The sequence below is a fragment of the Jaculus jaculus genome, chromosome 3, assembly GCF_020740685.1.
Source record: "Jaculus jaculus isolate mJacJac1 chromosome 3, mJacJac1.mat.Y.cur, whole genome shotgun sequence".
Taxonomy (NCBI): Eukaryota; Metazoa; Chordata; class Mammalia; order Rodentia; family Dipodidae; genus Jaculus; species Jaculus jaculus.
The window spans coordinates 9,568,613-9,685,275 of NC_059104.1; the positions used below are offsets into that span (position 1 = coordinate 9,568,613).

The window sequence follows — 116,663 nt, forward strand, 5'->3', positions numbered from 1 at the left end:
TTTAGGCCATTTTCTTAACTTTTCCTTATCTATGAAACAGGAGTTCAAGAGGCACATGATTTGTATTTGCAGGATAAATATGACAGGTGTCCTTGGAATTCTAAATAATTCTTCAAGGAATAAAAAGCATCAACCTTTTGTTCTGGGAGTTACCGGAAAGATCATACAATCCTCAGGGCTGGGTTACTTAGGGTGCTGAACCCCTGCAGCTGTGACCATAACTAACCCAGCAACAAGGGCCTCAGCAAACCTGCAGTGTGTGACGGTCATAGACTTCTGCCTCCAGCTGTACCGTATGGCATCACAGGGCTGGCAAGGCAGCCAGGAACTCCAGGCATTGTGGGTCACTGGTTGTTAGGGCTTGGGTGTGAACTGTACCCCCACAGACTCAGAGGGTCCCCAGCTGGTGTCGCCTTGGGGGAAATTGTAAAACAGTTAGGAGGTAGATCCTGGCTGGAGGAGACAGGGTTGCCAGTGGGAGAGCTTTGAGAGTTACAACCCAGCCCCACCCAGCTATGAGCCAAGACCTGCCACCAGGCCTCAGGCATCATGACCGATTGTTCCTCCTCAGACTATGAGCCAAAATGAATGCTTCCTCTGTAAGTTGTTTCTTTCTGCTATTTTCCCACAGCAAGAGGAAATGTTACCTAATACCCTGATGTAGTCAAAGAGAACACACAAGCCCCCTACAGAGCTTTGGGCAACCTCGCACAACTGGGAATGGAAAGGAATAATGCTTAGTGGTTAAGGCATTTGCCTGTGAATCCTAAGGATCCTGGTTCAGTTCTCCAGGACCCACGTTAGCCAGATGCACAAAGGGGAGCACGCGTCTGGAGTTCGTTTGCAGAGGCTGGAAGCCCTGGTGCGCCCATTCTCTCTCTCTCCCTCTATCTGTCTTTCTCTCTGTGTCTGTCGCTCTCAAATAAATAAATGAAAAATTAAAAAAAAAAAAGCTGGGCGTGGTGGTGCACACCTTTAATCCCAGCACTTGGAAGGCAGAGGTAGGAGGATCACCTTGAGTTCAAGGGCACCCTTGAGACTACATAGTGAATACCAGGTCAGCCTGGTCTACAGCGAGACCCTACCTTGAAAAAAAAAATAATAATAGCCAGGCATGGTGGCGCATGCCTTTAATCCTAGCCCTCGGGAGGTACAGGTAGGAGGATCGCCATGAGTTCGAGGCCATCCTGAGACTACATAGTGAATTCCAGTTCAGCCTGAGCTAGAGTGAGGCCCTACCTGAAAAACGAAAAAGAAGAAGAAGAAAGGAATAGTGCTTGGAGGTGGTGAGCATCCTGCAATGGTCAGAATTTACCAATTAAGCTGTTTAGAGAAAAAGAGTCATTTTGCAAGCCGAAAGTGGGGGATAAAAATAGATAAAGTTTAACAGGCACACTACAGGCTTCCAGTTGACACAATTAAAAGTTTTCTAGGGTGCTGGAGAGATGGTTTAGCGGTTAAGCGCTTGCCTGTGAAGCCTAAGGACCCCGGTTCGAGGCTTGATTCCCCAGGTTCCACGTTAGCTAGATGCACAAGGGGGCATACGCGTCTGGAGTTCGTTTGCAGAGGCTGGAAGCCCTGGCGTGCCCATTCTCTCTCTCTTCCTCTATCTGTCTTTCTCTCTGTGTCTGTTGCTCTCAAATAAATAAATAAATAAATGAAAATAAAAGTTTTCTAGGAATTCCAGACATGGTGGTGCATGTCTTTAGTCCCAGCACTCGGGAGGCAGAGGTAGAAGGATCACTGTGAGTTTAACGCCAGCCTGAAACTCGAATTCCAGACAAGCCTGAGCTAGAGCGAGACTCTACCTTGAAAAACAAAACGTTTTCTAGGAATGAAGGGAGAGCAGAAGTGAAGTCTTACCATGACTGCACATCAGACTTGAATCACAGAATGAAGTGACCTATCCCCTGTTGCCTGTCCCACCTTCTAGAACCTTCTGAGAGAACTACTCCAGTTTTTCACACAGAATGGCCAGCATTCAAAATTCACCATGCACCCAAAGACATAAGCAATTAAATCACACATGACTCAGATATTGGAAATGTTTGACAGACTTCAAAGTAACCGTGTTTAAAATGATCCAAAAAAAAAAAAAGGAAAATTAGCCATCAAGGTGGTAAAGAATTGAATATATAGGTGTAACAGCAAATGGAGAGGAAAAAAAAAATAAAGATTAATGAGCTGAAAGGTACCTTTATGGATGAAGGCCATCATCCCAACTAAACTCTTGGTAGGCCACCTGGCTTTGAAAAGTGACAAGTTGGCTTGTCATTGTTTTAAGTCTCTTTCCCTGAATTTTGAACCAGAAATTGCATGTGTGCATTTGGTAAAATCTGTTAGTGTCTCTAAACCTGTGTTTTCCTTTGTAATTATCCTTTGCTCACATGGTTATGAGAAGAAAAAAAAAAAAAAAAAAGCAAAAGAGGTAGAACTATCAAAGTGCTGTTTCCTACCATGTTTCTTCTTCTGAGTACCCACCTTTCTTTCTAGGCACACAAACCAGGTAAATATTACAAGTTAGAGCGCATCTAAATGTGGCCTGGCATCCAGTTCAGGTCAACAAAATGGAAAAGTGGTTTATTTAGTCACCCTTAATATAAGGCATTCTGCCTTTACAGACGTTAGTGGTAACCAGGATAGAACAGTATACCAAGGCAGGAAGGACTCTAGGTGATATGAACCTGGGGCTCTGAATACCTTCACAAGCTCAGCCTGGCCCAAGTGTCGAGTACAAGAAAAATGACGTTGCAACTTAAGACCACGGCACATGAGCAATCTATTAGTGAATCAGCCTTTAGAGAAACTATGTATGGTGGTCACCATCCAAAATTACACATATACCTGTTTGTGCAAACACAGTGAAAAACAAATATGAATTTTCTACGCAGGGCAATAAAACTTCAATTTCTGACAAAATTATCACTATCTATCCATAAGTATATATGCATAGAGACTGCCCCCCGCCAATTGTCAGTCACTTTAAAAATGTGATTAACATTGAGCCGGGCGTGGTGGCGCCCGCCTTTAATCCCAGCACTTGGGAGGCAGAGGTAGGTGGATCACCATGAGTTCGAGGCCACCCTGAGACTACATAGTGAATTCCAGGTCAGCCTGGGCTAGAGTGAGACCCTACCTCGAAAAACCAAAAAAAAAAAAAAAAAAAATGTGATTAACATTAAAAAGACAATGTTGCCCTCCCTGGGTACCCAAAATGTTTGCTGTCAAGTGCCTCCAGAGAAAATAAGCGTTAAGAAAAGATTTGAGGTGCTGGGAAGATGGTTCAATGGTTAAAAGTGCTTGATCCACAAGCCTGTCTACCAGACTTCAGACCCCAGCCCCTACAGAAAGGAGGGTGCAGAAGCAGTGTGTGCACCTGGAATACCAATGTGCCTTCAGCAGCAGGAGGTGCAGTCAAGGGAATGCTGAAGGCCACAGGGCCACATGCTCTTCCCTTCCCAGTGGCAAAACAAGAGCTCCTACCTTACACCAGGCGAAAGGAGAGAACCAACACTCCAGGTTTGCCCTTTGACCTCCACACATGCAATGTGGCACACACATGCCCGTGGCGTGGTGGTTTGAGTCAGGTGTCCCCCATAAACACATGTGTTCTGAAGGCTAGGTCCCCAGTTGATGGTGATTTTGGAATCAGAACCTCCTGGGGGAGGTTTGTTGTTGGGGACAGGCTTACGGGTGTTACAGCCAGCTTCCCCTTGCCAGTGTCTGGCACACTCTACTCTCCCGGTGCTGTTGTCCCCCCAGTGTTGGCCAGGAAATGATACCTACCCTCTGCCCATGCCATTGTTGTCCCCTGCCATCAAGGAGCTTCCCCTTAAGTCTGTAAATCAAAATAAACCCTTTCCTCCCACAAGATGCTCTTCATGGGATGCCTTCCTTCTGCCAACAACTAAAAGCTAACTACAACATACACACACACACACATACACACACACCATCATCATCATCATCATCATCATCACCTACATACATACATACAAATTTTTAAAAACAAAATAAAGGATGTGAGATTTTCCTGTGGATGTTATTGTTGACTTGAGGAGGATACTAGAAGCCCAAGGAGAGATCCTTGAACCTGGGAATAAATAATGAGCGAGGTGGCCACTGCTGTTCAAGTGTTTGAGAAGTTTGCTAAAAGGTAAGGATGAGAACCAGGCATGGTGGCGCACGCCTTTAATCCCAGTGCTCAGGAGGCAGAGGCAGGAGAATTGCTGTGAGTTTGAGGCCACTCTGAGACTACACAGTGAATTCCAGGTCAGCCTGGGGTAGAGTGAGACCCTACCTCAGAAAAAGAAGCTAAAATATTGATATGAGCAATACTAGAGGTACTCACTGTTCTTCTCTGCGTACACACACACAGGTTGTACACGTGTGTGCACACACACACAAGAAAGTGTAAATGTGAGTCTAAATAGTCATGCAAAGGCACTTGAAAGGCATCAACCTTCCCTTGTAGTATCCTTTGATGAGGATTTTTTAAACTATATTTTAAAATATAGTTTATTTATTTATTTGAAAGAGAAAGGGGTAGAGAATGAGAGAGAGAGAAGAATGGGCGCGCCAGGGCCTCCAGCCACTGCAAGTGAACTCCAGACAGCGTGCGCCCCCTTGTGCATCTGGCTAACGTGGGTCCTGGAGAATCAAACCGGGATCCTTTGGCTTTGCAGGAAGACACCTTAACTGCTAAGCCACCCCTCCAAGCCCATATTCTCTGGTGAGGGATCTTGATTTTACAGCCAAAGGAGAACCAGGGGAGACAGGAGCTGAGATGGCAGGTGACAGCTGCGTGGGGCACACTGATGCCGAAGGCCTCCGCCCTGCACGATCTAACCGCCTCCTGCTGCTTCTGGATCCTAAGCAGCCAGTAGCTCAGGACTCCCACAGGCCTTGGTGGGAGCAGCTGGAACAGACATCATTGACCCCCCAAGTCGACTGGGCTCAGCTACAGGCCTGGGCCCCAAATCTACTGAGCAGGAGCCAGAGGTTCCCACAGTGCATGCTCACAGGTAGCATGAGGCTCCCACTTAGGTTTCTTGCTTATTTGCTAAAACCTCAGCAAACATTTTCTTCCGTGTTCTCCAGGTGTGAGGGACCTCCTGCTGCCTTTGCAGTGGAGCCTGGGGAAATGGCAACTGTGGGGAGCAAACCTTGACTGGTTGGTGGAACTGCCACTTCTGTAGAATGAAAAGCCGGGGTACCTTTCCTCTTGGTCCAGTCTGAGTCACAGGGAGTATGATCAATATAAGCCCTTTTTCCTCTTTGTAATGTGGTCAGAGAGCGTCAGATATTGTAACATAACACAGGCAGTGTTATACATACAAGCAAGCGCTGGATGAGGTAGAAAACAAAAGAAAAGAAAAATGTGGTAACTGAAACACTGTCAAGTTTAGCATGGGTCTTTAAAGCAGCTGGGTGTGGGGCACGCCTTTAATCTCCATGCCGGAGAGGCAGAGGTGGAAGGATCGCAGCGGGTGTCCCACCAGCCTGGGACGGGAGAGTGAGTCCCAGGTCAGCCCAGGCTGGGGTGGGACCCTACCCTGAAATGAAGCACACACATACACATTCAAAGCATGGGCTGTCCATAGAGATTTAATGTTAGGTCCTCAGTACAAATTCATCACAGAGAGTTGTCCTTCCAAGTACAAGATCCACGTTTTCAATCAGGCCTTCCTTTTCCTTCCCCTCCAGCTTCTCAGCTTCCCTGATTTCCTCCCAAACACAGGCCTAGCGGTCACCTTTGCCTCCTCCTCGTCCTCATCCTCGTCACTGGAGCTACTCACGGCGACGCCACCTCCCTTCCCGGGGACATCCCTCAGCAAGTGGAGGCCGGGCAACTCTGAGGAGGTGGCTTGGGACCCCTGGGCTCCCTGTGCGTGCTCCACACATACAGAAGACACCCCAGGCGACTCGGGGAGGCAGGAGTCCCCGAGAAACCCACCACTCTTGTCCTCTCGGGCAGCACCCGCGAGCTTTTTCTGTTTAGGCGATGATGCCTCTCCGCAGCTCTTCCTTGGGCGTCTCCTGCGGGTCGTCCCCTTAGCCTCGCCCAGGGTCTCGGAGTCTTCCTCCATGAGCGCAGAGGCTGCCTCCACCTCCCTGGCCGCCTCTGCCCTTTCTTTCCTCAGCATGCACGTCACCGCTCGGTTCAGCCTCCGGCTCTTGATGTGTTTGGCATCGGCTTTCTCCCATTGGGCCAATCTAAAGAACGAATCAATCCGCAGCTGCGTCTACAAAGGACACGGTAATACATCGGATGAGTGAGGAGCGTCTACACAGTCGGCAAGCTCAACCTTGGTCCCTCGCCATACGTCACTACACGAGCCCACTTCCTCCCAAAAGCTGGCTCTTGCTCAGTGAGCTGCAGACAAGTTCAGTAATGTCACTGTCACGCTCAACACAGCACTTGTCCCAACCCTTCTGACACACTCAGAGAGCAGTTAATATGTTTAAATCGGCTTCTGTCAATCCTTTTTTGAGAAAATACCTTTCTTTATTATCCTTGAGTGTGTGTGTGTGTGCGTGCACAGCGTGCATGTGGTGCATTGTATTGGGTGGAGGTCACAGCTGAAAACCCCACATGTGGGTCCTTGCCTTCACCCTTGCTGGAGGCGAATCTCTCGTTCTTTCTCTCGAGCCGGCACACCAGCATCTAGGATCCTCTCGTCTCCACCTCCCATCTCCCCACAGGAGGGCTGGGCTTACGTCCCCTCATACTGCACCTGGCTTTTACAGGGGTTGGGGGGTCGGAACCCTGACACTCGCACTTGCAGAGCAAGTGTTTCACTCACTGAGCCCCATCCCCCGCCCAAAAGGACACTCGCAGAACACAGCTGCATACGGGCAGTGTTTCAGGCACACCGATCACATCACTATTTCTATAAAAGCCTGAAAACTAGAAGCCCAACAAGTAAACAAAACCAAATTACATCTCCTTAATGAAATGTACCCTGGCCCTCTGAAGCTATAAAAACCATCCAACACCCAGAAAAAGAAAAAAAAAAAAAAAAAAAAAAAAAAGCTTTACTACTATGTAAGGAGGAAAGGGTATATTCTTTCTGTAAAGACACACTGATATAGGGCAACAGATTATACGGGCAAATAGAAAACAGTGTAAGTATTAGCAACTGTGCTTGACCAGTGAGACAACAGTTCTTCACTTTTCTAACTTTCTGATTTTGTAGAAGGAACTTAGTTTAAGACCTGCGATGAAAATATATTATGACACATTTTATCTGAAATTAAGGAATAACAGCTCATTAGGAAATATTTTCATTCTCAGTTAGTTTATAGTGTTTCCAGTAGGAAAAAAAAAAGTGATCAGACAGAAAAAAGAAACTCTTGGAAATATTTATTTTTTCAATCACCAGTTTTCCAAAATTAGCCAAATTTAATGGGAATTGATTTATTTATCTTAAAAGATATGGCTTCATTTCTGCGGACTGGTTTTTCTGTATGTCATGGCTCATGGATTATTTCTGAGAGGGGAGAACGCCTGTCTGATATGAGCAAAATACAAGCAAGACATAGTTACTGTCAATGCCTAACTGATACAAAAGACAGTTTTCCTCCTCACAAGACTCTGCTGGTGATATCTTACAATGACTGAGCCTCCGCCCTTAGAGATCAGGTCACAAATCGTAGATCAAAGTGTTCGTATTTGAAGAAACTTTAAAGACAACTCCAAAGGAATAACATATTCACTACTCAGTCAGAAACACCTTGCTATAAGAGCAGTTATGAGACTGAAGTTTTTTCAAAATCTGAATAAGTCAGAAAGGACACCAGTGAAGAGCTTTAATAATGACACTAGAAAATGAATAGAGTCCAATTTTCCCTTTTGTTTTTTGTTTGTTTACCCTGCTCCTTAGTATATCATTTCAAAATATACGTCGTGTGCCTCACTGGCTTTAGGAGCGGCCAGGCGTCACCCTACTGACTTCTCCTCACTGCAGATGCGGCAGAGCTACCATGATACCTGCTGGACGTTCAGCTGCTTCAATACAGGAAACAGGGACTCGTCCGTCCTCGAGCTGTTCCAGCCGAAGTATCTCTGACAGAACCTGCAGGCAGTTAAGACTTATAGACGCTTCCAAGCAGATTTACGGGAAAGATAAATAAAAAGGTTCAGGAACCAACCCTTAATTCCCCTCCCTGAATCATCAAAGATTACGCTACTTATAGAGATTAAAGTGGTCAAATAAAAGGCTGACAAAGCAATTCACTCCAACACCATCATCTTGCAGAATGTTCTGGTCAATTTCTTCGGACAGAAAAACACTTAACTCTTCCTTCTAAGACATCAAAGACTACTAACTTCAAAAACAGCTAACTTAGAGTAAAAGCAAGTTGCAAATATCTATACATTTCTTTTCTTTCTCTCTTTCCTTCTCTCTCTCTTTCTTTCTAATTTTCTTTTTCAGGGTAGGGTCTTACTCCAGCCCAGGCTGACCTAGAACTCTCAGCAATCCTCCTACCTCTGCCTCCTGAGTGCTGGGATTAGAGGCATGCGCCACCACGCCCGGCCTATACATTTTTTGAGAGAAAAAGTGAACTCTCCTTGGTTAATCTTATTGTAACCATTTAAACATGTTTTCCAAATGCTTACTTAAACATGCATAATGAAAAATCAATAATAAAGGGAGATGAAGCATCTTTCTCATCTTTCTTTCTCAGTCGTTCAGAGCAAGGGGAGCTTGGGCAGTGGTGGTGCATATGAACACACCACTGCTTGTTTCAAAGTAAGCTCCCCATTAGAGGTAAGGAGGAAGGGCTATGTATGGAGTATGAGGGCAAAACGACCCAGCTTCCCATTCCACTGAGTCTTAAGAAATCAAGGATACTCTCTGATCTTCTCGAGATCGGGCTTCCCCCACAGAAACGATCCCTTGGAGTCGTCCACCACGGGCCTGAGGTAAGCGTCCGCAACTGCCGGGTTGGGAAAGCCGGGTGCGAGCTGCAGCTCTCGTAACTTCCTCTTCACTTTGGTGTCGTGAGGGTTGGGGGCCGTCCTCCTGTGCTGCTGAGCTTCGTGCCACCACTCTCTGCAGAGCGGAAGAGGCGCTTACTTGCGAAGCAGTGAAACGCTGCAGTTCGGGCCCTGGGGAGAAGGAGCTCTGACGCCAGCACACCATCCAGTGGCTAGATACTGATTTCGCCAGCACTACTAGTCACAAGGTACAGAGATGATAAACACCTGCTGAATGTAAACTATGAGCTGGGAACCGTGTTCCACAGTTTATTTGTCCAATAACTATATAAGCAGAGTCTTATCATTGGCCTCGCCTCGCAGAAGAGGAAAGTGAACTCACAAGATGGACCTGCCTGAGACTTCACAGAACTAGTTCAGTGTCCACAGACCTCCTACAGAGCCCCGCTCACAATTACAGTAGCAGGAAGTCACAACTCCAGGTCTGTCAGCAGGGAAATGTAAGTCACCGTTCTGCACTACTCATCTCTAATCAGATGCAATGAAGACAATGTAAAAATGCCAAGAATATGGTAATTTCTTAAAACACACACAAAGTACAATGCCAATAGATAGGACATGTACAGAACAAGAAAGGAAGTAAACAAATATTTTTAATAGTAAATAAGAGCAAAGCCAGGCATGGTGGAGCACACACACCTTTAATCCCAGCACTCTGGGGGCAGAGGTAGGAGGATTGCCATGAGTTCGAGGCCACCCTGAGACTCTGTAGTGAATTCCAGGTCAGCCTGGGCTAGAGCAAAACCCTACCTCAAAAAACCAAAATCATAATAATAAATAAATAATAGCAAAAACTACTACTTGCTTGCATGCTATTTGTTTGCTTCTCTATACCTCACCCAATTTTCAACTTTTTCCACCATAACGAAAACTTATTGTAGCAGGTTAAAGAAAGCCACACAGTTGTTGACATTCCTCCCATCAAGAACGGGGGTCAACTGGGCTCTGTGACTTGGGTACAAGACAGGAAGTGGTGGTGTGCTCCCCCTCAGATTCGAGCCTTCCTACTCTCGGTCCCTGGAAGCATTTGCTCTTGGAAGCAGCCACCATGTTGGGAGGGAGCCTGAGCCCATGCAGTGGTCCAGAGAAGACAAAAGCCAGCTCACCATTCTTCTGTCCGGTCTCCCAACACAAGGCACCTCCTGGCTAAGGTGAGGAAGGGGGAGGACATTGTGCGGACCTTTGAGCCCAGGTCAGCTATTTACTTCCAAATCCTGACCAAATTTTAGATTAAGAACCAAAATCAGAGACTGCTGCTAATCAAAGCCACTGAGGCTTGAGGTCATTTGCAGTACCCCCAACAGAAAATCAGGTGGAAATGCATGCCATTAGGACAAATGCACATAAAAACTGAAACCCTAAATACGCTCCTCACCAACCGAGGCCCTCAATGGATCCTGAAACAACGCCTAGGTCCCGGTTCAGCTCTTCACACACTAGCAGTACTAGAACTAATTCAGAGGTTGTGGCCTGAGCGCCCTCTACGTCGCCGGTGCAGCAGTGCCACCTAGTGTTGGAAAGACTACCTGCAGGCCTCCTCAGTATCAGAATGCAAAGAGAAAAAGTACCTTTCTTCATCTTTTTTTTTTTTTGGTTTTTCGAGGTAGGGTCTCACCAGTTCAGGTTGACCTAGAATTCACTATGGAGTCTCAGGCTGGCCTCGAACTCATGGTGATCCTCCTACCTCTGCCTCCCGAGGGCTGGGGTCAAAGGCGTGCGCCACCACGCCCAGCTCTTCACCATTTTTACAGCCCTGTTTCCAACAGGGCACTAGGATTACCCATGACCCGCCTCCAGTACTTGAGACTTTTCACATGTGAAACAGACATCATTACTTCCAGCTTGGACAGCTGGCAAAACACGACGTAAGATCAAGCCCCGAGCCCCACTGCTCATGACAGCAGAGGCCGGCGGGCACCCATGGCGATGAAGGAAGGCTGGTGGTCATCACACAGCTGAGCCACAGGGCAGTGCGACAAGGCGACACTGAGCGCGGATGACCCCAGGAGAGGGCCCAGGGGAGGAGCTGCAGCCGCTCCAGCCCAGGTGGGGGAGGACTAGGGCGGTCTTCTTTTCCTCTCAAGTGAGCCTAGTACTGCTGGAGGAAGCTCCCTGGTCTTAAATGCTGGCGGCCGGCGCAGAGTCAAGGCTCTTAGAAAGTCAGACCAAGGCAGGCGGCTGAGCTCGGGCTGCGGCCAGAGGGAGCCCGGCCAGCAGGAGAGTGAAAATAAAACCACATGTTGGGTTGCTCTGGCTTCTTGCACCCTGCTGTGTTTTCTTATTTTTATTTATTTATTTTAGATAGAGCAATCAGACCAGCACACATGTTTGTGTGTGTGCATCATAATGTGAATATAACTGTAGGCTTTTCTGAGTACTTGTAATTTTATAAACCAAACTGTCAGGTGTACTCTTTATCAATCCATATCTTACAGTTTTTCGACTATGTATTATTTCATTTGTGTGTAAGAAAGCCATCTGTGGTTTTCTATGTATATAAATATTTCTGGTTTTTCATTTACTTATTTATTTTTAAAAAGGCAATCAAGGGAAAACCTTAAGAAGGAATTATTTGGGGCAGGGGGGATGGCTCAGTGGTTAAAGGCACTTGCTTGCAAACCCTGCTGTCCCAGGTTCAATTCCTCAGACACCCACGTAAGACAGCAATAAGAGATCCTAGTGCACCCAAACACACACACAGACACACACATACACACAGAGAGAGTGAGTACAAATAAATAAAAACTTAAAAAGGAAAGAACTACTTTCAGAGACACACTGCTAACATCTCCGGGCCTGCAACGTCGAAGAGCTGAGCTTCCAGGTCGGCGTAGCTCATTCACGGACAACAGGCAGAACGCGGAATCCCCGGCCTTCTATTTCCATACTCTTTCCTGACTGACTTCCTTCAGAACCCCAAAAACACAGAAGCCCAACTCCATCTGCTTTTCCTTCAAGACGACAGGGAGACTGGGGACATGGACGGCACTCCACCCACCCCAAGGCCAGCAGGACACCTGACACACGCCAGCTGCTCTGTGAGCACGCGGGCGGAAGGAATGGAAACTCACTCCCTCATGAGAGCTGCACCCTCGGGTGATGATAGCCCCAGCACCCCTAAAGGAAATGAACGCTTAATCTCATCAGAACTACAGAAACCGCAGCCTCAATGCACAGCACCCTGTGACGGCTCATGATATGTGACCTGAGAAGTACTTCCAGCAGGACCCAGTGACCCTCACCTGCAGCCCAACTACTTGGGAGGCTGAGGCGGGGGATCACAAGTTCACTGATGGACAATATGGGCTAACCTCAGCAGAGAAGAACACAATTCTGTTTGCTAATTTGAATATTTTTATATATACCTAAATGACAGAAATGAAGAAAGAACTCACGAGAATTTCAGGAGCGGCTCCAGGCCGCGTCCTGGGAACTCATTGAGAATCTCCATGGCTGTAACGCAACCTACGGTTGGGATGCCTTCTGTGTAATCACTGCCCAGCAAATAGGCCAGATTTATTAATTTGCTCCGGTCCAATCCTGTAAGAATAACAATTGCTAGTTTTAATACTTTTTCATAAAAAAATACGTAACATTTAGAAGCTTTATGTATCTGAACATATGTAAATCCTCTCTACATTCTGACCACCTAATCACCTATCCAGCCCTGCTCTGTGTGAGCCACAGGCCACACATTCAACTATCACCGGAGGATGTCCACCTGAGTGTCTTAGTGGCCATCTCAAACTGAGCGCGTCCCAAAGGACCCCTCCTTGCCGTGCACTCAGAGCTCTGCACAAGGGCTCAGGACACCGCCCACACGCAGTCCACCCACCGCCGCGCTTGCGCTCTTCCTCCGCCTCGCTCCCCACAGCCTGCATTGGAGCAGCTCCTGCCACCAGGCCTTCAAAACACTCGTTGCCCAACACCTATTTACGGCATTGGTTTACTACTTCTGGGAGAAAACATTTCAAAATAATAACTGGCCCAGAGGAGTCACTCAGCGAGCACTTGCCACGTGGACGGATGAGTGCCCGGTCAACACCCGCAGCACCCACACAGGGCGGAGCAGCCGCGGCTCCGCTCGCTTCCTGGAGCGAGTGGAGCGAGGAGCTGAACATACCAGGGTTTTGGTGTCTTAAGTCTAATTTTTTAAATCCCGTTCTTTGAGACTGGGGAGATAGATCGGCACCTCAAGGCACTTGCCTACAACTTGCTCACAAAGCCTGCTGACCCAGGTTTAATTCCCTAGCCATCCATGCAAAGCTGGATGCAAAACAGCGCTTGCCTCTGGTGTTTGTTTGCACTGGTAAGACACACATACACACATACTTGCAAGTAAATAAATAAAATTTAAAATCCTATTCCTCTATATGTGATGAGTTATATGAAACCTGGTAAAACCAAATATTTACACTTATACCTCAAATTACCTCCTTAGGAATGTAACATTGTGCGGGCAAATTTCAGAAAGTCATTACACTGTGAAGTCTTACCTAGTTGGTTGTGAAAGTCCACATATTGGTAATACTCTACAAACTTGTTTTTACTGAAAAAGTTCTTATAGACATGCCGGGCTCCAAACAGCCAGATATCGCTGTCGTCGGTGATGGTTCCAGAAGTCTGGTCAGTGAGGTCCAGGACAGCGCACTGCGCCTCCGCCTCCATGGGGGCCTCGATGTAGGGAATGCCAAAGAGACGCAGCAGCTCCTGAGGTGCGACATGTGACCTCAGGGACACGCACTCTGGGCCCTGACCACAGGGGACACAGCACTCCCCCCCACTCACCCGGGGGAGTGTGGAGAAGGCAGCAAGGGCGACCCCAGCTGAAGTCACCTACCTGGCTCTCCAGGAACATCTGTCCCGTTACAGTGGCGGCGACCCGCTCCTGCTGCTGTTTTTGAGTTTTCAGTGAGTTCTGTTCTGCTAGAAGGTTGCTCTCCAGGGCCTCAAGCTCCTCCTATCAATAAGTTCTCATTTTGAGGGCAATTCACTAATGATTCAATGATTCGTTATTAAAAGCCTACATTTCATCTGGCTGAAATTACTAACAAGCTTTTGTCCTCTTTACAAAGTATTTCACTGAATTTCTGAGCAAGACTCTTTAATACCTCCCATCCCCTCACTAAATCATACGGAAATTGGGAGCCATCAGTAACAAGAGGATGCCCCACAACAGTGAGTAAACAACCATCCAGCAAGTATTTAAAACTCAAGGGGGCGTGTGGCTATAGCTACCTACACAAGACCTGCATTACAGGAGGGGAAAAGGATGACAGCAAAATAGAGGAGAGACTATTGGAAAGAAGGCAGGGTGGACGGAGGAAGTTATGATCATGGTATACTGTCTGTGTGTACGGAAGTTGCCAATTAAAAGCTGGGTGTGGTGGCTCATGCTTAAAGGCCCCCTACTTCGGAGACAGAGGTAGGAAGATCACTGTAAATTCGAGTTTGGGGTCAGCTTGGAACTATATAGTGAATTCCAGGTCAGCCTGGGCTAGAGAGAGAGACCCTTCTTTGAACCACCCCCCACCAAAAGAAAATTTAAAAGCGAAAAAAGAAAAACAAGAGATTGGGGAGATGGCTCAGTCAGAGGAGCACTTGCCACAGCGTTAAGACCTCAGTGTGGACCTCCAGCACCCACGTGACTTCCAGGTGGGTACAAAGGCCAGCCTGCAGATCCAGCACGTGGGAAGCAGATCTGGCATCACTGAAGCAAGCTGGCCAGCAGGGTTAGCTGAATCAGCGAGCTCTGGGTTCCAGAGAGAGACCCTGCCTCAGGATATAACACACGCACACATGCACACACACAAAGCTACTGAGCTTGGCTTCCTCCGCAATGTGTTCACACAAGATGTTGCATTTTTACCAAATTAATATCTTGCCATTCACTGAGCGAGCCCTCTGCATCATCGTGTTCGCTTCCTTTGTGCACGTCCGTGTCCACAGGCTCACTTCCGGAGCTGCCCAGTAGGAGGCGCTCCGAGTCCACAGAGCCTTCCTCCTCCTCTTCGCCTTCAGAGGGAGGCCTGGAGCCTTCCTCACCATCGCTGGCCAGGCTCTGCACTTCAATGAAACTTCCTGCACCAAAACAATGATGTCATTTCCTCCACACAGCTGCGTGTGCACGTGTAAGCACATCTGTGCCTACAGAGAGCTGGCGGGCAGCCTATGCAGTCTACGATCACAGCAAAGTCTGCCTCAGAAAAGCCTGTGACATCCTGGCCAGAAAGCACAAAATGCTCAGAATGCAATGAGGAACGTACAAGAGCCCCAGGAGCCGCCCGAGGAGCCCTGGCAGGCCAGCGCTGGGCAGTCTGAGCAACACTGTGTCTCATGACGGTGCTGGGCTGTACCTGAGGGAAACACAAACCCCGGAGCCCATGCTGACAGCAGTAATGATAATGTGATAATAATGAGGCCGAGGAGAGAAGGGAAGGGCCTTCCTTTTAAAGGATGCCAAATAATAAATTCTTAAGAAGGATGGAGCAGGAAAACCATTTGGCCACCATCACAGCAGCCGCCTGTTCGGATGCGCGCCATCCAGGAACGCACAACTCGGGAGTGGGAGCTGGCTCAGGGGCACCTCTTCCTGAAACACTGGCTGGCAGAGATCAGGAGTTCAAGGTTAGCCGCAGCTGCATTCCAAGTTTGAGGCCAGCGTGGACTACGTGAGACCCTGTCGCCAACACATACAAAATACTTGGCAGTCTGACAGGCACCAGGACCAGGACACAAATACTGTGGGAGTGTGTATGCTGATTCTCATCACTTTAAGAGTCACTAAGTCACTCAACACTGAGTCGCTGCGCTCAGAAGGAAATACGCATGCATGCATGCACAGATACACATGTATGTGTGAACATGACTTCATGATCTGAAAGTCCTCTTTTAAATATCTTCTATTTCCAAGCAGAGAGAGAGAGAGAATGGATGTTCCAGGGTCTCCAGTCATTGCAAATGCACTCCAGATGTATGCAGCACTTTGTACACCCGGCTTTACATGGGTACTGGGGAATCGAGCCCAGGTTATTAGGCTCTGCAGGCAACTGCCTTAACCACTGAGCTATCTCTCCAGCCCCATATTGTATGCAGTTCTAAAAACAACCCGTCTTAGCAGGTAGATCGTCTTATTTTTACAAACAAGACGTGAGGCTGGTGTTGACTTGCCTGAGTTCACCCTAACAATGGTGCCACTGTGGTGGGAAGGTTCCTAGCTGGAGGCTTCTGCTCTAAAAGGATCCCCACCCCAAGGGCCCCAGAAAGTCTCTGCAGACCCACAGAAACCAAGCAGAGCATCTCCCAGACTCCATCTCTGTGCGGGACAGGGGGACAAGAGAACTTTCCCCCATTCTGCAAATGTGTGAGCAATGGCTCTGAAGTCAAATAAACTTGAGTGAGCAGGCAGCTCACAAATACGGAATCTGCAGACATGAGGACCTGGTGTGTGTGCACAAGACAGTACAGAAACAGAGATGCTATGCACGGGGGAAAGTATGTGGTAAGAAACAGGGAGAGAATTAAACAAATGTGGCAAAACAAGAAATCAGTGCTCTGTGGTTTTCTTTCAAGCTTTTAAAGCATGCATCATTTCAAAGTAGAAAGTTAAAAAAAAAAAAAAGCTAATGGGGGCTGGAAGGATTGCTCAGTGGTTAAGGCATTTGCCTGCAAAGGCAAAGGACCCAGGTTCAAGTCCCCAGGACCCACATAAGCCAGATGCACAAGGTGGGGCATTAATCTGGAGTTCATATGTAGCAGCTAGAGGCCCAGGTACGCACCCATTCTCTCCCTCCCTCACACTCACTCTGTTTTTCTCTCAAATAAATAAATAAATAGGCTGGAGAGATGGCTTAGAGGTTCAGGCGTTTGCTTGCAAAGCCAAAGGTCTCGGTTCAATTCTCCAGGACCCAAGTAAGCCAGATGCACAAAGTAGCACATGCATCTGGAGTTCATTTGCAGTGGCTGGAGGCCCTAGGATGCCCATTCTCTCTCTGTCCCTCTTTCTCTGTCTGTCTGTCTGTCTCTCTCTCTCACACTTCCTCTTTCTGTGCCTCAAATAAATTAATAAATAAAATTTTTTAAAATCCTTTAACTTAAAAATAAAAGCTATGGGAAAATCAGATTTTCCTTCTCCAAGCAGGGCAGTCCCTCCATTTAAAGACGACAGACAGCCCTGGCAAGCAGGAAGAGTGGCATCCCAATCCTGGCTGTGTCCCCAAGGTCATTTTCCTTTCTCCCCAGCTCCTTTTCACTGTAGAGTGGAAGGGTGCAGGGCGTGGTCAGGGTCCCTACAGCTGTGGCCTCCTCCTCCTCCCGTTCCTTCCCTGCGGAGCGCCTGGCACCTACCATCAGACTCGCTGTCTGCAGACTGCGTCTCCATTGGCTCCAAGGACCGTGGGGCTGGAATCAACTGCTCGGGCGTCTCCAGCTCCTGGGTGGATTTTAAGGGATGGCCATGTTCTTCAGCCTTGGACGATGCATTTTCTAGGTCACCCATTGCCTCTGGAGGGACTTGAGCTGCACACCTCTCCTGCCCAGCAGGGTTTTGCCCACCATCTGACTCGTCAGCACTGGCAGGAGGCGAGGAGTCCCTTTGGGTCGCGGGTGCGCGGCGGTCACTCGGGAGCTCGAGCTCTCTGGCGCGTGGCTCCCTCCCCGGCGCAGAGCTTGCGCTTGTTGGAGGTTCTGGTGTAGGTCCCCTTCCTCTGGGGGGGCCGGGGGCATCGCTGCAAGGAAGCTCGGTGCACTCGCAAGCAAGGCCTTCCCTGTCCTCACCCGCAGCCGCCCGGCTTGTCGGCGAGGCTTCGCGGGCCACAAGCACGGGGGACCCTTGTTCCTTTGGACCATCGGATGCGCCACGGCGAGGAGCAGCAGCTCGGGGAGAAGAGGCCGGGTCCAGCTGTGCTTGTCCTCCCGTGCTGGCCACACGCTCGGCCGAAGGGGGACGGGCGAGGAGCAGCGCTCCCCCACCGGCCACGGCGGCCCCTCCGCCCAGAGCCTGCTCGGGGCCGTTTCCGGAGGGCATTCCCACGGCCGGCCCCGCGCACTCGCTCGCGGCCTCGTCGCCTCCCATCAGCGCTCGCTGGATAGCCGCCAGGGTCCGCGGAGAGACGGAGCCTGCGTCTGGGGGGGGCCCTGGGGTCCCCTCCCCGGACTGGCCCCCAGCCCCGCCCTGCGGCTCGTCGTCGGAGCTGCTGCCCAGCATGGCCTCCTGCATGGCCAGTAAGGTCCTTGGAGAAGGCGGCGCGGCCCCGGGCTCCTGCTGGGGTTTCCCTGGGTCACTGGGAGCCTTCGAAGACGAGGGGTGCGCTTTGCTGGAAGAAGGAAGAGACTCCGAGGCCACTTCGGAAGCTGTCCTAGCTTGAATACCTTAGAGAAATTACAGCATTTCTCACTACACAGCGCGACAGAGTATTTCTAGGAAGATGAACAAGGGAATACTGTTCCCACGAATAAAGTTATACTTTTTATTCAATCAGCAACTAAGAGCTAATTCAGATTCATTAGGGGCACTGCAGTATCAATCCGCTAACCACTGATACAACTGTTAACACACTTGTAGGACTCCAATGACATTACCCAGGAGTGGTCAAGACTCAAGAGCCACAGCACACCCAGGCTTTCAGGTGTCCAAGAAACAATGGTGCCACATGCCTTTTATCAAGATGTAGTGTGATGTGTCTTCTGAGACCACTCTCCGTGACTCCACCTCCTTCAAAAAGCCCCCTTCTTCCTCGAGCTGCCTCCGGAGCTGCCCTGAGCTCAGCTGGTTCATCTCCTTCTGCACGTTCTCTATGTGCTGGTTCAGATAGTTTTTCTTCAGCAAGCCTTGCAGCTGGTACTGCGAGAAGTCGTTAGACTCCTAAAGGTGACAGAAACGCAATTACTGCTTGATATCAACAGAGGTTATATCCCAAAAGGAATTGATTCACACTATGAAAACAGGGGTAGTTTCAGATTATAAAAAAAAAAAAGTTAAAAACTAGGAAAAAAACTATAACTCTCTTTTGTTGGGGGGGGGGGCGGGTAAAACAGGGTCTTGCTATACAGCCTAGGCTAACCTGGAATTCACTATGTAGATCACACTAACCTCAAACTCCCCTTGCCTCTACTTCTTGAGTACACACACACACACACACACACACACAGACAGACAGACAGACAGACAGACAGATAGATAGATAGATAGATAGATATAGATATATATATACATTACACTCAGAGTTATAACTGCCTTTTAAAAAAACTAAAACAGCAAGGGCGTGGTGGTATGTGTATTTAATTCCAGTACTTGGGAGGTAGAGGTCAGAGGAGTGCTATGATTTCGAGGCTAGCTTGAGACTACATAGTGAATTCCAGATAAGCCTGAGGTAGAGTGAGACCCTACCTTGGGGGAAAAAAAAAAAAAGAATTAAACAAAAAAAGAAAATCATAAGGGCTGTTTTTATTTAATCCCTTATTAAAAAAAAAAATGTCCTGCCGAGCATGGTGGTGCACTCCTTTAATCCCAGCACTCGGGAGGCAGAGGTAGGAGGATCCCTGTGAGTCTGAGGCCACCCTGAGACTACAGAATGAATTACAGGTCAGCCTGAGCTAGAGTGAGACCCTACCTCAAAAAAAAGAAAAAAATAAATGTCCTGGCCTAGAAAGGTGGCTTAGCAGTTAAGGTACTTGCCTGCAAAGCCAAAGGACCCAGGTTCCATTCCCCAGGACCCACATAAGCCAGATGCACAAGGTGGCGCATGTGTCTGGAGTTTGTTTGCACTGGCTGGAGGCCCTGGCGCACCCATTCTCTCTCCTCCTCCCCCCCCCAAATAAATAAAACTTTAAAAATTGAAAACGTTTAACAACAATGTCCTGAGCACGCTCCATGACAGCAATGACAGGCGACAGCAGCCCATCACAGAAGAGTGTCTAAAGTGACGGTGGGCAAGGTGTCTGTCAGTGTCCGTGGCCCACTGCGCACAGAGACAGCCAACCACAGTGACCACAGTGACTGGCTTGTTTGGGTTTTTTCCGAGGTGGGGTCTCCCTCTAGCCCAGGCTGACCTGGAAATCATTCTGTACTCTCAGGGTGGCCTCAAACTTATGGCGATCCTCCTACCTCTGCCTCCCAAGTGCTGGGATTAAAGGCGTGTGCCACCTCACCTGGCAATCACAGTTATTGGTAATAGTGCTTGTAAAGCCTTTTCCATCAAGGGCCTTTTCCTAGGCATTCTTATAGATAAGCTACCTTGATTTCTTCTCATAGTCTATGAGTCTCCTCATCATCTCCATTCCCATGGATGAGGACATTGAAACCCTGTCACCAGAATCCCATGGGAGCTCTGGGGAGGCTGACTTACAATGATCCAGTCTGTTACTATCTTCGCCATTCCAGTTTCCACTATGAGCATATTATCTCATCAATATCACATGTGCATAATGGAGGGGCCACACAAAGGCTCATCCTGCATCCTGGCTGACCAAACTTCTCTGTCAACCTACAGATAAGGTAAGCTGCTATTCCCGCACTACCCAACAGACTACCAGTCATAAAGGCTATGGTTCCAAGAAGGGAATAAAGAAAACAATCTTGTCTTTCTTATCTTACTTTCTAATGTCTTATCTTCTGAATGAGAATAAAGAGAACTAAAGAAAAGTATTAAGGACTGTCTTTCTCCCCTCCTTCCCACTCCACTAAAATCCTATTTTCTTCAGGAATACCCAGAGATTCTTCACACTCATGAAATAAGATACCTGAAAGATAGATCAAGGCTGAGTTTTTCCCCTGAAATAAAAATAAATTTACTACTTATACTCAAAGACCCAAGAATTCAAAACTATCATTTCTGAAAGCCAGGCATGGTGGTGCCTGCCTTTAATCCCAGCACTTGAGAGGCAGAAGTAGGAGGATTGCCATGAGTTTGAGGCCACCCTGAGACTACAAAGTGAATTCCATCCAGGTGAGCCTAGACTAGAGTGAAAAAAAAAAAAACTATCATTTCTGTTATCATAAGGCTATCATTAAGATAACCTTCACGTTATCACAGGAAAAAAGGGAGAGATGGAGAAAGAAAGATAATCACCCTTTTCCAGATTTCTGGAGTTAATCTAGGAAAAAAACTACATCAATTTATTAAGAATGATGCTGCAGGGCTGGAGAGATGACCCAATGGTTAGAGGCTGTTTTCAAAGCATGGCAGCCTGAGTTCAATTCCCCAGCACCCTGCCCCAACATGCCCATGAACCTATTCTCTCTCTCTAAAATAAGTGAATAAAATATTTTTTTTAAAAAAAGGTGATGCCACACAACATATCTTCTGCCTTGGAGAGGTAAGAGGACTATGTTAGAAGTAACATGTGGAGCAGAAGACAGTGAGCAGCTGGTGGTGGCCATATGGACCAAGGAGCTCATGGTGGTAGGAATCAAGTAATTAATGGTGGAATTACCCGAAAACAGCAACAACACACCACACACATGCCACCCCTGCTCAGCCCGTGACTCCGGAGCCCTCAGGGAGGCATCACACCGAAGAGACATTATTCCCACCGGGCACAGTGAACGAGAGGGGCAGACAGCAGCAGCCTCTTCAGAGCTGCAGCAGAGGAAAACACTCCTGGAACTTCAAGCCAGAGTATGCTCGCTACTGTCATTAGATTCCGCATCACTAGATCAAGATCAGTGGTGAGAGAGGAAGTCTATCATGGTTTCAAATAACTTTGAAGGACGAGCCTAAGAACCAGGTCATGAGGTGCACGCTGGGCGCTGGCTGCATGACAGACACTGAGCCACCTGCTGAGGATGCCAGGGTGCTTGGGCAGGCACGTTGTGGTGCCGAGAATGAGAAAACAACATCACAGGGTGCTGAGAACATAGAGGAGGGGAGGAGCCTGGTCTTGGGTGGATAAGTCCAGAAGACTTCTTTGAGTAACTGTTTACAAGTCCAAGTGTGCAAAGAAATGATGCTTCACAGGTCCCAAGAAGCACCAACGCTATTTACTGGAAACTGAGACGCTGCCTAGGTCCTGCCTCTCAGCTGCCCCGTCTTTCTAATGAGATTCTGCTGGGCAGTTTGATTCCATCTGGCCACCGTACGTCACCAGATGCTGTACCTCTGGCATGGCTTCGAACATCGTCCTCCGCCGCTTGGTAAACTCTTTCATGTCGGTTAAGATCTCGTGCTTTATCTCGGGGGGCAGGCTGCTGAAGTCCTCCGACTCGATGTCAATGGCGTGAGGATTATGGAAGAATTCCTCCTGTCAGGAGTCAAATGGGACACCGTGGCCTTCACATTCTGTGCACTCAGATCTACTCATCATTACCAACGTTTACCGTTCCTAGCATGAACACACCTGTACACATCCTACACGAGCCTGAACCAGCAGCAGGCCACCTGCAGCAGGCCACAGGAAACAAGCAGATCTTCCTTCCACTCCCAAGAAAAGTCTTTACCAGGCACCCCTCAGGCATCAGGCCCTGCGCACCAGGACATGGATGCCCCAGTGGCCATGTAAGCTAAGCATGAAAAATAGTGAAGAGATGGCACAAGCTTGGCACACTTGCCTGCAGAAGCCTGAGGCCCAGGTTTGATTCCTCAGCACACACGTAAAGTCAGACGCACAAGGTAGTGCATGCATCTGGGATTAATTTGCAGTGGCAAGAACCCCTGGTGAGCTTGCTCATGTATGTTCTCTCTGTCTGTCTCCCCTCCCCTTGCAAATAAACCAATTTTTAAACAGAATAGAGATTTGGGAATCAAAGAACTTTTTATCTGCTATAACAAGAAATGTGAGACAACAAAATGTTCATTTTTTTTAAATGTGTGCAAGAACCAGGTGTGGTGGTCCATGATTGCAAGGCCAGCACTCAGGAGGCTGAGATAGAAGGATCACTGTGAGTTCAAGACCAATAGTAAATTCTAGGTCAGCCTGGGCTAGAGAAAGACCCTACTTTTTGAAAAACAAAACAAAACAAAAAAAGATAACTAAGGGCTAGGGAGCTCAGCTGCAAACTGCATGTCTTCTAAGCATGGGGGCCAGAGTTTGGATCCCCAGAACCACAGGAAAGAAAAGGTCAGGCATGGGGGTACATGCCCGCAATCCCGGTGTCAGGGAGTCAGAGACAAATGGGTTCCTGGGGCCTGCTCGCAAGCCAGTCTGACCTCCTTGGAGAGCTCCAAGCCAGTGAGGAAACCCTGTCTCAAAACGGACAACACCTTGGAGTGTCCTCCAGGCTCCACAAGCACATGTACACGTGCACACACAACCAGAACACACACACAGTAGTACATAACCACAAACACGTGTAACACATGTATATTTGGTACATGTACACACATCAAATCCATACATATTGGCATTTAACCAAATGGGGCGACAGTCTAAAGTAAATCAAAACATCACTTCAGATTATTTACAAATATGGAGGCGTGAACTTTTCCTCTTGTACTTTCTCTCACAGAACTGAGGACTGAACCTAGGACACTGCACAGGTAAGGCAAGCACACACCACCAAGCTACACCCCAGCCTTGGGACAGCCGTTTTCCTGCAGTCTGCATAAGTATGCATTACGATTTACATCTTGAATGGTGAATGCTTGTTTCTAGAGGAAACTGGCTTGTTGTGAATATACACATGTGCATAATGACAAATGCACAAAAAGATGGATGAGCAAGGGGCTGGAGAGATGGCTTAGCGGTTAATGCGCTTGCCTGTGAAGCCTAAGGACCCAGGTTCGATTCTCCAGGTCCCACGTGGCACATGCATCTAGAGTTCATGTGTGGTGGCTGGAGACCCTGGCGCACCCATTCTCACTCTCTCTCTCTCCCCTCTCTCTGGCTGTAATAAATAAATAAATAAAAATAAATCGTAAAAAATTTTTAAAAGATGCATGAGTACGGATGTTTATTTTATAGGTACATATATACACATACACACACACAAACAAAAGGCAGCTGCCTTTACTTTTTACCAGGAACTTTCATAATCTACCCTACCTTATAATAGTGTTCATTTCCTATCATTCATCTGGAATGATGAAACACACTCCAAGTCCCTAAACCGTGGAAGTACCTGCAATGCTTGTTTCTGATCCATCCTTTCTTGCCATTGTCTTTCTTCCTCCTCTTCTGAACTGAAAGTCAAGCACATATTTAGAATGTCCTTGACTTTTAAGGCTACTCACAAAGATGCTTCTTGAACTCAAGGCACTATTAGTCACCAGGACTCCAAAGGTAAATAGAACAGGACAATGTGTGATTCCAGGGTGTAGTGGTTTGATTCAGGTGTTCCCCCATAAACTTAGGTGTTCTGAATGCTAGGTTCCCAGATGATGGAGATTTGGGAATTAACACTTCCTGGTGGCAGTGTATTCTTGGGGGCGGGCTTATGGGTGTTATAGCCAGTTTCCCTATGCCAGTGTTTAGCACACTCTCCTGTTGCTATTGTCCACCTTATGTTGACCAGGGGATTATGTCTACCCACTGCTCATGCCATCATTTTCCCCTGCCATCATGGGGCTTCCCCTTGAGTCTGTAAGCCAAACCTCTTTTTCCCACAAGCTGCTCTTGGTTGGGTGATTTCTACCAGCAACGCTGAACCTGGCTGCAACACAGGATGTCTCTGTCTGGTGGGGAGCACATTCAAGTAACTGGTTACAATATCACCTCCTTTAACCTCTACTCCAAGAGGACAGAGTTGCTGACAATGAACAGAGGAGAGTCACAGCAAGCCAGTTTGAATGGAAAGGAGGGCTTTCTAGAATCTTCTACCATTATACTGTTTGGAGTTATCCATAAATATAGAGACAGAGTTGAGCCAGGCGTGGGGACACACACCTTTGAGGCAGAGGTAGGAGGATTGCTGTGAGTTCAAGACCACCCTGAGACCACATAGTGAATTCCAGGTCAGCCTGGGCTACAGTGAGACCTACTTTGAAAAACCAAAAAAAAAGACAAAGTAAGTGTAGTTGTAGGAAATGAGGGAAGAGCACGTTCTAGACACAACGGAGTTCCACATCCCCTGGAAGAAAGGACAGGACAACCTGTCCATGGACAGTGCGAGGAGCCCAAGAGGGAGGGTGGAGAAAATGATTGAGGGGTTGAAGGCTTATCTTGAAGAAATAAAACTAGCTGGGCATGTATGCCTAATAATATAATATTAAAATAACATAACAATGATGCATGCCTAATAATGCATGCCTGAATCCTAGCACTGCAGAGAGTGTAGCAAGAAGCCTGTGAGTTCAAGACCGGTCTTGGCCACAGGGTAAATCTCAGGTCAGCCTCAGATTCAAAAAAAGACCCTGTCTCAAAAGAAATGAAACGCTATGAAGTTTTGCAAGTACCAGAACTGGGCTTTAAAGAGTCTACGTACCCAGCAGGGACTGGGTAAGGAGGTGGGGCCGAGGTGCTGCCAAGGGATTAGAGCGCGATCGCGAGAAGACAGGAGGAAGCTTGGGTGCCACTCGGGTCCCGGGAGGTGATGGCGAGGGCGGTAACGGAGAGAAAGAAAGCAGGCTGCGGCAAAAGCTACAATGGGGCTGCAGGAATGGCTTAACAGTTAAGGCACTTGCCTGCAAAGCCAAAGGACCCAGGTTCAATTCCCCAGGGCCCATGTAAACCAGATACACAGGTGGTGGCACAAGTGTCCCTGGCACACCAATACATTCTCTTTCCCTCCTGCTCCCTCTCTCTCTCTCTCTTTCCCTGTCTCTCAAATAAATAAATAAAAATTATTAAAAAAAAAAAAAAAGCTACAATGTCCCCTGGGAGGGAAGTGGGGACTGGAGAGAAAGCTTCCCTGTCCAGACTTCTGGCCCTCCACACACACACATCCTCAGTGCTAAGAGCCAGTGGAAGAGAACTCGGTGGAGGAGTGGCCAGAAAGGCCCCAGAAGGGCAAGTCTGCAGGACGTGGCCCACCATGGGCACAGAAGCCCAGAGCGCTGAGAAGCAGCGAGCATCTGCCTTCGGCGGTGCACGGTGCTGCAGCCTGGTGAAGAGACAGCTGAGCTAGGAGCAGGTCAGGCAGCAGCTGCAAGCTAAGTGCAAGAAAACCTACACCCGTGTTCTGACATGTTTTTAAGTCCTCAGGGCCAACAGTGACTGCCTCACAACGAGAAAGAGCACAAAACAGTAAATCACAACACAGACAAGTCAGACAATGGAAAATATAACCTTTGAGAACCCGTCCAAACGACGCAAAGGGGCCTCTCAGATCCATTAACAAAACAAGTGTTTCAGTCCTGCTGAACATACCAGTGATTAAAAAATGAATGTTGAAGGAGTTAAACACTCACCTGTGTTTTTCTTCCTCTTGTAAAGGTGGCAAAGCATAGATGTCATCTTCTCTTTGAACCTGTGTAAGGCTGGGGAGTGCTTCATTTCTGAAAGGCACACAGAGCTTTCAACAGAGATCATATGAGGTGGCATCTTCAGTCAACCCTCCCCCGACTGGTCACACAGGCCCTGCTCAAGGGCAGTAGCTGTCCCCTCCAGACCAGCTGTCCCCAGGAAGTCTCTGCAACAGCTCAGTACTACACAGGGAGAAGGGGAATTTGCTGGGACTCCTCACAGCTTTTGCCTCAGCACAAACTGCAGTCATAAAGACAAGCTTTATCCAAGTAGAAAGTAGGCTGAACTCCATGGATGTATGAAGCCCTAAGTTCCATTCCTAGGACAACTGAAAAGGTAAAAGTAAATGAACTAATTAATTTTAAATCTAAGCAGTCTGCCCCAACATCTTTTGCTCTCTTGTTGGCAAAGTTGATTCTCAGAGTTTTCCCAATTTCAAATTAACAAGTCTAATGACATCTACTTATTCCTCTCAATTTAATCTTCATTTATTGAAAGTCGAAATTAGGTAAGGGGCTAGGGAGATGGCTCAGCAATTAAAGGCATTTGTTTGCAAAGTCTACTAGCACAGGTTCAATTCCCTAGCGCTGATGCAAAGCCAGATGCACAAAGTGGTACATGCATCTTGACTTTGTTTGCAGGGGCAAGGGACCCTGTATACCCAACTGGCACTCATGCATGCAAATTCCTTCTCTCTCTCTCATTGCAAAGAAAGAAATACAGATACTTTTTAAAACTACATTAAATAGGGAGAGAGCACATGAGGGATTCACACAGAAATGAAAGACTTGGGCTAGAGAGATGGCTTGCTTAGTGGTTAAGGCACTTGCCTGCCAAGCCAAAGGACCCAGATCGTATTCTCCAGGACCGACGTAAGCCAGATGCACAAGGTGGCACATGTGTCTGGAATTTGTTTGCAGAGGTTGGAGCATGCCTTTTCTTTCGTTCTTTCTTTCTTTCTCTCTTTCTTTCTCTGTCTCTCTCTGCCTGTTTCTCTCTCTCAATTACAAAATAAATAAACTTTTTAAAAAGAAAGAACTGAACGACTCTGTGAAGCACTCTCTAAAGTAGGTGTGTTCGTCCTCTTGCCTTTTGCTTCTGAAGGCTGTTTTGAGAGCCTGTCTCTTCAGAAATGTCTTCAACAGCTTCTCCGCGGTTTTCCTGGCCTCACCGGAGGCGGAGTCCTTCCTCTGTCTTCTCTTGGCCTGGGACAGGGAGGGGGACAAGAGTTCACTTTGGGGTGGTACTCTGCCTAAAACATTGATTTGGCCAGTGTTGAACTCCAGCTGTTTTAGTGCTTTGCTGAATTTCTCTTCAATAACATCTTTCAGTCCTGCTATGTATGGACACTCAAGTCCCTCCTAAACACTGGAAAATGTGTGTGGAAAACTGTTAGTTTACTTTCAGTTTCTTTTAACTGCCCTTCTATGGCATTAAGAAACCCAAAACTTGGGCTGGAGAGATGGCTTAGCGGTTAAGCGCTTGCCTGTGAAGCCTAAGGACCCCGGTTCGAGGCTCGGTTCCCCAGGTCCCACATTAGCCAGATGCACAAGGGGGCGCACGCGTCTGGAGTTCGTTTGCAGTGGCTGGAAGCCCTGGCGCGCCCATTCTCTCTCTCCCTCTATCTGTCTTTCTCTCTGTGTCTGTCGCTCTCAAATAAATAAATAAAAAATTTAAAAAAAAAAAGAAACCCAAAACTTAATGATATATAATCAAGTAAATGCTTCCTAAAGTAAACTATCATTAATTTATTCTTTAAAACATAACATTCCAAAAATAATTTCCAATATTGTGCTTTTAAAAAAAATTATTGGCTTCAGGGTCGTCCACCGCCATGTTCGGTTCACGCGCCACGGTCACCAAGAGGTATTTTGGTCGTGTGTTTGGAGGTTCTGACTGAAGTGATTAGTCTGCTATGGATTCTGTTCCAGTGATTAGGTTTGCTCTTCGTGAACTGTTGCGACATCTTGACCTTTCCCTATACATTTATTCATAATTACAGAGTAATGATTGGTTGCGGACATGGCTGAGATTAGCCGCACTTGCTTACAAGGCGAGCTGACATGGTTCAATTCCCCTGTACCCACGAAAAGCAGACACTCGTAGTGGGCATGTGTCTGGAGGTCGTTTGCTGCGGCAAGAGGCTATGGTGCGCCCTTTTTCTGTCGCCCTCCTTCCCCATAAACAAAAAATTTTAAAGTTCTTTTTTTGGGGGTAGAACCTGATGGCTTGTATGTATTTAATCCTAGCACTCAAGAGGGAAGCAGAGGTAGGACTGCTGTGAGTTCCAGACTAGCCTGAGACTACACAGTGAATTCCTTTTCACCGTAGGCTAGAGCAAACCCTACCTCCAAAAGCCCCCCACCCCCAAAAAAAGGAAAAACATTTCATTAAGAGTTTCAAAAACAGTTATGTTAACTTTGGTAATGTATGCATGATATACATACATGTAAAATATGATAGTTCCTTGGATGCAAATCACTCAATTGTAGGGAAGCTATTGTAGGATTAAGTCTAGAAGCGTGGTGCTAACAGGCCAGAAAGTCAAGGTGATCTTGTTGGGAAGTTCACTCCAGTTTTGGTCAAGGAAAACAATCAGCAATTCAAAAGAAGCCTCGAATGGCGTGATGGCATATGCCTTTAATACTCATGCTTGGAGGCAGAGGTAGGAGTATCAATGTGAGTTCAAGCCACCTTCAAACTGCATAGTGCATTCCAGGTCAGCCTGAGCAATAGGGAGACCACACCTATAAGAACCTGAAAATTAATAAATAAAATTAAAATAAAAAAAAATTATTATTTGGGGCCTGGGAAGATAGCTCAGTGGTTAAAGGTGCATGCTTTTTTTTTTATAAAAAAAAAAAAACAAAAACAAGAAACACAAAAAATATCTCTTGCATATATATACTGTAGCACCCAACCCTCAACATGTGAGATCCAGTCCCTAAACTGAACAGAACTACCCTGTAAGCAATGCCCGGCTAGGCGGAATGGTGTCACTCTGCACTGACACCCCGAAGGGGGACAGCACTCCAGAGGGAAAGGGCGGGTTTTCCATTTCCCGAAAGACCCCTTGTACGCAGCTACTCTTGTTTGAAAAGGGCGTGTGTGCCTTTCGCGACTTTTGAGGGCTGGATCTGTGGCGGGTCTGGGCGCTGCCCAACAGCCCCAGAGGACGTCCCTTCCCAAGAGCACCGCACTGAGGGCGAGCAGCTGGTGGGCGCCTGCGGTGTCTCCGTCAGCCTGCTTTGAGCGAAGCAGTGAGCAGATAAATTCCCAAACTCGGCAGCGCAAGCTCTGCTTTTCTTACAGCACAACTACGTGCTCTGCTCCTTCTTTCACAAGTTCACACTCACACTGCATTTGACCATATGCAACACTATACGCTCTGTTCCTTCTTTCACAAGTTCACACTCACACTGCATTTGACCGTATGCAACCCCTATACGCTCTGTTCCTTCTTTCACAAGTTCACACACACACTGCATTTGACCGTATGCAACCCCTATACGCTCTGTTCCTTCTTTCACAAGTTCACACTCACACTGCATTTGACCATATGCAACCCTATACGCTCTGTTCCTTCTTTCACAAGTTCACACACACACTGCATTTGACCGTATGCAACCCTATACGCTCTGTTCCTTCTTTCACAAGTTCACACTCACACTGCATTTGACTGTATGCAACCCTATACGCTCTGTTCCTTCTTTCACAAGTTCACACTCACACTGCATTTGACCGTATGCAACCCTATACGCTCTGTTCCTTCTTTCACAAGTTCACACACACACTGCATTTGACCATATGCAACCCCTATACGCTCTGTTCCTTCTTTCACAAGTTCACACACACACTGCATTTGACCGTATGCAACCCTATACGCTCCATTCCTTCTTTCACAAGTTCACACTCACACTGCATTTGACCATATGCAACCCCTATACGCTATGTTCCTTCTTTCACAAGTTCACACTCACACTGCATTTGACCGTATGCAACCCCTATACGCTCTGTTCTTTCACAAGTTCACACTCACACTGCATTTGACCATATGCAACCCTATACGCTCTGTTCCTTCTTTCACAAGTTCACACACACACTACATTTGACCGTATGCAACCCCTATACGCTCTGTTCCTTCTTTCACAAGTTCACACTCACACTGCATTTGACCGTATGCAACCCTATACGCTCTGTTCCTTCTTTCACAAGTTCACACTCACACTGCATTTGACTGTATGCAACCCCTATACGCTCTGTTCCTTCTTTCACAAGTTCACACTCACACTGCATTTGACCGTATGCAACCCTATACGCTCTGTTCCTTCTTTCACAAGTTCACACACACACTGCATTTGACCGTATGCAACCCCTATATGCTCTGTTCTTTCACAAGTTCACACTCACACTGCATTTGACCGTATGCAACCCTATACGCTCTGCTCCTTCTTTCACAAGTTCACACTCACACTGCATTTGACCATATGCAACCCTATACGCTCTGTTCCTTCTTTCACAAGTTCACACACACACTGCATTTGACCGTATGCAACCCTATACGCTCTGTTCCTTCTTTCACAAGTTCACACACACACTGCATTTGACCGTATGCAACCCCTATATGCTCTGTTCTTTCACAAGTTCACACTCACACTGCATTTGACCGTATGCAACCCTATACGCTCTGCTCCTTCTTTCACAAGTTCACACTCACACTGCATTTGACCGTATGCAACCCCTATATGCTCTGTTCTTTCACAAGTTCACACTCACACTGCATTTGACCGTATGCAACCCTATACGCTCTGTTCCTTCTTTCACAAGTTCACACTCACACTGCATTTGACCATATGCAACCCTATACGCTCTGTTCCTTCTTTCACAAGTTCACACTCACACTGCATTTGACCATATGCAACCCTATACGCTCTGTTCCTTCTTTCACAAGTTCACACTCACACTGCATTTGACCGTATGCAACCCTATACGCTCTGCTCCTTCTTTCACAAGTTCACACTCACACTGCATTTGACCATATGCAACCCTATACGCTCTGTTCCTTCTTTCACAAGTTCACACTCACACTGCATTTGACCATATGCAACCCTATACGCTCTGTTCCTTCTTTCACAAGTTCACACTCACACTGCATTTGACCATATGCAACCCCTATATGCTCTGTTCCTTCTTTCACAAGTTCACACTCACACTGCATTTGACCATATGCAACCCCTATACGCTCTGTTCCTTCTTTCACAAGTTCACACTCACACTGCATTTGACCATATGCAACCCCTATACGCTGTTCCTTCTTTCACAAGTTCACACTCACACTGCATTTGACCATATGCAACCCTATACGCTCTGTTCCTTCTTTCACAAGTTCACACTCACACTGCATTTGACCGTATGCAACTCTATACGCTCTGTTCCTTCTTTCACAAGTCACACACACACTGCATTTGACCATATGCAACCCCTATACGCTCTGTTCCTTCTTTCACAAGTTCACACTCACACTGCATTTGACCATATGCAACCCTATACGCTCTGTTCCTTCTTTCACAAGTTCACACTCACACTGCATTTGACTGTATGCAACCCCTATACGCTCTGTTCCTTCTTTCACGAGTTCACACTCACACTGCATTTGACCATATGCAACCCCTATACGCTCTGTTCCTTCTTTCACAAGTTGACACTCACTGCATTTGACCATATGCAACCCCTATACGCTCTGTTCCTTCTTTCACAAGTTCACACTCACACTGCATTTGACCATATACAACCCTATACGCTCTGTTCCTTCTTTCACAAGTTCACACTCACACTGCATTTGACCATATGCAACCCCTGTACGCTCTGTTCCTTCTTTCACAAGTTCACACTCACACTGCATTTGACCGTATGCAACCCTATACGCTCTGTTCCTTCTTTCACAAGTTCACACTCACACTGCATTTGACCATATGCAACCCTATACGCTCTGTTCCTTCTTTCACAAGTTCACACTCACACTGCATTTGACCATATGCAACCCCTATACGCTCCGTTGCCCTCTCCCGCCCCCACGAAACCGCTTTTCTTCCTTCCACCCACTAGGTCAGCCCCCCCATCCCCAAAGTGGTGCCCTCTGCTAAGTGGGTTCTCCATAAAGTCCTGAGCAATGGCACACAGTCGTTATACACATGGACCCACTAAACATACATGCTACCTAATGGGAAAACTCAGTAAGAATTCTATCATTAGCTCCATGGTGTACTTTATAAATAAATAAGCCATTTAGAAATAAACCAAAAGGAAAAAAAAGACTGTTTACTTGTTAAAAGATAAAATTTTAAAACTTTACTCAAAGCCAGGTGTGGTGACGCACACCTTTAATCCCAGCACTTGGGAGGCAGAAGTAGGACTGCCATGAGTTCGAGGCTACTCTGAGACTACATAGTGAATTCCAGGTCAGTCTGGGCTAGAGTGAGACGCTACCTTGAAAACTAAAAAAAAAAAAATTTAATTAATTAATTTTTTTATTGAAAACATTTGATAATAGTTTTGTGAAAAAAAAGAGGAAAGAGAATTAGATGACACTTACCAAAGTCTGTTTCTTTAACAGTGGGGCGTCCCCATCAAATACAAAAATAGGACGGATGCGAAAAAACAAGAGCTTGCAGAGCCGGTGGAACAAAGTGAGAAGGTGCGCGTTTTCTATGGGGTTCCCATGCCGATCCCGGACTCCTTTGAGTGCCTGGTTTAGCCAAATGCTGATATCTGTGAGAACGGTTAAAGGAAAACACTCTGGAACGCCTAACCCCAGCCTCAAAATGTCAAAGTGAAAGAAAAACACCTGAACCTCTTAATCAGCCTGTCAGCTAGCTGTACGTCAGCTCTTTGTTTTTGTTGTTGTTTCAGTTTTTGACATTTTCATACATATTACTTTTTGATGATCTGTACCCCACATTACCCTTATCCCTCTCAGTCACTTATATTTCTTCTCATCTCCTTGTAGTGGCTACGATATGGGGAAAAAATGACTCTCCCTCTCTGGTAACCATTAACTGTCATGAGCTCATTACAAAGTGACCTCCCCAACACGCCCCGCCACCCCCCTCTACAGAGCGTTCCTGGACGCATCACATGTGGGATTAATGCAGGCAGCTGTGTTTGCTGTGGGTCCACAGGCGCAATGGCCTTGTCACGCCCAGGTGCCAGAGCTCCACAGCCCCTGCCCCCCGCTCTTCCGTTCCTGCCCATCTTCCACTCACACGAGGGATTTTTAAACCAGAGACAGGTTCGTCCTCTAACGTCTACTAGCTGTAAGCTAATCCAGTGAATCTGCTTTGTGATAAAAAGAAATGTCTAGTGGCAAACACGTGCCATGAAAGCAGAGGGGGATTACCTGAGAATGCCAACGAGAGGTGTAACCGGGGAGAAAATACCTCAAGGACAGGAGTGAATATCAACAGAGATATACATGTGCGACACGTCGTAATGAAGCCCATTATTTAGAATGGGCTAAAAAAAAAAAAATGTTTTCATTTCATTGGGGAAAAAAAAAAATACTACTAAGGGGCTGTAGAGATGGCTTAGTGGTGAAGACACTTGCCTGCAAAGCCAAAGGACCCAGGTTCGATTCCCCAGGAACCACGTAAGCCAGATGCGCAAGATGATGCACGTGTCTGGAGTTCGTTTGCAAGGGCTGGAGGCCCTGGGGCGCCCATTCTCTCTCTCTTTCTCTCCTTCCCTCTCCCTCTGACTCTGTCTCTCTCAAATAAATAAATACACAAATATTTTTAAAAATACTACAAAGGCTGGAGGTGTACCTCAGTGAGTCAGCACTCGGGTAGCACATACAATACCGGGGTCAATTGATAACTAGCACGGGGGAATAAAGGGGGCAGATGTGGCAGTAATGAAGCCGAGATGCAAGGAAGGCGCGCTGCGAGCCGGGGATGCACAGCAAGTGTCTCCAAAAGAAACCACTCGTGTACCAGCTAGACACGTGTACAGTACACAAAGTTATCTCTGCTGAAATTAATCTATGCTCTCTGCTTGGAATTTTGTAAACTTCTCTTTACAGTGCTCTTTTTGAGTGCGCCCGGGTTGTCCATGGAGTGCCCAGCCCCCTGCTGGGCCTGCTGCCTCTCTCTGCTGCAAGCTCCTACAACTTACAATTCAGGAGCTGCTCGGCAGTGATCTTTGCTAGGCCCATTCCCCGCTCCTGTCTGCACCACCTGCAAATACTTCAACCACCACCACACCCTGCCCACGTTCACCTCTGTCTAGAGCAGACTCTCCCAGATCCAATAGCCCAGCTGACATCCCTACCTGATGCCTCGTAGACATTTCAAATTGAACATGACCCAACTCAAAATTTATGTTTTCACCACTAAGCTGCTCACAGCCCATCAGTGAATCACTCACTCCCTTCACCTGAGCCAGAATTCTGGGGTCAGCCAAATAATCCCTCATCCAACCAGTTCGAGAACCTACCAAGTCTACCTTCTAATATACCTGAAAAGTACAATGAGGTCTCACTAATGTATTAGTAAGAGCATGTTCAAGTTTCCCACTCACTTTAGAATATCCACAACTCAGCCAGGCCAAATGAGCCAACGGGTGCAATAGTGGCACGTCTGTCATGGTGGAAACTAACTGCCCTCTAATTGGATTGGACGCATGCTCCATGGGAGGGAATACATCCCTGATACTGAAAACTTAAAACAATGGTAGTCATGAGCCCGAGGGATGTAACGTCTACTGCTGTCTGGCTAAATGTATATACTATGCTTACCAAACTGCCCAGTAAGCACTTCTCTTAATGTTCATACCCTTATATTAATGCTACTCTCACTTTTAGTAGAGAATCTTCTCTTTTCAGATGGCAGTGACCTTGGGATAACTCAGAAGGCATCATGGTGTTGGAAAGAAGTCACCAGAGTGCTCAGTACTGTAATAATATCTCTATCACATCTTCCAAGGCTCAGGGTCTAATGTGGAACAGGTGACAGAAAGAACGTAAGAGCCAAAGGAAGAGTAGGGCTCCTTACAACATGCTCCCCCCAGGAACAAAATGGCCTGGATATCCATGACCTCACAGTGCTTGACACTACCTATATAAGACCATCATAACAGGAGGAAAAGATCATGACATTAAGATAAAAGAGAGGGTGATTGAGAGCGGGAGGGGATATGATGGCAAGCGGAGTTTCAAAGGGGAAAGTAGGGGGAGGAAGGGTATTACCATGGGATATTTTTTGTGATCATGGAAGTTGTTTATAAAAATTTTTTAAAAATTTAAAAATTATAAAAAAGGATATCCACAACTCTTCCCTTGACCTACATAACCCCTGAATCATCTGATCTCTGCTCATTTCTCTTGTCACATGTTAAGATACTAGCTTTTCAAAAATGCTGGAAATTTCTCAACTCCTTCCTGCCTTCAGGACTTCACCCCATGACCCTTCCTCCCCCTCTTAGCACACCACCGAGTCTAAACCATGGGACACTTTCCTGGTAGTAGTACAGACGTAAGAAGTGGTCAGGCCAGGATCCATCTGACGGGCAGAGGCAAGGACTCTGCAACTCAGCTCTGCCTTCTGTGGCTCGGGCTTGCCGTGTTGAGGTGGAGTTGCAGCAGTGGCTACACGGCCATGGCTTCAAGTTTAAAATCAACAAACCTAATTTCCAATAAACAGCTCTCAGCCCTATTAAAGCAGGATGTATTTCCTACAGCTTTTAAAACACTATTAAACCCCATAGGCCAAAACACTAAATTATGCTCAGGTGATTCTTTTTTTTTTTTTTTAACTTTTAAATTAATCATGGTCAGGCCAATTCTCATCTAGGGCCTTGAAGTCTAGAGATTTTCAAACAAGCTGAAAGTGTGCAACTTGTCAAGCTTCAGCATATTTATAGGGCTAGAAATGTCCCTTTTGAATTAAGATCCAAAATCCAGTAACATTTTGGAACAAAAGGTAAATTTCGTTAGTTACGTGACTAGAGATTTAATTAATCCCCGTGTATGTTAGCCAAGTGTAAAATCCTAACACATTTAAATGCATCTACATTAACGTCTGTAAGAAACAACAACAAAAAAAACTTAACTATGAATTCTTTGACACAGACATTTAAACTGTATAAATAAGACACTCAGCTATCCAGATGGTTCAAATACCAAACACTTTATTTGGTAATATAATTTGTGTAAGAGTAAATTATGAACCTGGTATAATAGTGGATAAGTTCTTTATTAATAAAAGAATAACACCTGCATTTCAGGTGTCTGGATTCCCATGAAGAGACAACAAGGAAAAATCAATTATACAAGTAATTGCGTTATTACATCATATGTATCAGGTTACTGTAAGCAGAGTACCTTTGACAGTACTGTTTAAATGATCCAATCTTCCAGAAACGTTTACTAACTTCATACATATGACTCCACATCCCAAAAAAGGACCCAGCCAGCCACAAGCTGATGATCTAAACGCCATGGTCTACCTGTCCTCTGTCGTCTCAGAACCTGGGATGTAGAACTTCACAGGGCTTCAACACAAAACCACCTAAATCTCTACTGACGTCATCAGATTTTTCAGTGGTGAGGATGGGTCCCCCACACTTACTAGGAAAGCATGCCACGGAGCTGAACCTCTTAGTGGTGAAGTTTTAAGGGTTCCTGTCACTGAAAATTGTGCTTCCCTCCACTAAGGTTCCAGGGGTTGAGGGCAGTGACACTGAGAAACCACGTGGGGGCAACACAGCGCACGTGATCCACAAACCAACACCTCTTGCACAAAAACTGTCAAGGCAAACTTTTGTTTAACGGGAGTATTGCAACTTGGCACACAATGGCACTTTCTAAAATGAGCAGTGTTCCATTATTTATAAGTTGCACACACAGTGAGGAATTGACCACCTGGTCAACGGCTTCTGGGCTTAACAAACTCGCACTCATCCCCAGCTCACACGCACACCAATACTGACATGAGTCTTTCCCGTCCTCGCTGAGGAAGCGGCCTAAGTGCCTCTGGCTTCTGAGACAGGGGAAGAGGTGCAGACAAACAGATGAAAACGCCAGACATTCAAACCAGTACGAAAGAAAGAAGGGAGGAAGGAAAAGCAGCAAGGGAAAGGGGCTGGAGGGATGGCTTAGTGGTTAAGGCATTTGCCTGCAAAGCCAAAGGACCTCAGTTGGATTCCCCAGAACCCACGTTAGCCAGATGCACAAGAGGGAACACGTGTCTATAGTTCGTTTGCAGTGGCTGAGGCCCTGGCGCGCCCATTCTCTCTACCCCCACCCCTTTGTCAAATAAATAATTGTTTTTAAGTTAAAGGCAGTTGCAAAGCCTGAGGGACTGGGGTTCAATTCCCCAGTACCCACTTAAAGCCAGATGCACAACATGACCATGCATCATCGAGTTCGTTTGCAGTGGATAGAGGCCCTAGAATGCCCATACTTCCTTTCGCTCTCCTTCTCTCAAATCTCTAAAATATTTTTAAAGGGAAAAATGGGATCAGAACTCTACTTTGTTGTATCCATGACCTTCCACTCAGGTTAACGACTTTCAAGGTTTGCCGCCACTTTAGTATTCAAGTCACGTCCACTTCGCAGAGGGGGGATACCCAGAGTCACCTCCACTTCGCAGAGGGGGGATACCCATCGTCACGTCCACTTCGCAGAGGGGGGATACCCAGAGTCACCTCCACTTCGCAGAGGGGAGATACCCAGAGTCACCTCCACTTCGCAGAGGGGGGATACCCATCGTCACCTCCACTTCGCGGAGGGGAGATGCCCAGAGTCACCTCCACTTCGCGGAGGGGAGATGCCCAGAGTCACCTCCACTTCGCGGAGGGGAAGATGCCCAGAGTCACCTCCACTTCGCGGAGGGGAGATGCCCAGAGTCACCTCCACTTCGCGGAGGGGAGATGCCCAGAGTCACCTCCACTTCGCGGACGGGAGATGCCCAGAGTCACCTCCACTTCGCGGAGGGGAGATGCCCAGAGTCACCTCCACTTCGCGGAGGGGAAGATGCCCAGAGTCACCTCCGCTTCGCGGACGGGAGATGCCCAGAGTCACCTCCACTTCGCGGAGGGGACATGCCCAGAGTCACCTCCACTTCGCGGAGGGGACATGCCCAGAGTCACCTCCACTTCGCGGAGGGGAAGATGCCCAGAGTCACCTCCGCTTCGCGGAGGGGACATGCCCAGAGTCACCTCCACTTCGCGGAGGGGAAGATGCCCAGAGTCACCTCCGCTTCGCGGAGGGGACATGCCCAGAGTCACCTCCACTTCGCGGAGGGGACATGCCCAGAGTCACCTCCACTTCGCGGAGGGAAGATGCCCAGAGTCACCTCCGCTTCGCGGAGGGGACATGCCCAGAGTCACCTCCACTTCGCGGAGGGGAGATGCCCAGAGTCACCTCCACTTCGCGGAGGGGAGATGCCCAGAGTCACCTCCACTTCGCGGAGGGGAAGATGCCCAGAGTCACCTCCGCTTCGCGGACGGGAGATGCCCAGAGTCACCTCCACTTCGCGGAGGGGACATGCCCAGAGTCACCTCCACTTCGCGGAGGGGACATGCCCAGAGTCACCTCCACTTCGCGGAGGGGAAGATGCCCAGAGTCACCTCCGCTTCGCGGAGGGGACATGCCCAGAGTCACCTCCACTTCGCGGAGGGGAAGATGCCCAGAGTCACCTCCGCTTCGCGGAGGGGACATGCCCAGAGTCACCTCCACTTCGCGGAGGGGACATGCCCAGAGTCACCTCCACTTCGCGGAGGGAAGATGCCCAGAGTCACCTCCGCTTCGCGGAGGGGACATGCCCAGAGTCACCTCCACTTCGCGGAGGGGACATGCCCAGAGTCACCTCCACTTCGCGGAGGGGACATGCCCAGCGGGCACACAGCACCGCCCTCGGTGACGTCCCAACCCCCGGGAACGCGCCCGGTTCCCCCGGGAGGACCGTCCTCCTCCTCCTCCTCCTCCTCCTCCTCCTCCTCCAGGAAGAGCCTGGCAGTCACGGCCTCCGCGGCGCCGGCAAGGCCTGAAGGATACCCACAGCCAGGATCTTCCCCTCCAGCGTCTCGGGGCTGACCTGGCGGCCCGAGCACTCCAGCAGCTTCCAGAGCCCCTGCACTCCCATGGCGCGGACGCCCGCGAGCCCTCGGATCGGCGTCCACGGCAGAGGCGCCACGGCCCGGAGAAGGCGGTCCTGTTCGGCCCCACGCGGAACCGCCGTGTCCAAGTCCGCGGCGCCGCCGGCGACGTGAAGGCGAACACCCACACGGGAGCACTTCCGGCGCCTGCCCCGCCTGCCGGAAGGCCGGGACCGGAGGACGGCCGTGTGCGCGAGGGGGCGCGCATGGCGCCCACAGCCTCCCATACGTGCGCATTCCTCGTGGGCGACCTGGCTGAGGAGGAGCGGGACGGCGTGGACAACCACAGGCTCCCGTCGCCCCCCGGACCGCTGTTTCTGCTGCGCATCCGTAAAACCGCAAGAACTGAGCCCTCTCAGCTTCCGTCTACCGAGACGCGCAGGGCGGAAGTCCCGCCCCCGCGCGTGCAGTGACGTATATTCCCTGCGCCTAGAGGGGTCCGGAAGTGATCACGCGGAACCGCGTCAGTGTCTACGTAGCTGTCTTTTGCCTTGCGTCTTAAAAGACACTATATATGCGTATATACAAATATTTTATTTATTTGTGAACAGAGTATGAGCACACCACGGCCTTTCGCCAGCTGCATGGCTTTACCGGGTACTGGGAAACTAGAAACCCAGGCAGGTAGGCTGGAGGGATGGTTTAGCGGTTATGGCGTTTGCCGGCAATGCCCAAGGACCAAGGTTCGATTCCCCAGGACTCACGTTAGCCCGATGCACAAGGGGACGAATGCGTCTGGAGTTTTTTTTTTTTGCAGTGACTGGAGGCCCTGGCATGCCCATTCTCAAAGAAAGAAGCCCGGGCAGATAGGCTTTGCAAGCAAGCACCTTTAACCGCTCAGCCATCTCCTAGCCTCTACTTTTTATTTTTGCTGGCATTTGTCGGCATTAAATGTTAAGAGCACGTGCACGATAGCCGACACCTGGGGTAAGGACTGCTATGCTCTTTTCCAACTTTAGTTTCTCCCCATTGCGCTGCCCTGTGTGCAGACCTGCCTCTAACTTGTGCTACACGGGAAGAGGCAGAGAAAGGCGAGTGGTTCCTGGGTGTTTTAAATTTTAACATTGACAGTTGGCACAGCCAGGCTGGAGAGATGGCTCAGCGGTTAAGGCGCTTTCCTAAAATGCCTACCAGCCCGGGTTCGAATCTCCAGGACCCACGTAAAGCCAGATGCACAAAGTGGTGCATGCATCTGGAATTCGTTTACAGTGGCTAGAGGCCTTGCCACACCCATGTTGTCATACTCATTTTTTCTTGTTCTCTCGCTGTCAAATAAAATATTAAAAAAAAAAAAAAAAAAAAGAATTGGAAGCCCGGTTTGGTGGCGCACACCTTTAATCCCAGCACTAGGGAGGCAGAGGTAGGAGGATCGCCGTGAGTTCGACAGCCTTAGACTACATAGTGAATTACAAGTCAGCCTGGGCTAATGAGACACTACATCTGGAAAAAAAAAATTGACAGTCACGTGCAGTTACTAGATGGAAGTACAGTTTAGTATCTGCCCGTAAATACAAGTGGTTTTTTTCAGCATCTAGACTACATTTCCACAGCCAGAAATGCTCACAAATCCCAACCATGAGTCTCATTATAATGTTTAGCGACATCACATTTCTGTAGATCATTGGTAAGCAGGACATAATAAACAATCTCTCAGGCTGTTAAAGTAGAGATGTGCAAAGCACTTAGCGCTTGCAATATACTATTAGCATACACATTGATTCAAGTTTCGTGGTGAAACTAAATTCAAACACAGTGAAAAGATTAATTTGAAAGAACAGGTGCAGCCAGGCATGGTGTACAGTGATCTGCCTGGCAGAAAGATCACAAGATCAAGGCCTGGACTACATGGACCTTGTCTAAAAATGAAGTGAAAAGAGGGAAAGGAAGTCTTAGAGGAATCCTGCATTACAGAAATACATCAGGAATCAGTTTTTGACAAAAAGCAGTGCTACGTTCAAACAGATAGATTCTAGCAGTCGTGTTTAGTTCACTTAGTCACAACTAATTTTCTAGAAGAAGCCTTACAAACTGCTTTTTGCATTTCCTCTCTATATAAAAATAGTTGCCAAAATTTGTTTATACTTAAGATTTTACTAAGGGTAATATAATTGCCTACTTAATTTTGTCTCCCTTCACAGAGGACCATAAACCCATTAAACCAATCCCTATCTTACCTGTTACATCCACCACTCTGGCAGTATAGCCGGAGTTTATAAATGCTGCCTAAGTTACCTCTCAAGCCTCCAGTTTGAGACTTCCCAGAGCAGTTTTCACCTTGTGGAGATCAGGCAGACATGCAGATCTCATCTGGGCCATACGATACCCCTGTGGTAAGGGTGGAATTCTGTCTTGTAGGATTCACATGATGAAGCCCTAAAGCCCAGTACATCAGAATATGGCTGTGTTCAAAGATAAGAACCTTTACAAGGTTAACTTAAAATGAGGCCACCAGAATCTGAGGTGTAGGAATGGTTGTTAGCAGCCATTTCTTTCTCCAAATAGTTTGTGGTGGCCATGTTAGCAGTAGAGTTGATGGCAGCATGTTTAGTAGCAGGAAACATGCCTGATAAGTGTGAGCCCATGGATTGGATTCTTACCACCTCACTGACACACACAAAAAGTGAAATTAGCGGGGCATGGTAGCACACGCCTTTAACGTTAGCCCTTTGGAGGCAGAGGTAAGAGGATCACTGTGAGTTCAAGGCCAGGCTGAGACTACATACTGAATTCCAGATTAACCTGGGCTAAAGTGAAACTCTACCTCAATAAACAAAACAAAAAAAAAAGGAGGAAAATTGGCTGGAGATATGGATTAGCAGTTAAGGTGCTTGCCTGAGAAACCTAAGGACCCAGTTTTGACTCCCCAGAATCCATGTAAGGCAGACACACAGGTCACACATGGGTGGCACACACATCTGGAGTTCAATTGCAGTGGCTAGAGGCCTTGGGGCACCAATTCTCTCTCTCTTTCCCTCCCTCTCTATCTTTCTGTATCTCATAAAAAAGAAAGAAAGAAAGATAGTAGGTCTGGGGATATGGCTTAGCAGTTAAGGCGTTTGCCTGTGAAGCCCAAGGACCCTGGTTTGATTCCCCAGGATCCACATAAGCCAGATGCACAAGGGGGTGCATGAGTCTGGAATTCATTGGCAGTGGCTGGAGGCCCTGGTGCACCCATTCTCTCTCTGCATCTTCCTTTGTCTCTTTCTCTCATAAATAAATAAAATATTTTTGGAAAAAAGAGGAAATTTGGATACAGACCCTGCGTGCATGCACACAGAGGAAAGGACTTATGAGGACAAAAAGATGTTTATCCAAAAGTCCCAAGAGAGATACCAGAAAAAAAAAAATCAAACCTGCCAACACCTAGCCTACAGCACTATGAGAAGTTGCCCTTTGTAGGCCGCCCAGGTTGTGGCATTCTAACATGGTAGCTGTGGTGAACCAAGATACTCTGTAATCTAGGCAAGTTTCTCCACCAATGAGAGTCTCAGTTCCTGCCAGCAACTTATGAGTGCCACCAATTTCTTAGAGTTGTTCTGAATTTTAAAAGCCTAGTAGGGAGTAGTACTAAAATTAACACATATACTGCAGAGTGGAAATGCTATGAGAAAACGGTTCAAAAATGTGGTAGATCCTAGAGCAGCAACCTGAGGCCATCCCGTGCCTGGGACAAAGTGAGTTGGGAAGAATTAGTTACAGTACCAGCTTGGCCGATAATGGGTCATATTTCTGTTAATTGTAGTAGTGAGAAAAGGAATAGCTAGGGAATTTGATCCAAACACACTCATTCTACAGGTGGGTAAACTAGTTAATGCGGCCATCCAAGCACTACACAGTCTTTGAAAACCAGAAGAACGTTCTTGAATATGAAATGCTTTCGAATGAACAGCCACTAAAAGGCATATGTTTGCTGATCATGACATTAGCTTTGTTCAGTGCTGCTCAAGGGCTCTAAATCTCTTGAGCAGTAAACCATGTCTTTGCAATAATAGCAAGCGCTTAAGTAGCACGTGCTGTCTACAAAGCAGTGTACCCAACACATCATGCATGAGGTTATTTGTTCTCCAGTCCCTCAGTGAGGAAGTACAGGAAAATTAGTCTCAGCATTCCTGGTAATTACAGGACCAGAATCTCACCGTCAGTGTTTCTGTGGAGACTGCTAAGAGAGGGCAGGAGCCAGCTTGACAGCAGTCAAGATAAGACAAGGGAGTTAGTACTGTTTAAAGAGGTATGCAGAAACTCATGCCTACATTTTCTGGGGAAAAAAAAAAGTCCCATTACACTTAAACCTCAATGTGTTCTGAATAACTTCCAAACATGGAAGCTACAACATTTGTCAGCATGTTTCCAAAATGAAATTAGAGGACTGAGGAGAATGGTCAGGCGGTAATATTCTGAGTTTGATCCCCAAACCTATGCCTGTAATCTCAGCACTTGGGAAAGAAGAAACAGGAGAACCCCTGGAGTTCCCTGTCCGACCAGCCTAGCCTAATGGGTGAGGTAAGGCCAATGAAAGACCAATTTCAAAACAGGTAGGTGACCTACCTGAGGACGCTAGCCAAAGTCGTCCTCTGGCCACCATAGGCACACGTCTGCCCAACACATACAAACATGCATACACATACTCTGAGTAAACTCATTCTCTTGTCCCAGGTATCACTCTGTTCTTAGTTTCTTATTTTGCATTTCTCTTTCATTGTGACCCTTTTCACATAGTTCTTTGAGATATTCAGCTGAATTATTATAAGATAGTTTATATTTGAGTCACAGAGGCAAGTGTCATTTGTTTCAAGCCAACATAATTTTCTAGTATTAGAGAAATTTATCTCCCATCATAATGCATATTGTTTAATTGGTTATAAAAAGGTGTTAAGATGGTTCTGATGACACTATGCAAAATTGGCAAATTACCATGTACTTCACAGCTAGAAGGGTACTCTCTAGCTAAATCAGCTTCAGTAACATTCACATGATTAAAAGTAGAAAACAAAACTTTATTTGATGAAAACTTTTTAAAAGTTCCAGTATGAAGTAACAAAATCAACAACCTACAAATCTCTCAGAATTTCGCATTTCAAGCAAAATATTCTCTTCAGAAAAATGACCATTTCTTAATATATATCCCTTTCTGTAGGCCAGAAATGTATGAGTGGCTAAATGGATATAAAATTCAAGAGGAAAAAGAAAAAAAATATTTTAAAAATAAAAATCTGAACCCTCTTCTGGAGGTGTATTGCAGTATGCTTACCAACACACTCAGCACCTTGTAATCCCCAAGTTACAGGCTTGAATCCTGGTATGAGCCCCTAACAGGAAAGCAGAAGAGATTCCACAAGGCTGTGAGTCACACGTTGGCAGCAGGAGAACTGACAGCAGCCAGAGAGGAGCTCAAGTACTGAAGTCCACACTTGCAAAACACTTAACACTTCAAACAGCTACAGGTCTATGCGGTTCACAAAATGAAAGCACTCAGAGTTTATAATGCAGACAACTGTGCTCTTGAGGGAGCTACACATCACCAATGCGTCCTCAATGCTGTTTTTAACACACAACTACATTTAAGGGACCAATCAAGCTTTAGAAGATCTCTGCACAGATGACCCTGGAACGAGGCTTATTCTAGACCAACGGGTGCCGTTCAAGAGCTCAGCTCCTGTAACTAGTTCACAGTAACACACAAATCTGAGTCAGCTCCCTAAGTCACCAGTTTGCACCAATGGAAAAGATCAATTTCTTGAGCCTTCTCTTCTGCCTCTTGATTAAGAATCCTGAGACTGTTACTCAGAAAGTGAGGCAAGGGGGATACTGGTGGAAGTGAATGAACTATTAGACTCACAAAATAATTTGAAACAAGCTTTAACCATGAGCAAAAACTAGAAATGGATAGCCCCATATTTCAAAGGGTAGACAGTACCTTGCATCTTGATCTGCAATAGTTATCTGTAATAAATGACTAGGGATCAAGTGTTAAGGAATCACCTCATGCTTACTTAAGTGTTCAAATCTTGATGCTCTTAAGTAGATTTGTGTTTCTGTTTAGAAGCGGGGGTGATTCTATCGGATGCCGTGAAGACTCTCTGTCCACACTGTTTATATACTCTTAACTTTATATAGGCAATATTCTGTGCTTATCTGCCTATATGTCTGAAATCACCCATCGTCATCATGTAAGCTTATTTACTAGAGAACTACATGGTTATGCTTTGTACCACAAAATCTGTTCCTACAAATAGACTTAATAAAAACCTCCTACTGTCTTAATGCAGCCCTGTACACAACAGCTGTGTGGACACCTGAGGTGTTCAGATCCCAGTGTAGTCACACGTTCCCATCGTAATCGCTGTAGCCGTGGTAGCCACTGTTCCTTCTCTCGTGGATGCTGGGCGTCTTCTTCCCAGCCGAGTCCTGGTGGAAGCTGGCACTGAAGGAGCGGCCCAGGCGCCCATGCTGCTTCTTGGAGATGCTCTCTTCACTCTCAGACTTGGCAATTCCCTGCGTATGTGTGGCAGTTTGGGACTCTTGTCTGATGGTTCCAAAAGGAAAGTTCCAAAGGCCAAATCTTTGCCAACTAAGTCTCTGGAACGCTATGATGCAATGCAAATTCCCTCCAACCTGAGAAGAAGAAGAAGAAAAGGTGAGTTGAGGAAAATAAGGAATTGATCACGTGAGTTTGTGGGGTCCCTATGACGTACTTGGCTTCTTGCTCTTTCGCATGCCTGAAAACTGCTTTTCTGCTTAGCCCTCATCCTATCCAGCTGTTCTGACAACTGCCCCTATACAAGAATGGGGGGTTATAGAAATGGCTTAGTACTTAAGGTGCTTGCTTGCAAAGCTTAAGAAACCAGGTTTGGTTCCCAGTACCTACATAAGCCAGATGCCCAAAGTGGCACATGTGTCTGATGTTCATTTGCAGTGACTAGAGGCCCTGACATGCCTATTCTCTCTCTCTCCTCCCTCCCTCTCTTTCTTTTTAACAAATAAATAAATGGGCTGCAGAGATAGCTTAGTGGTTAAGGTGATTGCCTGTGAAGCCTAAGGATCCATGTTCGACTCTACAGATCCCATATAAGCCAGACCACACAAGGTGAGGCAAGCACAATGTTGCACATGCCCACTAGGTGGCACAAGCATCTGGAGGTCAATTATGGAGGCTGAGGCCCTAGCACACCAATTCTCTCTCTCTCTCTTTCTTTCCCCCCCTCTCTCTCTCTAAAAATAAATAAATGTTTTTAAAAAGATCAAATATAAGAATGTCCTCAACAAGACAGACACTGGTCCCCAGTCATCTCTCCACAACTTACTGTCAACACAGTTATGGCCACGTATGCCTACTTCAAACACTGAAGTCATGCCTCTTCCTCTCCTTTCCCTTCTTCCTGCCCATCATGATTTTGGAAACAACGTCTCACTATAATTCAGCCTGCACTCAAACTGGCTATATATCCCAAACTGTATGTGGTGGTTTCATTCAGGTGTCCCCATAAACTTAGGTGTTCTGGATGCTAGGTTCCCAGCTGATGGAGATTTGGGAATTAATGCCTCCTGGAGGGAGTATATGTTGGGGGCAGGCTTATGGGTGTTATAGCCAGTTTCCCCATGTCAGTGTTTGGCACAGTCTCCTGTTGCTATTGTCTACCTTATGTTGACCAGGGGGTGATGTCCACCCTCCGCTTATGCCATCATTTTCCCCTGCCATCATGCCATCATGGAGCTTCCCCTTGAGCCTGTAAGCCAAAATAAATCTTTTCCCCAGAAGCTGCTCTTGGTTGAGTGATTTTTACCAGCAATGCGAACCAGACTGCAACAGTAAAGTGGTACCAAGGAGTGGGATTGCTGCTAGACACCTGACTGTGTGGCTTTGGCCTTTTGGAGCTGATTTTCAAGAGGAATGTGGAAGGATTCGAAACCTTGGCCTAAGAGATGCCTTGCAGTGCTGTAAGTACAGCTTAATGGGCTATTCTGGTCTGAGCTGCAAGACCTGAATGCAGTAAGAACTATGGACTGTGAGGTTTGGTTTATGAGGGTGAGAAAGAGCTTTGCTTGGACTGGGCTAGCAGTTTGTGTGAGAAGCTTGCTCTTATGCCCATGTCCTAAGAAGTTGTGCAGGGTTGCTTTGTGTAGAAATGAACTGGTGTGAGCAGAGGGATATGGCACGAAAAATCTTTGGGTGAACTGTTGCCCATTCAGCTGCAACTGAGAGATTACAACCTTTGAGACTGGGCTAGCTGACCTGCTCTGGGGCAACAGGAAGAATGTCGATTCTTTTGTAGGGGCCTGAGTGCTCAAGGAGTGTACTGTTCTTCAAAGTCTGATTTATTTCCCCTGGATTAACAAATTGGCACCCTACCTGGTATTGTGGAGTATAAGAAATGCAGAAAAGAGAGGGTGATTGAGTTTGCAACACAGTCATGTGTTTTGGAAATGGCCATGGGCAGTGTGAAGCGGGTTTGCTGGATGCCTGAACGGAGACCCCATGGGGCCATGAGGATGAACCGTGGATTGCAGTGGAGACTCAGTGGAGATGCCAGGACCATGAGATGGCTGCCAAGGAGAGCTGCCAGCCCCAGTGAAGGTTTCCAGGACTGTGAGTAGCCTAGCTGGGGGTGGGGGGTGGAATTGGAATGCCAGACACTTGTTGCTGGTTAGAATTATCGGTCTTAGAGATCTCTCACTGGCGAGAGTTGTTGGACTTGAAGCTACAGAGTTTAGTGTTTGCCCTAGTTGTTTTAAATCTTGTATTGGCTGAATGTTTCTTTGCTATGCCCAATGCCATCTTTTGCAGTGTGAATATTTATTCTGTGCCATTATGGGTTTTTTGAGGTTATTTTTTGGTATTATGGCTCAGTTAAAAGATTTTGGACTATGGGGATGTATGAACATCATTGGAATTGATAAAAAGTATGGGACTTTTAAAGTTAGATGAATGCATTGTATTTGACATCATGTATGGTTATCAGTTCATGGAGGCCAGAAGCAGAATGTGGTGGTTTGACTCAGGTGTCCCCCATAAACTTAGGTGTTCTGGATGCTAGGTTCCCAGCTGATGGAGATTGGAGAATTAACGCCTCCTGGAGGCAGTGTATTGTTGGGGATGGGCTTATGGGCTTTATAGCCAGTTTCCCCATGCCACTGTTTGGCACACTCTCCTGTTGATATTGTCCACTTTATGCTGGCCAGGGGGTGATGTCCACCCTCTGCTCATGCCATCATTGTCCCCTGCCATTGTGGATCTTCCCCTCGAGCCTGTAAGCCAGAGTAAACCTCTTTTTCCCAGAAGCTGCTCTTGGGTGGGTGATTTTTACCAGCAGTGCGAACCGGACTGCAACACTGTGCCAGAGTTCATTATCCTACTGCCTCAGCTTCTGAAGAGCTGGAATTAAAAACGTGTGCCACCATGCCCAGCTTCATATGTCCTTTATCAAAAGGATGTGGACTCAGTTGACAGCGTATGTCTGCTTTTCTCTGACAGCCCTCGCTGAAGCCATGTTTGTGCGCATGGCACTGCCCCAGGACCACAGTTAATCCGGGGCAGGACTGTGGAGCTGAGCTGTGGCAGGTCAGTCAGTCTCAAGCTCACTAGACTATTCACCCACAAAAGGAGCCATCAGTGAACAATAATGATCCTCAAGAAATGGAGCATCAGATAAAGAAGCACTAAGGACAACACGTAGCCTACCTACATGTGAGTGATGTGAGGTGCCCGGGTTCTGCCAGTACCGGTGTCATTCCTGTGACTCTAGACTGTTCTTGCTCTGGAGTGTAGACCCTGTGTTTACTTTTCTGTGTAAGGTCACTTGAATCAGATTTCTGTTATTTACCACCTTAAGAGTGCGGGGTGAAATTCCACACTTCGGTCACTTGGGAAATGCCTTCAAACACAGCTTGGTGGAGTTCTTACCTTCTTTGTTTTCCGAAACTGTAGCCCTCGCTCTAAATGCCGGATATCGAGGTATTCTGGATTTTGAGTATTGAGATCAGTGACAATATCTGCCCATCTATGGTAAGAGGAGAGAAGAAAAGAAAAGAAAAGAAAAGGAAAAGGAAAAGAACCATTTTAACAACATTTGTCTCAAGGGCAAGTTACTAGAGTATCACACAGCAGTGACTAAAGATAATCTCAGCATGGTTCCATCCACTAAACATCTGTTAGACAACTGAAGCATTGTTTCATGATAATTATGTCTATCCAAAATTGTCCATTTTTGGACTGAAGAGATGGCTTGGTGGTTAAGTGCTTGTCTGTGAAGCCTAAGTACCCCAGTTCGAGGCTCAGTTCCCCAGGACTCATGTTAGCCAGTTGCACAAGGGGGCACACACGTCTGGAGTACATTTGCAGTTGCTGGAGGCCCTGGTGCACCCATTCTCTCTCTCTGTCTCTCCCCCTCTTTCTCTCTCTGTCCCTCTAAAATAAATAAACAAACAAAATTATCAATTTTCTATTTGCATAACATACATCAACATATATGACACCTTTCAGGCTAAAGCAGCAGTTTGTCATACTTTCTTTTTAATGGTAACCAAATCAATTAGTTTTTTGAGATGGGATTTTGATATGTTACCAAGCTAGCCTTGAACTCCTGGGCTCAAGTGATCTTCCTGGGACTACCTACATGTCACCACTGTGCCTGGATAATTTTTTTTTAATTAAAAGATACTCTATCTCTACTGATATTCAACATGATTTTCAGGAAATCCAAAGAAATTACAGAATGGTTACTAAATTAATAAGTATATTCTGTTGACATATGGATTCAAGGTTTATATAAGAAAATTGGAGATTTTTTTTCCAAATACAGCCAACAAATAACTTGAAAATGAAATTTTTTAAAGATCCACTTAAAATATCATCAATAAATATAACACACACTTTAACATAACTTTGTATTGAAAAATACAAACCACTGCTGAGAAAATGTGCAGTTCTAATTAAGCAACAGGTAGTCCATGGCCAGCTTAGAAGATTACATGCTATCATGGTGTCCATTCCCCTAAACTAAATTATAAATTCTATACATTCTATCTTAATCAAATATTCTATGGAATTTTTAACCGAAATTGACAAATTCTAAAACTTTCATAGAAAAGTGAAGTTTCTTGATATTATTCAAATGCATAAGCACACACACTGGATGTTGCCTGCTGCACTTGCGTGAGACTGGAGAACAGGCAGAGCACGTCGGTGAAGCGGGAGCCCAGCACAGGCTGTGTGGGGCTGCAGAGGAGTGGGGAGTGGGTTCCCCCTGTGGTGATGAAGAGGCGCCATGCTGTGACGGGGGTGATGGGCACATGAGTGCAGACGTTCACCAGTGCCCACCTAACACACACTCACCATATGTCCTTTGACTACAAGCAAATGTTACCCCAGTTGGAAAAGAAACAGATACTGAAGGATACCTTTTACAGTGAATGGCAGGATGCTTTCTACTGGACTCTCCAATTAAAATCCAGTATTCTACTTCCTGTGGTGAGAGAGGACCCCTGCTGAATATAAAACACATGCACAGTGAGCTTCACAGGGGTCATCCACTCCCTGCATACACTGTTCCTACCATGCAGTGATAAGTGATTGTGAACATCTACTCAAATGTGCATTCATTAAGCTAGAATAGATAGTACAGATTAGACTTAAGCACACTTCTGGAGGGCCGTTAAAGAAAACCCTTAAAGCTTTAGTTCTGTATTGAAAATCTAGGGTAAAAAGATCCTAGGAAACTAAGAGGAAAGGACATCCCACCATCAGTTCTCCAGTCACTCAGTCTCTTTCCACTACTCATCCAGGTTTCCACTGGCGTCCTAAAAATACAACCCTAAAGCAATAAAGCATCTGGGGGAAGGGGCAGGACCCTCACACTCTGATGCTCAACACCAGTCCCATTCCCGGGAATTCTAATCCAAATTGGTCTGGAACAGAGCTTAGGGATTAGCCGTTGAATAAACAAAAATCCCAAGGTGATTCCTAAGCACAGGCATTGATAAGGAACTCAGTCTTTTAAAGGGTACAGGTCAAAGTGAACTCTGGTTTCACATTTGATTAAATCACAGGATGAAATCAGAAAAGCAAAACAATGCACCTCACTTGTAAGAAATTCCACTCCAGAGAAATGGACAAATCACTCTGGTGCGGGAGAGACCAAGCAGTTTCCTCCTTGCTCCTCGTGTACAAAATTACAATGTCCACCCTCCCTCTAGCATGCTCCCGCCTCCTCAGGTTCCCACCTCACCACCGCCCAAGAGCCTCTGGCCTCCAACTGCAAGGAATCCTCCTATGCAGGGCTCGTGGGATGACTTAGAAGTAAGGCACTTGCCTACAAAGCCCAAGGACCCAGGTTCTATTCCCCAGTACCCACGTAAGCCCCATACGCTAGGTGGCACATGCGTCCGAAGTTCATTTGCAGTGGCTAGAGGCCCTGGTGCACCCATTCTCTCTCCCCCTCCCCCCCTCTCTCTCAAAAATAAATAAATATATATATATAAATAAAATATTTTTTTTAAAAAAAGAATCCTCCTATGCAAATGGCCAATCCATGTTCTCTAGTCAGACTCTGGATCCCCACTGAAAAGACAGCTTCTTCCTCCTCCTTGGTCACCAATCCCACCAAGCCAAGTGTGAATAGGCCAGAACCTTAGGCATGAGATGGTCACACCAAAAAGTACTTGCACTCAAGGCATTCATGGCTTCTGTTCTCACCATTTCTGAATCAGGATACTTCTCTGCTTTCCACTCTCCTGGCATTCACTCAGCCAGCACGAACACATTCCCAGCATCCACTCAACCCAGTGCAAACAAAAACTTGCTCAGGAGGAAGAAAAGTGTTCAAACTCAGCTACTTTTCTTAATTGGGGAGGGAGGGGTGCCCTGTGAAGATATGTTGTTCTTAATTAGAATAGGAACTCTGAATGAGGCAAAGAACAAAGCAAATATAACCATGAAGGTTAGACAGAAAAACAGAACACTTGGTGCTGAGATTCCATGCCACCAAGGCAAAGGGCAGTACCCCTGATATTCACTCTCAGCAGAGAAGGAACTTTTTCATTAACTCCTTTGTGGGAATCTTTACACACAGCGTGTGGAAAGCTGGATGAGAACACAGTGTATCAAGACCACCTGGCTGTTAACAGTAGTCACAAAAAGGGTTATTCAAGTGGCTTTCTAGAATGCCTGAGCAACAGCTTCTACCACTATGCAGTTCTGCCAAAAACCCTCTCCGATGCTTAAAACAGAGTCTAACTGGATGTAATCAGAGTCCATTACCAAGTCAGAATCGAAGTAACCCAAACTGATTACCAAACCTCCCAATTTCTAAGGGACAAGTTTTTTTTAATAAAAGAAAAATCCTTAGAACTCTTTCTGCAACCTGTTTTCCAGGTGACGAGCCCAGTGAAGTCTGTGCATCCTTACCTGAAAGCTTTACTAGCTTTCACAGGCGTTGCTTCGAAGCCAATAGGACAAAAGTAGTGGTTTTGGCAATGATAGATAAAAGCCAGCGACTCATCTCTCAGTCCACGGGTTAACTTTGACAAGGCCCCTGAGGCTACAAAACACAAAACCAGGCAAGCAACATGAGGGCCCATGAGCAATGTGCACATTACACACAAAGGACTACTTGAGAACAGAAAAACAAAAGGGCATAACGCAGAACACGGACATTCTGGGTTTGAAGGCCTAAGAGAAGCTCTGGATGGGGAATGAAAAAAGTTCACTTTTAGTTTTACATTTAGACTAAAATTCAGATGAATTCCATAGCAGAACAACTGAAATGTGTCCTTGCTTTCCAAAACTGTCTAGTACACAAAATTGGCTGTGAAAGGTAACGACCGTGTAAAGCTTAGTAACATGTATACAGTGATGGTCTCAGCGTTTCTGTGTGTACCTGTCATGGAAAATGTCTCAATAAGCATGCTCAAAATTAAGCACATTTGTTTGTAAAATTCATGCATTTGCTATGCAAGGATTTATAGAAAGAACTAAATTAGATTTAAAATGTACTCGTATATATATAGTGTGTACCTCCCATTTTAAAGATCACTGAAACACACAGATAAATGTGAACTCCACATAACGGACTCCAAAAATGCCAACATCTCCTCCTCTAGATAACAACACACCTTTTTATTTTTCTAAGAAAATTACATAGACCAAAGGCAAACTGATTGTGGTGGTTTGAGACACACATGCCCCATAAACTCATGTGTTCTGAATGCCTGGTCCCCAGCTGATGGCAATTTGGGAGGTGGCACCTTGTTGAAGGAGATGTGTTGTTGGGGGTGGGCTCATGGTGTTATAGCCAGCTCCCCCCTTGCCAGAACTCAGCTCACTTTCCTACTGCCCATCCTCTGCTCATGCCATCCCTTCCCCTGACATCTCGGAGTTTCCTTCAAGACTGTAAGCCAAAAGAAACTCTCCTTCCATCAGCTGCTTTGGGTTGGGTGCTTTATCCCAGCAATGAGCAAGGAACTTCAACAGCAATAGAAAGTCTGTAAGCGAGCCAAGCTGGAGCCCCATTTCTCCTCGTCTACTTCCTGCAACTACAATAACTGTCAAGTAATTTCAAAAGAATTACCATAAGAAATAAATGTTTACCAGCAGTCAGTACTCAAAGCCATTAACTGAAGTTTTATTAACTTGAATTCCTAGGAAAAAATTAAATTATTCATTAAGAAGTACCTCATTAAAGCTAGAAACTCTAAAAATAGCAAGGTAAAAGCCTGCGAGTTATATTCCCAGCAACCTACTTCCTGGCCAATGGAACAGATGCAGACCACCAAGAACAACCAGCCCATAGGTGCAGGGCCGGGAAGGGCGGCACACTGCCCCCCTCAGGGGCTCTGCCCGGGCAGGTAGTAATGTTTCTGGCTTGAACCTTTGAAACCTCAAGTCCTTCTGCAAATATCTTTTACTTCCTGGATGACCACCAGAGCTTCCCTGCACAGATGGGGGATCTTCCCCACTATAATCTGCATGTTACAAAGACAGAGGAAAAATGGGCCTTTCCATAGGTTTTGGTTGTGTTTCTCTCACAATTTACAAACTGGTTCCTGGGCAGCTCTGGATGAAAACTTCTGTGAGTCTGGTATGGTGGTGCATGTCTTTAACCCCAGTACTCGGGAGGCAGAGGTGGGAGTATCATCATGAGTTCAAGACCACCCTGATACTACATACTGAATTCCAGGTCAGCCTGGGCTAGAGTAAAACCTACCTTGAAAAAAAAAAAAACTTTTATGAATCAAATTCAACAGAGGGTCAATATTTTATCCCACAGTTGAACTTGATTATAGGCAGTGAACAAAGAAAGATAAAAGATGTGGATTTTAATCCTTTATACATTCAGTTATTAGAAAAGATATTTAGAGTCATCATTTAAGTGTGAAAAGCTTTCTCAGGGAAGGGGGCATAATTCAGTTGGCACACTACTTGCCTAATATGCACACCCAGCACCACAAACAGGGCATAGTCACATGCCCATAACCCCAACACTTAAGATATGCTGGGTTACATAACAAATTCAAAGGCAGTTTGGGCTACATGAAACCCTGTTTCAAAAACAGGACTTACCCTTTTTTGTTTTGGCTCTACCAGAGGCTGAACTTGGAGCCTTCCATTTGCCAGGCAGGCTCTCTACCACTGAGCTGCATCCTCAGCCCTCACAAGGGGCTGTGATGGTTGTTTTAGGGACAGTTTCATTATGTAGCCCAGGCTGGTCTTAAACTCACAACAGCCCTGCTTCAGCCTCCTGAGTGTGGGCTTACAGGCATTGAGCCACCATGCCTGGCAGCCTGACACTGTTCATAAATAATAATAATAATAATAATAATAATAACTTTCATTATCAACTGGGTGTGGTGGTGCATGCCTTTCATCCCAGCACTTGGGAGGCAGAAGTAGGAGGATTGCCATGAGCTCGAGGCCACCCTGAGCCTAATTCCAGGAATTAGACCAAAACCCTACCTCAAAAAAAACAAAACAAAAGAAAAATTTTCATTATTAAGATAATGACAGTGAATAACACTTTATGTTACAGAATATATTCAGGACTTTGGGGGCAAATGAAATGCGTAAGAGAGCCTGCTCTCAGTATTCATATCAAATATTTTTGCATTAGGTCCTAGTTTTCCAAAGAGCCAAGATGGGTTTTCTTCTACTGAGTAATATCTCTGTGCTTATTAAATATGATGTACAGTATAGATTTATAGATGATTGATGGATATAGATGTATTATTCATAACAATATATCATAATGGTTATGGACTTTTGAGGCTCAGGGATTTTTTTTCTTCTTACTTCAAGGTATATAAGTACCTTCTGTTTGATTTAGAGATCGGCAAACCTGTTCTTAAAGCCAAGCTCGTGTGGCCAAAACAAGCGTGTGAGGACTCCAAGTGCCCAACCTACCCCTGCCAGCCCCTAAGGCGCGCTCACTGGACCCTCCAGTCTCTCAACTGAGCAGGTTTGAAATTCACTGTGTTTCCTATCAGTGCAAAGCCAAGCTCTTGACAGTGAAGCTCGATCCCACTTCTGAAGGATGGCACAAGGGACTTGTTCAATGACAGGTTGCCAGAACCTGCCCTCCTGGTAGCTGGCACTGGGAGTCTGGGATGGGGGCCAAGACTCTGCTTTCCTTCCTCTCTCTCTCTCTCTCTCTCTCTCTCTCGCTCTCGCTCTCACTCTCACTCTTTCTTTTTTTTTGAGGTAGAGTTTCGCTCTAGCTCAGGCTGGCCTGGAATTCTCTCTGTAGTCTCAGGGTGACCTCGAACTCCCAGAAATCCTCCTACCTCTGCCTCCCAAGTGCTGGGATTAAGGTCACGCTCACCCCCAAGACTCCGCTTGTCTAACAAGTTACTGGGTGCTGTTGATCCAGAAGCTGTATTTTGAGAGCTGCTGGTCTAGAGACAAAGGAAAATTTAACTTAATTCATGAGCATCTGAGAAACTCAATCAGATGCTCCAGGGACAAGACAAGCTCTGGCAAGGAAGGAGGAAACAGGTACCCTTAAGGTGGAAAAAGAAGGCACAAAAGGGCATTGAATTCAAAGGAGGAAGCGCACATGGGGTTCGGGGCATCAGGAAGGGTGCATTCACAGTGGAACTTAATGAGGTCCTGGGATTTCTACAGTCCAGACAAAGGGAAGGGCACAGGGGAAAGCCAATCCACAGGATGGGGAGGGACTCAGGGAATGGCAAGTCACCTCGTTTAGAACATAGGGTCTGAGGGCAGAGAGCAGCCTACCGTAGGACACCCCCACAATTTCAGGACAAAGTCAGAAAAAGATCACCCTCTGAAATAAAAGACAGTAAGACAGCGTTTAAACACATGAAGAAAGATTCTGTGCATCAGACAAGCATGGTACTACTGATGGACACTAAGGTCAGAATGCCAGTCACTCTGCCCCAGAGCACACCTGAGAGACGTACGCCTCGGTGACGGAGCAGCCACTCTCAAATGCAGACCCCCCAAACTGTGTGCTGGAGAGACGGAGGTGCGAAGCTATGGGGACCCGCTGCACAGTGGACAGCAGTGATGTCCTGAGCTGCCAACGAGAGAATCAGGGCCTCTGTGGCATGCAAGTCTCATGTAAGAACATTATTAACCCCTGGTGTTCTCTGGATTGTTTAGTAGGAGATTGTACTTCTACAGAAGAACATTGGGGAATTCTAGAACTCCTGAGGCATTCTTATACACTCAAAGCAAGGGAGAGAGTCTAGCATGTAAGAGGTGACCCAGGAGCACCCCACTGCCCTACAAGGCCCTTACTCCCAAGGAATCTTTTAAACTCAGCGGGCACACTGAGGAAGCAGGGAAGGTCCATCACCGTTGGCTTCCGTGGGCAGCATGGAGCTTATGCTGCAGACAAGCCTGGAGGGCCCACAAGCAGGACAGGGGTGTGTGGACGCTGCAGGCTAGAGATCTCTGTGGTATGACACTGAGTTTGAACTGGAGGAAAACGGGGTGAAGCAAACAGTATCCGTGCACTGTGTACCCGAGGTGTGCTGAAGTGCTGCCGGAAGCCGGCAGAGTTCCCAGAATGCTGGAACCCACGTCAACTCTCACTATGGCCCTTTTCAGCATCTTATTGAACATTTTAAAATTATTTTTTATTTTCATTTATTTATTAGAGACAGAGGGAGAGAGAGAGAAAAAATGGGTGCACCAGGGCCTCCAGCCTCTGCAAACGAACTCCAGACGCGTGCGCCCCCTTGTGCATCGGGCTTACATGGGACCTGGAGAATCGAGCCAGGGTCCTTAGACTTCACAGGCAAATACCTTAACCACTAAGCCATCTCTCCAGCCTTTACTGAACTTTTTTTTTAATAAAAAGATTTACACTTTTTTACATTGAAAACTTGGTTGAATTTACACAGCTGATGATTCCTCTGTACCCAAAGGTTCTGTCATCCTAGGCTCTTGCGCATTCCTGACACCCCATCTCAATGCGGCCAGTGTTCACAGAGCAGAAAGCATGAACTGTGCTCATGAAACCCTCTTGTGGTTACTGGGTAGTAAGACAAGCAAGTGAAAGGAGTAATGGATTTGAACTGATGTCCTTTGGCCCTTCTCACACTGCAGCGTTGGACACAGGCCCAAGAACCCCAGAGAGTGCCGTCTGCTGTGTCCTTTGTGTACGTGTGACACCCTCCCCATTGCTTCCAGTCCCCCACACAAACGTTTTGGTCCATACTCCATGACAAGAAACATAAAGCAGTCCTATCTTAACCTTTACTGAACACTTACAATGTCAAGATCAGTGTAAATGCAAATTTCAGTTCCTTAGGAATGGAAAACATCTAGAACCCACCCCCCCCAAAAAAAAACTGACAACTAAGGAACTCAAAAAGACAGCAAAGACAAAGTTCACAGGACAATTCTGGTGGGGCTTAGCGTGCAGATGTGCATGCCTGCGTGTCCCGGAGGGCAGGGAGAAGCCAGTTGAAAAGATGAGCTACAGACCTAAGTGCTTTCCTTACAAACCAAGATGAAAACGCATTTCCCAAAGAAGGATGCCCACTCGTTGGCTATAGAAAAACAAAATCCTCTTCTAGAAGTTTCTCCCTATCTCCTCAGGTCCTCCACCTTTCAATAGGTCAACAGAAATACACCTCATTCTGTGCTCGATTCTTGGCCTTGGAAAGCACAAAGCTCTGTTGGAATTTCTCTCCTTAAGCAGTCTGGGAGCTTTCTTCTCAAACGTGAGCTTCTGTGTGCAGCTGTAGAAAAATCCTGCCAGACCAGTTGAGCCCAGCCTCTCATCGCTATCACAACCATCTGGAGTGAGGTCTTCCTTCCATTTCTTCTCCTCTGACACTGCATTGCAGGTGTCTGATTTGTAAAACTCAATGACCGTTGTCACAATATAAAAATGTAAATTGTAAACTGGGCATGGTGGCGCACGCCTTTAATCCCAGCACTTGGGAGGCAGAGGTAGGAGGATTGCTGTGAGTTCGAGGCCACCCTGAGACCACAGAGTGAATTCCAGGTCAGCCTGGGATACAGTGAGAACCTACCTTGGAAAACCAAAAAAAAAAAAGACTAAAAATGTAAATTGTCACATACCTAATAAAACTTGGTGCTGGTAAGAAAATGGGAATCGTTAACTAGTACAAATAATTTAACTAGCACATAACCAAAATAATCCTTGAGATAACTTCATTAATATTTCTGTTAGGACTAAGAATTTTATAATGGAGTTATGTAAGTTTCATAGTCCTAGTTTCTTGTTTTTCAATTTTTTTGTTTATTTTTATTTATTTATTTGAGAGCAACAGAAAGGCAGAGAGAGAGAGAGAGAGAGAGAGAGAGAGAGAGAGGGAGAATGAGTGCACCAGGGCCTCCAGCCACTGCAAATGAATCATGTGCACCCCCTTGTGCATCTGGCTAACGTGGGTCCTGGCGAATGGAGCCTCAAACCAGGGTCCTCAGGCTTCACAGGCAAGCGCTTAACCGCTAAGCCATCTCTCCAGCCCCATAGTCCTAATTTCTAACATCACATATCCTCTTTCTCTTTAAAAAGAATTGCAAATTCACAGTGCTTCCTCACAGTTTTACTAGCACATGTATACATGCAAATGAAATGGACCCAAACAATACAAAGAGAGTGGTAAGATATGTTGATGCCTGGTTCCGTATGCAAATATCAGAAGGGGAAAAATACTGAGCTGTCCACTGAAAAGTGCTCTATAGAACACTATCATGATTTCCCCCTTGAATAAGAAGATAAAGAGACATGAAAACATCAGACCGTGTTGAGGGTTAACTTGATTTCCCATGAAACCAAAGCCAGTCCCGGAGATGGACCTTACAGTACGCGCACCTGTGCAGGTCTCAGTGCACTTACCTGTCTCTCCAGCTGTTTTGTTCTTCCCATGAGGCTTGTAGAGAACATAGGAGCATCCTTTCACATGGAAGTGGTCATTAATTTGTCTAAACCACCTGAAGACAAGAAGATTTGCTCATCACGATGGTTTCATACAAGGAAGGCGATTGTTCTAGTTCTAAAGAAACTTAAGCACAGCCCACACTTTGTAAATCCATGGAAGGCTGGGACCCCAAAACAAAATACAGTTTCTTGTCCACTCACACTGTAACATCATTATTCTGTTGAACCAGAAACAAGGTATTGCCCCTAGGCAGCAGCTCCATACCTCATGAGCGTTGTGTTTCCAGTGAAAGGGCCAAACCTAATATCTTCAAATGGGGGCTGAAAGCCCAAAATATGCAAAGCCTCTTCTTGGGTAATAGGTGGAAGACTATAAAAGAAACATTACCGCTCATTTCACAATTCCAGTCACAGGCAAATGTAATTTGTCTCAATGCTAATAGATCAGTCTAGCTTGCAAACACTTTTGGTGATATTTTTCACTGTTATTTTGTTGAGAAAAATACATGCAAACATTTTAAGCTGTAAAAGGCATGTGACAATATACATCGTACTTCCTTATTTTATGAAAAATCTGTTCTCAAAGTCTTCCATTATAGAAGAAGGAACATCAAACTGTTTTCTAGCATGGCATCTGAGGCAATAAGCTGGCATACTTACCTCCCTGCTCCTATGGTGCTGTATAAAAAATTCCAACAAGAAATTAATGAGGAGATGCCACAGGAAGTCTTATACTGTGGCCGGCTTATGCAGTACCTGAGAAAACAAGAGACTGTTTTTGTCATTGAACGTATAAAATAAATTAAAAAAAACTACAGAACAGAAATATACATCTTATAGTAAATGAAATGAAGTGACAATTTAATGCAATGTAACACCTTTGATCATTATAAATATTTCACATTTATTAAAACATTATGAGTACCTAGCAGTAATAAATCATTTGAGCAAAGAAAACTAATTATGAATAGCAAACTACTAATGAAAAACTGTGCAGGGCACACGCCTTTAATCCCAGCACCCGGGAAGCTGAGGGAGGAGAATCGCTATGAGTTCAAGAACAGCCTAAGGCTAAAGAGTGAGTTCCAAGTCAGCTTAGACTAGAATGAGACCCTGCCCGCCCCCCTCCAAAAAAAGTATATCAAATTCAAACCAATGGGGAAAAAAAAAATGAATGAGATATAAATTGTGCTATCCACTGCCAAAAGTTCTGACTGAATGCCTGGGTGAACTGGATGCATTACTTGCAACTTTTGAAATTCTGGAGAAACAAAGCAAAGCTCTGCCCCTGCATATCAGATTTTCAGGGAGATCCTTCAACTGACACTCAAAAACATCCATCACCTGCTGTGTCTAGCCAAAGCCTCAGGCAAGAAGCTGTGAGGCTGAACAGTCATTGAAAGTTTACTGAGAGCAAAGCAGTGTTCTTCACAGCACAACAGTGCACCGCACAGCCAGAAAAGGCCTCCAGGTGGACACGTGTCAGGACAACAGGAACGCTAACATGAACATAAGGGGAAGAAAGGCTACAGCATTCAATTGTTGTTCTTGTCTGCTTGGTTTGTTTTTCGAGGTAGGGGCTCACTCTAGCTCAGGCTGACCTGGAATTCAGTATGGAGTCTCAGGGTGGCCTCGAACTCGTGGTGATCCTCCTACCCCTGCCTCCCTGAGTGCTGGGATTAAAGGTGTGCGCCACCACACCCAGCAGCATTCAATTTTTGATAAAAACATAAGGCTGACTTTCAAACAATTGATCATATCCTAAGTGATGAGTACTAAGTAGTGGCCAATAGGGAAAGTCTTGTCACTAAGCAGTCTTACCTGAAACACCACAAGAAACAACAACAAGGGCTGGAGAGATGGCTTAGCGGTTAAGCGCTTGCCTGTGAAGCCTAAGGACCCCGGTTCGAAGCTCGAATCCCCAGGACCCACGTTAGCCAGATGCACAAGGGGGCGCACGCATCTGGAGTTCGTTTACAGTGGCTGGAAGCCCTGGCGTGCCCATTCTCTCTCTCTCCCTCTATCTGTCTTTCTCTCTGTGTCTGTCGCTCTCAAATAAATAAATAAAAATTTTTTAAAAATCTTAAAAAAAAGAAACAACAACAAAAAAATTTTTCTCAGTGGGGCATGGTGGCACACACCTTTAATCCCAGTACTCAGGAGGCAGAGAGAGGAGGATCTCTGTGAGTTCGAGGCCACCCTGAGACTCCATAGTGAATTCCAGGTCAGCCTGGGCTAGAGTGAGATCCTACCTCAAAATACCAAAAAGAGAGAGAGAGAGAGAGAAAGAGAGAGAGAGAGAGAGAGAAACAGAAAGAGAGAAAGAGAAAGAGAGAAAGAGAAAGAGAAAGAAAGAAAAAAAGAAAGAAAAGAAGAAAGAGTGAGCCACACTGTAGGGTGCAGAGAAAGAGATCTTGACAGTCCTTACACATTTTAGGATGTTTTTTTTCTACTTTTAATTTTTTTTATTTATTTATTTGTAAGCACAAAGAGAGAGAGAGAATGGGCACGCCAGGGCCTCCAGCCATTGCAAATGAACTCCAGACACATATGCCACCTTGTGCAACTGGCTGGCGTGAGTCCTGGGGAATCGAACCTGGATCCTTTGGCTTCACAAGCAAACGCTTTAACCGCCAAGCCATCCCTCCAGCCCACCTTTCTATTTTTAAAATGAACGCCTTTGGGATTTTCGTACGGGTCATGCTGAGTCTGTAGATCCCTTTGGGCAGCACAGACACTTTAACAATGCCCACTCTTGCTGTCCGTGTTCATGGATGACCACGTATCTGTCTTTAGGTTCTTTCTGCAATATTTTGACATTTTCATGGCACAAGTCTTTTGCACCCTTGTTTGAACTTAATTCTAAGTATTCTGTTCTTTTATTGTTGTTTCTGGTTTTCTCTTTTTCTTTTAAAGGAAAAAACAAGTTTACTTAGTTCTACAAAGACAACAGCAGGCATGGCAGTAATTGAACTGCCTGCCCAATATGTTTGTTTTGTTTTGTTTTTTTGTTTTGGTTATTCAAGGTTGGGTCTCGCTCTAGCCCAAGCTGACCTGGAATTCACTATGTAGTCTCAGGGTGGCCTTGAACTCATGACGATCCTCCTACCTCTGCCTCCCGAGTGCTGGGATTAAAGGCGTGCGCCACCACGGCCAGCTTCATTATGTTATTTCTAATGCTGTTGAAAAGGGGATGGTTTCTTTTGAACTGTTCATTGTTCATATTCAGAAATGTCACTGGTTCAAATGTCTTTATTTATTTATGCAACTTTATGGGATTTCTTTTATCAGTTCTAACGCTGCTCTATGAAATTTCAAATAGCTTATATATAAGACCATGTCATCTGCATGATAAATTTGCTTCTTCTCTTCTCATATGGTGAAAGACCCTCCATGACCCACTTCCTCCACAAACGTTCCACCTGGTAAGGTTTTGCAACATCAAAAACAGCGCCACCACCTGGGGACCAAGCCCTCAAATATATGAGACTATGAGGACATTTTACATTCAAGCATTTCACTCTTGGCCTCATAGGCTCATGGCATTTTGCAATATAAAATGCATTCAGTGTCCTGAATTCCCCATAATCTTTAACAGTCCTAACACTGTTCAAATAGCCAGTTTCAAGCCGGGCGTGGTGGCACACACCTTTAATCCCAGCACTTGGGAGGAAGAGGTAGGAGGATCTTCATGAGTTCGAGGCCATCCTGAAACTACATAGGGAGGTCCAGGTCAGCACGGGCTACTCTGAAACCTTACCTCAAAAAAAAAAAAAAAAAAATCCAAAGTCTCTTGTAAGACTCAAGACTAACAAACAGTTCACAAAAGAAGAAACACAAATGGCCAATTCACATTTTAAAAAGTGTTAACATCTCTAGCCATCAGGGAAATGCAAACTAATATTTACTTATTTATTTATTTGAGAGAGAGGGAGAGAAAGAGGCAGGGAGAGAGAAAGAGAATGGGCATGCCAGGGCATCCAGCCTCTGCAACTGAATTCCAGATGCATGCTCCACTTGTGCATCTGGCCATCATGGGTCCTGGGGAATTGAACATGGGTCCTTTGGCTTTGCAGGCAAGTACCTTAATCACTAAGCAATCTCTCCAGCCCAGGACATGCAAATTAAAACCACTGTAAGATTTGATCCCACCCCAGTCAGAACAGTGATAAGTAAGAAAATTGAAAACAAATGCTGATGAGGGTGTAAGGAAAGAGGACCGTTTATTCATTGCTGGTGGGAATGTAAACTAATACAGCAATTATGGAAATCAGTATGTAGGTTTCTCAAAAAATTAGAATTAGAACTGCTGGATTACCCAACTACACCACTCCCAGGCATGTACCCAGTAGACTCCATAGTCTACTACAGAGAGAGTTGCTCATCCACATTTATTGCTGTTCTATTCATAATGCAAGGATATGAAACCAGTCTGGGCATCCATCAATGGACAAATGAATAGCAAAAGTGGAGAACACACATATACACAACTGAACTTCACTCATCACTAAAGGAAAATAAAACATGAAATATTCAGGAAGCCAGGTGTGGTGGTGCAGGCCTTTAATCCCAGTACTTGGGACACAGAGGTAGGAGGATCGCTGTGAGTCTGAGGCCTCACTGAGCTACATAGTGAATTTCAGGTCAGCATGGACTAGAGTGAGAACCTCTAACCTTAAAAAAGAAGAAGAAAAACATTGCAGGACAATGGATGGATCTGGAAAGAATTACATTGAATAACATAAGCCAGACAGCACCTATACTCTCTCTCACATATGAACCCTAGTTGGTAATGTCTATATGTATGTACATAAAGGGGAACAAATGTGGGTAAAATATAAAAAACTTGAAAGGCAGCCAAGAGAGGGAATAAGAGATGGCAAGGAAGGCAATGGGGAAAGGCAAAGGGATGCGTGTGACATGTAAACAGGAAGGGGGAAGTAAGGGAGGTTTGGGGATGGGGGAGATGAGGAGATCTGGGAAATGAGAGAGGAGAATCAACTAAAACGAATTGTGTTTGAATATGCCACCATGATACCTGACGGAATGCTAACCAAGAGATAAAAGAATATTAAAAATAAATGAGTCAGAAATTAGCAATATTTAAAAGCTATCATAAGGATTTTTTTTCTTTAAAATAAAAATGGTATTTGAAGGAAAACAAGGACTGGAGAGATGGTTCAGTTGTTAAAGGCACTTGATTGAAGGCCAAGTAATGAAAGTGGAAAAAAATGACAGAATTTTAAAAAATAACCATTTTGTCACAATGATGCAGACAAGAGCTGTCAATGACTGGCTAGGCGAGCCGGGTGTGGTGGCGCACGTCTTTAATGCCAGTACTCCAGAGGCAGCGGTAGGAGAATCATTCAAGGTCATCCTGAGTCTACATACTGAATTCCAGGTCCTGGTCAACCTAGGCTAGAGGGAGACCCTACCTCAAAAAAACCAAACAATAAAAATAAAAGATAAAATAAAATTGTAAGGTGGGAAGGAGAAGAGAACCTGAGTATTCCCCAAAACCACCGTGTCCCTTCGAGTGATGGTATCAGAGGAGAAATAACTAGTCATGTAATGTGGCTGTCAGCTCCTTCATCCAGAAACTGCTCTGAAAGTCCCTAATACTGGATCCTCACACACCACACACCTTCTGGCCATGCCTGTGAGGGATTATCTAGGTTAGGATAGCCACTGGGCATGCCTTTCAGGGAAATCTTGGGTAGGTGAATTGAAGTGAGAAGTCCCACCTTCTAGAAGCTGGCGTTCTGAGCTGTCTGGAAAGGATCGCACTGGCTGAGCACGGGCATTCATCCGCTCTGCTTCCTGATTGCAGATGCAGTGTGACCAGCGATCTCAAGCCATGCCTTCCCCACTACAATGGACTATATATAACCTTGCATGTTCGCCAAAATTAACCCTTCCTCCTAACGCTGCTTTGGTCAGGTACTGGTCACAGCTGTGAGAAAGGTTACTCGGACAGAGGCTATAATATAAAACGCAGTAAGCGTCAGTCAAGTCCTTGAAATTTCTCCAGCAGAGAACAGCCAGGCATACAACCATACTGAACACTGTTCAATGTAGCTCATCATAATTTGGAATCATATAGAGGGTTTTAATAGCCTGGCAAGTCTAAGAAACACTGGAATAGCTCATTACTGATCTACTTCCAAAATCTGGGGCACACTTGACTATTTAGAAATCCTAGAAACAATCTAAAACTAACAGTATGCATAATACATGCAACTAATTAACTTATGAACAACAAATCAATGGCAAACTGTGTCTCATGAGCTGAAATACAAAGCTGACATAAGCACATTACCAGCGTCTGAGGTCTAACACTTTCCGCTGTTTAATATCTTCAAGGGGAGAATGCTGGAGACATTCCCTCTGATGCCTTCCTTTTTTATCTGACGTTTTTTTCTTGGAAACTTGCTTCTTTACACTGCCTACAATGCAAAGGAATAAAACAACACGTTCAGATAAAGCACAATGCCATGCTCAAAGTTAGATGCCAAAATTAGAAAGAAGCCACCATTAGTTCTAAAGAGGATACTTGGACACACACTGAAGTATTATCTGTATTTTCATAATAATTGCCTACTTAAAATGAAAGCAAGTGGGGGTGGAAAGATTGCTCATCACAAGCCTTTAATCCCAGCATGAGTGAGTTCAAGGCCACCTGAGACTGCATAACACATGCGAATCAATATAAAAAAATTTTAAATCTCAAAAAGAAAGAGTGTATGAATAGAAAATCATTTAAGCTACCATGAATGTTATCCTCTATCAAATTCTTATGTTCCAATTCCAGAGATAGTCACTTAGCTAATAAAAGAATCCATCACAAAATCCTTAGGCGCATCAACAAAATCACATTATCAATAAAAAATAAACTATACCACTACCCAGAAAATGAATCCTTTCTATAAAACAATAAAACCACATTAATGGAATTCTGTTCGAAAAGCAAAAGCACTGGATCCAATAATGTGATGATGTGATGTTTAAAAATATCTGCAGGCCTTCAGAGAATTGCAATGAATTTTAAACGGTGCATATGCACACACTGTTGAAGTGCGGCGTTAGCCTCAGGAGCCAGGATGGACAACAAGGCCTTCTTTCTCTGTGCATGTAGTTATCACACTAAAGATGGTCAATGGGGCCTATCTATTGATGGGTGGGTGCTGGACAAGAGAGAGACAAAGAAGAGAGCAAGAACTTACCTTGCTTAATTTTTATAGTTATTTATTTGAGAGAGAGAGAGAGCTGTGAAGGGGCAGGAGAATGGGTGCTCATGCAGCTAGAGTTCTTTACAATGGCTGAAGACCCTGGTACACCCATTCTCTCTTTCTCTCTCTCTCTCTCTCAAATAAATAAAATTATTTTAAAAAATTAAGAGCTGGAGAGATGGCTTAGTAGTTAAGGCATTTGCCTGCAAAGCCAAATGACCTTGGTTTGATTCCCCAGGACCCATGTTAGCCAGACGCACAAGGAGGCGCACGCGTCTGGGGCTCGTTTGCAGAGGCTGGAAGCCCTGGCGCACCCATTCTCTCTCTCACTCTCTGTGTGTGTGTGTGTGTGTGTGTGTGTGTGTGTGTGTGTGTGTGTGTATATGTATGTGTGTGTATGTATGTGTGTGTGTGTGTATGTGTGTGTGTATATATATATATATATATATATATATATATATATATATATATATATACATATATATATATGGTAACTAAGATGAAATGAACACCAAAATGTCATAAATCATTGGCAATCAAGGTAACTCCATAGTAATAGTTAAGGCTAAGAAAATAGTCCCCAACTTGTCTTGGGACCTGTGTGTAGTTACCTTCCTGTTACTGGCATAAAACACCTGCCCAAAATCAGCTCAGGGGAGAAAAGGGTTTATTTTGGCTTACAGACTCGAGGGGAAGCTCCACGATGGCGGAGGGAACGTGGCATGACCACAGGCTGGATGTCACCGCCTGCCCAACATCAAGGGACAAAAGAAACAGGAGAATGCTATACACTGTCGAGGGGTAGCTGGTTATAATATGAACATAAGCCCACCCCCAACAACACACTTCCTGCAGCAAGGTTCCAATTCCCAAATTGCTACCATCTGGGAAACAAGCATTCGGAACACAGGAGCTTATGAGGGACATCTGGCTCAAACCACCTAAACCTGCATAGTGCTGACTCTAAATTCCAAGACAAAATACAAAATCAGGAGGGAAAGATGTGTCACCCAGGCACACTGGCACGAAGTGAAAACACACCCAGGTCTGTGAATGCTCGAAATATACATAACTACCTGTGAAACAAATTGATTCTGCAATTAAACGCATGAAAGTATGGAGTTTAGAGGCTGGAGAGATAGCTCAGCAGTTAAACGTGCTTGCCTGTCGAGCCTAAGAATCCCAGTTCGATTCCCCAGCACCCAGGTAAAGACAGATGCACAAAGTGGCATATGCATCTGGAGTTCATTTGTAGTGGCAAGAGGCCCTGACATGCCCATTCTGTCTGTCTGTCTCTCTTCTATCTCTCTCTGCCTGCAAATATACATATATTGGTTTTTCGAGGTAGGGTCTCACTCTAACTCAGGCTGACCTGAAATTAGCTATGTGATCTCAAACTCACGGCTATCCTCCTACCTCTGCCTCACAAGTGCTGGGATTAAAGGCATGCAACACCATGCCCAGCTAATGTTTTTTTTAAAAAAAGAAAGTATGGAGTGTATATAGAATCACTAAGTGCCTAAGAAGTCACATGCATCAAGGGCCTTTAAGCACTGAGCAATCTCTCCAGTCCAGGATGTAACATACAGACCCTACTTCTACCCAGCACCAGCTATGCACAATTTTTTCAACAATAAAATGAGGATAAATAGTACCTACTTCATGAAATCCCCATATGGCTGTAAATACCACAGGACCACCCTGTGCCTTGCTGGGTGCTCAAAAATTAACAACCAAAATGCCATAACGTTATTATGCAATGAAAGGAAAACTAGATAATTTCTACTTTAGGAAACATGACTTCATGCCCCTAAAAAACCAACAAAATAATAGTATTAACCTAGCCTAGTCATTAACCTTTCCTAAACTACTGTGTGTACCTATCTATAATACCTATATTTTAAATTTGTTTTTGATTTTTCAAATTACTCAAAATACACACATGATAGACATAGTCAAAAAATGTTCTATGTCCAAGTTAACATTTTTGTAAATATTTTATTTATTTCCAAGCAGAGAGATACAGACAGAGTGAGAGAGAGAGAGAGAGAGAGAATATGGTCATGACAGGGCTCCAGACATGTGCTCCAGGGCACATGAACTCCAGATGCAAGCACTGCTTTGTGCATCTGGCTTTACCTGGGTAGTGGGGAATCGAACTCGGGTTGTTACACTTTGCAGGGAAGCACCTAAACCACTGAGCCATCTCTCCAGCCTCAAGTTAACTTTTTTTTTTTTAAACTGCAATGACAGGCAGGTTGATATCAATGTTCCTTCTACAGTATTAGAAAAGGAAAACATTATTTTGCGACAAGATGAAAGAAAACAAAGCCTTGGTCTTCTGATTGTTTTCACACCAGGCTTTCCTTACCTGATTTGTGTTTCAAATTTGGGCTCACCCCGTCAAATTCAGATTTATCAATTTCCCATGCCAGAGGTAGCTTGCCCAGGCTGATGGACAAGTTTTCCAAGCTATTTTCTTCATTATAGATTATTTCCGAGGTACTGGTCGGGATCCCAACATATCTTGGCGAGTTATTCCCAGCAGATAATGAGGTACTACCAGAGAGGCAAGAAGGGCGGGCGGGGTTGGGAGTTTTGTAGACTGAGGTTGCCTGGTTGAGGAAGGCATAGTCTGAACAGATGGCGTAAATCTTTTCCCGAGTATGAGTCACTGGACAACTCCACGGGTAGTGACCATCGCCTTTGGAACCCAGAGGTGCTCCCGAGGCACTTGTGCAGAAAGACTGGACAGGGCCTGGAAGATTCTCTTCTGGGGACCTTCTCTCAGATTGGTGCTCAACATTTCCAGAATCATCGGAGCTTTCGGTTTCTGCAACGTTAGGCATTGAAAGCAGCTGGAAAATTCTCTGTTCCTGGGGAGAAGCCACAAGCCTTTCTCCTTGGCAGTGGCTTACCGCATCCTAGAAACGCTTGAGAGCGGAGGAATGAGATCCTAAGAAAAGAGGAAGAGAGGGTGACCAGCAGTCTAGCAGCTACCCCAAAGGGTACTACACATCGTATCAATGATCCACAGGCCCTCAATCAATACATCGTGATCTTATGACAGCATGCCCTAAGATTATATCAATAACTATTTATGTCATTTGGAAAATTAAGCTTAAACCAGGCGTGGTGGGGCACACCTTTAATCCCAGCACTTGGGAGGCAGAGGTAGGAGGATCGCCATGAGTTCAAGGCCACTCTGAGACTACATAGTTGCTTCCAGGTCAGCCTAGGCTAGAGCGAGACCCTACCTCGAAAAAAAAAAAGCTTAAAAAATATGATAATAAAAATATAAATAGCCCAGTTCAAACAGGCAAAGTCACAGTGCCAACAACAACACAGACACGGTCAATTAGCTCATGACAAGATGCCGGCGTCACTAAGCTGGTAGGGAAAGCCAGCGCAAAGCTGCAGGGATCTCCCCTCTCACACCCACCCGGATGGCTCTATTAAAACGCAGACAGCTGAAGACACCACATGATGCAGGCACAGGACACCGGGAGACCACTCTAGAACTGACAGGGAAACCAGTTCCCTCCTGGCGAGCCCTCATCGCAATGGAAAGAGCTTTGAGAGCTACCTGACACCAAACAGCATGAATAAGCAGGAGCAACTGAAAGTAATGAAGTCAACCAGCGGGGCAAGAAGTACACACTCGCGCAATAGTGGCAGGAAGCCCAATAACCAACCGCTCTTGGGTTGGACAGGAGGCCTGCTCAATGGGAGAGAACTCATTCAGACGTAGTACTGGGACCCAACTCAGAATCCTATGGATAGAAAACTCACAGAATCCAGAGAGAAGTCCTCACTGCTCTTTGGCTATGAAGAGTAGGCACACACTTCAAAAACTCTTTCAAGGGCTGGGGAAATGGCTTAGTGGTTAAGTCGTGCTTTCCTGTGAAGCCTAAAGATCCCAGTTCGACTCCCCAGGAGCCATGTAAGCCAGATGCACATGTATCTAGAGTTCGTTTGCATTGGCTGGAGGCCCTGGCGCGCCCATTCTCTCTCTCTATTTGCCTCTTTCTCTCTCTGTCTGTTGCTCTCAAATAAAAATAAACAAAAAATATTTTTTAAAGATCTCTAAATAACTGTTTATTTCCTTTAATTCTAGCTGCTCTCACTCTTGGCTGGAGACTCTGCTTGTTTTACAGATGGCAGAGAACACTAGGGAGATCCAAGATCGACAAGATGACAAAAGAAGAAAAGATACCCAACCGCCTACCGGAGACGTGGCACCTCGGCCAAGGCCCAGGAGACATTGCAGAGGAAGCAGCATTTTTTTTTTTTAATTTATTTGAGAGAATGAGAAAGAAAAAGGCAGAGAGAGAAAGAGGCAGGGGGTGGAGAATGGGCAAGCCAGGGCCTCCAGCAACTGCAAATGAGCTCCAGACGCATGCGCCCCCTTGTGCATCTGGCTTACTTGGGTCCTGCGGAATCGAACCAAGGTCCTTTGGCTTTGCAGGCAAATGCCACCGTCCCTCCCCGCACACCCAGACTGACTGAGGCCTTCTTGACCCCACACTGAACACCAATAACCCCACTGAGGAAGGCCCTGGGTGGAATGGAGGTAAGGGAGAGGGAAAATCTAACCTTTAAAATAAGAACACAGACAACAGCCAAGTATTGGCAAGAATGTAGAGAAATCAAACCTTGATTCATTGCTAGAAGAAATGGAAAATTTCCTAGTGGATATTTTGCAAACAGATCTTTCGACATTTAAGCAGAGTTCCCATACATTCTAAAAATGTTATTCCTCATGCATAGTGGTGCATGCCTTCAATCCTAGCACTTGGAAGGCAGAGGTAGGAGGATCTCTATAAATTCAAGGCCAGCCTGAGACTATATAGTGAATTGCAGGTCAGCAGATCAGACTGGGCTAGTCTGGGACCCTACCTCCAAAAAAGAAAAGAAAAAAAAAAAAATAACACAGTAATTCCCTAGGTATACACTGAAAAGAAATTGAGCATGTCTAGGTACACAACAAAAAGAAACTAAACATGTCTATACACCTTAACAGTAGCATCACTCATACCCCAAACCAGAAAACACCTCAATTGACTAATCAATAAAATCTATAGAATAATATATCTATTCAGCAAAATATTATCTGGCAATAAAAAGAAATACTGATCCATGATAAAGCACGAAAGAAATTTGAAAGCGTTGTGCTAATGCTATGTGAAAGAAGTTCGTCACCAAGGACCAGATTCTACAGGCCCTGGTTACATAAAATGTGTGGAAAAGGTACGTGTACAAGATAGAGTAATAACAGGGCTGCCTAGAGCTGGACAGGTGAGCATGACAAGGTGTTTTCAGGAAATGAGAATATTCTGGAACTAACTTTGTACTGACGACCGCTAGGGTATAAGCTTGAATGTGTGAACTGCACGATGTGGGAATCGTGTCTCTCTGAAACCACCTAAAACAGCACACTGGCACAGTGACCTTGAAGCTGCGTGAGCGCGAAAGACGCGCGACGGTAATGATCCAATCAACAAAGGACACAGAATTTTTAAATTTTTGTTTTGTTTTGTTTTGTTCTTCGAGGTAGGGTCTCGCTGTAGCCCAGATTGACCTGGAATTCACATGGTTGTCTCAGGATGGCCTCGAACTCACAGCGATCCTCCTACCTCAGCTTCCTGAGTGTTGGGATTAAAAAGGCGTGTGCCACCACACCTGGCCAGGATTTTAATTTTTTTTAACGTATTTTACTTATTTGAGAAAGAGAATGAGGGAGAGAGAGAACAGGTGTGCCAGAGCCTCCAGCTAATACAAACAAACTGCAGATGCACGCGCCACCTTGTGCATCTGGCTCACGTGGGTTCTGGGTAATCGAACCAGGGTCCTATGCTCTGCAGGCAAGTGCCTTAACCGCTAAGCCATCTTCTCCAGCCCCAGAATTTTAATTTTTTAGATTAAATACTATCAATAACTTCTGACCAGTCTCAGGATAAACTAAACTTCCTCTGAGGAAGTATAAGGGAAGTACAAATATCACTGAGGGCATTCAAAGAAGGTGAATCCCGAACGAGTCACACCAGCACCGGGAACCCAGAGACGATCTATGCACACGCCGGACAAAGCAGGCCAGCGTCGGTGGGCTCTGGTGACCGAGCAGTGCACACGACCCAACCTGCCACAGGGAACCAGTTTGTTTAACGAGTCTCTGATCGTTCGTTTCCTTTAAGCATTGTGAGTGAAAATCACTTTCATACAGTACGGGAGAATGCTTTGCTCAAAACCATCAACGCCAACACTGAACACCATACGTAGAGCTCTGAGAACCAGGGGAGACGATGGGCGAGAGAGCTTCGGGTTCTCCGTGGTATAGATACCACTACACGCTGGATGGGATTTAAGGAGACAGGCTACGCCAGTGCCAGGTAAGACCCCCCCCCCTTTTTATGTTTTACTCAGAAATGCTTCTCACTCCTTCAGACAGGAGATTTCCACGCACAGTTCCCAGTGGTTTGCCAGGATTGGGTTGGGACCAGCAATGGTTTTACTTTACAAACCTCACTTTCCTTTTGAGAAGTAGAGTGTCTGCAGACGCAAGGTCTGGGCTTTCTCCTCCTCGGGGTGACAGCGCAGGGAGACACAAAGGGAACAACAATGCCTGGGGTGCTCACACCCAACAGGTCTTTCCAGAGGCCTGGATTTCTCGGGGTCCCAGCACATTCGCTAGGGTGCATTTCCCACTTTCTGTCTGTGATCCTCACTTCCTTCCTTGTGTGTGTGTGTGTGTGTGTGTGTGTGTGTGTGTGTGTGTGTGTTGTTGTTGTTGTTTTGAGGTAGGGTCTCACTCTGGTCCAGGCTGACCTGGAAGACACTATGGAGTCTCAGGGTGGCCTCGAACTCACAGTGATCCTCCTACCTCTGCCTCCCGAGTGCTGGGATTAAAGGCGTGCGCCACCACTCCCGGCTACTTCCTTCTTACAAAGCTAGGGGTGGAGGGAGGTCATGTGTTTGAAGGGGGGTGCTGTGGCAGCTGAAAGGGATGACAGGTCCGCTGGGGCTGCGGCTAGAGGGTAGTGAATCAGCCCATCAGCGAAGTCTCGGGCGCTGCCTTTTTGAGACGTCACCACCTCAAGCTTGGCTCCACTGTGATATCACTTTCTTCCTCAAGTTGGATAACTTCTTGCCTGTGGGACCAGCTCTCTGTATCACAATCTGGAAATGTCGTGCTCATTTGGGACATATGGAGAGAATGTTCTGAACCAAAAACACAGGAAAAACAGGGTACAACGACTCATGCCTGTAATCCCAGAAACCTAGAGGCAGAAACAGGATTGCTACAGGTTCAAAGTGAGAATGGACCAAGCATCTAGTTCCAAGCCAGCCTGGGCTACACAGTAAGCAAGAGCTGGTCTCAGAAAACCAAAACTAAAATAAATAAATAAATAAATAGGCAAAGGGAGGCAACTTCATTTGAAGACAAAAGTTAAGACTGAGCTTCCTGAAAGTTAAAGCCAATTAAGAATGCAGCACTTTATAATAAAATATGCAACAATCTGGTTTTGTCTGTGTTTTGGAGCTGTTTGCTTTAAACAATAGTTACTGGCTGGAGAGATGGCTCAGCAGTCAAAGGTACTTGCTTGCAAAGCCTGGATGGCCAGGGTTTGATTCCCTAGTACCCAATTAAAGAAAAATACATAGGGCTTGAGGTGGCTTGGCAATTAAGGCACTTGCCTGCAAAGCCAAAGGACCCAGGTTCGATTCATCAGGACCCATATAAGCCAGATGCACAAGGTGATACATGCATCTGGAGTTTGTTTGCAGCTGCTGGAGGCCTTGGCGTACATGCCCATTCTCTCCCTCTATCTGCCTCTTTCTATCTGTATCCCTCTCAAATAATAAATATCTTTTTTTAAAATGATGCAAGCCGGGTATGGTGGCGCACGCCTTTAATCCCAGCACTTGGGAGGCAGAGGTAGGAGGATCGCTGTGAGTTCCAGTCTACCCTGAGACTCCATAGTTAATTCCAGGTCAGCCTGGGCCAGAGTGAGAACCTACCTTGAAAAAACAAAAACAAAAACAAAAAAAGTGAAGGAAACCCCTTTACTGAAAACAGAATCATTTTGCTGCTAGCTTGTGATTATAGCCCAGGGAGGGGTGGGGATGGAAAACAGGCCCAGAAGGGTGATCGGTCCTGGGCTCAGTCTCCCATTGACTCTGTTTCCTTAGCTCTGTGTCTCCTTTTGTCTCTATGCTTTCAACTCCATGACACCCAGCCTGCATTCCTGATGTGACCTGTGCAAGAACATCAGAAGACAAAGTGCTACGTATACTCGAAGAACACCCCTGTCAATTCTGAGAACAAAAGGCCAACTCCTTCCTTTCCTGGCCCCAGCCTATCTCCTGAGCTCCTTCTCACCACACCTACCACATTTGACTTTGGTTCTCTGAATGCTGTCTGTCCCCAGTCAGTAAGGACCTCTCATCCATCTTTCTGAGGTATGCTCAAATGTCACTTTCTGGGAAAGCTCTCTGCTCTTCAAATTAGTCAAGGTTACACAGTATACTGGGGAACCTTTCTTGCATAAGTGTGATTTTACATTGACAGTGTGTGTGTGTGTGTGTGTGTGTGTGTGTGTTTGCATGACATATGGCTGCCTCCTGCTAGTCTGGTTTTCCAGACAATTGTATCCCTAAGATTGGAGAAGACTGATCCAACTACTTTTTAGGTGCCTACAATGTGCCAAGCTTGGTTGTCATGATGTCCCCTGCATTTTGAAGGAGATTCCTCCATGCTGGTGAACGAGGTGTCAAGACTTACTAATAAGAACGACTGCGGAGCTAAGGCTTAACTTAACCTACTCCAAAGATCTCACAAGCAACAGAAGCATTAATGTGGGCAGAGCAAAATTTCATGAACCTGCGAGCTTTCGATGCTCTGCGAGAGAAATGCTTCATAAAAGTCACTGGACTCTCTCTCTCTCTCTCTCTCTCTCTCTCTCTGTCTCTCTCAAATAAATAATTTTTGTTTAAAAAAGGCATTGGAGTGAACATTTGTAAAGCAAACATTTGTCGCCTAGGCTATACTCCTTTCAGGTTAGAGCAAGTCAGTATGCTGAAGTATCAAGTTTATTAGAGAACTAGGCACCTTTTAAAATCTCCGGAAAGTCTCCCAAATATTACGGATGTAATCATCAATCATGTGTATGGAAAGCAAGTGAGAGGCAGACAGCGCGATGGCTAAGGGCTGAATGTGTCCCAGGGCAGGAGGAGGCACCCTAAGCCGCGTCCCCATCCGCGCTTGCCCCCCACCCCTCCATCCCCGACACCCGCGCGGCCCCTCATCTCAGCCATCCGACGGGATCCCCCTCCCCAGGGCCGGGGCCGGCGGCCTACCTAAGGATACCGGCATTCCCGGAGCGCACGGCGCCCCCAACCTCGCGCCCAGGCTCCCCGGGGGCGGCCCGGACACTTCCACCGCCTCGCTTGCGCGGCTCTGCGCGGCCGGGCTCCGGGGACACCCAACCCGAGCCGGCGACGGGGCGCAGGCCGCGCGAAGCCGGGGGTCCCGAGCAGGCGGCGGCCGTGGAGAGGGAGGCGCAGCTGCCCAGCGCACCTCGCCGAGGCCCGGGCGTCCCCAGTCCTCCCCCCTCGCCGCGGGCCGAGGACAGCCTCCGCCTCCGCCTCCGCCTCCTCCTGCTCACCTTCCCCGGCCGGAAGACGGGATTCGCCGCCGCGAGGGGGAGCGCGAGGGGCACCGCTGCCAACCTGCCCAGGGAGCCCTGGGACGTGTGGCCGGCGGGCAGCTCGCTCAGCGGCCTCGGGCTGAGCTGCGAGGCCTCGGAGGAAGGCTTTTCAATGAACCCGTGGATAGCATCAATGATGGATGGCATGGGGGGGGGGGGGCGGGGATGGAAAGGCTGGCGACCAGGCCCGCGGAGGCGCACCGAGTCCGCCGGGAATCTGCGCTCCCCGCGCCCCTTGGATGCATCGATGGGGAGACGCAGCGAGCCGGGATGCTGGGCGCCGGGGAATGGGGAGGGGGGAGACGTGCGGGAGAGAAACGGCCACTGCACCCCCGGACGCCCAGCTCTGGCTAGCGTAGCGTGGAGACCCGGATAAGGGGACACCGGTGCCGGTGGAGGAGCCTCCAAACCCAGCTTTGTCTCGGGAGGACTCACGCCTCTCCGTCTTTCGCGATCCAACTTTTGGATCCTTCCTCCTTCCGGGGAGGACCGGTACCTAGGCGCTGGCCTCCGCGGGGGACGCGATGTCGCCGCGGGGCGGCCGCGCACCGACGCCGTCCCCCTCGGCCTCCGCCCACCGCTCCGGAGTACCTCTGGCCTGTCCAGTCTTGTCGGGGTGGCGGAGGCCGCGGTGGAACCCGGCACCGGACGGGGATCACCGTTAGCCTGGAGGGCTGGTGTCTCCGGTCCCATCCGAGCGCACGGGGACCGGCGCTGTGCATTGGAGGTGCCCGGGGAGGCAAGGGTGTCAAAGATCGGGTATCAGTGACAGCACGTTCCTTTCATCTTTCCTCTTATACCTACCCGTTGCACGTGAGGAGGAGGAGGATACAGTGACCCCCCCAAAAAAAAAAAAAGTTTTAAGCTTAGCGGTGACTCCAGACCCCAGTGACCTTCAGTTATTGGGCATCTGTAGTATTTGTCTGTCCTCCCCCACCCCCACCCCCAAAGCGGTGATGGAAAGTTTAAAAGGTGGAGGAGGGTGCGATGGTTGGAGGAAAAAAATAAAGGGGGAGGGGACCCTGGCAGGATTTCCGCTAAACGGGCCGGGAACTACATATCCCAGGGATCCCGGGGCCCCGGGCTCTGTAGTCCACGCTGTCCACGCTGCCGTCCGCGCATCCACTGGCGGGAGGCCTTACTGAGCCCCGGCGGCGCGCTGGCCAATCCCCGCGCCCCGCACCTCGGCTGGACCCCGGGACGGATGCCCCCTCCTCCTCCTGCCAAGGATGCTCCAGCGTGCCCTGTAATACCCGTGTATCCTCGTCGGGAAGAAGGAGCCCCCCCCCCCCACGGTTCCTGCCCCGCGTAGCAGCGCGACCGACAGACGTCCTTCCGTGCGAACATGCCCGCGCCCGCGTGCTGACCTCCGCCGGGCACGGTGGACACTCTGGCGCGCGCCCGCCCTGCACGTCCAGCCGCTCCCGGCTGCTGGCACCCCGGCCCCCGCGTCCGTCCAGCACGTGTGCCTTTATCCGTGGGTCATTTCGAAAGTCCGCCGTTGTAAATGTTTATCATTTTGCTGCTGTCCTGTTTCTGCCCGGGGACTGTGCCAGCGCTTGCCGAGAGCGGCGGAGACCGCCGGGACCTGAGCCCAGAGAAGAGCGAAATATGGGGACCCGGGCTGAAGGCGGACGTCGTCCTTCCCGCCCGTTACTTTTACATCCAGGCCGTGGACACCTCGGGGGAACTGTGAGTGAAGAAATGACCCCGCAGCTATGGGTGGGGGGGGGGGACTGCACTTAAGACTTGACTCATTTTCCCTTGAACTTTTTATCTGCCCCCACACTCGTGATTTTTTCCAAGGCAGGTTTACATCCCGGGATATTTGAGCGCTGTCTCCACATCTGCTTGTAATAGACTTTCCCATCACAATCAAGGTCTCTCTGTAGCTTTAAAAATCATTCCAAGCTCCATTATTGATTGTGTTACGTATTTTATTACTTATGGTTAAAGCTCTTCTCTTAGCTGTTTTGATGGAAGCCAAGGCCAGACAAATCCGCTATCTTTTTTTATTTTTTCTAAATCCGCTATTTTTAACTGTGTTTCCCATAAACGGTTATAAGTACAGTTTTGTAAGTGTAATGTTGTAAGTACAACTGGAAAAATTAAATACCATCCTAGCAGCAGTAATTTCCAGTACAAAACTCATTTATCACTAGTATGATGGGCCAGCAACTTTTATTTTACCCACGACTGAGCACAGTTTACAATGCTGATATTTTTGCTTTGTTTTGTTTTTGAAGTAGGGTCTCACTCTAGCCTAGGCTGACCTGGAATTCACTCTGTATTCTCAGGGTGGCCTCAAACTCACAGCAATCCTCCTACCTCCGTCTCCTGGGATAAAGGCGTGCACTACCACGCCCGACTGAATACTGCTATTTTTAAGAGTCATGAATCACAAGTTACTGAATGTAACAGGCATGATAGGAATATTGCTAGGTGTAGAATGCGTAAGTATTTCTACATTTAACATAAAGTAGAAGTCTTATCCACTAGCAATTGTCTAGTCAACATATTTTGTTATTTGGGCCATTATTGTCCTCTTTTTCGAATGTACTTTATCTATATGCATGCAGTGAGAAAGAGAGAGAGAGAGAGAGAATGGTCATGCCAGGGCCTCTTGCCACTACCAATGAACTCCAGATGCATGTGCCACTTTTGTGCATCTGTCTTGACATGGGTACTGAGGACTTGAACCCCCAGCTGTCAGGCTTTGTAAGGAAGTGCCTTTGACCACTGAGCCATCTCTCCAGCCTTTTGATCCATCATGTCCATTCTGGTATGAAAACCATAAGAGAGGCGCAAACAAACAGGCCTGTAAGAGGGAGAGCAAAGCGAAGAACAGGAACCCTTTACATATTGAAGAGAGTGATGGTTGCACATTGCTCCTTACAATAATCTTTGTGTCTCGTTGCTCTTCCCATCGCAGGTTCACATCTTCGCCGGGTGAAAAGGTCTTCCAGGTTAAAATCTCAGCACCTGATGAGCAGTTCACTAGAGTTGGAGTCCAGGTTTTAGACCGAAAGGATGGGTCCTTCATTGTCAGATACAGAATGTATGCAAGCTACAGAAGTCTGAAGATAGACGTAAAATACCAAGGTCAACATGTGGCCAAATCTCCCTATATTTTAAGAGGTATTTTGGAACAATTTTTTTTTTTAATTAGTTTTCTATTCTGCAAGTGCAGGCAGTTTGGTACCATTATTAGGCTCATCTGTGACCTACCCCCTCCCCATTGGACCCTCCTTGTTGAGGTATATGGGTCGTGCATTGTGGAGTTAGCCCAGTTATTGGTACGATAAATGTCTCTGCATATCATGACCCAACATGTGGCTCTGATGGAACAATTTTTTTAAAATATTTTATGTATTTATTTATTTGAGAGAGAGAGAAGAGGCAGAGAGAAAGAGAGAATGGGCAAGCCAGGGCCTCCAGCCACTGCAAACGAACTCCAGACACATGTGCCCCCTTGTGCATCTAGCTTACGTGTGTCCTGGGGAATCAAACTGGGGTCCTGAGGCTTCACAGACAGACGCCTTAACTGCTAAGCCATTTCCCCAGCCCTGGAACAATTTTTATTTTAACAATACTATCTGAATACAAAATAAGACATGTCATTCTGTTAATAAGAACAACTTAGGGTACTTTTCTCACTGAAAGAAAAAATAAAAACAGAGGTTCCCTAATTGAAAGTTAAATTAGGAGTCCTGATAAAAAGAGAAATTTATTGTCTGAATGGTAAGTACAGTTTTTCTAAAGACCAAGAAACATTACTAGAGAATTTGCTCTCTAAAGGCACACCGTCAGCAAAAATAATCAAGCTGGAGCTAGAGTGAGGGTTGGCTCCCAAGTTAAAGTGCTTGCTGGGCAAACGTGAGGACCTGACTCTAGATCCCAGCACCCATGTGAAAGCTGGATGAGAGCCTGTAATTCCAGCTCTGACGGGTCAGAGACAGATCCCTGGGGCTTGCTGGCTACCCTGCCTAACTGAATCAGAGAGCTGTAGGTTCAGTGAGAGACCCTGCCTCAAAAAAAATAAATAAATAAATAAATAAAAAATAAAAAAACAGTAAGTAGGAGAGAAGTTGAGGAAGACATTCAACATATGCACTTACATACATACACACACCACACATGCATACAAGACACAGTAGTAATACACAAGCTGTGTAGATAGTCATAGATAATAACTTTTTTGTTTGATGGTTAAGATATTTTATTTTTATTTATCTATTTGACACACAAGAGGGCTCATGTGTCTGGAGTTCAATTGCAGTGGCTGGAGGCCCTGGCACACCAATTATCCCTCTCTCTTCTCTCTCTCTCACGTTTAAAAAAAAAAAGGCCAGGGCTGGAGAGATGGTTTAGCGGTTAAGGCGCTTGCCTGCAAAGCCAAAGGACCCAGGTTTGATTCCCCAGTATCTACATAAGCCAGATGTAAAAGGTGGCACATGCATCTGGAGTTCATTTGCAATGGCTGAAGGCCCTGGCCTGCCCATTCTCTATCTACCTCTTTCTGTCTGTCTGTCTGTCCTCTCTGCCTCTCTCTCTCTCTCTCTCTCTTTCTCTCTCTCAAACAAATAAAAAATAAAGTTGTTTTTTTTAAAGCCAGTCTGTTGGGCTTGTCTCAAAAAAAAATACATATATACACATATATGTATGTATGTGTATCTCCAGTCAAATTGCCCTTCCTACCTCACTAGTCAAAGTTCATGAAGCATGCACTTGGATGTTTTAAATGCTGAGTGAAAATGCCACTGTTGTGTTCTCGTTGGTATGCGAACAGGACCCGTGTACCATGAGAACTGTGACTGCCCTTTGGAAGATAGGGCAGCCTGGCAGCGGGAGATGAACTGCCCAGAAACCATTGCACAGATCCAGAAAGATCTGTCCCATTTCCCTGCTGTGGATCCGGAAAAGATTGCAGCAGAAATCCCAAAAAGATTTGGACAGAGACAGAGCCTGTGTCACTACACCTTAAAGGACAATAAGGTACTGTGTGCGACTGAGGAGTACTTGTCCTGGTTTCACTCTGTTTTGACTTTTGACTACAAGTACTAGCTGGTTTTATAAGTGCCATCCCTGCGGGCATCGCTGTGACGAACATTTCCTCAGTGGTGTCTGCCAGTGCGTCCCGGCTAACGTAATAGCTGTCGAACTGTCTTTTAGGTTTATATCAAGACTCACGGTGAACACGTGGGCTTCAGAATTTTCATGGATGCAATACTGCTTTCCCTGACTAGAAAGGTAAGTGTGTATTTTCTCTGAGTTGTAACAGGTGGCACTGTTCCAGGTTTTGCAGTATTGTTTTTCAAAACCGGTGACAGTGTCTGAGATCGTCTATGCTGGAGGCTTGCTATCATACTTTATATACATGGTACCTGTGTTATTTTCCGAGAGCTGCTGTCGGGGGCTGCAGACTGAGTGGCTTCAAATGACATAAGTTTATGTATTCAAGGTTCGGGAGGCCAGAAGTCCTAAGTCAAAGTGTGAGCTTCTGGTGGCACCCTTCCCTGTCCCTCCCTAGCCCTAGTGAGCCTTCCTGTCTTGACGCTCTGTGGTTTGCAGATACAGACCCCACACCCTCACATCTGCCTCTTGTCCCACGGGCTTTTCCCTCATGTGTCTGTCTTTTCTCCCCCTCTGCCCCTTAACTTCCCTCTAGTCTTTGGATTGATAGCCTTCCGTACTTCTGTGTGACCTCCTCTTAACTAAATCTGCAATAACACCAGTTTCCAAACAAGGTCCGATTTAAGACATCGGAGTTTAGGGCTTAACTGGATCTTCTGAAGGGAAATCATTCAAACCATTGCAGTGCCCTATGGAGGAAATAAAAAGCCTTATAGTGAAGTCATTTTGATAGTAAACACACCGTGAGTGCAAGGCAGGCTCATCTTACCTGAATCCTGCTCCTTGGAGTAACGTGCTTGAGTCAGGTCTAGTGGACTGTGTCAACAGTAATGTTAAATGGCTGGTGCAAAAAATGATCCCAATATTTATCAGTTGTACATTTATTTATATCATGATATTTACTCATTGAATTATGCGTGTACATCTTGATTGAATTACTCATGGAAGATTACAAAGTATCGGCGGTCAGTTGTGAATGTAGGTAATTAGCAGTAGTGTTATGCCTCCTCTGTGCTTAGAACCCTGGATACCAGCAAATACTTCTTGCTTATCTATATCAACCAATAGAAAAATGTGAATTTTAATTTATTAGGACTCTAATTTGTCTTTCATTGACAATTTTTATTCACGTATATAATGTGTTTCAATCATATTCATCATTTCATTACCTTCTCTTGTCTCCCTCTCCCTTTTGCTGAATCCCTTCTCCTGACTAGTCCTGCTTCTACTGTGATGTCTGTGTGCGTAAGAGGAAGAGAGACTGAGTTTACTTAGGGTTGCTTACATGAGCATGGGTGGGGAGTTATTTCATGTGAGAACATGGGCCACTTACTCAGCCTCCAATTTCCTAAGATTATTCTTAGACTGACCCTCATAGTTCTTATCTAAAATATATATATTCATCTCTTGAAAATTCTCTTAAGCACTTTCCATGGCTAATTAAAGTGGGTTCTTTCAACACTATGTCCTCACTATTGTTAGTGGAGACACATACTACATACTCTGCTGCTTCCTGAAATCAAATCCTGTTCTTGCCATCTACTTAGTATGTGGTTTTTGAGTGGACTCATCTGTCTGGCTTATTAACAAGAGACTGGGGTTAAAGACCTGAGTGCTGTGCTTTCCAGAAACTATAATTCTCCCTTTGATCACATGACAGTCTCTTGGAAGTAGTTGAACAGAAATTACCTTTGTGTCGCATCATTTTGATAGTAAGTCTGTTGGTCAATTTGGCCACTATGGAAAGGAAACTTTGGGTGCTCACACATGTGACCATATTTTGAAAAGCTGTCAGCCATTTAAAGTCATCATCATTGCCTGAAATCTGTAAGCTTTGGTGTAATGGTTAGTGGTTAAAGCTGGCATGCTAGCAAGTGGGTTTCACTGTGACATTTGCGTACATGTGTATCACATACTTATCTTGCGCTTGGCTTCTGTTCACATATGTACCTGTTTGTTTGTTGTTCTTTTTGTTCTTTTTTTTAAAATTTATTTGAAAGAGAGAAAGAGAGGGATTGGGCATGTCAGGGCCTCCAGCCATGCAAACAAACTCCAGGCACTTGCGCCACCTTGTGTATCTGGGTTAATGTGGGTCCTGGGGAATTGAACCTGGGTCCTTTAGCTTTGTAGGCAAGTTCCTTAACCGCTAAGCTATCTCTGAAGAATCTTGTTTGTTTTTGAGATAGGGTCTTGACTGTAGCTCAGTGTGGCCTCAAACTCATTATGTAGCCCAGAATGACCTTTGACAAATGTTCCTTGCATGTTGTCCTCTCAATCGCTGGGATTACAGGCATGTACCAGCACACCATACCCAGCTGCAATTGCTAGTTTTTATTGCTATAAACTAGTGCACAATGTGGATACTGTGAATTGAATGAGCTCTTTGGCACCCCCACTTCAGGTGAAAATGCCGGATGTGGAGTTTTTTGTCAATTTGGGAGACTGGCCTTTGGAAAAAAAGAAATCCAGTTCAAACATCCAGCCGATCTTTTCCTGGTGTGGCTCCACAGATTCCAAGGATATCGTGATGCCTACCTACGACTTGACTGACTCAGTTCTAGAAACCATGGGCCGGTGAGAGACGGTCAGGGTTGACCCCGAGCCTTGGTTTACTCTCTTTGGTGAGTCCTTTTCCATCTGCCTTTGTGATTTGATGGTTTGGGAGGAAGACATGTTTCGCTTTCTGTCTCCTAGAGTCAGTCTGGACATGATGTCTGTGCAAGCTAACACGGGGCCTCCGTGGGAAAGTAAGAACTCCACGGCTGTCTGGAGGGGGCGGGACAGCCGCAAAGAGAGGCTGGAGCTGGTGAAGCTCAGTAGAAAACACCCGGAACTGATCGACGCTGCTTTTACCAACTTCTTCTTCTTTAAACACGATGAGAGCCTGTACGGTCCTATCGTAAAACACATCTCCTTTTTCGATTTCTTCAAGGTATGACATCATCTGGGGCCATCCCTTTGTACTTTTCCAATCTATGTGTAAGTAGCCCCTTTGGGGAAGGGAGCCTGAAGCTTGCCAAATAGAGGGGACGAGAGAGGAAAGCAAAAACTATAGTGAGTACCAAGGCTTGCAGATGCCGCCTGACGGTGTACTCACCACACAGCCCTGGCATTGCATACTCACAGAGCGAGTCCACAGCCTGGGAAGAGGCCCCGATACAGAATATTCATCCAGGGAAGTTGGAGCCTACATAAATAGAGCTGCAATTTTTTTTTTCTTTTAGCTAACTCTAAGGCACAAGTCCACTCCAATTGTTGGGTTTTGTTGTTGTTGTTGTTGTTGTTGTTGTTGTTTTTTGATTAATACACACATGTAAGCCATTTTACAAATGCTTCTCTCCAGAACCACAACATCACAACACAATAAAAGTCCACTGTTGCTCCACAGGCATTCTGGTGTGGAGTGCCTTGCAAAGCATCCAGATGTCCTGCCTGAGGGTTCTGGGGTGAAAGATGATGTTCTGCCTCTTGAATGTGATTTGCTCATCATTCCTGGGGAGTACTCCTTTCTCTAATGACTCACTGTTCCAGGCAGTGGGCACTGCCCTGTTTCTGAAGTCCTCTGGGCAGAGAGGAAGTACACTGGGGGAAAGTGGGTGAACAGTGCACAGAGCTCTTCTGCTCTACAAGTGGCCAAATTGTCATTTGATGGTTTATGTAGAGGTCGCTTTAAGCTGAACTGTTGACATTTGTCCCACATATGCATTCAGAGATATTTTTAAAGAAATAATTATAATGAAAGAATAGATTAGCCATCTGATACAGTTAGCTTCTCATTACCAGGACAAAACGTGACAAGAAGCAGCTTGTGAAGGAAAAAGGTTTGGTTTTTTTTGTCATATTTATTTATTTATTTGAGAGAGAGAAAGAGAATGGGTGCACCAGGGCCTCTCGCCCTGCAAACAAATGCTAGAGGCATGTGTCACCTTGCGCATCTGGCATACATACGTCCGGGGGAGTTGAACCTGGGTGCTTTGGCTTTGTAGGCAACTATGCCTTAACTGCTAAGCCATTCCTCTGGCCTGAAAAGGGTTTATTTTGACTTACAGCTTTCTTTTTTTAAAAATTTATTTATTTATTTATTAGAGAAGAGAGAGAGGGAGAATGGACGCACCAGGGCCTCCAGCCACTGCAAACAAACTCCAGATGCATGTACCACAATGTGCACCTGGCTTACATGGGACCTGGAGAATCGAACCTGGGTCCTTAGGCGTCGCAGGCAAATGCCTTAACCACTAAGCCATCTCTCTCTTTTTGGAGATGTCCTTGCCCCAGAGCTTGTTAATTTCCTGAAGACATATGTGTGGCCACCTGGTGTTTGAAATACAGTTGGCTTGGCATAGAAGCAGAGGCACATGTAAAGGGGAAGGGAAATTAGGCCGGGCGTGGTGACGCACACCTGTAATCACAGCACTCGGGAGGCAGAGGTAGGAGGATCACAGTGAGTTCAAGGCCACCCTGAGACTACATAGTGAATTCCAGGTCAACCTGGGCTAGAGCAAGACCCTGCCTCAAAAAAAAAAAAAAAAAAAGGGGGGGGGGAGGGAATTACAGAACCACAGACCTATTTTGCCTTATCTTATAGCCTTGGGATAATTGTATTGTGAAATTTATTAATTAGTTGCTTCAACATTAGATTTGTTGTTCTCTTTTTGGGAACTTTGGAGCCATATCAAAATGAACCTTTGGAGCTGGAGAGATGGATTCGTGGTTAAAAGCACTTTCTTACAAAGCCTAACAGCCTAGGTTCACTTCCCTAGTACACATATAAAGCCAGATGCACAAAGAGATGTATGTATCTGGAGTTCATTTGCAGTGGCAGGAAGCCCCAGTATACCCACCCCCTTCCCCCCCCCCCGTCTCAGTATGGGTATGTGTCAAATAAATAAGTATATTTTTAAATGAACCTTTAGCTCTATCTAGGTCAGCATGCCGTATAAAAACAGTGAAGGCAAGGCTGCAAAGATGAGGTGTTTGCCTGTGAAGCCTAAGGACCCATGTTTGACCCTCCGGGTCCTACGTAAGCCAGACACCCAAGATGATGCAAGGGCAGAAGTTCGCACATGCGCGCAAGGTGGTGCACGTGTCTGCAGTTCGATCACGGTGGCCACGGGGTGCCAATTCCTTCTCTCTCTCATGCTTGTTCTCTCTCATAAAATAGTTGTAAAAATAGTAAAGGCAGAGGGCAACCTCTGCTTGGAGGTAGCAGATTGATGTGTGCCGTGGGAAGGAGAAAAGAGGGTGAAACTGGGAGTCTCCTGAGGCAGCTGACAGCCACACAGCCACCTGCTCTTTTGCAGCATAAGTATCAGATAAACGTAGACGGCACAGTAGCAGCGTACCGCCTGCCCTACCTCCTGGTGGGTGACAGTGTCGTGCTGAAGCAGGACTCCATCTACTATGAACACTTTTACAATGAGTTGCAGCCCTGGAAGCACTACATTCCGGTTAAAAGCAACCTGAGCGACCTCCTGGACAAGCTTCAGTGGGCAAAAGATCATGACGAGGAGGTAAGATCAGTCTCCTCGGTGGCCGCCTCCTGCTTGCACCCCGATATCTCAGGTGGGTTAGAAACGCGCCTGGAGGCTGTTAGGGTGCTCACATGCAGCTCCTACTTGTACAGGGTGCCCCCTGGCCCTGCGGAGCGCAGCAGTTCCCATGTAGCTGAGCCCAGCCATCGATGGCACCTTGGATTAGATGTCCACTCTGCCCCGGAAGCACGAGCTAACCCTCGATATTGAGTGTGCTTTCTCTGCCAGTCAGGGTGGTGTGGGGCATAAGCACAGTCTCACAGTCAAGACTAGTCAGCCTGGCAAGAGATGTCAGCAACAGTGGGGGCAGTGAAATGGGGGATTACGTGACTGAGCTTTGAGCTAATTGTTGCAAACTGCAGGCTGCAGTTTACATAGCTGCAAGCTCCACTTACTTTATAAAGGACATCGTAGCTTGATGATACCTTCTCTGTCCAAGAGAGGCTGAATTCTGGACACACCATATGCGCATACAGACGTTCAAGCCTTGAAAGCCTCTCTAGATTTGACGAAACATACTCTGTGAAATGACTTCTCCCAAGGGTATGTTTTCTGCTGATATCTCACTCCATATGTGTTGTGAAGATTTACATAGGCCTGCATGAGAAAAAAATTAAATAAGCCATTAAGGATTTTTTTTTTTTGTTCCCTTAGGCAAAGAAGATAGCAAAAGCAGGACAAGAATTTGCAAGAAATAATCTAATGGGGGATGACATATTCTGTTATTATTTCAAACTGTTCCAGGTTAGTATTTTCCAAGAAAATAATCGTCATGTAACTTAGAACTGGGCATCTTATACCAAAGTTATATTTCACGTAACAGTTCCTAAACATAGAGACATGCAGGTCTCTCTCTAGGTGAAAATAGGGAGAGCTGTTAAGTATGGAGAAGTAGCTAAACCAGGGATGTGGCCCTCCAGTGAAGCATCTAAGTAACAGGCGGGCAGAGGGAGGGCCCAGTGGAGTTCCTAGACTGGGGCGTGTTGGATACTGAAGCTGATAGGGGACGTTACATCAAATGAAAAGTGTTAATATCACAGCCATGTGGTACGTGATGATTAAGACATTGGTCTTTGGCCACCTTTAATCCCAGCCCTCAGGAGGCAGAGGTAGGAGAATCACTGTGAGTTTGAGGCCAGCCTGAGACTCGAAAAGCCAAAAACAACAAAAACAGAAATCTGCCTTTCCTGCAAAATTACGAAACATGTGTTTGTCATTTTTCCTTGTGTTATGTGGCACCACCTTAATATTTCTACAGATGGAACAAGCTGTGATAGGCTTCTTAGCCCGACCCCAAATCAGTCATGATGTCTCTCGGAAATTATTTTCATGAACCCAAGCACTTAAGAATTGTAATCTATGCATATCTGACAATTTTAGAAACTCAATGAAAAAAATAAGTACAGGGGCTGGAAAAATAGCCCAGTGGTAAAAGACCTAGGCTCTGCAAGCCTAACGACTGGAGTTCAAATCCCTAGCATACATGTAAAGCCAGATGCAAAAGTGGTACATAAATCTGTAATCCCAGTGGCCAGTGAGTCAGAGCTTTTGGGGCCAGCTAGTCTCTTTCCAGCAGCAAAACAACAAGACACACTGTGCCTCAAACTAAGTGGAAGAAGATCAGAACTGTGAGGTTGTCCTTGGGCCTTGACATACACACACACACACATCATAATTTTTTAAAAACAAATTGGTGCAGCAGTAAACAAGCAATTTGCTAATGCATTAGTAGAATTAGATTACAATTTTTATCTTGGACTGGAGAGATGGCTTAGCAGTTAAGGTGCTTGCTTGCAATGCCCAACAGAGCCTGGGTTCAGCTCCCCAGTACCCACATAAAGCCAGATACACAAAGTGGTGCATGCATCTGAAGTTCATTTGCAGGGGCTAGAGGCCCTGGTGTGCCCATTGCCTCTCTCTCTCTCCCTCTCTATCATTTTCTTTATGTTTGCAAATAAATAAATAAGTATTTTTTAAAAAATGATTTTTATCTCAGAGTCACAAATACTGACCCCATAATTCAGGCTGTGCCGCAGAACAGAGTCGGTTTGTTTCGTATCTGTTCTGGACCCTCCTGTTTCGTGATTTGCCTGGAGAACGATGGAGGGATAAACAGGGTAAGCTGTGTAAAACAAGTGAACGAGGGAGCTTAGTGTCTGCCTGTCCGAAGACCCGTTTGTTCAGGCATTCGTTCATCCACCTGCGTGCCTGACTGGTGTCTGACTCATGCCCGCTGCAGGAGCAGAGGAGATGATGAATCAGGCTGGTGCGGCCTTGGAGGGGAAGGCAGGACCAGTCTCTCTTCTCATGCTAGGAAGGGTCTTGAACAGAATTATTTTCACTGTGAGGTAGTTGGGGGGAAAAAAAAATATCAATCCTAAATTTGGGGTATAGTAGGTGTGGGGGCACAAACCTGTAATTGTAGCTCTCGGGATGTAGAGACGGGAGGATAACTGCAAGTTTGAAGTCAGCCTGATCTTACGGGTTCCAGGCCAGCCATGGTTACATAGCAAGACCTGGTCTCAAAAGATGGAAAAGATCAAAGAAAAGAAAAAGAAGAACGGGGAGTAGAATAGTGAGAGATTAATTAAGGATCAGCATGGTGTTTACAGGAAAACCAAGACTCAGAAACTGCCGTTGGGCATTTAACGGGGCTACGGGGAACGTTACGGGCCACAGCTTGGGACACATCAGTTAAATGGATGTTGCACTTGTAAATTCCAGAATGTCTTAACGAATATTCTTCAATGACTATACTTAAAAAGGGGTGCATAAGAAATATTTTTATCTTGTTGCTGAACAGGAATATGCAAGTTTGCAAGTGAGTGAGCCCCAAATCCGAGAGGGCATGAAGAGGGTGGAACCCCAGTCGGAGGACGACCTCTTTCCTTGCACTTGCCACAGGAGGAAGGTAACAGAACTGCCAGCAGCCGAGTGAGAACTAACCTTGATCCAAACTTTGTGTTGAGTCTTCTAGACACTCACTCAGGTAACAACTGCTTGAGTGCCCCGAGGCGGCTGGCCACTCAGTCCACCAGACAGGTGGACACAAGCCCATCACGGTGCTGAAAGGTAGATGAGTGAGGACAGTAGTGCCCCGGCAATTCCGGGGGAACCTGGTTTTGTTTTGTTTTGTTTTAAAAATACGAGACTACTAAATGTTGAATATTTTCAGTGTTTGACTTAGTAGAGGGGAAAGTATTTTCCCTTGGATCATCTGATATCCTGACCTCCCCACGAGAGATGTCTGACAAAAGCTCTTCATCCTGTTGAAGAGATGAATATATATATATATATATATGCAGACACAAGTACCCACATGACCGGTTCATTCATTTCTAAACAATCACAATGGATACCACCACACCGTGGCTTCATTTATTTTTAAAAATTTTTTTGTTCATTTTTATTTATTTGAGAATGTCAGAGACAAAGAGAGGCAGATACAGAGAGAGAGAGAGAATGGGTGCGCCAGGGCCTTCACCCACTGCAAATGAACTCCAGACACCTGCGCCCCCTTGTGTATCTGGTTAACATGGGTCCTGGAGAATCGAGCCTCGAACCAGGGTCCTTTGGCTTCACAGGCAAGTGCTTAACCACTAAGCCATCTCTCCAGCCCATGACTTCATTTATTAAAGGCAGAATCACACACAGATTTGAAAGGGCCTTAATTTGAAGGAATTTAGCTCAAAAATCAACTAGCTGGATTATAGCCAAGCAAAACCAGTAACCAGTCTCTTGTAATTATAGTGTGCGTGAGTTCGTACAGAGAGCCGTAGTGTGGCAGGGTAGTGTTGTTTTCATTATAATTGGACATTTTGTTTGAAGGCATATAGATTACATAAGCCACGTTGTGTATGTAGATATGTGTGTGTATATATTGTCTGCAAATATGCTAGCTTAACATTTTAACCAGCACTATCATGTTTTTGAATGAACAAACTCAAAATTCTGATACAAAACTTAAAAATAAGGCAGCTGGGCGTGTTGGTGCACTCCTTTAATCCCAGCACTTGAGAGGCAGAGGTAGGTGGATCACCATGAGTTCGAGGCCACCCTGAGACTATATAGTGAGTTCCAGGTCAGCCTGGACTAGAGTGAGACCCTACCCCAAAAAAATAAAAGTAAGAAGGCAGATCTGGCAACTGTTGTATCCACCTCGTGGCAACATTTAAAAGGAATAAGATGACACCCTCCTGGATCCTTTGACTTTGCAAGCAAGTGCCTTAACTGCTAAGCCATCTCTCTGGCCCCATCTAACTTCCTAGTGGCTCTTACTGTTTTTCTTCTTAATTGCAGACGAAAGATGAACTCTGATATGCACAATACCTTCCGTTCAGATAATGGTGCTCTGAAGACTCTCCTTAACTGTAAAGAAAAATATTTTTAAGTATTATTTTAATCCACAGACAGTATAAAATCAACTGTGTGATTTGTATTACCAGGATATTTCTATGATGCAGTATTCCCGCAGCTGTCTTTTACAGCACATTTTTAAATTTTTATAATAAAACCACCTTTATTGTAAAGATCTGTGTTGTGCTAATTACTAAGTGTGTGTGGACCATGGGACAGAATAAGGAGCATCTGTGTCCTTAATGCCAATAGTCTGCTAAACAGCTGCCATGAGGACCACATTTCCATGACTAAGCAACGTACCACAAAAAGTAAAAGTAATATGCTTGAAATGGAAATCAAAAAGCAGCCAGGTGGGACAGTGCATGCGTATAATTGTAGCACTCAGAAGTCTGAGGCAGGAGGATTTACAAAAAAAAAAACAAAAGTCTCACAATAGGGCTGAGCTGGAAACAAGCATGAGTGCACCTTTAAGAAACAAAAGCAAAATTTAAGAAAAGATTAAAAAAAAAAAAACCAGCAAGTTTTAGTGGTTCATACCTGTAATTTTAGCATCCAGAGGCTGAGGCAGTAGAATTACCATGAATTTGAGGCCAGCCTGAGTCGTATAGTCATTCTGGGCCAGTAAAGAGAGAAAATTCTGTATTCTTTGAACTATATTTCGGATATTCCTTCACTGACAGACGGACCTCCTATGTAATGCACCACCCAGAGCCTGTGTTTACCCGGCCTGCGTCACTGGCCAGGTCGCTGAGAGCTGACTCACGTGGACCCGGGGTCTTGCACACCCAGTCCTGTTACCGTCGGTTGCAGTCAGGTTCACATTGCTGGTAGAAATCACCCAACTCTCGAGCTTAGAGGCTCGAGGGGAAGCTCCACGATGGCAGGATAACGTGATGGCATGAGCAGAGGGTGGATATCACCCCCTGGCCAACATCAGATGGACAACAGCAACAGGAGAGTGTGCCAAACACTGGCAAGAGGAAATTGGCTATAATGCCGTAAGCCCGCCCCCAGCCAGTACACTGGCTCTATGAGGCGTTATTTCCCAAATCTCCATCAGCTGGGAATCTGGCATTCCGAACTTCTAAGTTTATGGGGCACACCTGAGTCAGGCCCCACCCTGTTTTATCAGTGCCTCTTTCCCTTGGTCTGAAAGCTGTGATCTTGGCTAGCTTACACACCCTTCAGTACTCGCTTCAGAAATGTGGCCCCTCCAAACATGCCTCTCTGTGTCTTTGTATCACAGTGTTCACCGTTTGTACGGTGACTGGTAATTGTGGGGAGACTGTCCCTACCACCCGGATTTTAAACAACTTGACTCTGAGGACTGTCCTTTTCCTTGTAAGTATTTAGTGTCTAATAGGGTGTCTTGAACATAGAAAGCCTCAACAGGTTTTAATGTTTTATTTATTTTTATTTACTTGAGCGCGTGAGAGAGCCACTTGGGCTCTTTATCCCCCCACCCCACCCTCCACGCGGCAGGAGCTCTCTCTATTTTCTTTTCTGTCCTCTACAATTTTTTCCAGGCCCACTGCGTGGGCTCTCAGGCCACGTGGGTGTATTCATTTTTCTTCCCATGGTTCAGTACATCTCAATAAATATAATAATTTAATAATTATTCTTCTCAGTCTTATTTGATTCCAATTTTTGATTAAAAGTAGACACAAATCTAGGGTACCCCATTTCAATAGTATGAGAGGCAGTCTCTATTTTCACTGATTTATATGTTCATCTCAATGAAAAATATTCTTGTGGACACCTTTAGAATGTGACCGTATATCTGGGTGGGCACAACTCAGCTCGGGTGACACATAGGTAACCATCGTAGTGGGAATTCATTTGGAAGATATTGAATATGATATGTGTGCGCAGATACTGTACTAAGGTCCAAAGATAGAGAAGTGAAGAGTTGTCTCTTCTGTAAAAGAATGAAAACCTGCAAAACAAATAAGGTAATTTTAAAGTGGCATTATAGAGGTGTGGGTGGTACTCATTAGGTAAATAGAAATGGCACTGAAGATTTTTCACTGGGAAAAATGTTTACTGTGTGATAAATGACTGTTAAAATATTAAATTTTCTTTCTAATACTAATTTATTAGGGATAATCAATAAAAAGAGCATTCAGGAGCTAGGGAAATGGCTTAGCAGTTAAGGCATTTGCCTGTGAGTCATAAGGACCCAGGTTCGATTCCCTAGTACCCAGGTACAAGTTGGCACATGCATCTGGAGTACATTTGCAGTGGCTGGAGGCCCTAATATACCTCTCTGTCGGTCTGTCTCTCCCTCTCTCTCTCTCTCTCTCTCTCTCTCTGCCTTTCTCTCTCAAATAAATAAATAAATAAATATATTTTTTAAGAAAGAACATTCAGCCAGGCATGATGGCACACACCTTTAATCCCAGCACTCAGGAGGCAGAAGTAGGAGAATCGCCATGAGTTCAAGGCCACCCTGAGACAGCACAGTGAATACCAGGTCAACCTGAGCTAGAGTGAGACCCACCTTGAAAAACCAAAAGAAAAAAAATAAGTAGAAAGTGTTCAGTTTTATTAAATGCCTTTTTACCAGTATTGATTAAAATGTTTGTATTTTATTTTGCTATTTTTGCTGCACTCATGTATAATAGATTACATTAATAACATTCTAATTTAAAAAACAGTAGTTATTACATATTATTACTTTACTATGTGGCATGCTTAATTGTAATACTTGAGGATTTATTTTATTTTATTTTTTAATTTTGATTTTTCAAGGTAGGTTCTCACTCTAGGTCACGCTAGGTCAGGCTATGTACTCTCAGGGTGGTCTTGAACTCTCAGCGATCTTCCTGTGACTGTCTCCCAAGAGCTGGGATTAATGGTATGCACCACCACGCTGGGCTAATTGAGAATACTTTTTATAACTTTTTTTGTTTATTTTTATGTATTTGAGAGTGACAGGGAGAGAAAGAGGCAGTTAGAGAGAGAGAGAGAGAATGAGTGTGCCAGGGCCTCCAGCCACTGCAAAAAAACTCCAGATGTCAGGCTAGAGAGATGGCTTAGCAGTTAAGCGCTTGCCTGGGAAGCCTAAGGACCCCAGTTCGAGGCTCAAATCCCCAGGACCCACGTTAGCCAGATGACAAGGGGGTGCACGTGTCTGGAGTTCGTTTGCAGTGGCTGGAAACCCTGGCGCACCCATTCTCTCTCTCTCTCTCCCTCCCTCCCTCCCTCCCTCCTTCCCTCCCTCCCTCTTTGTCTGTCGCTCTCAAATAAAAAAAAGAAATTAAAAAAAAAAATCTCCAGATGTGTGCACCCCCTTGTACATTTGGCTAATGTGGGTCCTGGGGAACCAAGCCTCAAACCAGAGTCCTTGGGCTTCACAGGCAAGTGCTTAACCACTAAGCCATCTCTCCAGCCTTTGTTGATATTTTAAGCTACATCCCACATGCCAAATCCAGCCCACCACCTATGCTTGTTCAGCCTGCTAGCTAAAAATAATCTCAACATTTTCAAGTGGTTGAATGCATCAGAATAATATTTCAATGCATTCTGAATTCAATATCAATCTATAAAGCTTTCAGGTAGGTATGGTGTTACATACCATTCGTTATAGCATTTTTTCTCCATCTTCCCAGCTAGGAGAGTCACATCTTCAAATCTCTCTGCTTCCCGTGTCATACTTCTGTTTCAAAGTGAAACTAAGCTAAATGTCTATTAACTGATAAAAGGATATACAAAACTGTTAAACAGGATTCAGTGATAAGCAATAAGGTCCCAAAGTGAAGTCAGGGGAAGAGATTGAGTAAAGGGAAGGTGGAGGGAGGGCTAATCAAAATCTAAGAGTATGCAAATAAATCACATGGAATCCTCCAGTTTCAAACAATGGAACACTCAGGAACCATAGATTGTTGTTAGAAAATTTTCAGTGCCAGGGATGGGTTACCTCCAGTGAGTTGTTGCCCCCAAAACATTATAGGCCACTGCCAAGGCCCTTGGTTTCCCACCAGGAATAGATGGTTAGACCCTACTGCTGAAGACTTCCCATACTTGGGCTGCAAGGCCACTGAGAAATAGTGCTGGAACTGAGCTGAGAACCTCCTCCATGTAGACCAGCTGACAGAAAGCTGGAAGAAGCCATTCTATTTGTAGTTCAATGGGAGAAAGAGATACCACCAGTGAAGATACTCAACAGTGGACACTGCAAGCCTTATAATTGGCCAGCCAGGCCAAATGATCCAACGGGTGCAATAGTGGCACATCTGTGATGGTGGAAACCAACTGCTCTCCAATTTGAGTGGAGGCCCACTTGATGGGAGGGAATACATCCCTGATACTGAAAATTTAAAACAGGGGTAGTCATGAGCCCTAGGGGTGTAACGTCTGCTGATGTCTGGATAAATGTATATACTATGCTCATCAAACTGCCCAGTAAGCACTTCTCTTAATATTTATACCCTTATATTAATGCTACTCTCACTTTGGGTAGAGAATCTTCTCTTTTCAGATGGCAGTGACCTTGGGACGACTCAGAAGGTATCATAGTGCTGGAAAAGAAGTGACTGGAGTACTGAGTAACATTTTGACCACACCTTCCAAGGCTCAGGGTCTAATGCAGAAGAGGTGGTGGAAAGAATGTAAGAGCCAAAGGAAGGATAGGACTCCTTACAAAGTGCTCCCTCCAGACATTAAATGGCCTGGATATCCATGACCTCATAGTGCCTGACACTACCTACACAAGACCATCATAAGAGGAGGAAAAGACCATGACATCAAAACAAAAGAGAGACCGACTGAGATGGGGAGGGGATATGATGGAGAATGGAATTTCAAAGGAGAAGTGGGGGGAGGGAGGGTATTACCATGGGATACTTTTTATAATCATGGAAAATGTTAATAAAAATTGAGAAAAAAAGAAGTAAGTTAATAAGAAAGGAAAAGTATGCATACATGTCACAACATAGATGAACTTTCAAGGTGCAAGAAATTAGGTTTTAAAGATCTCATTATTGTATCTCCATCTTATATTAGATATCCAGAAAATGGAACTCTATAGACACGAAAGTCATATTAGTGTTTGCCTCGTACTAAAGGTAAGAATATAAGCATAGAAAACTACGTGTGGTGCTGAACGCCTTTAATCCCAGCACTGGGGAGGCTGAGATAGGAGGATCCCCATGTGTTTGAGGCCAGTCTGGGTCTACAGAGTGAGTTACGAGTTAGCCTGGGCTAGACTGAAACCTCATGCCTGCACCAAAAATGCGTAAAAACGTATATAAGCATAGAGAGTAGCAGGTTTCTTGGGGAGATGATGAAAATGGTTTAGGTTTTGATGATAACTGCAAATGGCTGTGAAATGACTGTACGTATCAAATTATATAGTTACAGAGAGTGAATTCTGTGGCATGTAAAGAGTTTCGAGCATATAGCTAGGTTGGGGAAGATGGCTTTGTGGAGAAGAGTGATCACTGTGCATGTATGAGGGCTGAGAGGAGCTGACTCACCCTGAGGTCAGTCCCCAGCACCCACATAAACTGATGGGTGTGACCAAAAGTACGTAGCCACAGTACTCTGGGAAGTGGGGACTAGAGAATTGCTGGGGTTTGCTTTTCAGCCAGTCTGACCAAAAAAATGGCAACTCAGCCAGGTGTGGTGGCGCACGCCTTTAATCCCAGCACTTGAGAAGCAGAGGTAGGAGGATCGCCATGAGTTCGAGGCCACTCTGATACTAAATAGTGAATTCCAAGTCAGCCTGAGCTAGAGTAAGACCCTACCTCAGAAAGCCAAAAACAAACAAAAAGTCAGTTCGCAGTTCTGAGGGAGATTCTGTCTCAGGAAAACACATGGATGAGTAATAGAGGAGAGCAGCGCATGTTCTCATTTGACCTCTGCATATATCACACACACCAGACCACACATTAGTTCACATACCTGACAAAAAGTACAGCTAGAAAATTAGCAGACTATGAGCTGGGGATGTGTGGTAGCTTAGTGATAGCGTGGGCAATGGCTGAGAAAACTAGCAGTCAGTAAATGTGAGTTAAAAGTGTTAAGGCTTGAGCAAACACTTCTGATAAATAACTTGGCCATCATGGTTTTCAGGAATTTAGTTCTTTATATGTACAGTGACGGCAAAGATAGCAAGTACCAACTACACTGGGCTTGAGGAACATTCTTCCAATTCAGGAAATAGCTGCCAGCTGTTATTCGATGTACGCAATTAAACATACACAGGCACATACCACGCACAAAACAGATGTCTTCTTGGAGAATTTACAGTCCTGTATGGAGAGACAGTCACTTCCACAGTGAGTTAAAATAACCAGGAAAAGGTGGCGTATTGTGAGGTGATCAGGGAAGGCCTCAATAGAAAAACAAAACAAAAATAAACGACAAAAAAAATGACATGAGTGAATATCCCAAGGGAGTGGGGTGACCACTGGGATCTGAGGAGTGTGAACAACCAGAGCTAAAACCATGGTGGGCGTGGGTTTGAGCTGTGGGAGGAAACCCAGGCTTAAGGTCTGTGGTGAGCGAGGTGGGAAGCCCCTGAGTGCTCCCGTTTTCACAGGGCCCCTAGCAGTGGTTGTTGATCAATCACACTGATGGAGGTGGTAACAGTTTCAATAAGCCAGGCAAGGATCAATGGCGAGGTCTGGGCAGGCCCTGGCCCACGTGAAAACTGATTGGAGTCAATGTCCTCTGAAAGGAGAGCCATCAGAGTAGACAATGGGACATGAGAGGGGAGAGAGATGACTTTTGTAGTCGGCCATAGTGGTGCAAGCCTTTTATCCCAGCACTTGGGAGGCACAGGTAGGAGGATGGCCGTGAGATCAAGGCCAGCCTAAGATAACACTGAATTCCAGGTCTGTCTGGGCTAGAGACGCTACCTTGAAAAACCAAAAACAGGGCACACTGTCCTGTTCCTGTTGTCCACCTTATGTGGGCCAGGGAGTGATGTCCACCCTCTGCTCATGCCATCGTTTCCCCCTGCTATCATGGAGCTTCCCCTCAAGCCTGTAAACCAAAATAAGCCTCTTTTTCCCAGAAGCTGCTCTTGGTTGGGTGATTTCGATCAGCAACAGTAAAGTTGTACTGAGGAGTGGGATTGCTTCTAGACACCTGACTGCGTGGCTTTAGCCTTTTTGAGCTGATTTTCAAGAGGAATGTGGAAGGATTTGAAATCTTGACCTAAGAGATGCCTTGCAGTGCTCTAAGTACAGCTTGATGGATTATTCTGGTCAGAGCTGGAAGACCTGAATACAGTAAGAACTATGGACTGTAAGGTTTGGCTTATGAAGGAGTAACAAATTGGCACCCTACCTGGTATTGTGGAGTATAAGAAGTGTAGGAAAGAGAGGGACATTGAATTTGCAACACTGTCTTGTGATTTGGAAATGGCCATGGGCAGTGTGAAGCAATTTTGCTGGTTGCCTCCATGGAGACCTGATGGAGCCATGAGGATGAACCATGGATTGCAGGGGAGACCCAGTGGAGATGCCAGGACCAGGAGATGGCTGCTAAGGAAAGCTGCCCGCCCTTACGAAGTTTAACAGGACTCTGAGTAGCCTAGCTGGAGGGGCAGAATTGGAATACCACAGACTTATTGCTGGTTAGAATTATTGGACTTGGAGATTTGTCACTGGCTAGAGTAGTTAGACTTGGAGTTACAGAGTTTGATGTTTACCCTGATTGTTTTAAATGTTATATTGGCTGAATATTTCTTTGCTATGCCCAATGCTATCTTTTGCAGTGTGAATGTTTATTCTGTGTCATTATGGGGCTTGGGGGGATTTTTTGGTATTATGGTTAAGTTAAAAGTCCTTGGACTATGGGGATATATGAATATCATTGGGATTGATTAAAAATATGGGAACTTTTAAAGTTGGACTGAATGCATTACATTTTACCTCATGGTTGTTTATCAGTTTATGGGGGCCAGGGGTGGAATGTGGTGGTTTGATTCAGGTGTCCCCCATAAACTTACATGTTCTGAATGCTAGGTTCACAGCTGATGGAGATTTAGGAATGAACACCTCATGGCCTTGATAGACCCATTCTCTCTCTCTCTCTCTCTCTGTCTCTCTGGCTCAAATAAATAAATAAATATTTAAATCTTTGGAGAAGAAAAACCAAAACCAAATATATTAAAATTTGCACAATCCCCTCACACTATCCCCATTTGTCCCCTTTCACTTAGCCCCCACTTTTTCCCTACTATTCTCTTCTGTATGGATATGTATATATATTTTTGCCAACTATAAAAAATAAAGAAAGAGAAAATAATGTCTTCTGAACGCAATACTCTTGGGGTTGGAGGGGTTGAGGCAGAGATAGGAATGCGGCACTGAAGCTCACACCCTTCTCTGCTCCGCTGGGACGCATGCGCGGGGCGGAGCCGAGCAAAGGCAGAGTGGAAAACTCCCAGTCCCGGCTAGCCGCGCAGCGCGGTCCTTGAGCCCGGGAGGACCGGGAGGCGTGGCTACTGTGCCGCGCATGCCCAGAACGGAGCCGAACAAGGGCAGAGCGGAAAACTCCCAGTCCCCGGAGCGTATTCCGAGGCGCGGCGCTCGAACACGGGGAGGAGAGGAGTGCGTGGCTCGCGCGTTGCGCGTGCGCAGAAGCTAAGCCGAGCAGAGGCGGAGTAGAAAACTCCCAATCCCAGCGTGCTCCGCGGCGCTATGCTCAAGCACGGGGAGGAGAGGAGGGCGTGCCTCCGGCGTTGCGCGTGCGCAGAAGCAGAGCAGAGGCGGAGTAAAAAAATTCCCCGTCCCGGCGTGCCCCGCGGCGACGCCCTCGAGCCCGGGGAGGAGCAGGGGGCGTGGCCCACGTGCCGCGCGTGCGCAGTAAAGGGCCGCGCTGACGGGGGTGGCGAGGCGGTCCCTTCGATCGTGGTTAGTTCGCTTTCTCGTGGAGAGTGAGGGCGGTTGGGAAGCCGGCTGCCGAGCCTCCCTCGGGTAAGGCGGGAGCGACGGGGCGGGCCGGCGGGAGGAGCTCGGAGGGCCGCGGCCCCGGAGGGACGCGCGGGCGGCGGCGTGGGGACGGGCAGGCGGGATCCGTCCTCCCGGGAGACCCGGATTTTGAAACTTGGGAATGGCGGGTGGTGCGACCGCCGCCCCTCCGGGACGGCTCCGGGTTTTGTGCGCCGGTGACAGCCCGCGTCTTGAGGCGTGGACGCTGGGGACCGTGCTCGGACGTGCGGCGTCTTGTTGTGCTCCGGTTTGGGCGCGGAAAGCGGGAGCGGGCAGGCCCGGCGCGGGGACGCGGGCTGGCGGCGGGCGCGGCGTCCCGGCCCGCGCACAAACCCCCGCAGATGGGCGTCTTGTGGGGCGTGTTCAGCTCTTGTGGGGTTTTCATGCACAAGTCCATCATGAAGTCTGGAACAGTGGGCGGGGGGAAGAGGGGTGAAGAAAAGGCAACAACAAAACTCGTTCCCCGACAGATAGTGATTTGGATGCATGTATCTAATTTTATTCCCTCCTGAAACCTCACCGGACTTAAATAAATAAAGCTTTTATTTGTTTTTGGGGTTTTTTTTGTTTTTATTTATTTGTTTGTTTTGAGACAGGGCTTTGCGATGTAGTCCAGGCTGCTCTCAAATTCATGGTGATCTGTCTGCTTCAGACTCAAAGTTTGGGGGTTGCATGCCCCACCTCACCTGGCCTTTTTTTTTTTTTTTCCCCCCTCTGAAGACCTCAAGGGTGGAGCTCAAGAGAAAGATGGAACATTAGGTAGCTATTAGCAAGTGAAAGGAATGTGATCACTAGGGCAGAGACGTGGAGAGACCTCATTATTTACGGTTTTATTTTAGAATTTTGTACCGTGTACATATACTTTAAATGAAATATGCTTTAAAAATGTAAGCAGATTCTTTGACAAAGTATTTACTCTCCTAGGGGTTCATTTTTAAAAATAGGCTTATACCCATGAGAAATTAATGCAAGTACAGTACCACCTGGAAAGATTAACAATAAGCGAGCCATGGGGATTGCCTTAAGAGAGAAAGCTTCTGAGTGCAAGGCAAAAGTGGAAGGAGAGAAACTATATATACATATATATACAGAGAGAGGTAGATATGTATACATTTTTTTTTTTTACTTTTTATTTTATTTATTTGAAAAAGAGAAATAAGCAGATAGAGAAGGGGCAGCTGCTGCAAACGAACTCCATACATATACCACCTTGTGCACCTGGCTTATGTGGGTCCTGGGGACTCGAACTTGGGTCCTTTGGCTTTGCAGGCAAGTGCCTTAACGCTAAGCCATCTCTCCATGCCAGTGTATGTTCTTTTTTTTTTTTTTTCTCCTGAGGTAGGGTCTCACTCTAGCTCAGGCTGACCTGGAATTCACTATGTACTATGTACTCCCCACGTGGCCTCGAACTCACAGTGATCCTCCTACCTCTGCTTCCCAAGTGCTGGGATTAAAAGCATGTGCCACCACATCCAGCTTCTGTGTATGTTCTTAATATTATCTTCAAACCACATTACTGCTGTCATTAATGAATGCTGGTGGGGACAAATTGGTGGATAATGGGGATTCTGATGTCGATGCTATCCTGAAATATGAAAGTTCTCAGAATGGATGCTGAACAACCATCCCAGAATGCCAGTAGCTTATGCCCTTTCACGCTTCATGTCGGTTCCTCAGGCCAGCTGTGGTTTAGATCTTGGCTAGGCTAGGCTAGGCTGATACTTCAGTTTGGGGTTCAGATCTACTTGAGATTTTCACTCTATGACCCTGGCTGAAAATGAAAAATTTGCCTGGGATTAGGTTCTTCTCATATCCTAGGGCGAAATTTAGTTCAAGAGGCCTTCTAGGTATTGGCTTTGTCTCATATCAGAAGTGGCACATTGCAACTTCAACGTTCCCTCAGTTGAAGATCATATAGCCAAACCCCAAATCAGTAAATGCACTCTGCCTGCTGGGAAGCATGCTGTAGGTACATCTGTTATGTGGAAGGAAGAAATTGAGTGATGATGAAGAAAATGATTTAATAGATGCAGAGAAACTAAGCTGGGGTGGTTGAGAATGAAGATGCTTACAAAAATGTGTGTTGATAAATAGTTTACATTATTTTTGTCAAGATACTGATTACTGCTTTGAAATGAATTGTAAGGCTTCCATGTTAAGTATCTTATTTACTCTGTCTTCTATAACATCTGCCCATTTTGTAAATAATTAATTCTGAGTGCACATAGAAATCTTGAAAGTAATACTTGATTACTACTGTTAGAAAGTATACCAGCTTTTAGAGAGCCTGTTCTGGATATGCTGTTATTGTGTTCATTCATAGTTTTTGTGTTGTGTCCATGACTGACAGTTCACCTTTCATAACAAAATATCCTTTTCAGGGAGATGCCCTTTGCTTCTCAGATGTAATGCACTTTATTATTCAGCAGTGAAAATGAGTCATACAGAGGTAATAATTTCATGTATTCTGTATCTTCAGGCTTCATTTTTTTGGTGGGGGGTGTAATAAGCATTTTAGAAGAACTTTGTTTTCAGTTTGTACTTTTAAGAGGCAGTACAGCGTTAGTGTTTGAGAGTAATGATTCCAGAGTTGTCTTCTTGAGCTTGAGTCTTGTCTTAACGGCTTTATAACCATGGGGCAAGTTAGTCTCTGATGCCTGGTCTATAAAATGAGGGTATTACTTGTCTCATAAAATTACCAGGAAGGTTTAAATTAGTTAATACATATAAAGCTCTTGTAGTATGTCACATAATAAGCACTTAAATATCATTTCTTTTTGGAGACTTAACTTTGATCATGAGTCTCATAAAACAAATATGTATGTTTAATTTGTTGTCTGACTAGTCAAGTAATTTGATCCCTTTGCCTCTTGAATTTCAGGTTAAATTAAAAATACCTTTTGGAAATAAATTATTGGATGCTGTTTGTTTGGTACCTAATAAGAACATAGCGTATGGGATAATTCTTACACATGGAGCATCAGGAGACATGAATCTTCCTCATTTGATGTCACTGGCATCCCATCTTGCATCTCACGGTTTTTTTTGCCTAAGATTTACTTGTAAAGGCCTTAATATTGTTCATAGAATTAAGGCATATAAAGCAGTTTTGGTAAGAAAAGAATTATATTTACTTATAGTAAGATTCTGTTGCTAAAGATCCTAAGTTTAAGATAATTGGTTAGCAGTTATTTGGTTTTATGTAAAAATATTTAATAAGCTTTAACAGTATAGAAGACCATTCAGTGGCCATATCTCTTTTTACTACTAGTTTGTTTCCATGGAAATGAATGTTCACATCATAAATGTTATTTCACAATACCACCCAAGAAGCTACTTAGGATGTTCTCACTTGACTTATATAATTTTAGGATATGCTTAAATGTCATATTGTGCATATGCTAATATGATACTTTGTTATTTAAAAACATTGCTTAAAGTCCCTGGGTAAAGCTGAACTCTGAAATTTCTTTCAATAATAGATGTTAGTATTTTCATCAAATTTAACGTCTTCAGTGGCTTTTAAGAAATAATTTGTTCTGTGTCAGGGAGAGTCTTGTGGCATAGGAGCATGAGGACTTGAGTTTGGCCCCCAGAACCCATGTTAAAAAAAACAGGTTTGACTGAGTATGGCTATAACAGGAGAGACAGGTGGAGCACTGGGATTCGCTTGTCTAGTTGAAGAAACGTGCGCTGTTAAACCTGCACGCACAGGCATATGTGCATACCCATGCGAAATCTGTTGATTAGCAATAGTTTAGTGCTTGAATATTTTTACAAAGGTAAACTGACTTTTTTTTCCTCACATGCATTATCCAACATGGGATTTACTAGTGAACACATAGATGACCAGAAGAGGAAAGAACTGTTTGTCTCCTGTAAGAATCTTACAGTTGTCTTTGCATAGATTTTCATGTATACCATTAATGAAGATGTCTTGGCTTTTTGGTGGAATACTTAATGAAAAGAATTGATTCCTTTTGGTTGATTTATTTAGAATTACCTGAGGACCTCGGGAGAATACAAACTTGCAGGTGTCTTCCTTGGAGGTAAGTTTCAGTACTTTTGACTACTTCCTAACTACCTACTTCAATATTAATGGGTAATAGGAAGTTAAACTGAAGAAGTCGTTTTTGTTTTGGTGAGCCTGGTATTAAAATTCTTACATATTTAGAGCAAATTTAAACCATATATGTATATATATTATAATGTGAGAATCTCCCTTTTTATTTAACTTGATAAGATTTTAGCTTTTGTGTGTGTGTGCGCGTGCACGCGTGTGTGTATGTTGCTTTATGTGTGTAAGATATTAGCTTTTACATTCAGCTTAAGAAGGTGGTAATTTGTCTAAAGCTGTTCTGTGTTTGTGCAATTCAGTGACTTTGGAGAACCAAAAAACAAAAGCACATTAATAATGCATCTCCCCAGAAATGTGTTTGGATGCTTGTGGAGGCTTGACGCTGGGTGTCTTCTTTTATCACTGCCCACTTTCTTACTGAGGCAGGGTCTCTCACTTGAACTCAGCTAACCATTTCTGCTAGGCTAGCTTGCCCTGGGATCCTCTGGCCACCTCCCGGGTGCTGGGATTACAGGAGCGCCACCATTTACGTCAGTACTGAGGGTCTGAGCTCTGGTACTCATGTTTGTGCGGCAAGGGCATCACCCTGACCATGGCTCAGCCTTTCACAGGGCTATGTGTTTATTTATTTATTTATTTGAGAGAGAGAAAGGCGGGGAGAAAGAGAATGAGTGCTCCAGGGCCTTTAGCCACTGCAGACGAACTGCCTGTGTGCATCTGGCTTACATGGATCCTGGAGAGTCTTACCATGATCCTTTGGCTTTGCAGGCAAACGCCTTAATTGCTGAGCCATCTCTCCAGCCTGTCTATGTGTTTTTATTAAGGCCATTGCAATTTGGTAGTTGCTACCTTTTGGGAGTTTTGGAGTTTTTGTTTTGTTTTAGGTAGGATCTCACTCTGGCCCAGGCAGACATGGAATTTACTGTGCAGTCTCAGGCTGGCCTCAAACTCTCTGTGATCCTCCTACCTCTGCCTCAAGAGTGCTGGGACTAAAGGCATGTGCCCCACCACACCTGGCTTTTTTGTTTTGTTTTTGTTTTTTGAGATACAGTCTTGCGGTAGCCCGGGCTGACCTGGAATTGGAATTCCTATGTACTCTCAGGCTGGCCTCCGACTCTCAGTGATCCTCCTACCTCTACCTCTAAGTGCTGGGACTAACATGAGCTTTCCTGGCTCTGGATTTTTTTTTTTTCCATATGAAGTACAATAAATCTAATGTTTCTAATTGAATTTAATTTTAACTGGTTTTAGGTCGTTCAATGGGCTCAAGAGCAGCTGCTTCTGTGATGTGCCATGTTGAGCCAGATGATGCTGACGATTTTGTCCGCGGTCTCATTTGCATTTCTTACCCACTGCACCACCCAAAGCAGCAGCATAAACTCCGAGATGAAGACCTGTTCCGGATCAAAGACCCTGTGCTCTTCGTGTCAGGCTCAGCGGATGAGATGTGTGAAAAGGTGAATTAGAACTCAGTGTTTACATGAGTGAAATGGAGATACCTGGGGGCTAAGATATAGCTATTACTTTCAGCTTACAAAGGTGCTAATTTGTCTATTGCTGGTTTTGTTGTAAAATTCCATATATATCAACTGAATAATTATGTAAGTTCTGTGAAAATTTTTATTTCTCAGATCATATAATTTTCTTAGGAAAAATATTTTTGTAAAAAACTGTGAGGGGCTCAGTTTATATAACTGGATTGCCAGTAGTGAAGGCTTGGTGTGTGTTGTGATGTTAGGATTGAGCGTGGACTGCTGCTTGTGTGAACGTTGCTGTGCATATTCCACTGCCTATCAAGTTGTATGTGGCGGAGGTATTTAGTGCATGCTTGGAATAGGATGTCGGCATAGGTGAGGGAAGACAGCGTCTCATAACACCACTGAGCCTGAGCCTGAGCCTAGCAACCTTTTCTTTCCCCCTAGAACTTGTTGGAGAAAGTGGCCCAGAAAATGCAAGCTCCCAGTAAGATCCACTGGGTTGAGAAGGCAAATCATTCCATGGCAGTGAAAGGACGGTCAACAAATGATGTTTTCAAGGAAATAAACACACAGATTTTGTTTTGGATCCAAGAAATTACTGAAATGGATAAGAAGTAAATATCATGTGTTAAAAGCCATGTTATTTTGAATTCAAGTACAGTTCATTTGATAAAGAACAATTTACTTCTCAGCATTGTGAGATATATTTCAGACTAATGTTCTTTAATGTTGCCCTATTTTTGAAACACATTTTAATTGTAAAATTAATATCCTTTACAAAATGTCTTTTGAAAGCACTGTTATAGTTATATGAAGATGATGTACAAATATTGAAGGTTGTCTATAATTTATTTTCGTTAGTATAGTTAAGTTTTGAGAAAATTAAACATTTACATTTTGTTACAGTGGTGCTTTTGTCTTATTGAAATACAATTGAAATTTTTATTTATTTTTATTATCTCTGTGTGTATGGGTATGCACACACCATGGCACATACTTGGATGTCAAAGGACAACTTAGACGTGTTTGTCCTCTGACCTTTTATAACAAGATCTCCCTAGGAAGTCCAGCCTAGCTGACCCCATAAGCTTTGGGATTTCTCCTGGCACTGTCTCTAGTCTCTGTCAGTGTTTTGGGACACTTTGGGTCTGAGTTTACATGGATGCTGGAGATTTGAACTTTGGTTGGCAGGCTTGTGGAATCAAGCACCTTTGACCACTGAGCCATCTCCCCAGCCCCAAAAACTACATCATTTTGTAAGCAGTATCACCTTTAAGGAAAAGAGTGTGATTCAGTTGTAGAGGATTTGCCCCTTCACGACCCTGTATTCCACACTCACCACCGTAAAACAAAAAGAATTTCATGTTCCTAGAAAGTTCAATTAAAAATTATGGAAGTGGATGTCAAATATATAACACTGAACACTGGGATGAGTGGCAGCTTTCACAGCATTGCCTGGAGGTTTGTGAGAGGTGCTGCTTTGTTAGGTTAGCACCTTCAACATGGTGCGTGAAATCAGTCGGGAGACTACTCCAATTAAGAAGGGAAATAATAGCTACATAGGACTAATGTATGCTGTATCTAAGCAGAGTTGAAAGCTTATGAAGTGTACGAGATGAAACTGATGTTAAATTTGTAAAGAAATTTTGTAATACGGAATATCTTTATCTCAGTTCAGTAACGTTTCCTGCTCTTTTTGTTTTGTTTTGTCTCTCGAGGCAGGATCTTACTCTAGCCCAAACTGACGTAGAACTCACATCCATTCTCCTACCTCAGCCTCCCTAGTGCTAGGATTTAAAGTGTACATCACCACTCCTGGCTTCTCTTTTGCTCTTTTTTTTTTTTTAATTTTTTTTTTTTTGGTTAATTTTTTATTTATTTATTTGAGAGCGACAGACACAGGGAGAAAGACAGAGGGAGAGAGATAGAATGGGCGCGCCAGGGCTTCCAGCCACTGCAAACGAACTCCAGACTGGCTAACGTGGGACCTGGGGAACCGAGCTTTGAACCGGGGTCCTTAGGCTTCACAGGCAAGCGCTTAACCGCTAAGCCATCTCTCCAGCCCCTCTTTTGCTCTTAATGGTAGGTACTTCAGACAGCCTCAAGTTGTCAGGACATCTATGAGGCCTCATTCTTCCTGCCCTTCTAAAGTAAGTGAATTTTAATTATTTGAAAAATTTTCCCCCTTAGAAATGGCAAAAGAATGAAAACCTAGGTAATAGTGCCCAACTCATTTATGTTGCAATATAAAGTCATACACAGCTGCAAATTCACTTTGTCACCTTTATATTTTTTTGCTAACTTTCTGCACAAGACCTAAGTTTTTAAAAATGTGTGAACAGTTAATGTTTGAAATTTCAAAATATAAACTGAGCATATATACCCCAGACTATCAAAAAATATAATCACTGGCGTATTAACTATAATCTTTATGAACTACAATTAAAACTAATGGGAAGCCAGACATGGTGGTCACATCTTTAGTCCCAGCACTCAAGAGGCTAAGGTAGGAGGATAACCATGAGTTCAAAGCCAGCGTGGCACTACAGAATGAGACCTTGCCTCAAAAACACCAAAATATAGGGCTGGAGAGATGGCTTAGCGGTTAGGCGCTTGCCTGTGAAGCCTAAGGACCCCGGTTCGAGGCTCGGTTCCCCAGGTCCCACGTTAGCCAGATGCACAAGGGGGCGCACGCGTCTGGAGTTCGTTTGCAGAGGCTGGAAGCCCTGGCGCGCCCATTCTCTCTCTCTCCCTCTATTTGTCTTTCTCTCTGTGTCTGTCGCTCTCAAATAAATAAATAAAAATTTTTTTAAAAAGTTTAAAAAAAAAAAACACCAAAAAATAAATGGGAAAGGCTAGTGGATGCAGTTCAATGAGAGAGCTTTTGGCTTAGCGTGAGTGAAGAAACCCTTGATTCAGTTCCTAGCACTGCAAAAAAATAATGAAAATACTAGACAGCTTTGTGCAAATTGGGATATACTATATAAGTACAATGATAGTTTATTTGAAAAACTACTAACCACATTACATAGTTGTCCATATTTATACAATTGATCAGAATGTGGGTGACTTGAAGATACTCAACTATAGGAAAAATATAAAAATTGATTTGCCTAAGTGGTCTTTAAGAAACTATAATTCCTAGCCAGGCATGATAGCACATGCCTTTAATCCTGGCACTTGGGAGGCAGTGGTAGGAGGATCGCCATGAGTTTGAGGCCATCCTGATACTACGTAGTGAATTCCAGGTCAGCTTGGGCTAGGGCTAGACCCTTTCTCAGAAAACCAAAAAAAAAAAAAAAAAAAAAAACAAAACCTACTATTCTTTTGTGATAGTTTGTTATTGTTAAGTCATGTGCCTAATCATAGTTGGGGAACTCTTAGAGAAAAGTGATCTGTGCTATGTCTAAGACTGAAAGAACATTTAAGGGAAGACCCTGTCTGCTCTTCAGACTGGCCGTGTCATGTAGGAGAATATGCAGCCTCTTAGTTTATGCATACTTCCAGGGGAGGAAGGATGGAAAGGAAAGGATGTTCACATACACACTCCTTGGGAAGTGTCTTGCTCAAAAGTAACCTAGTGCCCAGCTTTGACCTCCACCCCAAGAAAAAGATATTCTTTCTAGGTACCATAACCATAGTGAACAGTATCCTCTCTTCAGATCTCTGAAGGGTTGCCAGGCATGTTGGCACTTGCCTTTAATCCCAGCACTTGGGAGGCAGAAGTAGAGGGTCACCATGAATTTGAGGCCACCCTGAGACTACCATGGTGAAGTCTAAGCTTAAGCTAGAGTGAGAGCCTAACTTGAACCCCGCCCCCCCCAAAAAAAAAACTCTGAAGGGTTAATGGTGCTCAATGGCAACAAGCTAGCATTTCTCAAAACTTTATAGGCAGAAGAAAAATATCAAAAGAAGATGAAAAGGAGATGCTGAGCATATTCCTTCTTTGCAAAGTGTTCAATGAAGATACGGGGAGGTGGAGGAGCTCTGGAGCTTTCATTTCTGCTTGGACTCGTGGTAGCAAGGTTGTGGGTTCACCAAGGGGGCTGCAGTGATCTTGAGCTCAGGTGGGTTATAGGGAAGTATTCTCTCTGGAAGAAGAGCTAGAAAATCAACCTTTATTGAGCATGTGCCATGGACCATTGAGTCTTCAGTTGTGTAGGAAAGAGGCAGGAATTGAGAAACACTTGGTGGATGAAATAGCTCAGGTTCAGAGAGCACAAACAGCCTTAGGTGCATGCAGCTAGTTTTATTAGTAGTAACAAAAATAGAAATGACTATTGTGTTTTGAATGTTTGTGCCCCCTCCAACATTGACAAGCCATAATCCCTCATGTAATGGACTTTAGGAGATGATTAGGCCTTGGGGATGGAGCCTTGGATTAGTGTCTTAAAAGGGACTGCAGAGAAGAAAGGGACCTGTCATGAGAACATAACATTTGTCCCCTCTAGAAATGTAACTTAAAAACAAGGTCCTCAACAAATGTCACACCTGTTGGTATCCTGTTGATGGACTCCAGAACAGTGAGACATCAACCTCTGTTTTCATAGAGTAGTGCCAAGGAACCATCCTGATGTGTCAACTGTTAGACCCTAATTAATGAAAGCCACCAATGTAGACTAGTAAGTCATTTAATTTTTCTGTTAGCATATACGATTATGGGCTTCATTATATATATAAATTTTTTTTTGGTTTTTCAAGGTAGCGTCTCACTCTGGTCCAAGCTGTCCTGGAATTAACTATGTACTCTCAGGGTGGCCTCGAACTCACGGTGATCCGCCTACCTCTGCCTCCCGAGTACTGGGATAAAAGGCATGCGCCACCATGCCCAGCTCATTATAACGTTTTTATATGGCCAAGGCTTGGAAAAGTTGGGTTGCCAGGACTGGAATGGGCTGTGCTATGACATCCTATAGAAGAAAAGGTTGTTTATGCTAAGTATCTGATAATGAGGACAGCAATCACCAAGCATTCTGTCTAAAATGTCAATCACACCCATGTGAGAAACTGTCCTGGACAAACTAGTTTTGGGATTATCTAAAAGCTTTCTCCCATTAGCTACACATCCACACCACCAGGACCACCACCACTCCATTTGCTTCCTTACAGTGCCAAAGGTAGCCCCACAGTGGCGCCTTGTGAACACTAGCTTTTCCTATTCATATCCTCAACCTAACAGTGCTTTAAACTGGCTGGAATTATACGGTTTTATAAAAAGGAATGTCTTACTTTCTCTTTCCGTACTCTCCTCCTGTGAATCTTCCTGGTCGCAAGCCTACTCATCTTCTGATTTCCCTCCTCACTGCAGGTTGTCTTGTCCCACAGTGCACTTCTCTGACCACATGCCCTTCCCTTTCCAGTCGCTCTGTCTTATCTGTACCATTTTATTACAGATTTCTCAAGGCCAAAAAAATTTTTTTTAAATATTTTTTGTTCAATTTTTATTTATTTATTTGAGAGCAACAGACACAGAGAGAAAGACAGATAGAGGGAGAGAGAGAGAATGGGCACGCCAGGGCTTCCAGCCTCTGCAAACGAACTCCAGACGCGTGCGCCCCCTTGTGCATCTGGCTAATGTGGGACCTGGGGAACCGAGCCTCGAACCGGGGTCCTTAGGCTTCACAGGCAAGTGCTTAACCGCTAAGCCATCTCTCCAGCCCCCAAAAATGTTTTTTAACCCTTACACATTTCAGTGCCTTACACATTTATTAATAAATACTTGTTAAATTGAATTGAGCTGCTAATGAGTAGTTGTAGTGTTCAAAGGAATGGTTTTGTGTTGCTATTTTATACACTTATTATTGAGACTTTGCTATTAGAGAAGGAAAATCTAGTCTTACAGTAATCCCAGTAGTTCAAAGAATATGGTATTGGTTTATATAAAAGGTTTTAAAAACTTAATTAGAACCCATGGAACTGTTTTCCTGATCCTGCGGTAATAGACTATCTGCTTGTGATGGATTGAATGTAAAATCCCCCTCTCCCAACTTGGGCTGTAATTGACCACTTAGGCTGTAATTGTTAAGGAGATTACCACTATTGAAAGAAATCTGCTGCTTTGCACTGGGATACTATGAAAGATGCCCTGAAGACTAGAACCAACCCACTGAAAGTTCAAGATACAAATTCTTTTGAAAGGAAAAGACCTAAGGAAAGAATGTAGAGGTTTCCTGTTCCAGGTCAGCATACTGAGGCTGCTCCAACTGTGGTTCAAGGAGAATTTGGACCCAATTTCCAGCAGAACTTGGCAGCGCCACTCATGCGGTACTAGTTTTGGAAGCACAGAAGGTGGAGGTGGTCATGGAGTATTGCACCACAGTTCTGGAGAGCTGCTGAGCTCAAGCAGGGTTAAAGTCCCCGCACAGAGGCCCTACGTGATACGAAGGTGGACTCTAAAGTGTAATGGAGACCCCAGAATGTTGGAGAGGCCAGGACCATGGGTATGTAGTCTGCCAAGGGAAGCTGTGGACTCAGGAGAGGACACAGGCCACACAGCTAGAAGGGCAGAACTATGTAACTCTGTTGGAGCCCAGGGGATTTCATCATGAGTCCCAGGTGCCAGGCTCCAGCATTTGGTGAATGCACTGCTGGGTTTTGGTCTTGCTTGGAAACAATCTTTCCTTACTTTGCCCCCATTCCTCTATCATATAGTAGGAATGTTTATTCTGTGCTATTGTATGTTGGCAGTCTTGTGATTTGGGTCTTGATTTTACAGGCCTTCCAGCTGAGAGACTGTCATGACTCTTGGATAAGACTTTAGACTCCAGACTTTTGAACAGTGTGGTGATTGTTTGAGACAATGGAGAGTTTCAAAGTTGGACTAAATATATTTTGCATCATGAAGTAGCCATGAAGTCAGGAGTGGAATGTAACAGTTTAAGTGTAAAGTCCTCTGCAGCACACACACACACACACACACACATATGAGTTCTTAATCCTCAGTTTGTGGCACTGCTCGGGAAGGGAGAGCCTTGCTGTAGGAAGTGTACCCCTGGCTGGAGGTGGAGGACTTTACCAGGCTATTCTCTCTGTGTTGCAGTGTGACACCAGCTCCCCACTCTGGCCTACTATGCTGTCCCTATCATGATGATGCCTCCCCTCAAAACTGAGCCAGGTTAACCCTTTTGTAAGCCAAACTAGATCCTTTTCCTTCTATAAGCTGATTTTTGTGCAGTATTTTGTGCCAGCAATGAGACAGTAACTGATACACCCCCAGTGTTTTTTTTTTTTTTTTTACTTGTCTTTATGGTTAGTGAAAGTAAGTATAGCTTCACTTTTCGTGCTACTCACTTGTGAGTGATCTACTTTCTAGTGCAAGGGGATGTCTGTACCAACAAAACGGTCACACTGTCGTTGGTAGGAATTACGTAAGTATCTAGCACAGCAAAGACTTGCAGGCTGTTTTAAGCCTGTTCAGTGGGTACGAGGCTAGTCAGTGTTGTTTACCTGCCCGAGGCAAAAGCTAAGACACTGTTGTTGAAGACACCATGTGCTGCTGACACAGCGCGCCGACAGCCCTGGCTGGAATCCAGACAAAAGCCAGCCCCCAGACAGGAAAGTGCTACGTGATCTACTGGGGGGAAATGGCCAAAAACTGAGCAACCACAGGTCTAAGCTACCAGAAGCAAACACCCTGACACGACACACACACCAGTGCAATAAGTGGCATGCAGCCTCAGCGGGTAACCAATGGCTTTCTGATTGCCTAAGAGAGCCGCTCCGTGGAAATGATCCCATATCTGAAACTGGGAACCAGATCAGCTTCCTATGGAGACAAAGATTATGCTGTTCAGTGTCAAGCTCTCACTAGTCTTTGGTTAAAAGAGGGGTTACATATATCAGAGTCTCCCTAAATTAATAATGCTTATCCAATTTAAACTATGCTGACTTCACTCTCCATTGGAGAATCTGTTCTTTTGCAGAAGGTAGTGAGACTTCAGCCAAGCTACATCTGAATCCACAGAGGAATGGAAAGATGAGCAAGAGAGCTGCTTCCATGCTGTTCCTGATAATCAGCACCAGGGTGTAGGAAACAGACCCTTAGGATACTCAACACCTCCCAAAGCAGAGATCCAGAGGCTCCTAAGAGCTCATCACTGAAGTAGACTTAAAACTCACCCACCATGGCTCAGAGAATTTTGTGGAAAAGGGGGTGGAAAGATTGTAAGAGCCACAGGTTGAGACATCATGCCCAGAGGCATTCCCTTCCCCACAAAACAACTGCTACTCCCAAAATGCATAAACCTCAACACTATGGGGAATACCTGTCACCCCACTGAGGAACATCACCAATGGAATTGGGGGAGGGGCAAGGAAAAAGAGGGTACCAACATATGATGTATCCATTTGAAACACCTTGTTAATAATAATAATAATAAAGAAAAAGATAAGTCTTGAATATTAGCTAGGAATTCAGTGCTTAAAATCTTGGAAGATGGAAGGACCTCAGAAAGGAGGAATTGAAATAATGAATTTAAGTTACGTAACATGGAGTGATTTTGAGAATGTGTACCACCATATAAGAGAGATCAAGCATTTTGGTAGCTGCCTTAAATTTTACAGGAAAATCCAACAAAATAAGCTGCCTGTGATGGTGCTTGCCTTTAATTCTAGCACTTGGGAGGCAGAGGTAGGCAGATTGCCTTAAGTTCTAGGCCACCCTGCAACTACATAGTGAATTCCAGGTCAGCCTGAGCTAGAGTGAGACCCTATCTCGAAAAACCAAAAATAAAAATAGAATAAAACCACCACCCCTGTGAACTAAAGTTCTTGAAAAGCAGCTGCATGCACGTGCCGCATAGCTGTCTGACTGATCCTACCTCTGATTGTGGAGAGGTGGAATGTGCAGATTCAGACTCCAGTTATCTTGTGCTGTCTTTCGTTCCCCTCAATAGCCATTTACTGCCCATCTCAGTGTTTGACCTAACATTCTCATGACTATCAGGTGAAACCTTTGGGATATGCTAATAGATTGCTAGTTTTCACCAACCCAAAAGATAAGAGTATCATCTGGTAACATCTTAGGCCTATAGGCAGACATTTCCTTGCTAAATCCCACCTACCTGGTATTTCCAATGTATTCAGAAAGGGTCTTGATTTATAACTCTTTGTTCTGTTACAAAAATCCTCATGAGGCTGTTATGGGGTAACCTAAATGTGTTCCTGGGACATGTCTACTCATTTGGCTTATTCCTTATGAGGTGAGACCTTAAAAAAAAAATCTATAGGGGAGAATAATCTTCAAAAATTCACTCTCACTGTGTAAATGTGGATGAAACAGGCTTACCCTCTTAGATTGAGGGAAACTGAACAATCTTTAGATTTGCCAGTGCCCCACCCTTAATTCTGACATAAGAAATACATCACAGGTAGCTCCTTGGAGTCCCCACAGACAATAAGGAAGTTCACCAAGAGACCTTTCTTTTAAAAACATTTTTTGTTTATTTTTTTTTTTGAGAGCAACAAAGAGAGAGAGAATGGGCGCGCCAGGGCCTCCAGCCACTGCAAACAAACTCCAGATGCACGCGCCCCACCAAGAGACCTTTCTAAAGTGACTGTTTTTTTTAAACAATAGAATGTTGAAGAGCAAACTTGACAAAATATTTTCTTTTAAGAAAAACCCCTAAGAGGGCTGGAGAGATGGCTTAGCGGTTAAGTACTTGCCTGTGAAGCCTAAGGACCCCGGTTTGAGGCTTGATTCCCCAGGACCCACGTTAGCCGGATACACAAGGGGACGCATGCCTCGAGTTTGTTTGCAGTGGCTGGAGGCCCTGGTGCGCCCATTCTCTCTCTCTCTCTTTCTCTGCCTCTTTCTTTCTCTGTCTGTCACTCTCAAATAAATAAATAAAAATAACAAAAACAAACCCCTAAGAAACAAGTTACCATATGTTCTATACAGTGGCAACAGGGCATACTTATAGTAAAAAGTTATCTGGTATATATATGAATACACACACGCACACACACAATGCTTTATAATATGAGTAAGAAAGGACTATTTTCTTGAGCAAAGGAGCATAGAATATGCTATTACTGTTAGTAATAGAAATGAGCATATCAAATGCTTTCTAACAACCCAAATTTATGTATATTTTTAATTAGGTAAGTGGTAATGCATCATTGTATAGGACAGTGTTATTTTGTAAAGTTAACTGAACAGATATTTCAATTTAAGAAACTACTTAGACCAAGTGTGGTGACTTATGCCTGTAATCCCAGGACTCGAGAGGCTGAGGCTAATAGCGAGTTCTAGGCCATCTCAGGCTACAGTATTAGATGTCTTAACAATATATAGATTTTTGTGCTATCAGAGCCGACGCATCTGTGCTCATGTACTGAGGC

The 116,663-nt window shown here is 45.4% G+C and overlaps 4 protein-coding genes across 10 annotated transcripts; 2 read left to right on the plus strand and 2 right to left on the minus strand.

The window, feature by feature from the left end:
• Positions 1–5,589: 5,589 nt before the first annotated feature.
• Ercc5 (ERCC excision repair 5, endonuclease) lies at positions 5,590–39,545 on the minus strand. The gene is made up of 15 exons (XM_004663364.2): positions 39,393–39,545; positions 32,934–33,109; positions 27,431–27,546; positions 26,287–26,373; positions 24,060–24,120; positions 22,100–22,243; positions 18,659–18,866; positions 17,351–18,373; positions 14,874–15,085; positions 13,845–13,964; positions 13,501–13,714; positions 12,400–12,544; positions 8,859–9,059; positions 7,994–8,078; positions 5,590–6,245 (listed from the first exon to the last, which is right to left on the minus strand). Exons 1-15 carry the CDS (start codon positions 39,478–39,480, stop codon positions 5,679–5,681), a joined length of 3,447 nt encoding a protein of 1,148 aa, XP_004663421.2. The 5' UTR covers positions 39,481–39,545; the 3' UTR covers positions 5,590–5,678.
• A 4,921-nt stretch (positions 39,546–44,466) lies between these two features.
• Bivm (basic, immunoglobulin-like variable motif containing) lies at positions 44,467–77,731 on the minus strand. Of its 5 annotated transcripts, none has more exons than XM_045146192.1 (10): positions 77,603–77,731; positions 69,463–70,047; positions 66,182–66,308; positions 60,523–60,618; positions 60,128–60,232; positions 59,821–59,915; positions 52,893–53,025; positions 50,888–50,974; positions 49,392–49,488; positions 44,467–46,105 (listed from the first exon to the last, which is right to left on the minus strand). In XM_045146192.1, the coding sequence occupies exons 2-10, from the start codon at positions 69,938–69,940 to the stop codon at positions 45,812–45,814; spliced, it is 1,512 nt and encodes a 503-aa protein (XP_045002127.1). In that variant the 5' UTR covers positions 69,941–70,047; positions 77,603–77,731; the 3' UTR covers positions 44,467–45,811. The 5 variants fall into 5 exon arrangements, with proteins under 5 accessions (XP_045002127.1, XP_045002129.1, XP_004663455.2 ...); XM_045146194.1 differs by lacking the exon at positions 77,603–77,731 and adding an exon at positions 77,390–77,582 and having other exon boundaries at positions 50,888–50,971; XM_004663398.2 differs by lacking the exon at positions 77,603–77,731 and adding an exon at positions 77,390–77,582.
• Positions 77,732–77,957: 226 nt separating this feature from the next.
• Poglut2 (protein O-glucosyltransferase 2) lies at positions 77,958–91,993 on the plus strand. Of its 2 annotated transcripts, none has more exons than XM_045146190.1 (10): positions 77,958–78,490; positions 79,731–79,936; positions 81,576–81,793; positions 81,971–82,048; positions 84,333–84,505; positions 84,626–84,863; positions 87,232–87,441; positions 88,117–88,206; positions 90,266–90,373; positions 91,762–91,993. In XM_045146190.1, exons 1-10 carry the CDS (start codon positions 78,306–78,308, stop codon positions 91,777–91,779), a joined length of 1,524 nt encoding a protein of 507 aa, XP_045002125.1. In that variant the 5' UTR covers positions 77,958–78,305; the 3' UTR covers positions 91,780–91,993. The 2 variants fall into 2 exon arrangements, with proteins under 2 accessions (XP_045002125.1, XP_004663454.1); XM_004663397.2 differs by having other exon boundaries at positions 77,961–78,490; positions 81,588–81,793.
• Positions 91,994–100,633: 8,640 nt separating this feature from the next.
• On the plus strand, positions 100,634–107,185 carry Tex30 (testis expressed 30). 2 transcript variants are annotated; one of them, XM_004663396.3, is made up of 6 exons: positions 100,634–100,751; positions 103,148–103,215; positions 103,648–103,878; positions 104,764–104,815; positions 106,096–106,301; positions 106,767–107,185. In XM_004663396.3, the coding sequence occupies exons 2-6, from the start codon at positions 103,201–103,203 to the stop codon at positions 106,938–106,940; spliced, it is 678 nt and encodes a 225-aa protein (XP_004663453.1). In that variant the 5' UTR covers positions 100,634–100,751; positions 103,148–103,200; the 3' UTR covers positions 106,941–107,185. The 2 variants fall into 2 exon arrangements, with proteins under 2 accessions (XP_004663453.1, XP_045001679.1); XM_045145744.1 differs by lacking the exons at positions 100,634–100,751; positions 103,148–103,215 and adding an exon at positions 104,601–104,644 and having other exon boundaries at positions 103,740–103,878.
• Positions 107,186–116,663: the final 9,478 nt, after the last annotated feature.

What these genes read in the sequence shown, in the direction of transcription:
- Tex30 (XM_004663396.3), top strand. An exon ending in AGGCATATAAAGCAGTTTTG is followed by an intron (nt 103,879 to 104,763) that starts GTAAGAAAAGAA and finishes TGATTTATTTAG; the next exon opens with AATTACCTGAGGACCTCGGG. An exon ending in CGGATGAGATGTGTGAAAAG is followed by an intron (nt 106,302 to 106,766) that starts GTGAATTAGAAC and finishes CTTTCCCCCTAG; the next exon opens with AACTTGTTGGAGAAAGTGGC.
- Poglut2 (XM_045146190.1), top strand. Translation starts at nt 78,306, where the DNA reads ATGTTTATCATTTTGCTGCTGTCCTGTTTCTGCCCGGGGACTGTGCCA. An exon ending in GTTCTAGAAACCATGGGCCG is followed by an intron (nt 84,506 to 84,625) that starts GTGAGAGACGGT and finishes TCTGTCTCCTAG; the next exon opens with AGTCAGTCTGGACATGATGT. An exon ending in ATTATTTCAAACTGTTCCAG is followed by an intron (nt 88,207 to 90,265) that starts GTTAGTATTTTC and finishes GTTGCTGAACAG; the next exon opens with GAATATGCAAGTTTGCAAGT.
- Bivm (XM_045146192.1), bottom strand. Translation starts at nt 69,940, where the DNA reads ATGCCTAACGTTGCAGAAACCGAAAGCTCCGATGATTCTGGAAATGTT. An exon ending in CAAAACAGCTGGAGAGACAG is followed by an intron (nt 53,026 to 59,820) that starts GTAAGTGCACTG and finishes TGTGTTTTGTAG; the next exon opens with CCTCAGGGGCCTTGTCAAAG. An exon ending in CCTGCCATTCACTGTAAAAG is followed by an intron (nt 49,489 to 50,887) that starts GTATCCTTCAGT and finishes CTCTTACCATAG; the next exon opens with ATGGGCAGATATTGTCACTG.
- Ercc5 (XM_004663364.2), bottom strand. Translation starts at nt 39,480, where the DNA reads ATGGGAGTGCAGGGGCTCTGGAAGCTGCTGGAGTGCTCGGGCCGCCAG. An exon ending in TGTTAAAGAAACAGACTTTG is followed by an intron (nt 27,547 to 32,933) that starts GTAAGTGTCATC and finishes TCCCTGTCCCAG; the next exon opens with GCCAAGAGAAGACAGAGGAA. An exon ending in ACACTACATCTTGATAAAAG is followed by an intron (nt 18,374 to 18,658) that starts GCATGTGGCACC and finishes AATTTCTCTAAG; the next exon opens with GTATTCAAGCTAGGACAGCT.